The sequence below is a fragment of the Balearica regulorum genome, chromosome Z, assembly GCF_011004875.1.
Source record: "Balearica regulorum gibbericeps isolate bBalReg1 chromosome Z, bBalReg1.pri, whole genome shotgun sequence".
Classification (NCBI taxonomy): Eukaryota; Metazoa; Chordata; class Aves; order Gruiformes; family Gruidae; genus Balearica; species Balearica regulorum.
In genome coordinates, this window is record NC_046220.1 from 42,683,086 (window position 1) to 42,808,144 (window position 125,059).

The 125,059-nt window shown below is 40.8% G+C and overlaps 1 protein-coding gene across 3 annotated transcripts; it reads left to right on the plus strand.

The window, feature by feature from the left end:
* Positions 1-27,137: 27,137 nt before the first annotated feature.
* On the plus strand, positions 27,138-70,080 carry SLC28A3 (solute carrier family 28 member 3). Of its 3 annotated transcripts, XM_010309523.2 has the most exons (18): positions 27,138-27,294; positions 34,746-34,847; positions 38,614-38,696; positions 42,377-42,468; positions 44,101-44,290; positions 46,274-46,418; positions 48,074-48,187; positions 49,633-49,710; positions 55,837-55,917; positions 57,130-57,210; positions 58,255-58,380; positions 59,535-59,665; positions 60,467-60,635; positions 62,296-62,493; positions 65,179-65,260; positions 65,896-65,994; positions 67,758-67,881; positions 69,842-70,080. In XM_010309523.2, the coding sequence occupies exons 1-18, from the start codon at positions 27,238-27,240 to the stop codon at positions 69,954-69,956; spliced, it is 2,067 nt and encodes a 688-aa protein (XP_010307825.1). In that variant the 5' UTR covers positions 27,138-27,237; the 3' UTR covers positions 69,957-70,080. The 3 variants fall into 3 exon arrangements, with proteins under 3 accessions (XP_010307825.1, XP_075595807.1, XP_075595808.1); XM_075739692.1 differs by lacking the exons at positions 34,746-34,847; positions 38,614-38,696 and having other exon boundaries at positions 27,159-27,294; XM_075739693.1 differs by lacking the exons at positions 65,179-65,260; positions 65,896-65,994; positions 69,842-70,080 and having other exon boundaries at positions 27,159-27,294; positions 67,758-67,875.
* The last annotated feature ends 54,979 nt before the right edge of the window (positions 70,081-125,059 follow it).

A 125,059-nucleotide genomic window follows, 5' to 3' on the forward strand; every position in this document is an offset into this window, starting at 1 on the left:
TGTGCATACACCTCTGTGCAGACCAGAAGCAAAGAAACAACAGGAATAAAAAAAATAGAGAAGAATAAAAGTCAAGAAAGAGGGATTTGGTTTTGAGTGTATTCTATAAAGCACAAGAATGAAATTGGCTGGCCTCAGCTGTTTTAACATACCTATTTCCATATGTTTAAAAAATATATTGCAGAAACCTCATTATTTATTCAACTGACTCCTCTCTGCATTTACCCAAAAAGCAATTTCCTACTCAAATGGAAGATTTGTTGTACCACTGTTTTTGCTGGTTAGGAACAGTAACAAACCTTGTGCCTTAGCGTCCCTCTGGGGTGGGGATGGGGGGAAGAAAAGTGGATTTTATTTTTTAAGAGCTTTATCTACTCAGTGTGAGGAAACTACAGTTCTGTAGTTGTCACACTATTGCAGCAAAAGTTCCCATCCCCATTCTGCCTAGCTGAGGTATAGGGGCTACTGTTACAAATTTTAAAGAAAAACACAAAGGAGCCCTTAGTTGGGAGCAGTCATTTAATGTACGGTCAGTTATAAAGACAAGATTTACTCTAAGTAATTATTAGTTCTGCCTTCAGCTTTAAGAAAAAAGTTTTTATTTTCCAATTCCCACATCTGAAGAGCTAGATGAGGAGACATAGGGGGACACTATGCCCAAACAGTTCATCCTCTTCTCATTCACACTGTGGTAATGCAGCTTTATTGACTCACAGGCTCTCCTCACTTGCAACCTAACTCTCCTACTTGTTACAGCAGTGTGTAGACAGACCCCCAGCTAGTGCAAATCACAGTGATTTGATGGCTTTATTGGAGCTGCATCAATCTGCACTCTTTAGAAGTCAAACTATTCTATTTTCTAAATAGTAAAATAGCAAGCCAGTGAAACCCCTATCTGTTTTGCCATTGACCTCACTGGGGCCATGCTGTTCCCACACTCGAGAAATTGAGAGTTGGAGCTAAACCCTACCCAATCACAAATAATTATAGCATGTGAGATTACATTTTAAAATAACTTCCATGTATTAGATGTTATTCTGATTTTATGGCAAAATAATGACTCTATGAGGGAAATTAATGTCTGTTTTCAGTATTTTTCAGTGGTTTTTTTCACTGGTAGCTAATTTCCTCCTGGTGATGATGTGCTGAATATATGCAGATTACTTTATAAATTAAGACTGAGCCAAAATAATTCTTCACTTCCAACATTAACTGTCTATGTTTTCTTTAAAATGTTTTATTATTCTACCATTTTTCTTATCGATTCAAAGGTAGTAAAAATTAAACACAGTATTGTTTTTATTGGTGTATGAGGTTCAGTTTCTAATGTGGTTATTAAGGAAATGCTTTGTTAAAGAGCTTGCATTATTTATCTGAAAGAATAATGAAATCATAATTAATGTACACTTGTGGTACCAGATGAATTTCAAACTGAGAAATTCTGTTATTCCTCCCTGAGATACAGTGGCATTTCAGGATCAGTCAGCTAAGCGATCAGCATTATTGCATTTGTAAGTTACCCTCCAGTTAATGAAACTGGGCACAGATAACATTTCAGCAAAAATAGCACTGCGTCGCACGAAATATATCTGCAAAGTTTATTGCCTTTCACACCCCCCTAGATTTTCATTCCAGTCTGAGCTTAAGTGAGTTCACATGCTCACATGTTTCTCCCTATGAATAGGAAATCAAGCAAAGGAGGAAGGAGACCTGCCTGGACGAGCAAGGAGCCCCTGGAAAAAACTCAAAGGGAATAAGGAAGTTTACAGAATTTGGAAAAAGGAATTGGCCACTTGGAAGGAATATAGGAATGTAGTCAGAGGATGCAGGGATGCAATAAGGAAGGCTAAGGCCCACTTGGAATTAAATCTGGCAAGGGATGTCAATGACAGTAAGAAGGGCTTCATCAAGTACATCAGCAGCAAAAGGAAGACTAGGGAAAACGTGAGCCTGCTGCTGAATGAGGTGGGTGCCCTGGTGATGGAGGATACCGAGAAGGTGGAGATAGTGAGTGCCACCTTTGCTTCAGTCTTTACTGCTAAGGCTGGCCCTCAGGAATCCCAAACCCTGGAGGTAGGAGAGAAAGTCTGGAGAAAGGAAGACCTTCCCTCGGTTGAGGAGGATTGAGTTAGAGAACATTTAGGCAAACTTGACATCCACTAATCAATGGGCCCTGATTGGATGCACCCACGAGTGCTCAGGGAGCTGGCAGATGTTATTGCTAAGCCACAGCCCATCATCGTTGAAAGGTCATGGAGAACAGGAGAGGTGCCCGAGGACTGAAGGAAAGCCAGTGTCACTCTGGTCTTCAAAAAGGGCAAGAAGGAGGGCTCAGGAAACTACAAGCCAGTCAGCCTCACCTCTATATCTGGAAAGGTGATGGAACAGCTCATTCTGGAGGTCATCTCTAAGCACGTAGAGAAAAAGGAGGTTTCAGGAGTAGTCAACATGGAATCACCATGGGGAAATCATGCCTGACCAATCTGATACAGTTTTCTAGGATTGCATCACCAGTTGGGTGGATGAAAGGAGAGCAGTAGATGTTGTCTACGATTTCAGCAAGGCATTTGTCACTGTCTCCCATAACATCCTCATAGGCAAGCTTAGGAAGTGTGTGTTGGATGAGTCATCAGTGAGGTGAGTTGAGAACTGGCTGAATGGCAGAGCCCAGAGGGTTGTGATAAGCGGCACAGAGTCTAATTGGAGGCCTGTAGCTAGTGGTGTGCCCCAGGGGTCAGTACTGGGTCCAGTCTTGTTCAACATATTCATCAATGACCCGGACGAGGGGACAGAGTGTACCCTCAGCAAGTTTGCTGATGACACAAAACTGAGAGGAGTGGCTGACACATCAGAAGGCTGCGATGCAATTCAACGAGACCTGGACAGGCTGGAGAGGTGGGCGGAGAGGAACCTAATGAAGTTCTACAAGGGCAAGTGCAGGGTCCTGCACCTAGAGAGGAATAACCCCAAGCATCAGTACAGGTTAGGGGTTGACCTGCTGGGAAGCAGCTCTGCAGAGAAGGACCTGGGACTCCTGGTGGACAACAAACTCTCCATGAGCCAGCAATGTGCCCCTGTGGCCAAGAAGGGCCACACCTGCTGCAGGGTTCCCCCTGCACCCCCAGAGCCCTGCTTCTCCTTTCTGCTGCCGTCCTTCGCCACGCCAGCCTTTGCTATGGTTTTGGCATTGGGCTGAGGCTGGCCAGCAGGCAGACACCCCTCGTGCCTCTGGCTGCCTGTGGCTGCCCTGCCCCTGGCATGGCACAAGGAGGAAAGAGAAAGAGGGCCAGCCGGACGTGGAGAGGCGAAGGGGGGGAAAGGCCAAGGGGCCCGAGCAGCGCCAGCCTGCATGCAGCCAAGATGACGGAGCGAGCAAAAAAAAGAGGGATGTGTGGGGCCACGTCGCAAAATGGCTCTATCCACGTTCCGGAATTGAACCCAGGGCCTCAGGGTGCATTAAGAAGAGCATGGCCAGCAGGTCGAGGGAGGTTCTCCTCCCGCTCTGCTCTGCCCTGGTGAGGCCACATCTGGAATATTGTGTCCAGTTCTGAGCTCCTCAGTTCAAGAAAGACAGGGAACTACTGGACAGAGTCCAGCGGAGGGCTACGAGGATGATTAAGGGACTGGAGCATCTCTCCTATGAGGAAAAGCTGAGAGACCTGAGTCTGTTTAGTCTGGAGAAGAGAAGACTGAGAGTGGATCTTATAGATGCTTGTAAATATCTAAAGGGTGGATGTCAAAAGGATGGGGCAGACACTTTTTAGTGGTGCCCGGCCACAGGACAAGGGGCAATGAGCACAAACTGGAACACAGGAAGTTCCATCTGAACATGAAGGAAAACTTCCTCACTTTGAGAGCACAAGAGCACTGGAAGATGCTGCCCAGAGAGGCTGTGGAGTCTCCTTCTCTGTAGATACTCAGAACCGGCCTGGACATGATCCTGTGCAACCTGCTCTAGGTTAACCTGCTCTAGCAGGGGGATTGGACTAGACAATCTCCAGAGGTCCCTTCCAACCCCTACCTGTCTATGATTCTGTGATTCTGTGAGAAGGAAGTAATTTAGCCAGTGTTACCCTCAGAGAACATTAGGGACACTGATGAGCTTCATTTCTCATTTGATCAACATACATTTACTTCCTCACCTGACCTGAAGCTCAGTTCTCAGAATCTTGCTGCTGATGGTGATTGTAGCTAAATCTTTTCTGAATGGATATGATAAGGATGCCATAGATTAAAGTTGCTTTTTCAGGAGATATTCTGATGCTGGCAGAGGGTGAAGACGTCAGAATCACTTCTTACTTAATTACTTTTGAGATTAGATCTCCCCCTTCCCACTCCTTCCCTGTGATTTACAGTGCTATAGGATGGAAAGAGAGCTCAAGACTTGCTCTGCAAGTCCAAGAAACAGCATATGATTGCGAAGTCTAAGAAGTTTTTACAGCTCAGTTTCACAGGCTGGAAAAGCCCTTGCTGTGAGACATCAGAAGCTCCTTACATTCCACCCTTACTGTATAGATCATCACAACTTCTCATGGAGCAGCAACTAACTCATTGGAAATTACAGTTTGCATAATTAAAAAATGAATCGGTCGTACTAGTTTCCTTTATGGTGCTGGGCTGTGAACTGTAAACATTCAGCAGTGCGAACAACTGCAATTGCCCCAACCCTCCCTTCTCAAATACTGGACTCTTTAGCTAGTACAGTTTTTCCTTGGCTTATTGCAGTAGATTAAAATTAGGCAAGCGGCATTACTTCATTCCAAATGCTTTATGTACAAGTGTCTGTGCTCTCTTTGTCTCATGAAAGTGTAACAGGGATTTCCCCTTCTAAAAGTAAAACATTTAAGGCATTTTGGCCCTGATTCAGCAAAGCCCTCATTAAAAATACATTGATTCAATGGCTTAATAGTTAATATATTGGAAATACTTTGCAGAATTAAGCCTTGAGTGAGATCTACATGCCAAATCTAGAAACTTACTCTTTCTAAAAAACAGAAAGATATTTTTACACAGATTTTCAATACAAAACCAGTTTATAATGAAGGAAAATGACAACTGCTGGAATATCTTATGTATATACAGGCTATATATTTCTAGCCCTTCCTGTCTTCTTTCAATTAATTCAGTTCTCATGATTCATAACACAAGGTATAACCAAATTTTCAACTCTTTTGACATATATGAAATTATACAGTTTGACACATTCTACCCCAGGCAGTTCTAAGAAGACAGCTACACCTATCCATATTTCATATTAACCTCCTGAAGAGACAGTGTTTTGTCATACATGATTTCTAAAGCATTCTGTTAAACTCTTGCTTTACAGATTACAGGCTATTCATATCCTGTTAGCTTTCTTAGATCAAATTAAACTGATATTATGGAATGTAATGTGATATCTGCAAAGATATAAGTATAATTAATCTCCACCTTGTGAAAGCAGACTATTGGGATTTCTATGCAAACAGAGGCTTGATACTCCTCTCACGCAAGTTCTACATTGCTAAAATTCCTCTAGTTTCAACAGTTTCTCCTAGTATTCATTCACAGAAGTAACATGACAGTGAGGAATATTTTCCCTCTTCAATGCATAAGAAACTGGTCCCTGACATACTGTTTCCAGGATGGTGGCATTACAACAGCCAAAATTAGAAATGCATGAAATATTGTATCCCTTTTAAAGATTAAATGGTTGTTCATATCTCTTGCACTTTTGAACCCCTACAATTCGAACTGAAAGGGGGGAAAAAATCCACAGAAAATATGAGAATCTGCTAGTATTTAGCTTCTTTTGAAAATTTTGCCTCCTCTTAAAGCTAACATTATTGCCATCCACAGCTTTATTAGCAGAGTTCAGCATCAGAGACTTTCACTATCCCCCACTTCCCATTATAACAGTTCTCCCACTGTAGCCAGCACAAGTTGGTGCTGATTTCTTATGAAACAAGCAATTCTTCACACTTCATGTTCCACATAGTTAGCATTTGGGCCTCTGTGCTATGCAAGTAATATACAGTACTTGATCTGGATTAGTTTGCTTCTAATCTTTTCAGAGGTCCAAACTAGGCTATCAGGGGTTGGTTTGTTTGTTTGTCTGTTTGTTTGTGTGGGCTTTTAAGCACTTACTTAGTTAATTAAGTCCTACTAATATAATAACTACTAATGTGTTAGTAGGATTATATTTGCTTCTGCAAGACTTCAATAAATACCAACATTCCCATTAACTTCCATGGTATACTATCACCTCTATTGATTGAATGTAGGAATCAGATTTGTAAGCTTTTATTAAGACTGTTTTGGAGAAATTCTTCAGTCTCATGTAGGCACTCCATTTGTGAGCTCAGTTTAGAAGTAAAAGTGTATATGGGGAACAATAAGCAAAATGATACCTTGAAAAATAATCAGAACAGAAGTAGTTGTACATCGCATTAACACATTTCATGGATTTATACAAGGCAGACAAAAGCCATACAAGTTCCTGAAAGAATCCAGCATCATCAAACTTTTATCACAGCTGAGATATGATCCAGAGGTCAAATGGTCAATTATGTGACCGCAACAGCCCACTGGGCAATTTTCCAGTCAGAAACATCTACAGTCACCATTGCTGAAGCTCAGTGGTATCTGAAATTTATACCATGTTCACAGAATACAAAATGACTGCAAGAAATCTCACAGCTCAAGGAAACAAAAAGAGAGTATCTGACCAGGATTGTCTGTGGGTTTTTCTGCAGAGTCATGTGTCATATACATTATCAAAACTTGCAGCTGAATTATATAATTTGCTTGATATAAACTAGGTATAAACAGTTGTTTAAGGAATTAGTGAATGGGAGACTGCCCTCAGTGACAAAGGAGCTGAACAGAGCTGGCAGCTCTTTAAGGACATTTTTCTTATAGTGCAAAAGTTCTCATTTCCCATGTGTAAGAAATCAGGCAAGGAGGGCAGGCAACTGGTATGGCTCAGTAAGGACCTTCTGGTCAAACTAAAGTGTAAGGAGGAAGTGTACAGGCAGTGGAACCAAACCAGTGTATCCTGGGAAGAATAGAGTGGCACTTCCTGGATGCATAGGGATGGAATTAGAAAAGCTAAGGAACAGTTAGAGCTGAATTCAGAAGAGGATGTGAAGAATAACAGTAAGGGCTTCTACAGATATATTGGCCAGAGAAGAAAGATTAAAGAAAATGTACCCTTCCTTGACAAATAAGACAGGAGAGGTGGTGACAACTGACATGGAGAAGGCTGAGGCACAACAGTTTTTCCTCAGTTTTTTTGCGGACCCTTTCTCTTCCCACATCTCTCAAGCCCTTGAACCCCAAGGCAGGGGCTGAGAGAATGAAGTCCCTCCAATTGCAGGCGATCAGGTTTGAGACTACTTGAGGAACCTAAACATACATAAGTTTCTGGGACCCAACGAGATGCATCCCAGGCTCCTGAGGGAATTGGCTAATGTAGTTGCCAAGCCACTCTCCATCCTATTTGAAAAATCAGGGCAGTCAGGTGAAATCCCCAGTGAAAAAGGGAAAGATCACACTCATTTTTAAAAAGCCTTAAAAGGAGGACCCTGGGAACTGCCAACTTGTCGGCCTCACCTCTGTCTGGTAAGACCATGAAACCAATCCTCTTAGAAGACATGTTGAAACATATGGAATACAGGAGGGTGATTAGAGACAGTCAAGGGGAAGTCATGCCTGGCTAATCTCATGGCCTTCTATGGTGCAGTAACTGCATCAGTGGACAAGAGAAGAGCTACAGATGTCATCTACCTAGACTTCTGTGAGGCCTTTGATAAGGTGTCCCATAACATTCTAGTCACAAACTTGGAGAAACATAGGTTTAATGGGTGGACTGTTAGATGGACAAGGAACTGGCTGCATGGCTACATCCAAATTGTTACAGTCAGCAGTTCAATGTCCCTGTGGAAGCGAGTAACAAGTGATGTCCCTCAAGGGTCCATACTGGGGCCAACACTGTTAAATATCTTCATCAATGACATAGACAGTGGGATTGAGTACACCCTCAGCAAGTTTGCAGATGAGACCAAGCTGAGTGTTGCAGTTGATTCACTAGAGGGAAGGGATGCCATCAGGAGGGCCCTGGACAAGTTCAAGAAGTGAGCCCATGTGAACCTCATGAAGTTCAACAAGGCCAAGTGCAAGGTCCTGCACCTGGGTTGGGGGAATCCCCAGTATCAATACAGGCTGGGGGATGAAGGGACTGAGAACAGCCCTGCAGAGAAGGACTTGGGGGTCTTCGTTGATGGGAAGCTGGACATGAGCTGGCAGTGTGCACTTGCAGCCCAGAAAGCCAACTGTACCCTAGGCTGCATCAAAAGGAGGTTGACAGACAAGATTGTGCCTCTCAACTCTGCTCTTGTGAGACCCCACCTGGAGTACTGCATCAAGCTCTGGGGGCCCCAGTACAAGAGAGACATGGAGCTGTTGGGGCAAGTCCAGAGGAAGGCCATGAAAATGGTCAGAGGGCAGGAACAGCACGCTCCTTTCCTATGAAGAAAGACTGAAAGAATTGGGGTTGTTCGGCCTGGAGAGAATGCTCCAGGGAGACCTTATTGTGGCATTTCAATAACTAGGCTTATAAGAAAGATGGAAAAAGACTCTTTACCAAGGCCTGTAGTGACAGGACAAGGGGTAATAGTTTTAAACTGAGGATGATATGTTTAGATTGGATATAAGGAAGATATTTTTTTATGACGAGGGTGGTGAAACACTGAAACAGGTTGCCCAGAGAAGCTGTGGATGTCCCATCATTGGAAATCTTCAAGGTCAAGTTGGATAGGGCTTTCAGCAGCCTGACCTACTGAAAGATGTTGCAGTTGGACTAGATGATCTTTAAAGATCCCTTCCAACCTAAACCACGCTAGGATTCCATGATACTATGAACTTTGTTCCTTATAGCAGCATTGTATTTGTGTATCATTTACGTGGCACAAAGGACCTGAAAATGTCCCATTTAGGGCCATTACAAAATTATCAAAGGGGCAAATGGAATTATTAGCTCCCTAGTGGCACTGCCTGGCATTGTGACAATGGCCCAGGCAATGAGGCTGTCTTCTTATGCATCCTCCCAGATCTTAAATCAGGATTAGACATTCAGCTGAAGTGGGCAAACCAGCTTAGCTGGTTGCTTTCCTCCCTTTTCCCCACTCCAGACACTTCTCATTTTTGTCCCAACACTACCTCATGTGCTTTTCCAGCACAAGCAATTGTGTGGCAAACCAGATTAGAGAATGAACCTGGTAAAAAAATAACCTCGTTTTAACAGTTATTTTTTGGTTCACCATACAGCCAAGCACAACACAGAAAAGATAACAAGACAGACACATAAAGGGTCTGTTTAGAAAATCCACTGTGTTTTTCATGAATACTAATATCCTATGCTCTGCACAACTCACTTCCCAGCTCCCATTGCTGTGTAATGGGTAACATATATCTTTTGGTCATGTTTACACCAGTATAATCTCTTATTATTATCACACAATAAACATGTACACCAAGCATTTACAGTGGCAACATAGCTTCACGCCAACTCAGCTGTCAACTTATGGTCTGGTCATAAGGTGAAATCTTTGTCATCTTGATTTGGCCCTTCTATATCAGCTATCTGTATACAGTAAAATAACACCACAGGAAAAGGAAAACTTAATTTGAGGTGATTTGTGATTTATTTTTCTTAAGGTCGCATTTCTGGTTTTTTGGGAAAAGATTCTGATATAGTCAGGATTCTCTCCGAGACCAGTGAGCCACATGAATCCAGAAACTCAGCTTCTCAGTTTGGTCAGAAGAATATGGTGCTGTGGTCTCTGAGCTTGCAAGTGTTTTTACTTTGATGTTTTATGTTTTGCTCTCCTGAGCCTCCTCTAGAAGCCCATTTGCTTCATTTGCGACATTTTAACAGAACATTGAACAAAGCATTAGCTGCTCAAAGAGAACTACTACATAATATATTTATGGATTTAAAAACTGGTTTATGCTCAGATTGTATGGATTTATGTGCTTCAGGAAAGAACGACCTAATGGATGTAAATTATAGTAAGCATGTGAGATTGATACCTTTGTTTATTGATGACAATAATCTATTAATAATTGAAATACAGTTCCATCCCTATAATTTTACATACTCTACAACATTATTCATATTTATTCTGTGATAGTTTATCAGTATCATCTGCACTTTTCCCCTAATTATGTTTTTACAATGACGTAATTTTAGGGCTATACTGGATTTGCCACCTACTTTGAAATCCATGGGCAATCATAAATTCAGAAGTTTAGTGCATTGTTTTAGTTTTTCTTCAGAGAGCAGAGCAGAACCTCCAATTCAAGAAAAGCAAATAAATGTGAATTGAGGAATCAAAGGATTAAAAAATCACACCAGACAGTCCAGAGGGAAAAAAAAATAAAAAAAGGAAAATATACATTCTAGATGTAAATGTATCTTTGGGACAAGATAACTGCACTACTTTACTCATCTTGCTCAGATCAAACTGCATAAAACTAGTATCAAATGACATCAAACTCCTTGCTGGGTTACCTGTCTTACCGATATGCTTAAGCAGGATTTATACCCAGGCTCTGGAGTGAATGTATTCACATCTGAATTTCCATTCAGATGGAAAAATGAGGCAAGGAAAGGTGTATGAACCATCACATCCTATTTGACCTGAGACTTTGCAAGACATCAGCAGTTCTGTTTCTAAACTTGACTAGAACTATCTTAGACTGAATAAGTAAGTGTCTTAACTGCCCTAAAAGCCTACAATAAAAACTGGAGGAATTTTTAAGTTCCTTGATAAGCCCCGTCCAGTTGGATGCTGCGAGTACATTTCTTACATACAGACTCTGACCAAAATTTGTTAGCTGCTTTCTCTCATAATGCAGCCAAAAGAGGCCCCCTCATTTTATGTAAGAACCCAGCAAATGAAGCAGTCACATAGGTGATACAGAATGAGTTTCTAACCCTTCTCTGACAAGGTTCAAGCCATGAAAACACTAACCTACAGGTTATAGGTCATCATAAAACATAGAGAAGCAAGCTAGGAATATGGACTGGCATGCTTTTCTCCTACCAACTGAAGCAGTAAGCTACCTCTTTCTGGCCCAAGAAATTTTATACTCTTCAATCATAAAATGTGCACAGGAGACAAGAACTTCTTGTAGACAAAGCTGAGGAGCACATGTTCATGACCTGTACAACCCAAACCTTCTATGTTGAAGAGTCATTTAACAGTACTGAGAAAATTCTAACATATTAAGATGGCCTCTACCAACTCCTCAACCCCTCCATAAAGGAATATGATTTTACCACACTCCAGCTTTCAGGTATCTCCTAGTGACTTGTTCAGGATACAGACTTTATGGAGCACTACTCTGAAATATGCACTGTCCTTACAAACTACAAAAGGAAAAAAGAGCCTTCAGCTCTGGGTTTTACATTCCAGTCCTGTGCCACACCGTTGACTTCCAGGTGTTCATATTTACTTGAATTCTCAATCTTGAGTGGCATCAGGTCAGCTCTTCAACATACTCCCACAGAATAGCCAGAAGAGCACTAAAAAGCCTATCCTTCAAGAACAATCTGATGTGAGCATTACAGTAATTACTCTACTACCTCATTTCATACTGATTCAGTTTTTAGCTCACTTACAACTTGCCTTTAATGAGGTGCTAAGTCTTTCAATTAAAGACAAAAGCTGCAGAGAGACCTTAGCTTTTCATAGATGTGCTACTTAAACATTTCCCCTTCTCCACTCCCCAGCTGTTAGCGACTGCTTGCCTGATGGAGGTTGCCACCCTTGCAGAACAGTGTGTATGAGTGATGCTTAATCCACTGCTGGCAAAACAGCTGCATTAATTTAAACAGTTCATATAATGGTTTGAATTAACTTGGTTTATTTTGCCTGATCTGGATTAGGGAGTATTCCAGGACTGCTTTAACCAGCCACAACTGTGGGAGGTGGAAATTTCAAACCAGCCAAGAAAGACATCCAGAGGGAGCGGGCAATAATGTCTTCAACTGATCCTGGTACACTGAAAAGAGAACATCTGTCCATAAAATAAAATACAGTTTCAGAGGCAGTAATACTGGAGCTTTTCACTACTGAATTAGCAGATATTATGAATTTGATCTGAATCAGGTGTGAACACATAATTGCACTTTTATCAAATTAGCCATAGTAAGCAGTCTCTGATCTGACATAAAGTTAGACAAGTATGACAAATTACGTTTGATCCAAAATAAAATTGGCCTGGGAAACCCCAGACAAAATACATCAAACCCACTTAGGGCAAGGAAAGTGAATTTATATGGCTTTGGTGATTCGTATCATAGTAATGCAGCTTTTTTGACCCATATACAAGTACTCCAAATCAAATTTACCATCTTATTGAACTACGATTAACAGAAGCTTGTTCTGGGGTGGTTGGGGTTTTGGCTGGTTGGTTTTTACTGTTTATCATAAAAGGACTCATGCTTCTTATGTTTTTAAGGATTCAGAGATCCCCTTCTACCTGATTAAGGGGAACTTCATAGCACAAACAGGGAAGAGGCGGCCCATCTGTAGATGAAGCTATGGAGTCAGTAGCACAGATTGGGGTCCTAATTGTAGGAAAATCTGCAACAGCCTTGTTCATATGAAATGCTGTCTTACTTCATAAGTAAACCCATGATAATTAAACACATCAAGATCACTGGGACTACAACCGGAGTAAGAAGCATCTCGTAACAGGCAAAAGGACGTCAACCTGACACAACATTCATATCTCTGTGCAGCTGTTGATTTACTCTGTATGGAAATCTTTGCACATTGCTTTGATTTTTATATTCTTTGGAAATATTCCAACTATCCTGAAAAGCCACCCCAAAATCTAAGCCAAGAGCAAACACTTCCATTGTTGATGTCATTGTGAGCTTCATTATTGATCATATGTGTAAGTAAGCCAGTGGATAGAGCACACATTCAAGAACCTGTTTTTGAAATTACATCTTGAAGATAAAAAAATTCAAAAATTTTGTTATCAAAAGTAATAATGCTGCTTGGGACAGATGATTGCAGGAAAGATTGAGACTTCCCTTAAGTGTTGTTTGCCCTAACTATTATCCTTTGCCTTAATCATTATCATTAAACTAAACTATCTAACTGAAGGATAAGCAAAAATCAAAGTGACCAAGCCAATCGTTCTTGATGTGGAATGGAAACCTAATCCAGATTAGAATTTTGAATTGATCACTGTAAAGTTAAAAAAAAAAAAAAAAAAGCCTGGGATTAACATCTCTTGAACTATGCAGGATTTAAAACCCTGGTCCAGTTTCAGATGAGAATTTTATCTCAACATTCGGACCAGACTCTCAACCACACTGCAGCCTCTTTTAAACACCTAGGATTAAAGGAAGTCTATAAAACTCAATTAACCAGACTACTAAGGATGCCTTTAGACAAGGAAAGTCTCTGTATGGCGAAAAGAACTGCCTTGCAATTTGTGTATGTGTGCTGAGGAATGGTGAGGGATCGTTGCAAGAACACTTCTCTGGTGATCCGAAACAGTTTGTAATTGAAAGACGAGATAAAAATTTCTGCTTCCTGGCTGCTGGTTTATGGCCCTTTCACTCTGTGCAAATTGTAAAGCTAAAAAAACAAAACAAAATTCACAATTTTAAATTCCAAATTTATAGATTACTTTCTGCTTGTGAAAAGCAGAAAAACAAAGAACTACTTCAGGACTGATGTTTGCACTGCAAATATTCTAGCTTCCACTCTCTCAGCTGTTTTGTTTTATTCTGGTTTTTTAAATTTATTTCTACTATTACTTCATTATCTTGTAGAGGCACTAAAGAGAATCTGGGCTTAAGTAAATCAAGTTATCCAAACACAAAATAAAACACTAACCCGTCCCATAAGACATTTGAAAACTTGCAGCCATTTTTTATGACTGAGTTTTGCACCTTTATATTTAATTACTGGAAGCTACATATCGTGAGCATCTTTGCAAATCAAGTCATGATCATCTTTGCACTCAAGGAGGTAATGGGACACTCCCTTCAAGAATCCTTTTCAACTATAAAAAAGCAACAGATTTTTCTGCTTCAGCAAAGCAGAAAATAACATTACATACTCTGGAGCACCATCTGCTGGTATATGACCAATTCTTTAGCTACTAGAGTATTCAATTAATTTTTTGCTCAGTGACCAGCTTTGTATTTTCTGTGATTTGGAGTCCTGGGAGGTAAGTGGAGTTGGGGGAGGGGAAGTTGATGTTTTACTAGAAAGTGGGAAGTTGACTAAATCAAGAAAAAGTGCTGCATTTCACAAAAAGATTCACAGAATTTCCAGCCACCCTCAGCATATGCATTATACAGCTATCTTTTGTTCTAAAGCTCACCCTTATAATACACCTGTATCTCAGAATGCACAGAACAGCTTAGAAGCTGTAACAATCCAGCTTTAAACGCAGCCCAGGGCAACACAGGCTTGGCTATATAGACTCACCTGGGAGGACAGCAAGAAAAGATTAAATGACATACAAAAGAATAAATGTAGAATAGGGTCTGAATAAACTATGTAGGTTTGTCTCACAATGGCCATTGTCATTATAGCTCCAGTATGAAGCAATAATCCACTCTCCTGAAGTGAAGTGGTGCCTAGGGAGGCAACGGAGGGGCACTGTTACTATGTTGTCCTTCCAATGTCTCCAATATTTGACATGCCTACTGAACACAGTGGGCTAGGAGTTTCTATTTGAAATGGCTTTTCATAAAATATTTAAAAATGTAGCCTGTGAAAACTGAAATATATGATCATAGCCCAACAAAACAGTCAAGGCTGTGTTCTCTCTGGGTTCTTCCAGCCTGCTCAGGGGACCACCTAAGGCAGTGGAGCCACCACAAGCTGCAGTTCTGGGGTGGTACCATTATCTTTCTAGTAAGTTGGGGCTGGAGAGAGCCTCAACTATAGCTTTCAGGACAGCTAACCTTCTCCCTGGAGAGACACAGCCAAGTCAAGAAGCTCAGAACATGGATTCCCAAAGGAAATTATAAAAAAACACCCCCCACAACTATACCCTAAATAAATTACTTTAATCACTACTAAACAAAGGTCCTCAAATTCTCCATCCCACTGGATATGATGGAAAATCTATTTACCTTTTCCAAGCACAGAGAACATTTTCAGAAATTTCTGTGGAGGTGAATTTCAGTTTCCAAAGGGTTCTGGCGCTGAGCAAAATTGCTCTGTGCATTGCTATCTTCCTAAATCCTGCCATTTGTAGTCATTCCTTTGGGAAAGTAAAAGGGACCATAGCTCTCCTCTGTCTCTGTCCCCAAACACACACACACATCTTAATATCTCCTGGAGCCGTAGCGATTTCAGCAAATGTTTTCAATGGACCCTGCAACTTCTGAATTTTGATTAGTTCAACTCCCAACTCCCAGCAGTATTGCTTCACTTAGCATAAATTATTAATTTATTACAGAGCATTTCAAGGGGACAGAGGAATAATTCAGCTGGGTAAAGACATCAACTGCAACAAGGAGAGTGAACTGCCTGTGTAGTGACAGAGGAAAATTTCTGTTCGCAGCTTTTAAAATGAAAACAGGTGGAAAGGAGGCAATAATTATTGGAGGCTAACACTGTCATAACAATTCTACCTTCACTCTTAATCAGTATAACTCAGATCAATGTTATCAGCTGTACTGCGACAGATTTCAAATAACTGTTCACTTAACTTCTGTCCTGAGATTGAGCAGATAGAGTCAGTGAGAGCTCCTGAGGCAGAAAGTCAACAATAACCAGGAAAATGAAATATTTAAAGCAGAAATGTGTCTGACAACTGCAGCAGTAGGACTGAAAAGACCAAATCATATTTATTGTCCTTCCACTCCTCTTCCTCTGTGATTCTCTCTTTCCCTTCCAAAAATGCCCATAGCTGTGCCGAGGCTGCACTGGAAACTACAGAGCTAGAGTTACTGGTGCAAGAACCCAATGCAAATACTGCCATCAAGTGCCCAACAGAGCTGTGTGTTTGCAGTGCAGACTCTTCCATCTACAGCTACACACAGAGATGTCGATGTTAATACACAGCATACATCAGTCATGGATGCTTGTATACGAGTCTCTCTGGTACAGTGTCAGTTAACAAATCTGAATGCACAGGTAAACGTGACCATCCTCCTGGAGACAGCAGAGCTGCATTAGATTTTAAAAATGTAGCCAGAATGGGAAATCATTCTCCCTGCAGTCTGGCTTCTGTGTCTGTAAGGCCTATTCCATTTCCTGGCATGCCCCAAAATTAAATTTAAACCCTCTCTTGATTCAGCACTTAGGTGTGCTGGCAAGGGGTTCAGGAGAAAGCACACTTAAATGCACAGGATCATTGCCAGCACCCACACAGGCTGGTATTAACGTGGGCATCTGTCTGCCAGTCAATGCCCTGACCGCAGTGCAACATGGCCCTACAATGCATGAGATGACCCCCCAGCCCACTGGTGACTCCCAGGGCACAGCCTACCCAAAAGCAGGGACCAGCTCCTGGGCCTTATCACTTCTTACCTCCATGGTTACATGGGAGGTGAGACCCTGCTGCCTGCCTGGCCTTCTGGGTCACTGGCTTCAAACACCTTTCCTCTCCTTAACTTCTGAGCTTTCAAGTCAAAGTTTGACTCCTGGCAGGAAAACTGATCCAAATGTATGCTAAACAATGCATCCATCTGTATGCATGGACCACATATTTTTGTTCTGTTGTTTGGTCAGGGAAGGAGGACATATGTATGAATAATAACATACAAGTAATAGGAAGAATAATGCTTCTATTCACTTTTCAGACCTTAAAGACAGCTCAGAAGACCAATGCTTACTAACTGTCACTTTAGGATAAACAGAGGCTTCCTGTTCTCTTGTGTGTGGCTGATCTGAAGAACACCCCACATGTACTGAATTTCTGCTACCAACAAATGCTGTTCCTCTGCTTAGAATGAGGTAATTTATTGGAGCTTGTTCCCCCTCCGAAGAAAGAAAGGGGGCAGGAGTGCACCTGACCTTTCATAGTTCTCCACATCAATCACTACTAGGACTGTAATACGATTCCTACACACTGTGGTTTGGTGCTGCCTAACAATCTCATGTACAGCTGGTGCAGGGCAGCTCTGCAAGGTAATTTGCTTCCAGTGGAATTTTCAAATATACTTTAAAGTACTTAAGTGTAAAGCTTTGTAAAATGAATAATCCATCACAAATAATTAGAGCTGCCCCTAGAGGAGCTGGGCAGTCAGTTAGAAACAGATGTGTCATGCATTTAACTTACTAGTTATGCATGGCCTGAAGAGTCAGCTTTTCTGACAGAGGCTCTGACTTGGATGGTAGTTAGAAACTCCAGAGGGTGTCAATGGGCAATTCGTTCATGTGAGAAAGGGCCAGAAAGGATGGCAAGAATGGAAAAGGAATTAACAAGTATTTTTACAGTGGTTATAGGGACATGTATCTTTTCTTTTTTTTACTTTTTTCTTTTTCTTTTTTTTTTTTTTTCCACGAGGCATTCACTATTCAACTGGCATTTGCTAGTATTCTGGCACACAAGATCTTTTATCTCATTTTGTTCTGCACCTGATTCCATAATTGACTAGAACATCTTGGTCAGCTGCATGGTTATAATTCCTTCCTGCTTTTGAACTAATTCTTTACTTTTTAGTCCAATGGTAAATAATTCCATTTTCCTCCCTCTGCTTCTTTTAAGTAAGGTGTTACTTCTCATACATACTGAATATGCCCCTGTCCCAACCCACTGTGATGTGTTTCAGTACATGTTCAGGTTTGGAAATGAAGCCCGAAAGGATTTGAGTTTGACTTTCTTTACAGTACTCTCTTTCCTCTCCTAATTCTTCAAAAGGTCTTATTTATTCATCAGTAACCCTCACAGATACCATTGACCTATTCAGACCAAAGCATATGGAATATAAAGACATGCAGAGAAACTGCAACCTGTAATGAGATATGCCAAAATTAAAAGGAACTATTTGAGTATGGGGATACAAAGACTAAAGTAAACAAGAGAGTTGTCTATCTAGAAGGTTTGCGCAGTATCTATCAGTAAATTACAGAAATGTTTCCAGTGTAAGATAGATCAACACGGATTAGTTAATTCCTCTGCGATAACATTGTGTCATCAATCCTTGGATCTAGGTGGCATAAATCAGCTAGAGGGAGCTCGGTTGTTGAAAAAGCTGGGAGAAAAAATACACTTCTAATATGGTGAATAGATGTAGAAAGCGTATAGATGACGGTTTTGTCTGTCAAAACCATAAGGAAAAATTATCCAGGTTATGTTGTGTCAGTTTTATGATTAGGTTTCTTTGTATAGCAGTATATTTAAGAAATTCAAAAAGGTCACTAGGTCAGCAAATATCTAGCTGAAAGGATACTACTGAACCATTAGTACATACATACACCATACAGTACAGAAACATTATAATAAAAACACAAGGTAGGAGCTTTGGATTTTTTTGAAGTATAGTAAAACAAGATCTGCAAAAAAGAGACTGCAAATATAAACTTCCCACTAACAGATTAGTTGTGTGAGCATGGGATCTGTTGGCTGAAGGAGGAATCCTTTGGGTGATTATGGTACTGGTTGTCCAATCCACTTACATCCTGTTAAATCCTTTGCCTTGACAGACAGGACATAGTTTTGTGTCTCTTGGACCTTAAAGATGTATATCCTGAATTTCATAGTGGGGAGCAGGGGTTTTAACTCCTTATACTAAACTGTGCTTGGAACACATATTGTTTAATCTTAGGCATAATTCCAGGCTTGATATCTTGGCAAGACAAGTTTAACCTTCCCAGACAAAGATAACCTATTGCAGGAGATGGGTGAAACGGTCCTGCTGGTATGACACAGCACACAAACATCTCCAAGTAGCAACACAGGGTTCATTTCAGCTGGGAGAACTGGTCTGGGCAACACTGCTGTGATGCTGAGGCAATCTAGAACTGCCCCAAACTGTGCTCTAGGCCAGCCCTCCCTGAAATGCTATCAGGATGATAACAGTTTTGGCTTTAGCTGTGTTAACAGCAGTATGTTAAGAGTGGTGTTTAGCCACTGTTGACCTCTTCATCTCCTCAGCTGCGGCAAAGGCCTGAAGGTCTAAATACCCATTAAAAATTCAAAAGAGCATTTTAAATGGTGTCTCTCCCTCCCCAGGCGGCAGCAGTTTAGGAAAATGCCCTGGAGTTCAAACTGAGTGCACATGTTGCCCTTGGCGGGTGTAGTATTTCACAACCCAGGGAGTTATTTTCTCTTCTGAAGCATATTTTATTTCAATTTCTGCATCTGGTCAATAAATGTAAAATACATAGTTATGAAAAATACCAAAGGGTGCTTAATCAGTTTTAAGTATTTCAATGAATTGACTTCCTGATATTCAAAGGGGAGGGTTCTTTCTTTCTTTTACAAGGTTTTGATGTTCCTATTTCTTTTAAGTTGCATTTAGCACTCAAGAGATGGCCTTTAATAGAATCACACTGGGTGATCCCATTGCATCAAGCAGAGAGACAGTATATAATCTCTAGTACACCTAGAGAACCAGCATGGGGGAGAGATTTAGCCCAGTCACTTCAAGTTAAGAGGTTATATTCAACCTCATTTGTCTTCAAGACTTCATCTTCCATACTGGGCTTGTTTTTGAAGTTTTGCTCTTGTTGTAGACCTATGGAATGCCGTTTATTCAAAACCACAGTATGTGCTTGCCCTGCTTCAAAGTCATTCATTCCACCAAATTTGAGATACGTAATTAAAGTAGTGTTGTTTAATGAAGGTGTATGAGTAGTGTATTTTCCAACCCCTCAGAGGAATTATCAGTATCGGGGGGGGGGAAGAAAAATGAAGAAGAAAAATGAAGAAGAAGAGCAAGAAGAAGAAGAAGAAGAAGAAGAAAACAAAGCTTATGGGTAAGAAATTTGCCTAAAAAGAGCTTGTATTAGTATAGTCCTTTAGCCTGATTAAGTCCAAATTCTTCCTGTACTTCCTCTTGAAAGCACACACAGAGTTCACATCATTGGTTAGGCCTTATTATCTGTACTAGATGAAAAGTACTTCCAGTACTAATATACAAGATGAAAGGTACTTAGGGCTGCATGCACCCCAGTCCTCTTCCTCCTACTACATTTCTTGTGTTAGTAAGGAGGCTTTGAGGCTACAGCAATGGAAGCTGGAGGTCCTGGTAAAAGCAGTAAATTAGGGTACAGTCCTTGGCTCTGTTACTTTGAAAATATAAGCCTGCTGAACTGACAGTAAGCAAAAATAGGCGGACCAGTAGATCAATAAAAAAGAAAACATAGGACCTTTTGTGGTAGTTAAGACAGTCTTACAGAGATGTCAAGATTACATGTCTCTCCACTGCTGCTGGTTTCCAAATCCAGGTAATCTGGACTGCAGGTAAATTTAGAGTTCTGTGTAAAAATGTTTAACTTCACTGTGGCAGTGCCAGCCCAGCAACTGCAGTCAGCAGAGCTCTATAAGCAGTGTAAGCAATGCTAGTTGTGTTTTTTACAGCAGTGAAGCTTTGCTGCCTGCGTAATGAGTGTCTCCACAGGGAACCACACCAAGCACTGTATATTCACACTGTTTCTAAATTACCTTTGATCCCAATAATATCAGTGAGTGACTTACCATTAAATGTAAGGAGTTTAAGCACAGAACTTTTTGTGATGTCTTCTTCATTCCCCAGTAAGTGAGAATTCCCACTAGCTGGTTTAAGCTCCTGCTTATCAACATCCTCCTGCAGTTCCAAGCTCCAGAAACACTGTTAAGTGAGTCAAGGAAGCAACAATCTCACAGAAGAGTAAGTGTTGTGTTATGTGTATAGCTTTTTGTTGTAGACAGACATCTAAGTATTTTTAGGACTTTTGGTCAGGTTCTTCATACTTCTGATCCATGACTGCCCTCTTTTTGGTCCTTTTGAAATACTTTACCATAAGAAAAACATTTATTTGTGCTGCTAGAGCTTGAAAATCTGTACCATACTCAAGCTTATATTGCACTGGCAGTTCAGAACAGGACACCTCTATTTACTTATGTAAAAAGCACTTCAGGGAGTATGTAAGTATCATTGTTTAGGTTGTAACAGGAACAAACAAATATAATAAACACTGAAATATTCAAAACTTGTCAGATTCTGACCTCACTTTTAAACAAGTAGAAATAATTGCCATTGCTTTATAGCAAATTTTATTTCAGGAGAAAACTCCCTGAGCTGTACAGACATTCACAGATGGAATGCTAGTTACAAAAATAATTTATTGTGAACTTTTGCATAGATAGGTAATGGTCATGTGGGGAACTGAATCTCTCAAACAGGTCTGTCAGCCACTATGCAGAAGGTGCAGGACTCCTCATTCCAGGTGTTGCAATGGGATCTTCACTGGATCAGATGAGACTCCTCGAACTGTAGTTGAGGTGAATTCTTATAATTCTAGTAGGATCACTAGGGCTGTAAGTGTCCTGCTTAGTCTTATTAGCAGAATAGCTACTCTAGCAAGTGCATGATCCATTGCTATGTACATTTTTAAGTACATACAAAACATAGTCTACCTATCTTAGCTGTGCACAAAAAACTACCCTACCTTACCATTCCTACATATGCAGGAACAGTTTCTACTGACTATTCAAATTAGCTTATCTACGTATGGTCAGCTCCTTTCTCTGCAGTAGGAACTGCCCGGGGGGAGCCCCCAGAATTAGTCAATTTCTCCACCCAGGGTGTTAATTGACACATCTCAACAAGTTCATAGTGCCTATCCACTGGTCTCAGCCCCTCAGCGGAATCCAGCACATGGAGAGATTCAGTACCAATTAGGCAGTTACTCTGAGATAAAGCAAGCTTGGAATTCAGTCAAGTAATTTGTCACAAATTAGTACACTCTCTCATCTGTACAGAGACAAGCTAGGAAATTCCTGTGACTAAGCACTCCGGGTGTGCACCCGGGCACAGCCTTTGTATAAACAGCCCTTGTACATGCCAGTCACACCACAACTGTAACTACAAGAAGAACTTGAATTTCCTCCTTATATCACAGTTATAAATTAATTTCCATGGGTTTTGCCACACCTGCCTTCACAGAAAGTGTAACAACATGCATGTGTTGCTTACCTTTATTTCACTTTCTATCTCAGAGGTCTAATTTTCACAACAGCAGTGATGATTGACTATCTTCTTGACTCTCTGTAGCATTGTATCCCACTGAACAGAAAGGCAAAATTATTACAAAGTAAAAATCAACTACTGAGTCTGCACACATACCCAAAGCTAAACTGCATCCTGCATGAAGCCTATCTACACAATTGTCCCACCAAAATAAGTTGTTTTTAGACAGTCTATAGGCTCTATTCATGTGTCTAAGCAATGACCAGTAGTGGTGTTGGAAAGATTTCCACCATACAAAAGACATAATTTAGCAAGCAGAATTAAAAACCAAACAACTCAACAAACAAACAAACAGAAAACCAAAACAAAACCCACCACAACACCAAAGGAAACATGGTATGCTAACATTTCAGCTTATATTTGCATGTGATGACATTTACAGATTGATGCCAGTTATATTTCTATGTATAAAAGGTTAGAAGAAACAGTCCAAGTGACAGATAGCAAATAGATGCATTTTTTCCTCAGTTAGATTAAGAGAATTATATCCAAATACCATCTATTGATGAAAATATTTCTGATTAATAATACATTAAAAGATAGCTAAGCGTAATTCCATTTCTCCGTCTTTGAATACATGTTCACACAGAGGCGCCCACCTGCAGATGGCCAAACCCTTTCTGAAACATAGTCATTGAAACTAAATAAGGTTTCTATCCTAATTAAGTAATTTCCCTATAGTATTCTTTGAAATAATCTTTCCTATTACATTTAAGTGTATACCTTTCTTCTTTTATTTCGGTTTTGTTTGTTTATTCTCATTCTATATTCAAATTAAAGTGCTATGGAAGAATCTATGTAGTATTATTTTCTTTTACTTAGCCTGTGTCACATGACTAAGATATCAAATAAAATATTTTTTCTCTGCATCTCAGAAAGCCTGCTCCCTTTGGGGTGGTCTCTTTGAACTCTCCTGAAGTTGCTGCTAATGTCTGAGAATCAACAGCTCTAGCACTCCTGCTGTTTAGCCTTACACGGGTATGTGTCACAAGGTAAAGCATAATTAGCTCTCAAAGGCCCTTGACTTTGATCCAAGAAGTCTTTCCTCCCTAATTTGCTGGGTTTGTTAAAAATGAGCTTCTTTTACATTAATGTTTCCCTCCTGTCAAGGGGCAACTTTAGGACAACTGGGAAGGATGAAAAAGTTTCATATCTACTGCCACAGAAAACCAAGGAAGTTAATAATTTTCTCAGCAGTTAGTCTGCTCAAATATTCACACAAATTTCAAAAGTATCTCAGAGGGAGAGCTGGGAGCCAGAGTGGGAGCTGGAGATTTACTGGGCAAGAAGCTGTGACTAGTGTGGACCAACGACTGAACTCACAGCAGCACCAAGGAGAGAAAAAGGCAACACCTGGCCGCTCAGCCACCTCATAACTGTGGGAGTAGTACATTTTCATAAAGTCCATCTGGCAAAAAGTTAAAATTATTCTGAAAATGCTGATGGTTTCCCCCCACATTGATCAATGTAGCAAACAAATCCTGCAACACATATTATGAAATAATTCAAAGTATTCCAGGTAGGCTAGACATCATGTCTCAAATGTTAGATGCTCTGGACTGTACAGCCTGTGTTCTCCAGCACTCACTCCCCCCCATTAGCTTACTTGATTTTGCAAAAAGTTTAATAATTTCTTTTCTTTCTTAGCAAAAGACTTCAGGTGAAGGAACAGAAGAGTTTGATCAATATCAATGCTTTATGAAGTATGCAAGATACATGTTTGTAGAAAAATGGCTGCAAAAACCTATAAAGTTTCTTTAATAGCATTTGCTGTCATGTTGTACATATGTAAAACATTTTTTAAAATGGGTGTTCAGGAGTTTGTGTCCACATTTCATCAAACTTGACACCATTCTGATTTTTTCAAAACTTTTTTTATCTTGGTAAGAAGTTTTTACTTTCTGCTTTTTCCCTATGAACGCAGGAAATAGCTGGGAGCTTTTTTTTTTCCTTCCAAAATTCCCCTTCAGTAAAAATGAGTCCCAAAGTCAGATCTTCCAAGAAAAGTTTGTGTTGAGAGATGATTTTACACCCATATAATTGTGTTTCTTTCCCAGAAGACAGTAATTTCTTCCCTTCACGCTTTATTCTCAGGATATTGTCGCATTTTAGAGTTTATCTTTCACACTAGTAACCTAACAAAAATATTTCTAAAACCTGAATAGGCCAAAGTGGTTTCCTTTACCTGCATTGGAGCACAAGGAAAAAAATTTTGAGGAGGTGATGTTCAAGCTTTCTGATCCCTTAATAAATTTCTGGGAACTGAATGAAAACACCTCTGATGTTTTGAGGAAAGGATCCAAGGAAATAACTGTTATATACAAAACTTAAAAAAAAAAAAAGTTCCTTTCTCAAGTTTATTAATTTTATAGGTTTCAGTCATGTGCGTGATAAAATAACAGTGGTTCATTGCGCCAGCTGTCTGCAAAGTTGTAAAGATACACAAGACATTGAAATGAAATTTTCCTTAGTCCATATCAAAAGAGTAGTTTCTCATACTTACTGTGCTATTGAGCTCCTTTTCCAGATTGCCATTTTAATACAATAAAATGCTTTCCGTTTCTAGTTTCTCAGGCCTGCTAACCAAAACAGCAGCATAATTTCATTAAATTCATAAACTTCTACAATTAAAAAATGAAGTGAGAAGCACCCAGGAAAATTCTGTCTTCAAACGGGAATGAACATAATTCATGTATTATTCACACTAGGAAAAATATAAATCTCATTTATATGTGAAACTCAGTGAAAAAATTAGGCTTTTTGATTGGTTTTCCTCTACTTCAGAGAGACTCCAGAGTTTATGTAGAAATCGTGGGATGGAACATAAAGTTTCTTAGTGCTATTTTAGGAAGCAATTTTTATCTCTGTTATTTAGTCAGTAGAATTTTGGCAACGCATATTTGCTTGAGCCTAGCACTGTTAGTTTGTTGTAAAACACCACAAAAATGAGGAGTACAAGTCTTTACTGCCTTCTTACAGCTGGAGGAATCTTATAAGTTGAAAACAGGTGTCCAGGCTTATTATCAAATGAAACAGCAGGATGTGATATCCTTCAGACACACAACATTTCTTGAAAGTCCACGTCTTTAAGTATGTATTTAAACTAAGCAGAAATGGGAAGGGCTTTGCTTTAACATTAAGTAGACTTCTGGCTGATGCTGACGAAAAATATGAGTTCTCGCCTTTTGTTTAACTACATGGTCCTTCATCCACAGGGAAATGGCATATTTCATATTTTCTATAGTGGGTTCAGGATTTTCTTGGATAAGTGGGTGTTTTTGCTCTCAGTATCCTGTGAGATTTCTAGCATGAAATATAATTAACAGGAGGAAAATTTGCACTGAAATGATCTAGTCAGCGTTATTCTGACATTTTTCAATGGGAAAAACAGTTTAAAAAATGATCTAATGAGTTGCCAGAAGATGAGGAACAATAGCAGAAAATAGTTGTGTCTTGGCATACTTACCCGGGTAGAAATTTCTTCCAACCATGCAAGTGCATTTTAGGATTGCATGGTGTGGATTTGAAAATGATTCACTGCCTTGTTTCCTCTGCCCTCTTCCCTCAATAGTCAAAGGATGTTCAAAACTGGCAGGAGGAGAGAAGGAAGAAAGGAAGAGAGAAACAGCTGAGGTATGTAGCTATCAGCAGGCAATTCTATTAAATTTGTTAAAGATATTTGTAACTATTTTTGCTGGCAAGTATTGTGCAGAGAGAAGTAATTAACCACAGAAATTGCTCTACTCATGGGGCAAATATGAGTAGCAACAAATATGCTGATTTCAAAACCTGGGGCATCAAAAATATTTTGAACTCTGAAAACCAGAATATATCATTAAAAGTCATGCGCTCCTTACTGAAAGAAAAAAAAAACAACCACAAAAACCCCACCAACTAGTCTTCCTTTTTAACAATGGTTATAAGATTCAGAGACCATATATTGCAACTGTATGATTTATAATTAAAGCATAGTTGGAAAATTCCTCAGAAAGATTGATCATCTTATTTTTCATGTAACTGGTCTTTATTTCCAAGAATATATTCAGTCATGCTAGTCCATTCTGTCTTTATTCCTAAAACAGGACATAATTTTTTGCTTTTTCACAGGATGAGGCAAAACTCATGACATTATCAATCCCCACGTAGGAAGTTACAAATTTAGGTACCTAATGAGTACATAAATATCCATTGCTGTATTTCAGATAAACAGAACGCTCCCTCATTTTTGTTGTCCTTAAAGACAAAAATTATATTTATGAAATCCTTTCTAACATTAGTGTCTGTAATAGTGCTACCATTTTCAGTAAACTCACACAGAACAAGCTGTAAAGACAAACTCCATAGGCAATCATAAATAGGGGTAAGAGACCCAACTGATAGTTCTAGGAAAACAGCTTTGCCATACTGCAAATAGCAAGCCTGAAAAATATTAGAAAACTCTTCAGTTTAAACGTGGGTAATCTGAGGACAGATAACCAAATGACCCCATGCCATAAGATCTGGCATGCCACCTGAAAATGCGTAACTGGTAATTGTTGGAGGTTTGGGTGTTGTTTTCCTTTGTTTTCTCTAGCTAGATGAAGGCCCTAACTACTATGAAAATAGACCCATGATAACATCGCAGAACAGTGACATCAAAATAGCTGTAAAAAAGACAAAAACTATGTTGACTTCTCAAACATCTGGGTGGGGAAGATTTTTCCCCAAGCAAGTCAGGAAAGAAAGAGGCCATATAAGCACACACATTTGCCTTTGGGATCACCCGGAGCTATGTCGGCTTCTCGAGGCTCGCAGGAATCCTCCCTTCTTGTCTCAAGAACCATTGAATGCAGTTTCCCACGCTGGCCAAAAGGGGCTGTGCCAGGGGAGCGAGAAGGTGGAGCTACGAGTGAGCAAGAGCAACCTGAGAGTGCCTCCAGCTAGCTAGACTTCAAGTGACACTCGCTGACCCTGTGCTGGCTGCTGTTGCCCTGTGCTGCAAGCAGCTTCCAACGTTCACCCAAAACTCTCCTGCCTATGCTAGGCACATGGAACTGAAGGAGACCACCCATGATCGATCGGGAGTGCACAATTTGGCCTTCCAGGTAAGCATGGTTTCCTTTGCTTTGTGGGGAAGAGGAAGGACTTAAAACAATGAACAATGCTTACTTCTGTCCCTGAACAAAGAAAAAGCAATTTCTGCTCTTTGCTTGCAGATATTTTGCAACTCCCCCCCACATGCTTTGCACTGATACTCTGTCAAAGTACAAGGCTCTTGTATAAAAAGCTAAAGCACAATTGACACATTCAGGAGTAGGCTCCGCTCATTGCCCTCGTCTGCTGCCTGGTGTACTTGAAAAGTCTCCTGACTCAGTAATATAGGCTGATGTATCTCACAACTAGCTCATCCAGCTCTCCCATCTGCTGTATCAGTTGCTGCTTTCTCTCGATGATAGGTAGTTCAGTTCTGTTGCAGTGGTCATCATTATGCAGCAGACATGTATCTCATCAAAGCAATGTATACTAATAATATGAGAAAAATAATCATGTCATCACAGTGGGGCATATCTTCTTTCTTCCACACATAAAATATGTGCAATTGTCTTGTTCTAATCCCAAGAATAGCACAGAGAGGAGGTAAGGAACCAATCCAGAAAGTTCTATTATGTACATAAAATAATGTTAACAACCATTTAAAAAATTTGCAGATTTCAAAAGCAGAAACACCAAAAAACTGGTTAATTACTGTTTCTCAGTGCCCAGCATCCCTGCAGTTTCACAGGAATTAGCACAGGGACAACGAGAAATTGGCAAACCCATAGCCAGGCTGGTTCACTGTATTTGTTACTGAAGGTACAACAGGTCGGGGAGAGACAGTGACTCTAGACTGCTGTGGTAACAAAGCACCCCTTGCTCTCTGCATCCTCTGATCCTTACACTGCCCCTGAGCTCACTAGCAGGAAGGGTAGCATGTAGTGGATGTGAATATCAATTGACACTATTCACATAACACAAAAAGGTCTTTGTAGATGCTAAGCATGTGGAATATTGTGTAACATCAGTAACATCCAACCACTCCATATATTTATTCATTGAGCTATAGAGACAAACAAGCAATGGATTGATTTGATAATCTGCTGGTCAGAGAATATTTGTTGAATGTGAGTTAGTGTCAAGTACCTACTCCAGTCAATAGTTAACATTTCACGTGAAGTGGGACAGCTTCACAAGGAGACAGAGAGATAACTGTCTTAAAACATGACAGCCCAGTGGTTAGGGCATTCTCCTGGGCAATCAGACTGCCCTCAATGCATCTGTGCTTCAGAGCAGAAGATAAGCATTTTGAACTTGGGTCTCCCTCAGTTCAAGGGAATGAGATAAGAGAGGGCTTCATCCTGACTGCATTTTCACGCAAAATGTGTGTCTAAGATAGTGCAGTCAGCTTCCAGAGTCTGTGCCTGCAAATCCATGAAGAAGTCCCTCCCTAGCTGCAAAGCTTAGTGCCAAACACTCTTGGATGACCTAAGCTGAAAATCACCTCTTTCCCCAGCAGTCTCTGTGAGGCACAGGACAGTGACTCGGGTTAATACTCTGCCTTACACAACCAGCTCACCTGGGCAATGTGCAGGGAACCCAGTTCCTCATTTCCTCTCCATTGCAGAGATCTGCAGAAACCTGCAAATCCTCTTTGGTTTAAATAATTCAAAGGCCAAATCATGGACACTGTCCAACAATGAAACCTGGGGCCTGAGTCGGGTTTTCTGGTTACTTTCTTTTCCTGGAACACCAGGAGGTGTTCACATTTACATTCACACTTATCTCTGACTCAATATATAAGTCACACCCTAGAGAAAATAAGACACAGAAGGAAATAGGTAAACTTCTGCATATAGAAAAAATAATAATTTCACAGTAGAAGCCACTGAGAAGAAAACAATCTCATAATTTTTTCCTGTTTTCTTGTATTTGAACTTTTCTTGCACAAAGAGTGAATGCTTTTCTTCCTCCAAGATACAGTGTCTTCTAGTATTAAGCAATGAGTATCTTCCCTAAATTACAAAATATAAAAGTGTTCTGGAAAGGGATTAATTTCAGCCATTCTAAGTATCAGTGTGGGACTGCACTCTACAGGTACCTTCAGATGTACCTGAGCCATTTAATGACTAACACACAAAGGGATAGAAAAAATAAGACAGGGACAAAGTAAAGCTGGGTTAGGTAGTTTGTTTTATAAAGTAAATAAAGGTAAGAAAACAGCTCTCAATGTTGTACAAAGCAGCTCAAGGCTAACAAGTGATAGATGAAGGACTGTATCAGAGCTCTATTATGTTAAGAACGAGGCATTATGCCGTCTGTTGTGGAGGGACTCTTAACAGGATGACGAGTTTGTAATATAATCTGCCTTTCAACTAGTCACAAAAATGGTCAAAGGGGGATGACTGTTTGCCCTCTTCTCAATTTCACATTGGCTATTGATATTTAAACACACATATGATAGAATTTGTCACTGCACCACAGAAGCATAGAACTTTTTCAAATGTAGTAGCAGACGACTCTCACAAATCAGTTAACCAATGCTAACTTTCAGAGAGGGCATGCATCCATGTAGCACAAATTTCTATTAACACCATCAATTACATTTAAAAAGATGCATGCTCATGCAAAATATCAGCTACTTCTTTCATACACTATGCAGATTCCAGTTGAACTCTTCATAGGCATAGTGTCAAAATTACAGGTCCTGCACTACTTACTGCTATTCAGAAGACTGACCATGTTAAGTGTCTACATGCCAATGTAATGCACTCTCTATCTACGCTACTGTCATACAGATTGTATAGAAACACTACTGTGATTCTTGCATTCAATGTGGTTCAGTTAATTTCTCTCTGATGGCACTGCAGTTGCTCACAGAATTTCCTGCTCAGAAACCCTACAACACTAACAGTAATACTAACAGTAACCCTAATACTGAGACAGATTTACCTAGCTTGTATTTAGCCCTCATTTAAGAAGCAGAAGTTTTACTTAATCAGTTCTGGTGATTCACATCTCTGCTAATGATGACATTAAACAAGAAGTCACAGTTACTCCTCAAAGAATGATAAGAGCTGGCTCATAAAAAGGAATGGTAGGTGGGATGAAAAAACTCCCTGACTTTTAAAAGGAACTCAAACTTAAACAGAAAGTAAATATAACACAAAGAGAAGACAATGGCTAATGAGTATTTATTGTTTACTGGCCTCCTATTGTCAGTGTTAAGATGCACGAAACATCTACCTGTTTCTGTAGCAGAGCACATCACGCTCTTAAGCTGATTTGAGGAAGGATCCCCTTTAAAATTCTGCCTTTTACTCATGCTACAGAAGGACACTGGTACTGCTGTAATATGCAGCTTTTGTACACCATTTCAATCAAAAACGTTTATAGCATATCCTAAAAAATGCAATTTATTTCTGGTTTTATCACCATTCTCTACAGCTTCCTAAATATTCTTGTATGGTTGGAATTAAGACTATATGAACTATTAAGAATTTATATTTCATGGACATCATTGTTGTAATTTCCCTTGGAAATTATGAAGGCATTGCACTGCATAACTCCATCTGATCCAGGCAGGAAATGATGCAGTCTGTTTCTACATTTTCAAAACTTGCTTTCCAAAGCCATGCTTGTTTAAAAAAAAAAAAAAAATTAAAAATTACTGTGATATACTACCCCCTCTCTTACAGGAAATAGTGAAAGTTAGTCATACCTTTAAGCTCTTTTCTTCTCAGGCTAAGTAAATATTCCTTGTGAAAACCATTTTTTTTTTATTTTTGTCATTGCCATCCTCATTGTGTTCCTGCTTGCCATCAGCAGATGTTTTGAATGCAGGCAGGGGTCATGTGCACCTTGTTATCTTCTCAGGATATGCAGATCTTTTTTTCCTCTTTCAGTTTTTCTGGATTTTGCTTTCTGCCTCCCATACATTATACTTGGTCTGACAGCAAATGGATTTCCTGTTTCTTTTTTATGGCCACCTTGTGCCAGTCACTTTAACTTGTTGATCCTGCATTTCAAGATACTATCCAGCTATCCTAGTAAAGACTGACAACTTAAGCTTTTAAAGAAAACACTATGTACTCAGAGGTGGGTGAGCGTAATTTACAACCCATTTCAAAACACCTCATGAAGATTTAGCCAGCTGAATATAAATCTGGCAGTATCTGCTGTCTCTATAGCTCATTTGCTATAGTTTAACACATGGATAATGAATATTCATCCCTCCTGCCTTGTACACGGCATTTTATCATTTGACAGGAATTTATGAATGCTATGATTATTGATTTAAAAAAAAAAATCTTCCTCGATATTTAAAATGCATTTTAACTCCTTCAGAATCATGACACATTGGCCAACAAAAGGCAGTACATGGGGGAAAACTTAGATGAATCGTCTTCAATTACACTGAATATTAAAAGAATAGTAAAGTTTTGAACTGTAAATCAGATGGCTTCATTTCAGCTGACTGCAATCTGAAATCCAATGAAAACCAACGTGGTAACTTAAAACATTTGCTTTTGAAGCATCTGATTTCTACTGGGTTCCTTAAGTACTCTGATTCTAATCTCCAACGCTAATGTAATGACCCACCCTTAAACCATAAACAGTTTAAGCAGCTGCCTGGATACTCTGATAGCCGGTCTGTTTTCATCACTAAATGGCAGGGGCAGAAAGCCACCTACTCTAGAGTGGATGCTATTGTTAAAAACACAACAGATAGAAGTTACGGGCTCTTTGCAAAACCAATCCTCCCTCAAAAAGCAGGGAGGAGATAGGAGGGAAGGTCAAAGTTATGCAAAAAGACTTGGCAAAAAGCTGCTCATCTAGAGGGATGATGACAAACATTGAAAGAACGCTTAACTGAAAAGTACGAGATAGCTCCACACCCTGGCCGCTTAATCAAATATTTTACAAGCAGGAAACTCCGATTGGTTTTAAAAGTACAGCAAAGTGGGAAAGTGGAAGTGCAACTGAGTGACTTCGTATGGCTAATATTCAAGGTAGATGGATCAATTCTGTAATCCTTTAAGTATGACCTACAGGGAAGAGAATTTTCCAGTTCAAGTTTCTCTAATTTGAACTTCCTGGTTCCTTATGTCACTACAGATTGAGCAGGTTGACAAATGACTTGGTATATTGCTGTATGTGGCCTGTGCTTATAACAGGGCTGTCCTGGCTATAGTCCCTAAGGCTTGAACTCCCGTTTTCTGTTGCAATGCTTTCTTCTGCAGACATTTCCAGGGAAGTGGAAAAGGATAACGAGCAAATGAGGTAGAAGCTTTTCTGCCCTTGCTGGGTGCTTGGGTAGCAATCTGCAATAGCAGGTGATAAGCACAGACAGATTGACATTTTGGTCAGAAGTTCCTTCAGCAAACTCAGAAGGACTCTATGCAAGCAGGAAAAAGGAATAGGCAGTTTTGTCATTTGAATATTCCTATGCTTATGACAACATTAAAAAGAATTATTTTTCTTCAAGGTGTAGGTCTTAATAACATACATTTTCACAAAACAAAAAATGTATAAAGGGGAGGATGAAGAGATTGTACGTGAAGAATCAGCTGTGAAATAAATTAAAATTACTCAGCTTCATGGCACTCATTCAAAGACTGTTTTAGTCAACAGTAGTCGTCACTGCCTGAAGCAAACTTGCTATCAACAGTAATTAACCAGTTTCTACTGAATTTGGAATATGCCAGAAATGTGGTATGATCAGTCGAAATGAGTGCTTTTTATGCTTGCAGAAAATAACACAAATCTATCATTCTGCAGTACAGGCTATTTAGAGTTCCAGCAATCATGTGATGCTCTTACTAGTTTTCTGTTATATTACTCATATATTCATATATTTTAATTACTCTATAAATGATACTTTTATGTAATTATTGCAGTCGAGCAGTGGGTTGGACAAAGTGACTTCTAGAAGTTTCTTCCAATGCAAATTATTCTCTGCCTCTGTGGTTTGTAGATAGCAACTTGCACGCTTACTGATTTTCTTATGTTCACTGATAGAAGTCCTAAGTAATCTCTGGTTTTTCTTGCTCAGTCACAAGCATAGAAATCTTCAAAGAGACTATCCCTGGGGCATGTGTGTGAATTACAGAACTATACCACTTCGACTTCACTATGCTGTCCTTTGTAGTATTTTTAACGTATATCTCAATGCCACAGTTAAGCAACTGCTTTTTTTTCACTCTATGGAGTGTTCAGTAGAACATCGACTGCAGGGGCAGCCATGGCAAACTCCTAAACCAGCATGGTTAGAAGGCAAATGAGTAACAGAGGTGCTTTTTGAAAAAGAAGTACCTCCAGCTTAAGGGAATGCAAAGATACTCTTCTCTTAGAACAAAGTGAACTGATCTGGTTTGTCACAGCCACAGCAGGTGAATCAACAGCATCTTGAGATTCCCTCCTTTTCCCCCAGACACACAAGGTTCCAGAAACACTATTACCAAAGTGGACTTTTTTGTGAAGTTTAGAGGCAGAGTATCTTTAAGGAAAACATGTTACTGAAAAGTGTTCTGGTTGCTTCTAAGGTCATGTTTCCACTAAAAGGCAAAATTTAATTTCTGTCTAGTAGTACTGCTTATTCCTGCCTTTACTAATTTACTTTGATTAAGCTCATTTTGTGTTATTCATTTGGAAATTATTGTTTTCTTATAAGGCTAAATGTAGATACTAATTTACTTGTTTTATTATCATGTAATTAATGATATACTTCATGCAGCAAAACACAGTGAAATGACCATTCTGTAACTGCTGCCATAAAAAAACACCGAAATATAAAACATGTATATAAATTGCAGATCTAAGTTATCTGACATTTTGTTTAAGCAGCTTTCTTACAAAACCAGAATAAGAACCAGCCCTTTAAGGATCATTAAAAAGACATAACATACCCTTCAAAACATTAAGAAACAAGAAAACTCAGCTTCAGAATAAAAAATAAAAGATGTAGAAGTAGTGGAGCTGGTTATGGCTGTCTTCAGTTATCAGTAGACTCTGAGAAAAGCTATCCCAAGAGAATTAGTGTAGTAAAATGAACTGCTCTCTTTAAAGATACTCTGAGTGATTCAGTCCAAAAGCAATCCAAGTACGTATTTTTAAAAAATATGCATTTACTGCATCTGCATTACTAGATAGGTACTAACAACCTGGCAAAGGCTCAAATAGGCCATTCTTCCCTTGGCGGGGAGAGGGACTGGATCTTTGTGAACTTATTGAACCCATTGAACCTGAGGCAAAGGGCAGCACTAGGAGAACATGTGAGTTTAGGTTAAGAAAACAGCATATTCTCATTAATCAAGCACCATCCATGACCAGCACAGCTTTGTGTAATAGTGCAGGCATTTGAACACCCGAGCTCTGTACGCTGAGTTTTGGGCTCCCCGTACTAATAAAGTAAAACATGGAAGCACACACATCACAGTATAAATCAGTTCTTACTGCGCATGAGAAAGGCTTTCAGCTTTTAATTTGAACTGATAGAATTTCTGGTCTTGTCATGCCCTAGAATGACAGCGAAGGTGTGGATGTTATAAATCCAAAAGGTCTTGAAGACAATTCACAGAGAATCAAGAATTCACAAACTAAGAAAACTGTACATACTAATCAGGTATGGTTTTTTTTCTTTTTTTTTTTCCTTTCTAATAACCTTATATAAATTCATAAACTTCGAATTCAATGTCAGTAATTAGCTGTGATAATACATCCAAGACAGATCTTTTAACAAAACCTGAATTTGATTTAAAATACATGAACTGACAGGGAAGCGAGTTCTGTTCTCAGAAATACATTAAGGAAAACCACAGAGAATTGACAGGAGATGTGGGATTCAGAAAAATGTTTTCTAATGTCAAAATGGGTTCATACAAGATACAAAAGAGGCATCAGAAATGGTGATCAGCGGCAATACTATGGATGAGGAGTTGATACAGATAACTACTGGAGAGAGTCCAGTGGAGAGCTACGAGGATGATTAGGGGACTGGAGCATCTCTCCTATGAGGAAAGGCTGAGAGACCTGGATCTGTTTAGTCTGGAGAAGACTGAGAGGGGATCTTATCAATGCTTATAAAGATCTAAAGGGTGGATGTCAAGAGGATGGGGCCAGACTCTTTTTCAATGGTGCCCAGTGACAGGACAAGGGGCAATGTGCACAAACTGGAACACAGGAAGTCCCATCTGAACATGAGGGAAAACTTCTTCACTTTGAGGGTGCCAGAGCACTGGAAGAGGCTGCCCAGAGAGGTTGTAGAATCTCCTTCTCCAGCGATATTCAACACCTGCCTGGAAGCGATCATGTGCAACCTGCTCCTGTGATCCTGCTTTAGCAGGAGGGTTGGACTAGATGATCTCCAGAGGTCCTTTCCAATCCCTACCATTCAAAGAAAAAAAAAATCATATCTACTTACCAAGTTTGGTGATGATACTTGAAGCAGCATGTAAGAAATAGAGGTTTCCTGACACTGTGGATATTCTTTTCTATCTTCCAATGTTTTTGGGATGTGATCAGAGACAGCAAAAGCATGCTGCCAAATAAATGCCTCTCTTCTCAAAGCTGAAGTGATTCCAGATTTTCAGTAATGGAAAGGATCATTTGGACTGTTCTGACCGTGATCTGAGATCCAAGGAGAGGAAGGTGGTAGACAGTGCCTATAGCTTCCTCTTCAAAAAAGCCTACAAAAAGGAAAATGTCAAAACAAAAGGAATAAAAGGACTTTTCAGAACCAATTGAAACTGTTAAAAATGGAGAGAAGTAGTGGCAGTCAATGAAAGCTTGATTTTAATCAAAGAAACCAATTTCCCACTGAAAAGGTTCAGCTGAAAGCCTTCAGCCACTACTTTGTGGAAGTGTAAAAGAGATCTGTGTACCCACACCTACGTTTTCTCAGGCACACTGACTGAGGCAGAAGAGTTTATTTTGAGGCTCTGCAGGGTATGGACTTTGCTGTGACCCTGCTGGCAGAAGTCCATGGGCTCCACGCAGCCATTGGGTTAGCCTCAGCTGGGGCCAGCACTCCCCAAAAGCCAGATGTGATACCATGTTTGGCCTTGAAAAGAGAAGAAAAGGAGTTTGGATCCATTATCCCTTTTCCTTGTGTGTCTGCACAAAGTTAGACACAAAGTGATCTTTGATTTCAGATATTCTTAACAGCTTTTGATGTAGATAGAAAGCATTTGTGACAATGAAATAGTGGCATAATAATATTCTGAGCATATTTAAATACACTGTAGACAATGTGAAAAGATGTGGATTGATGCTTTTTATATTGGAATACTTAAAACTAAAAATAGGTTATATTCTCAAGGAAAACAGTGTATTTCACAAATCCAATGAGCCAGAGCCCAGGCTGTAGGTGATCCAGGTTAGGTCCTGGCCTGGGGAGGGTGCTGTGGCATGGGGGAAAGTGATGAGGGAGCACGGTCTGACCTGGGTGGCATGTGAAACAGGGGCACTGGGGATAGTGCTGGGGATGGAGGCAGGAGGTGTGGGACATGGGCTTTGAGCTGTGACCAGGAGACAGAACATGCTGCCACAGGGAGCACAGCTGCCTGCAAATGTGAAAGCATGTCACTTCAACCCAGAAGGCTGAACTCTCCTGATTTATAATGTAGGTTGTAAAATCTATGAGAAGCACTGGTATGCAATATACCCCAAATTTAAGCCCAGGAATAAATGGTATTTCAATACTATGAGCACTCAGTGTCCTTCAAGTGAGAAGCCCACCTCCCATAGCCACTGAGAAGAGTGCTCTCAGTTTCTAAAAGTAATAGCGACTTAGTAGGTGGCAGTATCTGTGTTTTTTCAGGATTGCTTTATTTCACAGTCAAGACCAAAGAGAGAAAGAAACTGAGTTCCACAAAAAAGCAGCTGTAAGTTAGAGTGCAGCTCCACAGAGCCATGTGACTCCCAGCACCACCACCCCTCCAAAACTGCATGAGAGACTCCCGTTTGTGTCACACTGAGCTTTCTCCTAGGGGAATGAATAGCTGCTTCTACGTACATATTCCTCTGCACTATTTTAATTACTGGCCATGTGTTAATTTTGCCTTTGAGCTACTTCAAGACTCTCACTAGGAACTAACTGAGGGGTTTGAAGGACTCTTAGCAGCACCTGCAGCAGGAAATCCAGACCGAAGGCAGGGGCCAGGGCAAGGGCCGTGGTGGGCCTTGCTTCCCACAACAGTTTGGGGAATGCGGTTAGCACAAATAATAGTGACACAAAAAGAAAAGGCAAACTCACCTGCAGCCTGCCACCGCTCCAAGTGGCTGGGCATAGCAGGCCAGCTCCTCTCGGGAGGGTAGGACACAACCACCAACTCAGGAAAATGCTGTCTGCCTTCACCCAAGGGCAGGCGGCCAGTCATGCTGCCCTGGCACAGCATTAGAATGAGGAGGCACAAGCGTCATGCAACGGCTGTGTGCAGTTATGCTGCTGCCTTTGAATTCAACAGTTACCTGCCTCAGGCTGCCAGCCCCTCCGTGGGCACCACCATGAGCACGGAGGTACGTACCCCTGGGACAGGTGCTTTCCCTCTGCCCCTCCGGACTGGGCTGGGGAAAGTAATGCCGGGGTGGGCTCCACATCCCCCACAGGTGTGCCGAGCAGCTTCAGGGTGCTGCACTGCTCCTGGTCACCTCAAGGACTGTCCTCAAACAAAATGGACGTCAGACTGCTGTTGTTTGAAAGCTTTAATGTAGCCAGGCTTAGGTAGATTCAGGTAGCGAAAAGGTGCGTTCCTGATGTAAATGTGCTTTCTGGCCAAATTTCAAGTTTCTGCTACAAAGCCTCTGGATGCTAGCTCTATTTAAAGGATTATTACCTGATAGCTTTTCTCAGCAGCTTTTCTTAAGAATAAATTTGTTAGCTTAGTTAAATTTTTAAAACAATAAGCCCCCTCCCTCACTTTAACCATTCTCCATACATGAAACGTGCACCATATTAAAGTTCTACAAAAAGAGAAGAAACAAAGACAGGGGGTCATCAGCAGGAGGTGCTGGGCAAGCTGCCTAATTAGCAGCTCTACCATCCCTACCTGCAGATCTCACTTTTCGGCAGGTATGCAGCTGTACTCTGTATGGGGCCCTCTTCAGCTATGGGTACCACTGGGTTCCCCTCCCCCTGCCCCCCGCTTTATTTCCCCTTTCAAAATGGTGTGGGTGGCTTGGGAAGGTTCACAGCCACAGTCTAACCACTGGGTTTGCCTGATACTGATCACAGCGCTGGTGGCAGAAGGAGAGCTGGAACCACACACTCAGTGCAGATGGGAAAGTCTTGAGACTGCTTCAGCCATCTGCCAGTCAAGATCTGGTTTTTTTGCACCTTACTTAACAAGCATGCACCCCTCTCACAGCCTCGGCACCGGTCTGTTTTCCAGGAGGATGAATACATCAATATTGAGAGTGATCTGCATGAAAACAAATGTGACTCAGTAGATGATGAGCAACCACGCTTGAAAGGGTAATGTCTTTTGGATGAGTAAGTTTTCCACTCACTTCATCCTGCCCTAAGCAATAAGCTGCCCGTGTTTCTGCTTCTGGAGTGACAGCTCTAAATTTCATTGCCATATCCCTATGCTACACAGACCTTTGTATTGCCCAGTAATTTGTATAATACAGAAACATATTGTATTTAAAATTATTATATCTTTCAACTGACAGACGTTATCATGGAACTATCCTTCTAAAGCCTTGCAAATTAAAGGAGAAGTATTTTTTTCTTTTTGCACATTTAACTATTTTTCCAATATTTCCCTAAGAGCCTTTTTTAAAATATAGGTCTTAAACAGTAATCTCTTTCAGGAAGTTAAAGATTCACTATTGCCCTTCAGTTTGCATAGCTATGTACCCCAGTGCAAAATAAGAATAGCTGTACAAAAAAGCCATTTTGATGGAGCAGAATTTTTACACTTCATTAGCACTGGTGCCAAGTGACTGCACAGTGAAAGCACACATCCACATTTTACTTGAGGATTTTTTTTTTTTTGGTGAAAACTACAAACTCTGTATCAGGCATTAAAAAAATTAAGATACAAGACTTAAAATTATATTTTAATATCTTAGTATTTTTCTGTCTCATTGAATCTTCATATAAACCTTCATAGAAATTACACTGTACTTTCCATCTGCTTTCTATGATCACATTCAATTATACAGCACACCATTTCAGCTTTGAACCTGTCTTTCTATTAGCAGATTCTAGCCACTCACTTCCTGGTTATCTCAAATAGGAATTTATCTCACTCAAATTGGACTACTTGGAAGATCTCATGCCTGTATAAATGATACGCTTATATACAGAAGATTTTAATTATGCTTTCAAATTGTATATATAGAACTTAAAGACTTGTTAATATGATCAGGTTTACTGATGCCATCCTATTACAATACTGCTTCAAAAATCTAGCAAAAGTAATTTGAAATCACTTAAATATTCTTTCATTTCTCCTCTCTGTTCTTTGGAGATGTGTCATTCTTTTAGCAGTACATAAAACACTTTCTTGTTTAAAACGCTTAGAGTCTTGTCTAGCAAAAACAAAAGCTGAAAATCAAACATCCAAGTTTGATAAGCCTCTCCAGTGGCAGGTATCCAGCATCTCCCCAGAAGTAAGCTAATTGCACAGGCAAGTGTTGGCATGCAAATGACTGTACAAGGTTAGTGGGGTCTGAAACGCTGCAGGCCCTCAAACCTGGGCCCACCTGACAAGAGGCATCTCTGCACAGACATGGGTTGAGTTGAGGCAGAGATGAAGCCTGTATGGGTTTTATTCATTCTTGTTTATTTGTACTCCCATGGATAGCCGGGGGGAAAATAAGGTTTAATTCACAGGGCTTTCTGTTCTTGAGGTCCCTTTGTTCTTCCATCAGCAGCAGGTACCATTGCATTGGGTAGTGAAAGCTTCTTATAGGCTGGAAGCTGAAGAACACTTTGCTCTATTCTCATTACATTCAGGCTACAGCTTGTTCTGTGCTCTTGGGTTTTGTACTTGGTTTTGTACTTTGTCTAGGTTTATTTTTATGTTCAACACCTGACAAGTGCAACGGTGTCTCTACCAAATTATTTTTTGTGTGTTAGGTCCTAAAGGCAGGCACAAACGTATTCTAATGTCTTCCTTGTATCTGCTCAACAGGGGCATTCACAAAGCCCGCCTCAATTTTGAACATGTCATCGATTTCTTTCAACAGATAGTACTGAATAGCCTGAGGTCTGAGACACAACCCCTTTGACAGATCAGTCTGTTGATAACAAGGATTCATTACATGTGCAAGATGTTAACATTCACTTATAGAGTACATGCAGACCAGAAAAAGGAATTCTGAGCTGCAAAATGCAAGCAAGAATAGTTTGGGCATATATAAATATTTCATATTAAAGTTCCCCTTTAAATGTACTTAAGTGCTATCTGCTTTTTCAACATCTTTGGTTAAGTAAAAGCCATCAGCAATGTGCTGCACTTCAAGCCTACAGGGTCAGCTTTTAGAAAATAATGTTTCCTCAGTAAATTAACGAGATTTCATAAGGAAGATGTTTCTTCTGCCACCTTTCAGAACAGAACTGCATATTTATGACATATATGCCTACACATTTAAGATATCCTGGTACCAAAGTGATAATCACCTAAATTAATAAAATAACAAGGGAGAGAGATATTAGAGCAACGAAGAGATTACAAGGAATTGTAATCTTAAAATAACAGTTTTATATCCCAAAGGACTCATAAGTAGCAGTAACAGATAGTAGATTTTTTTTTTTCCTTTTTCTTGGTTGATGGATGAACCATAAATTTGATAAAGTAACTCTCGCTTATTCATGCATCTGTCTCTCATTTCTCCTTTTCTTTCTTGTCCTGTTGTATCTAATCTCTCTGCTGAGACTGGGTGGATAACCCAATCTTCTTACAAGTAAAAAAAAAAAGGTATGATTTGTAAAGCAACAAGAATTCCCAGAACTAAAACATCAAAAGCAATCAAGATTTCTCAAAAATCCCGTTATTCTTTGTACTGGTGAAGGAGTATGTTCCTTCTCTGCCATTCTGAGTGCTGATATGAATTAAGTTAATATTCCTTGTTTCTCTCCAATTTCTTTTAAATTAATCATTTTTTTTTAGTGCAGAAAAGAAGAGTATTCATGCTGAATTTCAGTGTGCATCTGACTCCAGCTGCATCTAGTTTCCAAACAAGTACAGTTTGCATAATTAGCATCTCTAAATATAACATTGCCTTTATAGACTGTAGGGTGTGAGGCACCACTTCAGAGAGACAGAGCTAAGGCTGTGATTTCAGCTTGCACAATACGAGGGTGTTTATTTAGCTACAGCTTTTGTAACTGAAATATGTCCACATCAACAGCATACTTGACATTGGAAATCTGTGTTGAATTAACTCCCTTAACTGCTATTTCTCTAAATTTCAGCTGTCCTCATGAAATCACTCTGTGTTACCCTTAGTGAGATGAGAAAAGAATGGAAGTGAAGTATGGAATAATCAAAAGAACAGATACTAGAATAGGACATTCATGTATAACAAATCATTTCAGCTTCCATGAACTAATGAGTCTTACATGAAAAGTTAATGTAATTGACAACCAAATTTTCAAATATCCAGAAACATCTATGCACACTGTAATAAGGTTTTAGATGGATATTTTTTATTTTGCACACACAAATGCAGCCTTAGTCCTTCACAACTATAGCAACACTACTGCTCCACATAGCAATGCTGGGCTGGCTGTATTAACAGTCTTTCTGGGTCTAGTAATGGGCACTGAATCTTTAACTACCTACCCAGTTTGCACTAACCCTGTTAACAGACCTCCTCTCAGAAGAGCTGTATTTCAGAAGCTAGCACAACTGGCTTGCTAACTTCTGCCCATTGATGGACTGACCCTTTAGGTATCGGCCAGATTTTTCTTTTTTAACTTGTCCAGCATCAAACCAAAGTCCCACTCCCCCCAAAAAAGCTCTGCAGATGTTGGCATTCTTTTCTTCAGCACCTTGGAATACAAATTTAACGCTTACCAAGTGCAGCATACTCCAGTGGAGAAATTTTGATCAATCTAACCTCATCTTCCTATGCAAATTACCTCTTTTTTGACCTGCAGTTTAAGTTTCTTTTCTGATTGGTTTTTTTGCATTTTCCTAGGCATTTAGAAAAGAAATATGATAAAGCCTGCGAATTTTGTAAGAAACATAAAACCAGAATTCGTTATGTGATCTATGGAATTTTAATAACAGGTACAGTATATCACATCCAGGGTTGCTGAAGACTTATTTATTTACCTATATGAGATTATAGACTGCCTGTCTTCCATCTGACACAAAAACTCTTGACTGTCTTAAAGAATGCATTTGAAAGGAGGTAAAAGTGAATTTAGTACCAGAGAAAGCTCCAGATCTCAAAACCTCTACTCATTCCCAAACTCAACGAAAGCACAGATCTTGCTACACTTGCACCTCCAGCATGTTTTAACTGACTAGCAATTACATTGGGGATGAAAGGGTAGTTCAGTCTTTGCATCTACTCCCTTACCAGCCTCTTCCAAGAAGCTCATTAAGTTACAGTTTTGGGAACTTGCCCAAAACCATGAAATCACATTAAAAAGAGTCAGGCACCAACTTGGACTGAACTTAAGTCAGCAGGCTAGGAATGAAAGTTTTCTGTTCTGACCCATATCACTCAATATCCACAGCAAACGTTTGCTAGAGAAAATGTGTTTTATGTCAGCATGCAATGCAAAGTCATTCAGATAGTCTTCTTTGTCCCTTTCCTAATTAGCCAGTAGGTTGGTTTGTTTCCTTTCACTTCACCAAGTTTATTTTTGAGATCCTCCTACCTGAACACTGAAAACATCTGGACCTAAAATACGTCTATGTGATAGGCATCAGCAAACCATATAGTGATTATAAAAGGGCCACTTGCATGCTAGCATCAGCTTGTCTTGCTTTGTCATAATACAGGCATATTCTGGCTCAAGAAAGTGAGTGACTTCCAAGGATATGTCAGGGTTTCATATGTTAATTCCATAAAAAACCCCAACTTGCCTTACAAAAATCAGTAGTTCTTCTTTCTTATTTGCCATAGACAAAATCAGAGAGTAGATTTAGATTAGATATTAGGAGGAAATTCTTTAGTTTGAGGATGCTGAGGCACTGGAACAGGTTGCCCAGAGAAGTTGTGGATGCCCTCTCTCTGGAAGTGTTCAAGGCCAGGTTGGATGGGGCTTTGGGCAACCTGGTCTAGTGGAGGGTGTCCCTGCTCATGGCAGGGGGGTTGAAACTAGATGGTCTTTGAGGTCCCTTCCAACCCAAACCATTCTATGACTCTACGAATATTTCATTGTCCAGCACATACTAGCAATGAACCTGTCACATGACAAATCATTTCACAGCTACCTTATGAAATAAACTACTTCTAAGTTTCCCAATTACTTAAGAGAGCCATCAAATCAGGCAATTAACAAATGCTTCTTAGGGTTTCTTCTAGTTTTATTGGATCTTTCACAGCATCCTCCTGTGAAAGAAGGAATAAGACCCATTGCTCTTAAGTAATAGTTTTTACACAGGAAAAAGCAGTTCTGTAGACTTGTTTAATTTTCCCAAGTGATTAACATGTTTGATGTGAACTTGGCTTGGTCAAAGCATACAACCTGCTTTGACAGGCTGAAAGCCACCTTTCTTATCAATGAGTGTATCATAAGTAATGACACCATCTATGAAAGCAAAATTTTTCAGTATTTAGGCCAAGCGTCAGAAAAGCACTTAAAAGATAAACACAGGCCTGACTTTAACCACATCAAATTTAAGATTTCATTCTGTTTTTTAAAAAGACCAACCTAACTGACGTGTATATTCTTGTTTCTGTTACAGCATACTTGGCAGTAGTTATTGCAGCTTGCAGCTTGAATTTTCAGAGAGCCTTGCCACTCTTTATCATCACTGTCCTAGCCATCTTCTTCACCTGCTGGGATTTTTTAATAGCTAAGTATGAAGACAAAATTGCTGCATTCTTTTCCCCTGGAGAAAGATATCTCGAGAAACAATGCTTTTGGCTAAAATGGTAAATATTGATTACTTCCTATTTATGGAGAAGAACAAACCATTAGTCAATTTACCCCTATAGTTTTATTTCAACTTACACCCCCATAAGAACAGGGAGATGAATCAGTCATACAAATTGTAATAAGATCAAAGAATACACACACAGAATAATTCAATGTTTTCCAGTTTATAGATATCAGGCACACCTTTAAGATTGTAATACAGTAGTTAGATATCAAAAATATTGACAGTGTAAAAAAAATTCCTCAAATTGAGATAGGACAAGTTTGTTGTTGCAAGAGAATGTATTCAGAGAAGTTCCGGTGTCTTGTAGCCTTCTGCATTCATTCTGCAAGCCAGAAAGTACCTCACTGTCACTTGTTAAGAGTGGTGAGATTCGTAGACACCTTTACTCTAACATATGCAAACTGCTAAAGACCAAAGTGTGTTATCTAGACACCGCTTTGTCACATATCCCCATAGCAATTTTTGCTTGGGCTTCAGCAATCAAAACATGCCAGCCACATTTGGTGTCATAATAAGATCATACAGCCTTATTTGGAATGGTAGACATTCATCTGGTAGATAAATGGTAGATACTTAGATCTGGTAGATACTTATTCCAAGTATTCCTGAGAAATTATCAGGAATATTTAAGATACTACTGGAAAATGGGGAACCAAAGGAGGCTTGTAGACCGAAGAGAAGACCAAATGAAAAAGGAAAAGGAAATTGGCCAGCTGCCTTCTATCTCAGCTAGGTCACCTTCTATCTGAGAGAGTTCTAAGGAGGAGTCATTCTGGGTTCAGAAAAATGTCCCAACTTACTCTTAAGATTTTGAAATGGTTTTGCCACAGGTGCAGGAGTTTCTAAGAAAGATGCTATAACGATTGTGGTCCTTCTGCTCAGGAGCCATATTAGAGAGCAGTCACACGCAGGCACCTCCATTAGACAATCTGGCAACCTCTTTGGGGGAAGGAGCAAAAGAACAGGAGAGCTCTGATGAGCAGATGTAACAGGCCAGGGGCAGTAAGTGCTGTATTACCTGGGCTGCAATCCTTGACTTGTACGTATCACAGATTAAGTGCTTCACTGTTGGTCACGGATTCCTCCAAGAGACAGAAAGTCTCTCAGGTGTAGGAAGTGTTATTCAGAATTGCAATGGCCAAGCCATTTTGTGGACCTGGCCTGCAATATTTCTGATTCAGGTCTAAAAACTGAATTTAGGTATCTAGGTGGAAGATATCTAGTGGAAGCTGAACAACTGTTAGACACAAGTAACATTAAAGAACTGGGACTATGTTTAGTTTTCCCCTCTGTAAATGGGATGATGTATTTCCTTGCCTCTCAGGCTGTTGTTGTGATAATTACCTTCAATATGCAAGCTGAACACAGTTCTGTGATAGTGGGGACCACAGAAATATTGAATAAAGATGTACACATGGCTCTTGTCATTGTTTCTGAGATGATAGTTAAATTGTTGTGATTAAAAGTTATTTTTCTAAAAAGACTTCAGCCAATTACAAAGAAGTATTCATTTGATAACATGACTCTCAACAGTGTGTGTTTCATAGGCCAACCAGTTAAACAGCATAATGCAATTCATAAAAACCACAGCCTGTCTTGCCCAGAGCTAAGAAAACATTCAATAAAGAAGACAGGAAAGAAAAAGGAGGATGGAGTGAGAAAGGAGGGTATTTTCTCATGCTTCATTTCATAGAAATAGTACCCAGACAAGAGCCACTCATGCTTTATTGGGTTTCCCCCACACTTTGACTTTGGGGACATGGTTGGAGGACATTTCTTCTGGATGGCACCAAGGGATGTTGTTGTCAGAGTAGCATCAGCCAAGGCAGGTTCCTGCTTGTGCAGAGCTACACGTTTCAGCTTAATACATTGCTCAGAGAGTTCATTCACAGATATGTAAATGTTGTGGGGGGAGAAAGGGGAAGGAATACCTGGTCTTATTCAGGATGTCATGTCTGACTTTTTTTTTTCCTAGGGTGCTGTGTGCAGCTCTTATTATAACTATCATCTGCTGGCTTATCTTTGACACAGCAAAACAGGGATCCCGCCAGCTGATCTCTTTTGGTGGGCTTGTGATGTATGTTCTCTTGATGTTTATCTTTTCCAAATATCCAACTAGAGTGAGTATTCAGTCCATGTTGGATCTTTTGGGGGTTTTTTTGTTCAATGTCTCAAATACTGTTCCCCTACCCTAAGCACCAATTTCAGTAAGAGTAACAGAAAACCCACAAACATAAAAAAATTAGGCTTGCCAAAACCCAGTGATGTAATTTAATTTCTGAGGAAAGTGATTTTGCTCTGACATCTTGGGGAGCATGTGTGGGGCTACACCAGCATCTGGCTGTCACTATTTTGGGAGGCTGATGCCCATCCTTTGTTCCAGCCTTGATGCAGATTGGAACACATTTGCTCCTGCAGAATCAGTGCAAGCTGAGGCAGGACTGCTCTATGCTTTCCACCCACAGGAGGAGGACAGCCCTCAGGACATCACAGGCACTTATTTGAGGACACTGTCATCACATCAACACAAATCACATGCAGCTGGAGACAAGCTTCCCTCATGTAGCTCTTAATCCCTGACAAGTTTGATTCCCAGTGCGAATGCAGCAGCTAAGACCAAGCTGAGGTCCACTTTTCACTAACCCACTCCCATAGGCTTGTCAATGCCATTTATTTTAATTTTCCAGCTGAGATACCCACTGCTGTGGTATTACAAAGGGGTTATTTAGTCAGCCACCACAACTCCCACCTCAGCTTTTACCACTGTGTGCATGCCTAGCATCAGTGCATGCTTTCATCAGTCATATATTAGAATCACGGAATTGTATCGTTTCGGTTGGAGAAGTCCTTTAAGATCGTCAAGTCCATAATCCATTGTCCAGTCACCAAGTTTCACCAATGCTTTTTCAACTCTCCTGCATCAGTGCTGAGACATTCTTAACAGAAACAGTCCCCTCAGCAGGGAATAATGGACCTGCCACTTGCCATCCTTTGAAACACTGCTGTCTCCAACTGAGGTGAAAACTCATGTACTCCAAATGCTTTGTGTTCTCCCATGGGTCCTCATTACACCTAATTGGCTTGTGTTATTAAAAATCATCTGAATAAATTAGAGAGTGCCATTTCCGCTCTTTGCCTTGTAAATAATAAGATTCAATTTTCACAAAACAAAGATGGTTTCTGAGGCAGAAGAGCAGAAATCTGCAGTGTAGTGACAAGGGACTGGTCACACACAGCCAGTTTCCTACAACTGCCTTTATGTCATATGAATCGCAATATCTTAATTGTGAGTAGTTCTCAAGTATCAAAACTCTTTAACAGAACAGAAACAGAGTTGAAATTACCAAAGCACACAAAAAAAAACTGTAGTAAAAAAATTGCCTTATTCACAGTCCAGATACGTGAAGAATCCACGGCTCAGGTTTTTGGCTGCTGACCTCATGTATGCCTATTTCATCTATGAACTGTAGCACAGGAAGAACTGTCTCTCCTTTTCCTACTACTTGATTACCTGCAGTCTGTGGTGGTGAAATGGGCATGTCTGTACTTACCTAGCCAGGCTTTCAGCAGCTAGCTGGAGATAGCCATGCCACAGAGCTCTCAAATTAGGAGAGGTGATTCATGCTCCAAGTCCCATACAACCTGTTTTGGTTGGTGCTCCTGTCCTCTAGTATAGTCAGACAATCTCCTTACATTATTTTAACAAACATCTAAAGTAAATTATTATTTATTTATATTATTTATTTATAGTGGTTTTATTTTTCTGCCCATTTAGGTTGCTTGGAGACCAGTATTTTCAGGAATAGCAATGCAGTTTATTCTCGGGCTTTTTATTCTGAGGACCAAAGTGGGGTTTGATGTGTTTAACTGGTTAGGCATTCAGATCCAGGTAAGCTACTGGGAAAAAAAATATTTTTAATCTAATTTTCTGTCTGGAGACTCTTACATAACAGCCAGGCAGTTCAGGGGTCCTTTTGCTCCCAGATGTTCTCTCTTGAGAAAAACTGGGTTCTCGGAAAGGAAACTGACTACTTGAATTCAACCTTCTCATTTCTTTTTTGTCCAGTTAATACAAGACCATGTGGGACAGGCTGATGAGTAATGGGCTGGAGAGACGCAGTTCCTTAATGGCTTTACCATCCTTGGGCTGAAATTATAACTTGAACCCTCCAAACACAAAATTGCTATTGTGCCAGGACACTCACAGAAACTCTTAGACTTAGCCCAACTCCATAGCATCCTTGCAATAAACCTGACATGCTGAAAAGCCTTGGGATTTAGCAAGGCAGAACCACCATTGTCTTCAGAGTAGCCACAGTCCTGGCCCCAGGGGGCATTTCATAGTTCTCACAACATTTAAGAAAATGAATTCAACTACACATGGCAAAATCCACAGCTGCGAGCAGCAAAGGATCTCTAGAGAGGGGACAGGAGCCATCCATAAGTGCCACTGCAAGCAGTCTACAGGCACAAATTTTTTTTAAAAAGCCCATTACTATAAAGTAATAAGAGAAATCCAAAAAGTAGAGCAGAGAGTACCCACTGAAGGACATGCAGACTTTTCACCCCAGGGATACTATTCACACAGCTGTTCTTCACAGTACGGATAATTAAGCACATTTAAAACAAGACAGTGCAGAATGTACTGTCTCTGTGCGGGGGTGAAGGCACAGGTCTGACGCCTGTCTGGCTGCTAATCTGCAAGCAGTGGGAGTCATCTGGGTTTTGTCACCAGGTTCTCAGTCTCCCCTTTCGTCTCCAACTGAAGTGGGTCTGGTGCCCCCTTTCGTTAGCCCCATATGGCTTATGGTCACTCCTATCAGAATTCATTATTCTAACTATTACATCTCCATTTTAAACTGTATCATTAATCACACATGTTGGCATCAAGAGTATAAAAATGCACCACTGTATCAGAATTAAAAAGCAGAAGATTTTTTTAGACCAGCTTTTGGCTACTCTTCAAAACTCATTGCTTCAGCCATTAAATCTCCATTTTAAACTGTATCATTTATTACACTTACTTGCATGAGAGGGCATGTAGAAATGCACCACAGTATCAGGATTAAAAAATAAATTCTTTTACTATAGCTTATGGTTTTTATTTTGTTGGGTACAGGAAAATGTGCCCTATGCTGCTTATCTACATATTCTGAAGCAGTCTGCACTCTTAGAGCAGAGACCCTCAGTTCAGCCGGACACAATCAGGCATACAGAGCAGAGCACAAGCACCTTGGACCTTACCAGATCTCTGCAAGACAACTAGCAGTATTTGCTTATTTTTCAGCAGGGACCCAGAGTTTATGGCTAACTTTCCTTGCTTTCTGTCCCTAGACTTTTCTGGAGTACTCTGACACAGGTGCCAAGTTTGTGTTCGGTGAGAAGTATACGGATCATTTTTTTGCTTTTAAGGTAAGACAAGTTTTATATGTACTGTATGTGGCAGATAGACAACAGAAAAAAGAACAGTGTGGGTGGGAAATAAATTCATTGTATGTTTTGCGATACCAGTGCAGTCACCTAAATAATCAGCTAAGAGATAAACTATTCCTTACTGTGTGACACTTTGAATAGAAAATTTAGGAACCCCACATAAAGCCCTTTATTTATTTCCACACACTGAGTTAGGTTACACTTATTTAGTCTAATTATAACAACATATATGACCAGTAGTCAGAACTTTGGGATATGTTTCTACAAGGAATAGGTTAAAAGGCTCTTACGTGGCCACTGAAAGATGTATTACCTCCAGTCTACCTTCCCAACCTTTTCACAAGTAAAGGTGCTATACCATGCTATGCTTTTATATCCTAAAGTGCTGTGCAGATCACTGCCTTGCCGAAGTGGAAAGCCTAGATATATACTTATACCAGGTGGAAGAGGTAGAAGCTGATCATGCATAAGCAGGAAGAACATTACATTATTATTACATTAATAAAATCCCAGGGAGATTTCCTAGCTCTCCCTTAGAAGACCTTGTTGGGAAACTGCTGCAATACAGCTTATGTGCTCTGTGCTCTCTAACCTGTACCAGTATCCTGTCTGGTTTTGCTCCCACACGTAGCCCATGCCATAATATCTGCTTAGGCTGGAATCAAGAATATATAAAGAAAAAAAAGAAACAACCCACAACTGTGAGAAATGTATCAGGACTTTCTCGGAAACCATTCTTCTGTCTGGTATTTCAGTTGCCTGACTGTGGGCTTACACACCTTTTATCTTCTTTCTTCCTGGAGGTGATATTCCAAACTGGGTGTTCTTCACACTTAGCTCTTTTACTACTTAAGAAAGAAGATGCTACCTGTAAAATATGCTGCTACTAAGAATAGTCAGAACATCTTAGAGGGGAAAAATTAAGCATTTCAGCAAGAAATACAAATTATATTGTAATTGCAGTATTTTTGTACCTTTTGTTTCACTTCCCAGTCTCCTCTCACCTTTACTCTATTGAGCACTCAAATGATAATTTGCATTCATAATTAGATATTTTGGAGATGAAATGGTTTAATTCCCACTCCCAATGCTGTTCTATGTTTTTCCACAATGCCTTATGAATATGATTTTTTTTCAAGGTGATATTTTAATGCCTCAGTGGTGATGCAGACTGCTGACTAAAGCCGTAACTAGGGACCAGACAGTTAAAAGTTTGCTTCCGAGCTTCTATGCACAGATGTATCAGTCTTATTCCATGTGATAAGCCAGGAAAATACATATGGAATTTCTAGAATAATATAACAAGGACAAGTAGGTTATTTTCACACTGAAAAACAAGAAAGCAAAACCCATGAGTTGATTTTCATAACTGCTTATGTCTTGGTATAGGAATATATATGGTAAGCAAAGTGGCAGACAAGTGGACAGCAATATCAAAACATGTTCCATCTGCTCCTCCTGTAGAAAGAGATTTCTGTCCTCCCAACATCAGTGACAGCCTATTCTCTCATGAAACGCTTGTCATTTATTTAGAGATTAAGAGGGTCAAAAGTGCTTTTTAGTGTCTTTCAGATATTTTATGAGATTTGCACGTAGCACTGAGCTGTCCAAAGCTTGGCCCAAGGTATTTCAAAGTGCCCTCTAAAAGAGAAACGTCTCAATCTTGGCTTAGCTCTTGGGAGAGAGTATAGGGTGATAGGGTATGTCTTTGCAGAAAACTGTCAGAGCCTGGTTGTATCCATACCGCATCCTTAGCAGTATCCAGGGACACCTCAGTTTTCTGCTAACTTAGGTGGACACAGTTACCAGAGCAGACACAGCCCTTGTGTGCACCCACTGGGCGTTCTGACCAGTCCCACTACAGCCTTTGAGCACACAGTCTTGGAAGCACTAATTAGTCATAAATACATGCATTTGCATGCATATACTGGGTTATTTTAAACGTGTGTTTGTGTATGCAGATGCAGAGTTTTGGAGTTCTGGAAAAAACACTTGCCCAGATAAACAAGCACACTCAAGTACTTAAGTAGTTGGAAACAATCTCTTAATACTAAATCATCTATCCTGTTGACTACGAAAGGCAAAGTTTGCTTTGAGAAAGCAGGAAATTAGACTTCTGTAATACCAGCAGCTTCCTTTCTATGCCAGAAGGATTATGGCTTCCAGAGAAAGGCTTTGCTTTGAAGGTCAGGCTTTAGGAGTGTCTAAAACCAGGATGTTCCCTAAACACCAATAGCAACTTCTTTAAAAGAACATAAGGAGAAAGCTGAACATCAGGCTACAAATTGGAGAGGAGTTGTGAGCAGCCAACAATTTCAACTCCTTGCCGTGCATGTAGCACAGTCAATAACCATGATCCAGAAAGTGGCTCTTCAGTAAGGTCAAACCATATTGCAGAATTGATAATAAATATGAAATAATCCAGTTTATTAAAAAACACCAATTATTTATTTTCCTAGAGGTTGTATTATGGGAAGCATTAACTACAACATTTGTAGGCCACATAAATGTAATTTAAAGACCTCTCTGATACCAATTCTCCATTGAAATGTTGTGGAATTTTTCATAGTGCTTGTTAAATTTATTCATCAGGCAAAACTTGACTATTTAAAGGTATGTAGTAGGTATCAGGAGCTATACATATTGGAGACTAAACTTCCACACAAGTTTGTCCACAGAGAGAAGTATAATTCTAATAGTTTAACCATGCAGGTGTAATTACGCTGCAGGACCCATCCACTTCTCCCATATGGAAACACGCTAGCCTTTTTTGAGGAGTAGGCTTCAGCTACAGCTGAGGTCCATAGACTTCCCCATCATATGTCCTTTTGCTGTTCTTTCTCCACTTCTCTTGGAATTGACAACTGTCTCCACCTACAGGCTGTAATGGTGTGGGTATATCCAATTAGACTGGTGAATTTTTTAATGGCAGAAGCAAGCTGGAGACCATCTCTTTGTCACCCCCTTTTCAAAGTACCCACATCTTTGAGGCAGTCTCTTGTGCTCATAGAATAAGGGCACTACAGCAGAAAGGGAACTGGGAGTCCATGAGTTAGAAGAATTAAAGAGCTGTTCTTTCTCTAAAAGCAATTTCATGCAATCAGTGCATGTTTTTTGACAAGAGGGACTCTTGACCTTTTATTTCCAAATACATTTCACATTTAATCAACAAAGAAAACACTGCCAACTAATGCTGATGTTCCACCAACCTCCCTCCGCTATGCGGCTATTCCTACACACAGGGTGTGCAACGACCCCATGGTTAGAGGGAACTGTTCTCAGACTCCTTGGATCATTCCTGTGCGTCTTTTTTTCCTAACAGTCCTGTCTCTGCATACTTGTGCCTGTCCCCCCTTATCCCCTAGCCCTTCAGACCCCTCCTCAAATACAAAGGTTTGCATGATCTATTCCCCTCCTCACCTTCCCAGCTCCAGTACCCACAGCACCAAGGCTGGTGTCCTTCCACCCTCCCCAGACCTGCTCCTAGCTTGGCTCCCTTCACCCTCTGGGTGCTTCACCAAGTGTCTGACCCTGGAGCACCACCAGAGCTTTCCCCTCCCTCTCCCAAGCCCCTGCACAGTTCTCCACAATCAAGGTATTGCCCGGAGCATGCCCTGCTACCCCAGCCCCAAGGCCCACAGAGGGAGCCTTCCAATGTTACTGAACCCATGCCACCTATTCCCCCAGTTTTGGCACCATAAAGAGGGGGAAGGAGAAGACGGGGAGCAGAAGACGTTCCTGTCTTGCCAGTTTTCCCACTCTTGTCCCACCCTCAACATGCAACTGCACGTGGGCCCAGCATGAAGGCAAAGCTCCTCTCAGGGCTGGTGAAGAGGAGGTGGCCGCTCCATATAGACATGGGACAGAAAGAATTTTTCTGAGGTTGTTTTCTCCTCTTTCCCAAGTTTCAAAATGACTGACTTTTAACATTTCAGTGTATTAACACTGTAGGGAGACTTTCTGTAAAAGAGTTGTTTTTATTTCAATTGAACTAGTCATTTCATGTTAAGCACTTTTCATTGCATTTATCTCTGCAGACAGGGCAACTGAAAACCCGCTGCCATGCAATGTGTGGCAAGTAAGCTACTAGAATTTACATTCTAGTTACTTTAAGGTAATAATTTGCCAGTGTTTTCCATGTGATTTCGTTATGCCTTAGATAAAAGCTAGCATGGACATAACAAAACGTGACAATTACTTACCTATTAAATGGTTGCTCCACTTTTCTGAAGAAGACATAACATAATAGGTACCACATTAAGTCACTGGGGATTTAGGCAGGAGGGTTTAGTTATAAAATAGGTCCCAACTTCTTCATACAGTCAAGGCACAAATGATCACAACTGGAAAACAAACTCCCTGTTTTGTAAAGATGAATGCTTCACCCAGAAATGCCTGCAACTGCTAAAATTGCAAAGAATCTTTTAAAGTTACATGTTTTTTTCCTAAGAAAAGTGCACAAAAATCAGGCTGAAGGGTGCCAGCAGTCACCCAGCATAGGCAGAACATTGTCTTCTTGCTCCTTCAGCTAAAACCAAAACACAGAAATTCCTGAGAGCTCTTCTCATCCATTTGGAGTGAAAGGTGGGAGGACTTACGTTTTTTACCATCCAGTACAGACAGTACTCTTCCCGCTGCCTCTCCAGACCCATTTCCCCACTGACATTGCGGCAGTCCTTACCTGTGCCAGTTGGCTGGGAGCCAGATGCCTCTCTGGCTAGCACACACTCAGGAACAAGGAGAGGAAATGGCAAAGAGAAAAGGAGAAAAACATTTTACTTTTACTGAACTAAACTTTCTGCTATTGCTGCATGGCAAACCACTCCAAGAGGATTGCTAAAAGGACCAGAGAATCAAACTAGAGAAAGCAGTCTCCTATTAATTTGCTGAAGAGCTGTGAATTGCACTCTCTCCTTTCAGTGAAAGGTTCTGATCATCTAAATGAATTTCAAAACATTTTTATCAAAATTGCTGATAGTACTAGTTCTCCTCTAGAAAGGCACAGCTTCTATTTACTGAAAAGGTTTGAACTAATGAAGTGTTTTGTTCTTTTTCATTCTGTTCCTTGCTTTTATTTTTAAGGCACTATGCCCTCAGTTGAACACACATAAAAGCTTCCTAGTGTTAGTGGTACTGCTTTAACTGTAACTAATCTACCTAATTTTGGACCTTTCAGGGGGATTTTTCTTTCTGTTGTATACTAGCATAGAAATGCTGAGATCCTGTGTATTTAACATACTTGAGAATCAAGTGATATTAGTTTTATTCAGGATAAAACCCAACACATTTAATAACCCATCAGACAAGGGGTTAGACATTCATGCAATTCTTTTAATTATATGTTTAAGGAAAACATTTTTTCCTTCAGAATCCACTGAAAGAGACTCATATTTACTTCTTGTATTTAATAAGTATACACCTGTTAATTTTAGGCAGATTCTGTCCCTGTGTACAGTTACAGAGTTCTTGAATACTCCACAACGACATTATAATCAATGCAATAAATAGAGCAGAATAAAAGAGGATTTTTCTATAATGTGTTAGTAAAAGCCAGCTACACAGTATGGGCTTTCTAAGTAAGCTGTCCTTTATTCTGTGAAATCAAGTCAGCTACAATCCCAATCAAAATCTCTTCAACTTCTGCTTGTATAGCAGTCTAAACTGTGTTAAACACAGACACTGACAAGTTGAGCTTTGAATTCTAGACCACAGTCCCATTGGATATATTTCTGTTCTTGGTTTTCAAAGTCTACAGATGTACATATCCAAGTCTTTGTAGATGCCATTGCCCAGTAAATGTTTGAGCTGACTTAAACACAGCTATAAACTAATGCATATCATGTTAAACCACATAGTTTCAAAACTATTGCAGTCCTGTTAAAAAACTATACAGATACATGAAAAATAGTTAATTACAGCACAAACGTGAACAACGAATCTAGAAGAAAAATTTTACAGCATACGTGTAAACTTAATAATGGTTTTCAATATCTTTAAGTGTATCTCCAAAACCATTAACCTCTTTTTCAAAAATGAAATGGCCTACAGAATCAAGGAAAGGAAAACCACTCTAGAAGTGTTAATGATTTTGTGTCTCCAAATCAGGTCCTGCCAGTGGTGGTTTTCTTCAGCACAGTAATGTCTATGCTTTACCACGTTGGATTCATGCAGTGGCTCATTGGAAAGGTATGAATTTGTGCCAGTACGTACTCATTTGCCAGGTATACAGATTCACAGATTCATAGACTGGTAGGGGTTGGAAGGGACCTCTGGAGATCATCTAGTTCAACCCCCCTTCTAAAACAGGATCACCTAGAGCATGTTGCACAGGATCGCCTCCAGGCGGGTTTTGAGTATCTCGAGAAGGAGACTCCACAACCTCTGGGCAACCTGTTTCAGTGCTGTGGCACCCTCAGAGTACGGGTCACTTGAGCACATGTAGCCAAACTGTAGCATTGGCCCCGACCAAAATTGGCATTCCATAGCACATTTTCCTCTCCCCAACCTGGTTTTATTGCTAACATCATAGTAATTGTGAGATTTGCCTGACTACCTTTAGCATTCTTCAGATGCCATACTTGCTTAAATCTTCCTTTCTGCCTGCCCCTCTCCCAGCCCCAAAGTGCAAGATAGGGGTTACATCACAGATAGTGGATTTCTTCTTTCTACTAAGTGTAGTAAGTATTGCAGTACTTTCTACTAAGTATGCTAAGTATTGCAGTAGCAATTGCATATACCTTCCTATCGCAGATCCCCAGAATGAGATCAGAGCCTGGTTCCTCACCTCATACTCTAAGTGTTCATTTTTGTCAGGTCCTAGGTTCAGTGCCAGTGAGCTAAGAGCAAGTCCACAGAAAGTCCACTTCCTGCCCTGTCTGCCCAATGAACTTATCATATGAGGGCAAAGATCTTCCTGCACAGTGGTAGTTAAACCTTATTTGAAGATACCCTTAAAAAGTCCTTTGTCGTTCTCATTCACAGATTGTTATGTTAAGTGCCACAAACCTCACCTAGCTGAAATAGTGTGCTAAAATTTCAATGAAGCATTTTTAGCCTTAATCTAAATTTTTTCCCCTTCATATGATCCAAGTCCCTTTGGACAAGTACATAAGTAATAAAGACCTATCAAAATATCTGCTTTGATTATTTTAGTTTAACAATTTAGTTCCCAAGGAGGACCCTGGTGTACTCTCAGTTCTGTTAATAATTCCACCTCTGGTTTATTTCAACATGCTACTATTAAATGAAAGTTCCATATCTTGCAGTTGGAATCATTAACTCAGGAAATATTGTACGGTGCCTCAGAACTCTTACATTGGCATGATTAATTCAAGAAGTGCATGGAATAGGCAGACCAATGTGTTGGGTTTGTTTTTTTTTCTTTTTTAACAATTTTAGGTTGGTTGGATAATGCAGATTTTCATGGGGACAACTCCTGTTGAGTCTCTGGTAGCTGCAGGTAACATATTTGTGGGACAGGTGAGTTGGCACACAGAACAACATGCTAGCACAGGATTACTCAATATTTGGAAATATTGCTGCTCAGCAAGCATCTGTGTATAAAAAAATCATAATTTCACGTGAAGCTGGGACTGCAGTGCAGCTGAACTGGTGGTTGATATCCAGAATTCCAGTATGTTCATATGTCAGCAGTGGTGGACAATGGGGTTGGTTTTGGGAACCATATGTTGTCCCAACAGGAAGTCAAATGTAAATGCAGGTGATAGATCTCCCTTAAAATGACTACCAGACTACTCCAAGGCTATGAAGAAATAACAATTTCTTTTTTTTTTTTTTTTTTTTTTTTCAATTCAAAAGGCAAATGGGATGAAAAGAGGCCACATGAGGCAGGCAAGGGCGGGAGAGACAGACAATACAGAAGACTAAGATCCAGGGCTGTCTGTGCAAGACCTTAGCCAAAAAAGCACGGGACAGAGTCTAGCAGTCCACTTTAATGGGAAATCCATGAAACTCGCACTACAGCAGTATCTGTCCTAGGCTTCAGAGCAATCTGGAAAGATCATCAAGTAGCATCCAAGCCCAAAAGCAACATTATCATATCAGTTATTTAGCAGTGGTGCATCACCATATCACACTGCATAAAGATTTAAACTCGTACCTCTGCATGATGCTGCCTCCAGGATGTGCTCGTGCACATGCCAGAGGGGCTGAGGGCTTTAAGCTGCCCATCATGTCTGGTATGCATGTTTCACTTTACACACAGGCTTACCTGCAGCTCAGACCTGCAGCTCTCCCTAACTCACTCAGAATTGGATTAGGATTTCTCTGGGGGAGATGGTAAACCAGCAAGAATTGTCTTCAGTATAGATGGATGTTGGTACAATTCTCCTTCTTGGGGTACAAAACCCCAACCTATTAACATTCAGAGCACTCACTAGCACTGAGATTAACTACACCTAAGAAAGTGTGATGCAGCCACTCATTTTTCTGCCCTGTTAATAAAAGAAACCTCTGAGGGTTTATAAGGAAGCTCTTGATTTGGCAGTTGTTTTTCACTTCCAGACAGAGTCTCCTCTCCTGGTACGGCCCTACTTATCACACATCACCAAATCTGAACTCCACGCAGTCATGACAGCTGGATTCTCAACTATTGCTGGAAGTGTTTTAGGAGCATATATTTCTTTTGGGGTAAGATGGGAAAAGAGAACTGGAACATGTACTGTTTACCTAAAATCATCTAAGTATAGAAGCCCAGCTAAAATGCTTTGGAAGTATACTTGAGTCATTCCTTTTTTTTTTTTTTCCCTGAAGGAATTAACCACAAAAATTCCCTGTCTTCCAACAGTAAAAAGGATACCAAGATCTGATCTTGAAGATATTGTTAAGTAGTGCAAATGTCTACCTAAGTAACACAGAGAGATTTCCTGCTATAACTGCAAGAAAATGACTGATTTGTATAATTTCCTACATTCCAGATGAACTGACATGTGGAGTATACTAACTGATCAACCCTCCCACTTCTGTGGCAGTGATACAGATAAAGTCTTTCAGGAACTGTTGCTAGCCATATAAGCCTCAAGAGTTGACTTGCAACAGAGGTTCTAGTTACGCTGTACAAACACGGGTAGTAAACACCTTGTCTGCTATGGGGCTGGCAGCACAAAGCCAAAAAACAAGGCTGAAGATGTGATTTATGATTAGTGTCACTGGGGGATCGTTAATAAATATCTTAGTTCCATATCTGAATAAAATACAGTGGAGAGGCAGAGGCAAGAAGGGATGACTGGCCAAAAAGACTGAGAGAGTAAGAGAAGAAAAGGAAAGATGGAACTTCCTGCAGAAGTTAGCAAAGAAGTTGTTTTGTGTAAAAACTTGTGGAAAAAGGTGCGAAAGGGGATGAGAATTTATGTTAGGCCACATAATTTTTTTTTTTTTTAAACACAAAGTCAGGGGACAAAATCAATTTTCTGCCACTGCAAGGCATACAAGGGGTATTAAGGAAAGCTGGCTTTCACTCACCTGCTCTGCTATTGCTACACCCATCTGCACTTGATGGACCTGGCTTTTTTTCTTTTCTTTTGCCTTCTGGCTTGCCACTAGAGAGGGATGAAGCAGTTCGCCTCTTGGAAAGATTACTACATACTTTTCACTGCTTAGACTTTTCCTATCTCCAGCTGGCTTTTTCTTGTATTGTTCGTTCTCTTTTCCTTATAAGCAATGTGAACATTTTAATGACCCCCTGTAGAAAAATCATCCAAGCATCTAATAATCTTAATTTTTTTCCTCCATGTTTGTGCATGATATAGTTATCACAGCATATTTTCTGTCTCCTGGAATTCTAGGTTTCTGCCTCCCACCTACTGACTGCATCTGTCATGTCAGCACCAGCATCATTAGCCACCTCCAAACTATTCTGGCCTGAAACTGAAAAGCCTAAAGTAACTCTGAGTAGTGGCCTACAGATTGCAAAAGGGTAAGCTGATCTATGCTCTAGTTAATAGTAATAGTCATGCAAAAATGAGATTTGGAAAAATAACTCCTCACACATAAGTTTTAGGGTTAGTACCTGGTAGATATGAAAGCAATAAATTACACACCAATATACCCCAAATGAGTAGTTTGTGAATTCAGGTGCAGCGTGCCCCATTACAACATATGGTGGTATCACTACCCATTGGGACAGGCACAGAGATGCCAAGGATCTGGGCAAGACAATAAACTCTCTGAAGAAAGAGGGAAATGCCTGCCTGAGGTGAGCCGACAAGAGGTTTTCGCATTTGCTCTGCTGCTGTCTTTGCTTTGTAAGGAATCCGTGAATGCAAACATACAAAAGCAGAGGTGGAACAATTATTTCAACAATGATAGCAGCGAACTTGTTGCCCATCTGCAGGGAGACTCACTTGCCTTGAGAATACCAGGCAAAACAAAAAGGCTTGTAAGGAGCTGCTCCTGAACAGCCTGGTCAACTCTGCAACATCTGCCTGCAAAAAGAGCACCGCCTGCTCTCCCACCCCAGTCGTGCCACCGGCAGTCCCAGTACTGAGACCTGATCCTGAGCTTGCCCCACCCCAAATGTGCCAGAATTCATCCTCAGGGCACCAAAAGTACACCCTCCCAGTGGCTCCCGTGAGGATGGCTCATCATTATTTTCCCTATGAGTGAACAGACAGCTTAATTAGTAGATTTCTAATCAAGTCCATGTAACTTTTAGTTCTATGATTTGTTCTTGAATTATAACATGTTCACATTTCTGATTTTCCTTTAATTTATAAAGTGAATCAAACAACCTGTTGGAAGCAGCCAGTCAAGGTGCCTCTACCTCCATCCTGCTGGTGGCAAATATAACCGTGAATCTGATCTCCTTCCTTGCCCTGCTGTCTTTCCTTGACTCAGCCCTCTCTTGGGTGGGCAATCTGTTTGATTACCCACAGCTGAACTTTGAGGTATGGTCTTCAGGTCCCTCATGTAGCTTATATACATGCATAATTTGTCGTTCTCGAATTAAGTGCCTGTGTGGTTTTGTTGTGGGGTTTTTGGTAGGTTTTTTGGGTTTGGATTTTTTTTTTTAAATATGATTTAAACCTGTATATTTTTATGTGTATGTTCTTGAAAAATGAAGAGCCAAAGGAAAATTGTTCCCATATTAATATTTCTGTATACATTAGTCCATGTATAGCTTCCCTCTCTGGTGCTCTTGCTAACCATCTGACTATGTTTACAAGGCATTGTGTGCTAATACCTGCCTCCTCTTCCTTGGCAGTGCAGCAGATCTGTCACCAAGCCATTAACATCTCCTTCAGCACAAACATTAAAGTGGCTTTAGCTTCAGAGAGCCACATCAAGTCCTAAATGCTAACTAGCTTCACTTAGATAAGGACACTGGGGCAAGGCCAGACTTGTCTGAACCCATGCTTTCTCAATACCACTTAGTTCTCAACACAATTAAGTTGTAAAACTGCACCTGAGTAAAGAGGTTTTAAACAGAACTTTTTTTTTTAACCTAGGTCAAGACATCATTTTTGACCCAATGCAACAATCTTGATTCAATAGTTTTGGGCTTTTTGTTTTGCAAGCTCCTAATAAAAGTGCCCTGTGAAACACAGATATAACATTGCGATAAAGGTACTACAGAAGTGAATAGACACTCATAGCTGATGTGGCTTCAGCAATATTAAGATGTTACCTTGCACAGTTTCCACAGATTAGCCCACTGCACAGGCATCCACAGCAGAGAAAACGCACAAGCATGCATACCTCAGCCACACTCATGCCAGGGCTGGTATTTCAATAACTGCTAGATGGAGTAAGATTTGGATAGATAGATAGATAGATAGATAGATAGATAGATAGATAGATAATCCACAAGGAGCTGAGACCCACAGGGATTTTGCATTCACCCATCCATCCCTTTTGAGAGACACTAACCTCTAGCCTTTTGCAGGCAGAGAAACCAACCAGGAGTAGTAACTGCTTAAACACCTCAGTTACATTCACTAAAGACAATCTCACCAAACCCTTTCATAGCTGAAGCTATTTCTCTCTTATATAAAAATAAGCTATTCTGTGATATGCGATTTTTTTTTTTTTTAATTTGCATAAAACTTTTAATGCTAGGAAAAAAAGGTGCAGCTTTAATTATGTCAGATGCATAGCTTTTATGCAGAGACAAGTCTTTGTTTATACCAGTTGGAGTCAAATAACCTGGTAATTAGGCATGTTCATTAACACACTGGATTTAATCAGGGTAAGAAACAGACTTCTCAGTTCTCTTACTAGTTCTTTTAACTGAACCCTCTTTCTTTGCTTCAAACACTATGCCCAGTCTGAAGCCATTGTTGGCAAAAAAGTGCACAGAAACTTTTGTTTTAGGGACATACCTAAATATTTTGTTCTAACTAGATTTTGGGTTAGTCTTTTAAAAATTACTAAGCTTACCTGACTATCAAAAACCTTCATTCTCCAGGCCTGTTGGCGGTAAGAATTCAAGACCAATTTTCCTCTAAAACAAAACCATCCTTATTTTAAGTTTAGAGAACTTATCACAGGCCATTGTACTTTGACCAACCATGTATTTTGACCTGCCTTGTCTTATATATTTTGCAGAACATTTGTGCTTATGTCTTCATGCCATTCTCTTTCATGATGGGGGTAGACTGGGAAGACAGTTTTATTGTCGGTGGACTACTAGGTTACAAAACTTTCTTCAATGAATTTGTGGCTTATGAGCACCTCTCAAAACTGATTCACAACCGAGAGAAGGGTGGGAGCATGTACATTAATGGTGTGAAACAATATATGTCTGTAAGTAATATTTTCATTCTACAGATTTATTGGATCTTATACTTTTCTGCTGAAACTCAACTTATTTTTTAATGTGGGCACAAAGGGATAATGGTGGCATATTACTCAAAAGTGCATTTTTCAGTGACACAGTTCAATCATGAAAATGCAGCATTGCTTTAGAGGCTGCCACGACTGTCATCACACTAGCTATCTCAAACATAGCAAAAGAAATGCATAGTTTGGGTGAACATGCAGTGTCCCATGCGACACTGTGCATAAGACCAAGGCTGTCCTCAAGGTGAGTTTCTTCTTAACATTCTTACCTAGCACTTTGCTATGAGATAGTCTTCAAGGAAAATCCTGGGCAAGAACAGGAGGACCCTCCTGCCCACAGAGGTTTAGCCAAGCATTAAGCTTCAAAAGAGACATTCAGCAAGCTGTAGCTGATGGCAATTAAGATATTACTGGCACACCTCTGCAAGAGGTTATTGTTCCCTGTGCAGAGAACAGTAACACAAGACGTATTGCATTGCATACACCTCCATTGCCGCACTAAGGCCAACCAGTTTTGTCTCAATTGCCAATTAAAGTCAGTTTGCATGAGAATTTCCAGCCAAAGCCCAGGCCCACCTCTCATTCACACGTTCACCCAAATTCATGCAACAGGATACATAATTCCTACTACAATTCACTGAGGAAGAAACCTATAGGATAGCAATAAAAGAGCATGCTAGATGTATGCACAGGAGCAAAGAGCAGTGATCAAGGCTGACCTTTGCAGCCATGACTGTTCCCCCATCTGGCATCCACATGCACAGCTTCTGCTGAATTTGTTCTCGTTCTAAGCACACGCAATGAAAATCATGATATCTGGCTTTATGTCTGCACTGCTCTTCCTCATATCAAGACAGATTGTCACTGTAGAGGACCCTTAATTAGGAAGCATCCTTTTGTACAGCTTTTAATCATCACTTAATCTGGTGTGATGCTGTGGATACCTGCCTTACATACAAACCCAAAAACATGTTCCTGACCACTTGCATTCCTTATTACCAGAACATATTTCACAAGTGGAGGTAGAAAGCCAGGTGGTCTGATCAAATACTCACACGCTTGCCTGAGCATCCATTACCAGTGTTCCTGGAATTCCTGGAAATAGGATCCTGGGCTAGATTGACCTTTCATCTGCCCTGCTATGATCATTCTACGTTCTACAAGGGAATATGGCTCTGAACTCCTGACTGATTTTTTTTTTTTTTTTTAAAATCTGGAAGTCAGCCTTAAATTTTACATCCGAACAACTGTATTTCACCTTTTTTTTTTTTTTTTTTTTTTTTTTTAGGAAGATGTTGTATAGAACTTCCATGTTCACTTCCATGGTAAAAAACTCTGAGATCTAAAAATAATTTTCATTCATAACTCTGGTAAAAATTGCCCAGTAACCATTTTATTTATGGCACAGTAGTTCAGGCGAGAGTGCACTTGACTTCTGCTTTTAATTCCTCTTCAGCTTCAGAACTCTCTCATACATCCAACCACAGATATGCAGTCAGAGTGAGCAAACAAGAGATCTTAACTCCTTCACCTGAGTGAGTAATAAGGCTTCCTGTTTTCAGAGCTGGGAAAGTGCAAATGAAAGTAGGAAAATCACAGTACACAGCCTTTTCTAGGAAAAGCAGACAAGTGGGTACTTGAAAAGCATTTTCCTGCATATGTGCAGAGTTATTGAAAATATCTACAAATTGGTTTTCATAAAACAGGAATAGAAGCAGAGAAACTTCTAATAAACAGGAAACCTGCTATAGCACTCACTCAGATGTCTTCAGCTTGGGCCTAAAATACAGTAAATAGGGGTTCATAGCTGCCATGGGGACAAAAATCCATTTGCTGAGATATGTTGCCTCCTTTCCCAAAATGTTTGAACTGTGTTTGTCTCAAGATTTGCAAGGTTTGTAGCCTGATGTCACCCAAAGTCATTTTGTGTCCTGTGAGGGGTCCCTTCATGGGGCCAAAAGCCAACCCAACCCTGTCTGTGCTCTGAGGTCCAGACTGAGTTGGTGTTGCCCAAGGGTGGGAAGGTGGCTGAAGTCAGGAAGGAAATAAGCTGCTAATGGGGATTCCAAAATCATAATGTCCCTCTGCCTGTTATCATATCAAAGCACCCACTCTCTGGGAGGCCCATTTCCCTTTTTTACCTCTGTGGACAGGGTGGAACATGCACAGAGTAACTTTGCACACAGATCCTTCTGCTTGTTCGGGGACAATGAATAAGAGATACATACCAAAACTTGAGATTTCAACAGTGTTATAGAGGCAGTCCAGCTATGAACAACAAAGCAGAGTTAAAGCTTTCTGACTCATACCTTCAAAAAACCAGCAGCTAAATTGCCACTAGTAAGATAAAACTTATTTTTTGTCTTTAATTACTAGTACTCAATTCAACAAGGTACAGCAACATATATGAATAATAAACCATCATACGGTTTATGAATCCTCACACAGGCAGTGAATATGAAAGCCAGCATGTTTCAGCAAGAGAATGAGCTTACCTTGCTGAAAGCTGCACACCAGGGCAGTAACCAAGCAAACCAGAATGATTTAAGTACTCAGAGCCCTGAGCCACAATGCCATGTTTTCAGACCTCTATCTAAATCAGGACAAGCTGTCTCAAATCATTCAACAGGGTATGTGTTTGTTTTCCAGGTTCGCTCAGAAGTCATTGCCACCTATGCTCTTTGTGGGTTTGCCAACTTCGGTTCCCTGGGACTGGTAATAGGAGGCCTGAGTAAGAACACCTCTCATGGACAATTTATTTGACAAGCAAATCCCAAAGCAAACATCCAGATGAACAGGCTGTGGGCGAAGCTTAGCAGCATTAGGGGCTGAGCAGCTGCTCTGCCAAGACCCAGCACCCAGCTGTGCATGGAAGGGCTCCCAGAGGGGCGCAGGCTTTGGCGTGGAGATACTATGAGATACTGGCAAGGGGAGAGGACCAAGCCCTGCTGATAGGCCTCCCTGTCCAGCCCTCACACTGCAAGCCTGAGCTACTACAGCCCTTGGGCTTCAGGAGGAGCAAGCCATCTCTGTAGCCTACTGGTTTGAAAGACAAAGTTGGCTATTTCCTGTAAAAATGTCACTTGAAAGGGAAAAAAAGGCTTTTCAGATCTTGAGGGAAAAAGAAAAATTAAAAACCCATCTGGGTTCCTCATTGGGTGGCCAGGATTGCTGGTGGCTGCCTTTACCCTGGAGACTGAGTGGTCTCTGCGGTGCCAGCAGTGGGGCAGCACATTTTCCCTCCTTGTTTCTCCTGGTTCAAACCGCAGGGTGGGAATTTCCTCTTGTGGTGGGAGAGCTGGCAGGTTCATCTTCTTTATATCTATATCTATTTATGTTTGACACACAGTTTAATTTTCTTCCTAGCCAGCATTGCTCCCTCAAAAAAAAAGGAAATAGCTGGTGGTGCTTTCAGAGCAATGATTGCGGGAACTGTCGCCTGTTTCATGACAGCCTGTGTTGCAGGTACCGTACCCAAGTTTGGTGTCTCCTACAATCAGTGACCACAGGGTGGCAGTGCGTCCGTTCGAGAGGCACAGCTGGGCAACTCTAGTCACTCAAGCGCTAGTATTTTCCGGTTTTTCAGGATTGAAAGTCAATATGCAACGAAAGATTCCTGAAAACTGGAATATGAAAAGATTTATTTCTTCTGGTTTGGTTTTTTTTTTTTTTTGTGTTGTTAGGCTGTGCATAACACATAACTCATGAACAAATCAAATTATAGATAAATTAGTTACAACCTCTCCTCCACGTTGCTGGCTACAGAAATACAGAAGTTGCTATGGAGCAGAAAAGGAAAAGTGGAATGAAAGGAGGGTGTAACAGAGAAGGAGCAAGGGAGAAGCTGAACAACTTTTTGCCTTAATGTTAAATTGGTATTTTGGGCTGATAGTATTCCCACAGAGTATTTAAATTAATGAAATGGTCCTAAGGTGGGATGCAACAGCAGATCCTTATTTTTAAAGTCTCAACTTCGAGCTAAGTAAAGAGTCACAATGGAACAGCCATTTTAGGGAGGAAATTAAAAAGAGCATAATATTAATGATTCAAATATTAATTAATTGACCAGATATGATTTAGCAGGTAATTTTTTTCCCTGGTATTTAACAATCCCTTTCCCAGCTTTCTTTCCTGAGCATGAGATATGCAGAATTGCATGATGAAGGTTAAAGCACTCGTATTCCTCCAGTGAAGAAAGATCTTGATGTTTTTTGTAGCTGAAAACAGCATGTCTGTTTCTATCACAGCTTCCCTATCCCTTTGTGTTCACTGCAGCAACAGAAATATACACATTTTAAGGATAAGCTGACACTATTTTTTGAAGGTTATAGAACTAGTACACTTGAAATGTCATCAGTCTCACAGCCTTCCATAGTATTTTAATACATGACAATACTCTGTATGGCTAAAGAATTAGGAAGTCTTACTAAAAGGTGTCATTTCACAATCCTGACCTTAAGAATAAAATTGTGAACAGCCACTGGGAAATCTTTACAAAACAATAAAATCTTCTTTGGAAAGAAAATTATATTCCACCCACTCCTGCCATGGCAAATGCTTTCCTTATGCCCAGAAGAAGGTAAAAAAGCCAAGCAATTTCTTGCCCTGATTTCTTGCTTTCAAGCCAAGCAAATTTACTGCCCCAGGTAAGATAAGAACATGTTAAAAATGTGTCCAGGTTTCACAATATTATGTACAAGAAGGAGCTGTCACTTTCATATTTTTGTTTCTCCATTACTGCAATGAATACTGACATTGCTATTTACAGGAGATTTTGGAGAACATCTAGCAAAGCAAAGATAAATAACCATAACTTTCTGCATTTAAAATGATAGGAAATGTCCTGAGTTTGCACTGCTGTAAATGCAGTATAGCTCTATTTTAGTTAAGAAAAGCACACTGGCCCAGCAGCGAGAACACCATCAGCATACCTTTTTAGTAGCATTAAAAGCGGCAGAAAAACAAAATGTTCTAAGTGTAACAGGTTACCATAGTTTAATTTCTACATATAAAAAATGTTTGTGGCTACTCCTTAATCTAGTTCTGTAAAATTATTTGGATTTTTTTTAAAAATCCCACAGTTCAAGGGTTTTGATCTTGCACCTTTGCAGAACCATCTCAGAGGTTTCAGCCAGAACATTTCATCTGATCATGCTCCGGTGACTGACATCTCCGAGTGTTATCTTCCTCTTCGTTAGTCATTGAGAAAATTGTTACTTACTTCACAGGAATGCTGACTGTCCCTGGTCTGGAAGATCCTTGCCACATCTTATTAGGAAACGCCTTCAACTCCACAGATTTCCCTGCCAACAGCACGGAGCTAGTTGAATGCTGCCAGCAACTGTTTACCAGGTATTGAGGAACTTTTTGCCCTTCTGTCAGCATAATTTAGGGAGCTCACATGTTCTTTAAAAGCTGAATTTTATTTTTTGTATTTGGCTTTTTGTTCTTAGGTACTTGCTTTCCATGAACTTTCATCTTTTAAAGAAATTAATAATTTAATGCTGCTGATGTGTTTTCCTTTTCTTGAGCATTTCTGGTACATTCCAAACACAAACAGAACCAACAGAGAACTCAAAGTATGTTTGTCCAAACCTGAGCTTCCCAAAAGGCTGAAGATAGATTATTATGTAGAGACTCAGTGGTCTAGCTCAGGCTCATGTCAAATATTAACGGAAAATAAATCCAAATATTGGAATTAACATAATGTTAACATAGTATCTGAGGACAACTCCAGCTGAAAAAAGCCAGGACCTTTTCTTTCTGCTGTCTGAATCTGGCTGAAGATAATAGTAATCATGCCTATTTACAGAGAAAACTTTACCCATGTTTGAAGTAGAAAAATATTCTGAGTTAAATTGTATTTGATAATTCTCTATCCCAGATAGAGAAGAAAGAAATAATAATATGAAACAAGGAATATATTCAGACATAATTAACACTATCTCACAAACAACCAGAAGTCTATATATTTAGATTATGGCAAGAGCCTTTTAAATTTCTCCTAATGTGCTGGGGTTTTTTCCATTTTCACAACTAACTGCTTTGGAAATAAATACTCCAATTCATCTTTTTTCCATGCTATTGAAAATAGAAGAACTTCATTGTTCTTTTCACATTTCTTTTAGCAAAGACAATGCTCTCAGATTGAGCTTTTACCTACAACAAAAAAGTACAATGTATATGTTACAGTGATGTTGCTGTAATCTAACCTGCAAGAGTTCTCCCGACAAAATCTTCAAATGGGGAAATTTTTCATAATTGTTTTGATTTCACTATATCTGCCCTCACCCCCTTGCTTAACCAAAATAGGGGGTTTGTGTGTCTAGTAGAGAAGTATCTTAGTATCTTGTTAGATCTTCTTAGTATCAAGACTTGTGGAAATTTGAAATTTCTTATGATGTTTAACTCATGTTAGGAATCAAAATTCCAGTTCTAACTTCAGGTAATTTTTTTTTTCTGTATTACTCTTTTGACACATAAATTTCTTCCTTGCATGCCTTGGCATAAAATGTAGCTTTGAATATGGGCATATACAATATGTAAGGTGGCCTTATTTTTATGGTAACATTTTTAGATTTCAAACATTCACAAAAAAGTAATTTTAAAAAATTATCATGTTGGTAACAAGATCACCAGCTTCTGCCTGAACATCAGCTCTTGTATACCACTGCAAGGAATTTCTGTTCCTGCAACCTGAGGTTCCAAATGAGTTTATCATAACATTGAACCAGTGTCAAATACTTTTTCACACAGTAAAAATCACCTGTGATATTGGGTACATTTCTTCATTCATATTTCTTCATCACTCCAACTTTTCCTCATCGCACTAATTTTAATTACCAGGATGCTACAAAGATATGAACTTGCTCTATTTTCACCAGAATCAATGTTGAGCAAATTCTTCTAAGATGCAAAAACCTTGAATAGTGAAGTTAAACCTTCAATCATGTCAGTTATTCAATCATGTCATGAGGCAACAGGACTTTATACAGAAAACCAGGAATCACCCCGATAAAAAGGCAGAACATCTGGTTATGGCACATTGTTCATGTATGGAAAGTCTTTGCTCTGTTTCTTTTCTAATTAAAATTTTAACACATTTAAAGTTGCTTTGGAGAAAGAGTCTGTGTGTGTGTGCGTGTATGTGTGCCTGCGCACATGTGTATGTGCGTGTACACATATACATACATATATGTGTGTGTGTGTGTGTGTGTGTGTGTATTTAGGGAGAGAGAGAGAGAGAGGAAGAGAGAGATTCCCATAAGAGAAAAAGGGTATATCTGATTTCTGCTTTTATCTCCTTCCTCAGTGTAAATCATTCGCAGGAGATCTTCCCTGGAGGAAACAACAGCCTGAGTTACTGGAAAGGATGCTGCCAAATACTGGATCAACCTGCTTTTCATTGCACTTGGATTAAGCCTTAACAGATAGATCATAAATAAGAGCTATGTTCCTTGGTAGAAAGGTAATAAAAAAATTTCCTTTTCCACAACAAGTGTGAACCCCCTCACACCCTTTATTTTTTATTCTTCATCTCTCACCAGTCCAATGCCTCTGACTTCCTTGGAATTACTCATATATAAAAAATATATAAATACATACAATATATACATATACAATGGTATAAATACATCTCTTGCTGCAGATCTCTTCTCCCATTACAGATCAGAATAGAAGAACATTTCCGAGCTTGATTCTCCTGATTTCATTTCTACCCTGAAACTGATGAATCTGTAGAATTAAACTGCTGTAGGCAAGAAGAAAATAAGGTTCAGAGGATTTGACTGCCACTTACAGGAAGTTGTGAACTAGAAATAATATTTAGAATTGACATCCATTCCTAATAGTATTTCTGCTCCTCTTGATATCAGATAAGTGTTTTACTGCATGAAGATAAATGCAGTAAAGATAAATCTCTGCACATTTCTTCTAGTAACTATGGCTGCATGTGAACTGAGCTGCTAACATGTGGGGCATCTCACCAGCTTGGTCACTGAAGCATCCAACTCAGGGACTAGCCACTGTGTGCCCCAGTCTCCCTCCTTCTGCCCATAGAGGTATCCAGGCCACATCTTGATCCAGGAGGTTGGTCCCTGTTTAGAGGTAACTCATGTGAATGGAAGTGACCAAATTCCAAGGAAAGTTTCCTGTATCAATTCTTCTCAATCTTTGTGTTTAACAATTGTGAAAATTGATCCTGGAGTCACCAACCAGGAACTCAGAACAGTATTCCTACCAGAAACAAGAGAACCATGCTGCAAATCAAATGTGGGTAAAATCGTGTCACAATCTGACTACTCCCTGTGAAAGCAACATTAATGGGTCTTGAAGACCTATCAAAGATCCTCCTGAAGAGGAAAATCTGTTATGTTTTTAAGCTTCAGACCTTTCATGGACTCCAAAAGTGAAATGTTCTTTGCAGATTGTTTTGCAAAAGATTGCTATATATATTCCTATCCTATGACACTGTTAATGCCAAAGACTTGGAAAAAAAAAAAAAAAGCTGAGAACTGAAGTACAGGAACATCAGAAAGTCCTAACATGCCCTCCAAATAAAATGGAAATGTGCAGATGAAAATGAATCAGTGTATTCTGATAAAACAATAACTAACTTTTCAATCTTCCATTAATTACTGCAGAATCTGTTCTGGGAAATCCAGATTCATAAACTTAGCTGCCAGTACAGCTATTTTTAGGCGGCATTTATTTGGACTTACTGTAAAAGATGCTAGTTTCCTGTAAAACTCAGTTTATTAACTTAATCTTCTGAAAAATTATAAATGCCAGTATTACTACTACTTGTAATATTTATCACAGGTTTCATATCGTTAGGTGTTCTTCTTTGGCCTCATCCACCTAGATTTAGTAGACTACATGTCAACCTCAGTTTTCAGTGCTTTTAAAGAATGTTGCTAGTCCTGATTATGGCCCGTATACGCTCAAATATTTTATGCAACCTGTCCTAAAGAAACTGCATAGGTTTGGTCCACAATTTTTAGCCAGCGTCCTGGTTATAGCAGGGTTTATCTTTCAAATACGTTTAGAGTCTGAAATAGAGAAATGTATTATTTCAAGGGAAATTAATCAGAAACATTAACTCTCACTGTTCAGCAGAACACCCCCTGTTTATAAGTCATCATTGGCACTCTCTCTCCTTGCTGCTCCCTCGCATGTTCTATTTAATATTAGCCTTTTGAAATGGCTGCTCTTCCCATTCCCACAATTGTAGGCTCATTAAAAGGGCTGCTCTGGCTAGTTAAAACAACCATGCATAAACTTCTGAAAAAGCCTCTCGTATAGCTTGAGGAAGCAATATTCCTCCCACGGGAGAGATGTGGTGTGTTTCTTTGCTTTTTTGGGACTCCTCTATATCACGATTACCTGGAAGGCAATTTTAGCAGAGGATATGTGATATTGCTCTGCCTACACCTGGTCAAAGAGATTGCCCACCTGGTTTGCTGATGGCTTAATCAAAAGATGATATACATGGGACATTGCATCCTAAAGGTAGCAAAAATGCCGTGAAAGCAGGAAGGGATTGCTAACAAGTACCGTCATGACTATTTTCCCTCTGTCTTTGTGATGGTGGTAGGAGTTCAGTGTAGAGGTCTTTATGTCTCTCTCAACACAAAAACGGAACCATGCATTTCACCCACTCATGGTTAACCTGGCAGCTTGGACCCTGAACTATTAGCACACAGGAACACATTTCCAACAACACAACTGCCAGCAACAATGAACCTGCAACACAGACCTGAGAAGAAACATTGATGTAATCGAAGGCTTGCTAGCACTCCATACTTGTGTAGATTCAAAGATCTACATGAACATTTTGGAAACAATGGATTAAATAATAGATTAAGCCTGTGTGGAGGCATCCCTGTTTCAAAGGTTTTGCAAAAAAGGGAGAACTTAACCTGCTTTGTGCTTTCTGGCATGGCAGTGCACAATAGGGTGTAACTAATGAAGATGACAAGTAAATGAAGCACAGGTGGTGTGACTCAATCTTTCACCCTCAGAAGCTACTGGATGCCGGTACGCATCTAATAGTGTTGTGGAGCTTTCACAGGGTGTTAGTTAGTCACTGAAAATCATCAGTAATAATTCCAGGAAAAGTTTTACACAGTTCAGTGTACAACAGTTCCAGGAAACATACACAGTTCCAGGAAACATACTGTGTAGCCTTTATCATGCTCAGAGCATATACAATCAGAAAATTATCCTTAACATAAGACAAGCCCTCTCTGGCCCCAATCTAGAAAAGTACTGAAATATGTAAATGAGGCAAGGTTGGTAGGTAACAGGAATATTTCTATTTTAATTGGCTGAGAGGCAGTTGGAAAAAACAAGCACACCTCTAGAAACAAACTCTTTTTCCAATTCTACATGCTACAGCAGCACTTGCTACCTATATACCTTTGTGAGCATGTGAATAATTGACTATGTCAAAGAGGCAAGTCATATACAGCAAGTTATGGAGCCAAGTTAAGTGTTCTCCAAACCAAGTATCGCCTCTTTCTCACAAAAGACATGAGTAGAGAGCGGCAAGATGCTAAAGATGCAGAATATGAATACCAGTTCTTTTCTTCTGAAGACTGAAACAGTTTTTGCTATGCAATGGTCAGACTGCTTCCCACTATGCAGTGTCTTAAGTCCATGGTTCCCAAATTTTGTGAGTCTATGTATCACTAACAGACCTCCAAATTTCAATTAGATACAGGTAGCTTTAAAGTTGCTTCAGGATGTTGCTTAGAAATGGTGTACAGCTGGAACATCAGCCCCACCAGCAGTGGTAGAAGACAAATCTGTGTCTAGGGCATTGGTGCAGGGCAGAGGAAGCACTCTGCCCATGTCAGGCACGTGGCACGGGGAGCACAGAGCCCTGCTTGGCAGCTGGCAGCACAGGCAGATGTGCCCTGGGGACAGCTGGTGTCAGGCCCTGAGTTTGGAGTTTGTGGGCTCAGTTCACCCGTGTGGGACCATCCTGACTCTGCAAGCAGGATCTCAGAACGTGTAGGCCTGCTGCTATCCTAAGCTGTTATCTCCTATCAAACATAAAAACAAGTGGCAGGTTACAAAACTTTCATGTTTGGGAGACTGAATAAAATTGTCTCATTTACATCAGTCTAAACTTGGAGGATCTTCACAGAAGCTGGAGTTACCATACACTTATACCAGTGTAAATCAGATGAGAATTTGTGTCCTTGGCTTTTATTCTGATTTCAAGCTGGTTTTAAGGTCTATGACTCCATAGGACCCAATGGAAGTCCTTCAATTAATACAATATTGTATAACTATCAGTGCAACTGTACATATGCTTCTCTTTTTTTTTTGTGGAGCTCTGAATCTGGAACCTGAGAATATTCAGAAAAAGAGACTGGTGAAAACCAGTTTACCCCTTTAGCTCAGAACTACTTCTTGATGGTTTTACAGAGGAAAACAAAAAAATCAAAGCATTTTCTTGTTGCTATGGCGTTCTGCAGCATAGGGATTCACTATAGCAACCAGTGCACTACCTCAAAATACATTGATCAAAATGCATGGGTTGCTGTGGTTGCCATAGTTAAAACAGATTTTTTTTTTTGCTATATTGATTGGTGCCTTTGATGTCAGGTGGCTAGAAATGTCAGAGAAATGAGAGCAGCCTACATGAGATTGCTGCATGTTCCCTGCTGGCAAGTTAGATGGCAGTTAAGGACCGCATTTGTCTAGATGAAATGAGAAAATCTTGAGGTTTTATGTGAAAAATTTTGCATGTTACCAGGATTAAATATATATAAGAAATATATAAGAAATGTAAGAAATACTATACTTGGGTCTTGTTGTTTACTTGTTTTTCACATGCTAAGGAAGTGTTCCTACCTCAGCAGCAATTGCATTGCAACATTTGGAGTCCCCATGTTATGGAGAATGGCCCTGTGCCTAGGATAATAAACCTGGATTTGTGTCCACTTGTGAGTTTTGCCCCAGGCCCCATGTATACATGGAAAAGTTTCTCAGCTCTGTGATGTCTCTGTTCCCAATTGGTAAGATGAAGCAGCGGCCTGGAGGTGGTGTTATCAGTTGCAGTTAGACATCAGAAATGGGAGACCAACTTTTGCAGCTGTGGGATCATATACCCGGGAGCTCCCTCCAGCCTGATTCTGTACTGAAAAGTCACAAGGAACTATGCATTACATACCTCGTTTCTGTCAGAGGCTCTTACACATGTATCGAAACAGATACAACTCCACCAATCTGGCACTCTTCCTAAACTGACAGCTCTGGTTCAAATAAAGGAAGCTGACTGTGAATAGGTTCATACCAATGTTACTTGTCCCCTCTAAAGAGACACTATTGCACTGCTGTAGCATCTGAGCTCAAATAACAGCAGGGACATAAAAATATTGGTGCCTTTACCAAACGACTGCTGTTAACATTGCACCATTCCAGTTATGCAAACAGGCGCAGCTGAAGTCAGCTGAGTTACTCTCTGTATTATACATTTACCTTGCATAAGTGTTTGCAGTATCTGGCTTGACCTGGAACTATGTAGGAAAACTTGCAGAACACCCTCGAAACTATCAGTTCTCTCCTTGCGCTGCCTTCACTGCAGTAATACAACCATGGCAGAGCCCAGACTGAGATTTCAGGTCAGGCTTCATTTACCAGCTAAATGTTGCATTCCCAAGCCTCTTACTTCCCTCTTTTCATCCTGGCTTCTTCTGACCACTCCATGGCTCTACACTGTTCACATGTTGCTTTCTGTATGTGCTGGTTTTACTCTTGATCACCTTTGGTTTTGATTTCACGCATCACCACAGGGGTGCTGGAATTTTTCTTTCCTTGGATCGCTAGGTGGCAGAACACAATCAGTAAAAGCACTTCCAAAGACAATGCGTAGAGATACAAGTATCTAGCCCCCAAGTATGGCCTACTTGGGGGTTTTGTTGCTCAAAATTTCAGGTTAAATACTTCTAATAACTACTCCCCATTTTTAGGTAATGTAAAAATATGATGTGCTTTGGCCAAGGTGGTTTGTTTTTAAGGGGCCACTATGGGCGCTTTGTATCGCTCTACTTTTCAGAGTGCCACACAGCCATCTCTGAAAATCATATTTTCTTAAAATGCTGCCTGATGATCCCCTCAGATTTCTTATAACCGTTGTAGATTGTGGTGAAGGATGTTAATGCCTGTCTGTAGTAACCTTAGTGAAAGTAGTAGAATAAATGGTGGGATAAATAAAGGCTTAAATACTGCAAAAACTTGCAACAGATAGTGGTATGGGGAGGGTAGTTGTGCACCCTGCTACAATATCCCCATTCTACTTGGCTGCAGGTAATATGGGGCTAAAGGTTTCTAAAACTCATGCACGGCCCAGAATAGCAACACCAATAACAGTACAAACGTCCATGTCCACCACCGCCCAGCTCTCAGCATGTCCACTGCCTTGGGGCTTGCTGAACACAATAAGGCTTTTCACACGCTGTTGTAGTTTTCCTTAATTGTCTTGTAGAGGTAAGGGAGAGCAGGAGAAATCAGCTCACTGTGGTAAAGAGGGTTAAGAAAAAAACATATTAAGGATGACATACACCATGAGTAGCAGCCCTAGAAAACAGTACCCTTGGAAAGGAGAGGAAGATGATATATTGTGGAGAAAGCAATGACAAGACATCCTTATGAGATGTGACTTAAGTAAATGGCTTATTTCTGGAGTATCAATTGTTGAGGTGTCTGGCAAACTTTATTTACAGGGAAGAACAAAGAGCCTCACTTGCCTTTCAGAGATATTACAACCACTACTCAAGAGCTGAAATACTTATTGCTAAATATGGCAAAGCAATCCACTTCGCAGAACGGTAACCCGCTCACAGTGAGTTGCAAGAGCTTACAGAATTTCAAAGGCTCTTTAAAAGAGACTGAATGGGTATAATCTTCTCAAAACTTAAATAAGAAGGGTTTCTCCATTAATTTCACTCCAGCTGAGAAATGTTTCATCAAACAATGTGAGACAGCAGAGCACTTGCTACCTGCTTTGGGCTCTTCTTCATCTCTCAGGTCTCTGTGTTAATAGGAATGTTCGGGAAAGGCATACACAAAGACAAGGGGATGTGAGCACCTATCCTTCAGAAACCTGAACTGGAATCATTCACAGAACACTCCTGAAAAACACAAAGACTCAAAACCAGAGGCAGTGTGCTGCTGAGACTGGATCAGATCAATCTGACTTGCTTAAGTCAGCTTTTCTTCATATTTCCTAATGTCATTCTATAAACACTGTTGTGTGTGCTTATTGCTGGAGTTAATTAAAACCCTTGTAAGCAGTGGGGGTGGGGGTGGGTAGTGGTGCTTTTACCAATGATGCCCAGATTTGAAAAGGCTCTCTCTTCTGGAACATTGCTCATAAAAGCATTTTCACTTGGACATGAAAGGGAGCATGTTCTCCAAAGACACTTTCAGCTACTTCTCAACAGTACATTTCTGTCCTGCAAACTTTAACTTGATTGTTTCCAGTGAAGAATTTGCCAAATAATAGCCAAAAGGAAAAGATTAAAGTGTTGGTCTAATTCACCACAGTGTTTTCTCTATATTCTTTTTCTTTTCAGGGAAATTCAAGACTTTAAATAGCGATAATTTTCCATTATCTTCCATTATCAAGCTTGCTGCCCAAAGCTCCTTCAAAATATTAGTGCCAACTGGAAGGACTTTTTTCTTCATGTCTAAGTGTATTGCAATAATTAGAAAAATATAATTCTTTATCTAATCATTGCTGTTCTGATCTACAGAGACATCCACTGCAGCTCCTGGAGGGTTCAGTAAAATGCTAAAATTATACAGAACTTGTTACTGCATTAGAAGTCACCCTCACTCCCTTCTTAGTCTCTAAAGAGTCCCTAAAATAGCAATGGGAAGGTGCTTTTAGCTGCATCTAGATTTATTTTTTCTCTGAGACAAGGTCTTTGGTCTGTGCAAACATCTCCCAAAATCCTACAATACAGATATCAGGCAAAACCGGCTTCTGCACTATATGTATATATTCACTTACATGTGTTTAGTTATGTGGCAGAAATATCTTTTAATGTATTTCACTCCCACTAAAACTAAACGAGGCAGTAGCAAACAGTGAGCTGGATGCCTTTTGTGCTTTCTTTCTCACAGTTGTTACAGTTACTTCTGTGCAAATCCAGTCAGGTAATTACTCATTAGCCATCAAAGAGAGAAGTAACCTGATTCCTGAGAACTATTTGAGTTTGCAGCACCAGTAGTCAAGAAAAAAATCTGATCTGATAAACTTGAATCTACCAAAGAAAGTTCCAGTTGAACCAGACCTACTAGCGCTGGCCAAAGCAGAGGAGAATGGTAATTCTTCCCCTGATTTATTTTGAGAAGGGACATTGAGGAAAACAGGTTTCAAAAGACAAAAAATCTCATTTGCAGATTAGCTTTGCCAATATAGACATTTCAGAGAGACAAGGCTTAATCCTGAGGTCTTGGTATAAATGAACCAGGAACTATTCTGATGGCATTGTGAAATATTACTGTTCTTTCTTTAAAGATCATCCCATTTAAGATTCTTGCAAGATCCTCTTATAGGCCCCAGAACAAACTGCAGCTAGATGTCTTTTTCCTGATTGTGACAAAAGAAGACTGTAGGTGATAGCTGTCTTGCTTGATGGCGCTGTTTCTAGCAAAACATATTCTAAAACAGAGTAGGTGTAATTCTGAGTGTATTACTTTCACAGGAGCCATGAAAAAGGCACTAATCTCCATTTTTACTCTGCATTGTACAAACAAACAAACTAAGCATCAGAGAGCTTTTGATCCAATGTTTATAGAATAAGCAGAAAAAGCATGTGGGGAGATCAAGGCAGCAACAGAAACAGGTGCATAAAATAGTAATCATAGTAGCACCATCATAGATAAATTAAAGGCAGTACAAACTAAGTAGCCATTAATGATATAACATAGAGCACATTACAAATTTAACCAGACCTCTTTTCCTAAGTAAGAATATGAATGTATTACACTTTTATTCTATTTGTATAGTGTAGTCCTCAACTGCTTATAAAACAATACACTGCAATCAGCTAATCTCTTCCTTTCACTGCTGTGGCCCACATTCAATGGTCCATGGCTAGGTCTGTGTTGGTCGGCTCCATCACTGGCCATGGATAAGAGCCAAAGTTCTCATTTGCTATCACAGATGGGCCCATGGGGCTTTGTTTCCACCACGGACAAACAACTGCCTCTCAGTGGGTTGGTACTTGAGTTTTATATACATGTGTCTTCTGAAGAGACCCATGTATTGCTTTAGCATCTGTGAGATTATTTGGGGGAAATTTTTTGTTTTAACCAGTGTTGGCAAGAGCCTCTTCATCGCAAGTCTAGATAGACCAGGACTGAAAATGTATGTGTCTGGCACTGCTGCTGGTAGCACCTGTGGAGCTGAAAAGGGGCAATAAGGACAGATTTTTCACAGAAGTGTTTGTAAAGAGAAGGGGGCAGGACACAATAGCTTTGTTTGGGTTTTTTGTTTGCTTAGTTTATAAATAGTCAGCTTGATAATGTTCAAAAGTGAAAGAATATGTCGGGTTTGCAATATCTTATTCAGCTCTCTGCTCTACATTGGGTCTAAGGACTGGCCCATGAGGTGTAGGTGTCTCTGCTAGGTGTGTGATAGTTCTGTGTTAGATCTCCACCATAAACCAATGTAGGTGACACCATTAGAGCTCACCTGACATCTGTGGCAGAAGTTATAGAGCTGCCATTGCTGGAGCACTCCTGCACACAAGCACACAGGACTGAGTCTGTTCTGATGAGGTGGTATATTGGGTTTATGTGGCAAGGTTTTAGTAGTGGCGGGCTGCAGGTTGGCCTCTGTGAGAAGAGACAAAGGCTGCCCCCGTGTCAGATGCAACTGGTTCCAGCCAGCTCCAAAATGGACCCACCACAGGGCACAGCTGAGCCCATCAGCAACGCTGATGGCACCTCTGTGGTAACATTTAAGAAAGAGTAGAAAACACAGTGCATCAATTCTGAGAGAGAGAGGAGCGAGGAAACCATGAGAGAAACAGCCCTGCAGACCCCAAGACCGGTGGAGAAGGAGGGGAGGAGGTGCTCCAGGCACCAGAGCAGAGATTGCCCTGTAGCCTGTGGAAAAGACCATGGTGGAGCTGGTTGCCCCCCTGCAGCCCATGGAGGACCACATCAGAGCAGCTATACACCCTGCAGCCATGCTACAAAAGGTAGACAGTGCTATGAAGGAAGCTGCAGCCCATGGAGATCCCATGTAGGAGCAGGTTTCTGGCAGCATCTACAGCCCGTGAGGGACCCACACTGGAGTAGTCTGTCCCTGAAAGGCTGTATCCCATGAAAAGGACCTACGCTGGAGCAGTTCTTGAAGGATTGGAAAGCAGTCTTAGAGCTGCAGCTGCCATCTCTTCTGGAGGCAAACTCAACACAACATCAAAGCCAGACTGCTAAAGGAGCAGTACGGGCTAAACCGGAAAATTTTTACACCTCTTTGTTGCAGAAAATCCATACTTGCATCTGCCATTCCTTTGTAGCAAGTGAAAAACTGCTTTACTGCTTAAATATAACTTGGGCATGGTTCCCTAGCTTGTTAAAGTACAAAAGGTAGGTCTTGTCATATAACTGTGCCTTACAATGACTGTACATGAAGTCCCCATATTATGCATATGGAAATATTTCCACAGGCTGTCAATGTGCAGCCTATGGAAAAGGTTCAGGCTATGAAATTGGTCTGGATGCCACAGCAGGCAGGACAGGAAAAAGAAAGCAATAAACAAGAAAACTTCTAAGTGTTGTCTATTAAAAAAGAGTCACGAACACCTTAAATGACACTAATGGAAATATTACTGGCCTGTCACTGTATGTTAACCCCCTGCCTAATCAGAAATACAAAACAAACCTATTCAACTATTATTTAACAAAAAATTAGCTACATGAACCAGTCTGAGCTTTCTAATTAGTGTAATTATAATCAATGCTATTTTTCTCATTCTTCTCATACAAACCATAAGATCATGTGAGGATAAAATTCATTATTTTCCATTTCAGCTACTTCAGTTATAATGTGTTCTTGAGTAGCTAAAATCTGGCCAGGAAAGTCTGAGAAGGGAAAAGGACATCTGCAGAGGCAGGTGGTGTTTCTACTCCTGTACCTATTTCTACAGGGCTCAGCAGTGTTGGCAGCAGGGCTGCTCTGTGGTTCCACCCTCACGGGGACTAGACGTGACCAAGCGTGGAGCTGCCACACTGCTGTGAATGTGTCAGATGAGCTGTGTCTTGGGGACAGTTTTTCAAGCATATCACACTTACAGACAGCTTTCATGTGCTCAGCATCAAGCTCTTTGCATCCTGGCACATGTGGCCAAAATGGCCAGAGAGGTCAGAATCCAGAGTCTTGTATCTCTTAAGATTTTGCTTCTTTTCTGATGCTGAAGTGAGATATGAGCCCCTCCAAAACTGATTACCTACCAACTATGTCCCCTGGGTAAGCTCTCCATAGTGCTTATGCTTGTGAGCTGTGGTGGGCTCTGCAGTCAGCCAAGGTCTTTTTCAAATGTGCTTTCCTCTCCAGCATTCTTCTCTTAAAAGTGCCTTAAAAGTTGCTTCAGTTTACCAGTGCATTGGAGTCGTATGATTGTTCCACAAAAGTATGTCTGGAAAAAAATTAATTTTAAAGAACAACAAACAAACCAGCAAGGATGGCATGGGACATGTAGGATCAAATGAGGAACATTCCCTGTGGTGAAAGTCCATGAGACTGTTTTCTGCCTCTCATCCATCAGTAATGGAGGATCTCCAAAAGACTACTGCCTACTCCTCTGGATTTCAGGTCCAGGCAAGCAAAGCAGAAATTCAAGGATTTCTGAAGGGAATGTAGAGCTTCCCTACGTTACAGAGTTTATTATTACAGGATACGCTCTAGAGACAACTACTACAAGTGAAAAAGTGAAATCTCCAGACTGAAGGATCCTAACCACTATCACTTCATACGTATGCTTTTCAGCTATTTCTAGTCATTCACTACACAGATCTGAAAAATACCCTCCATGCTGTTTGCACTGTGACATCATAGTGATCCCTACAGCATTGGTGACATACTGATATATGTTGCGGCATGTGTTGTGAAAACATATAAGCAACAGTCCTCCCCTAAGGAGTAAGAGGACCAAGAGGTGTGGAAGAACGTCTATTTCCAGGCATGATGGATGCCTTCTCCTATTGGAATGTTTGCATTTCTGGCAGATGTTTCTCCAAGTCTGTTTCATCTTTTTGAGATTTTCCAACCTCTTGTCTGCCCTTCCCCTCTGCTCTGATGCTTTGGTGAAGGAGCTTGCCAAGGAGGTTACCACGGCTCCCCAGAGAGTGGGTCTGTGGGCTCGCTCCTCTCCCCAGCACCCAGGGGATGGGGAGTCCCCCTCTTCCCCACCCCGTTCTCCCTCTGTCCTGGTTCTGGCAAGGATAGAATTAATGTCACAAGGAGCCAGGACAGGTGAGCCAAGCTGGCCGGGGGCTGTTCCATACCATGTGACATCATGCTCACCATAAAAAGGGGCTAGTCCGGCAGGGGTGGTCTCGGTGTGGCTCCAGGACGGGCTGAGTGTCAGGTCATCAGATCGGTAAATTGTTTTCTGTTATCACCCATTGTGGATATCTGTTATCAGCACTGTTGTTGATTGTTTCTCTCTCCCTTGCTGTCCCAGTAAACTGCCCTTATCCCAACCCTCGAGGCTTTGCCGTTGTTTTTCCCTTTTCTCCTCCCCATCCCTCTGGGGAAGGGGTGAGCGAGCGGCGTGTGGCACTCAGCTGCCGGCTGGGCCTAAACCATGTCACCCTCTGATACGATTCTGTCTCTTTTCTCTCCACTGTGCTTCCCCTGTGTCTCCTCATCCATCTTTTTGGAGGCCAGAGTGTGTTGCTGCCTCTCAGGTGGCTGCTTTCCTTTTGGGGGACAGGAAGCGGGGGAGAGGGGTGCAGCAAGAAAGAAGAAGATGTAAGCAAAGGAGCTGCAGCATGTGCAGCATTGGGCAGGATGGAGTGAGGGCTTTGTCCACACACGAAGTGCCAAAATTCAAAGCTGTCTTTGCAAAACAAGGCCCTAAGTGCCGCCCACAAACTGAGGATTGTCATACCCCAAAGAGGATTTTCAGTGCCGTGTTCTCTGGACATATGCAGAAGCATCTATGATTTCTCACCAGCCCAAATGTAACAGATGAAACACTTAAGAAAGCCTGGAAAGTGGAGCTGAAAGACAAAATGCAAGACAGTGGGAAATGAAAACTTTTGAGTGCTGCTTGTACAATCTCCATGTGACTAGTATCTTCTGAAACAGACTTTTCAGGACACACTTTGTTTTTCTGTATGGGCTGAGACCATGATCATAAGTTTTTTGGTGTTCTGTGTTTGGACTTCCTAACATTAAGAAATAAATACACATATGTCACACATCTGGCATCTAATAGGTTTATTGTTGTTAATTGACAAATGCAATTTTTTTAAACCTATAGTTTTTCATGAGGCAAAAGGAAGCAAATTTTGCATTTTAAAATTAGTTTTTGGACAATGTTTTAACAATAGCCATGTCCAGAAAATGTATAATAATTCACATCTATGTTGAAAATTTGACTGATCCATCTCTCACTCTAAATCTCTCACAGATGTATATATTTAATTTTGTTGCCTGATGTTTTCCCCAGCTCTAGTGTTGTCTGATTTTCAGAAAATATTTTTTAACATGAAAACCAGAGAGAGACATGACTGGGAATGTTTTTCAGAGGTAGAATTCATTTTTCCTCTGTCAACTTTTTTACTTCACAGGTTTTCAGGTTTTTTATTTTTTTTGTCTGCCACAACATCTCATCACACAGCTCGAGTTTACTGTGATGAGGAACACACAGTTTACTGTGATGAGAAAAGCTTGAGACTGGTTTACATCCTTGGGCCAACTGCTCTGAGAGCAATTTCACTCTGTGCTTCCTGTTATTTGACTGTCGGTTTTCCAAGCTCAGGTTTTCAAAGCATCAGAAAATTGACAAACACAACATTTGAGAACATGATAGAATATTAAGTGCACTCACTTTTCATCAAGTAGGTTTCCTGCAGTAATCATTCGTGAACCCAAAGAAGCCTATTACTGAAAACACCCATCACTAGAAAGCCCTCAGCTTCAATGTGACAACTAAATACTCATTCTAACTTTTGTCTAGATTTTCAGAGAGGCATGCTTGCTCTATTGTTACCTTGTCATCTCTGGCTGATTGAAAACTCATCTCTGTCCTCTTCACTCTCTGAGAATGATGGGAAATTCATCTACTTTAGAAATTCCTGCCACCTTCTCAAACTTCTTCTTTTTTTACTTATTACCTCCTCGCCACTCTTCCCTGTTTTCAAGCTGTTGTTGTTCCACTCATGTGCTACTGACTCTGCTGAGTGCAATTTCTATGGTTCCCTGCTTTTGAAATTCTTTTTCTGAGCCCATCAGCTACACTGCCTTCTATTTTCTGTCCTTTCTCACAAACCTATTTGATAGTTCAACTTTTCAGATAACTAAGCACGTTAGGGCCATTCAACCACACTTATCCCTTGGTTCTGGGCTTTCCTCAGCTCACTGCTGAATTTCCTCCTCTTGCTGTTTTTTTAGTCTTAAATCCAGAACACCTTTGAATAGGGAGTACCTGTAAATATATGATTAAATGTTCTAATATCTGCCTATAAAAGGGGGAGCGGACCATGCTGAGCATTATGCAGTTTTCCAGTCTACTGCCCTGCCACAGCAGTCGGCCTGTTTCAAAGGCAAGCGGAGTCAGAGGAAGTCTCACCGGTTTCAGAGGGCTTTCAGGTTAGATAGTACCTGAGATGCAATGTGTCATTATAAGACAATGAAGTAATAGATCTGTATGTGTAAAACACTGATGAAGTTACCTGTCATTTTATAACTCTGCAAGCACATGAGTGGAAAAAGCGTAATGTACGTGGGTTCTCGAGATGGCACTGTCAGGGAAAACTGGAAGGAACGGGTTTACGTGTAGCAGATATAATGGAGGCTTAGGTGTTAGACACAGTCTTTCCAAAGTTACTCTGAAGTGGGATTTAAAATACCAGTAGTAAATATGCTTTTACGCAGGACTAAGCAACTAACATATTCTGTTAATTGAGCTACATCTAAATCAATGAATAAAACCTCTGTTTTTCCTCTTTTTCCCTGGAGAAACTCAGAGAATGACATGGAGATCTGAAGAAAGCAGCTTTCAAGGCCTAAGTAAGAAGCCCTCTCTCTTAGGTTTTTTAAATGTAACTTTTCAGGGGCTGATTATATTGTATTGAAAGAGAAACATCATTACTGGGAGCTGTAGCAATGTAAAAGTATATCAAGGAGGTCATGACATGGTAACTACAAGAGTGGCTCTCAAGTGGCTCACCACACTGTGAAATCCTGAGAGGCTGAATGCACGTCGATACCCTTGTTGGCAGTGTGGTTCATGGATTGGTGGCTTTTGTCACGCTTTAAGAAGAAATACTTGTCCCTCTTCCCTCTAATGTGAGCTGTAGATATAATTCCCACAGACCAATTCAATCTTGTTACTGTAGTTCGCTTTTGCCATTTCTGCTTTTATTTCTAATTCTGTTTGCCAAGGAACCTGAATGATGTGCTCTTATTTAGGCAAGGATCAGAGAACTATCATATATAATATCCGTGGTGCTATTGATTGTAGAAAAAACACGTCAACTGAATGTTCCTTCCAGAATTATTGGTAAAAAGAAAGTTAATAATATTGAGACAATAGTTTCAGGCATCAGACCTCTTAAATGCAGTAGCACATCTAGTATCTGTTTTGCATTATCCGCTGGTACAGGTTGACTTTGCTACACTGCTCACATTCAGTAGGTATTTGCAAGGTTTTCTTCATAATCATGAGTATTATACAAGTCTTCTGTAAACTCTCTGGGTTAAGTTGCCACCTATCAGACAGTCTCAAATATTTAGAAGGGTAAGAAACAGCAAGAGGTAATATTAAAAGAAAAACAGTATGAAAAGTGTGTGAAACATAGACAGCTTAATTTTGCTCTTCTGATACACTGATAATGGGGTGCAAGGGAAAGAATAAAGAAAATGGCAACAAATGGGATGACTGCCATTCAGCTTTATATCTTTACCAAGAGAGAAGAATATGGGAGGGTGCGAGGAGAAGGGAAACCCATGTGAGCTGGAGCATAAGGAAAGGACTAAAGTTTGAACCAGAGGATAGGGAAAGAAATACAAACAGAAGAGAGAGGTGGGGAATCAAGAAGGAGAAAATAGTGAGAGGGAGAAACAGAAGGGGATAAAAGAAATTAAGGGAAAGAAAATAAGCAGGGAGTGGGAATGGAGAAAGAAAGATGTGAGTAGAAGAAACAAGGTGGTTGGAGTGACAGAAGGGTTGAAAAATGAGTAAGAGCATTAAATTGATAGGACTGGGATGATGAAGTGGAAATAAAAATCAGAGAAGAAACTATAAGGATATTAAATAATTGAAAGCCCAAGGAATACAAACGCACAAATGGATTTTTTTTTCCTATGCATTAATCCTCTTGCTGTGGTTATATTTTCCTGTGAGGAAAAAAAAATGACAAAAGGATAGCAGATGGTCCAGATTAAGAAAACCTTGGGCCAATTTTGGCCTACACAAAGTGGAAGGAAAAATCTTCAATGTTTTGCCATGGACAATCCATAGATCTGGTTTTCAGTCCTTGTAAGAAAGCCAGAAGGAGCTGCTTGTCTCAGGATATCAGGAGCATCTTTCTAAACAGTTAGTTGGGAAATACGGTAATTGATTCAGTCTGGATGCCCTGCCCTTCAGTCGGGGGTGAATTTAGTTCAGGTCAGTTAAAGCATTTTTTGGGCACACTTCAACAATCTATTAAAACTGCCAACTGTAACTATCTTGTATTTTGCACACTAGTGAAAGAGACCGTCTTTTGCATTTTGAACAGGCTATTTTGCTGATTTTGAAACCTTTTGAAGCATTTTTCAAGCTCAGGAATTTGTTGAAAGGAATACTTTCCAAGCAACAATTTATGTTTTGAGAAATTAGCATTTTATGGGAGAAAAAAAAGAGTGCTTTGACCAATCCTTGGCTCTCTATGCTTAAGGAACAGTATTTCCTTTAAAAAATGTAATGTGATTTGCTGATACAAATGTAGAAGCCTGTTATACTGTTTAAAAACTAAGGCATTGCAACCAAATCGTTTTTGTACTTTATGAGTAATGATCCTTGTTACTTACTCTGATTAATACAAGAAAGCCATAAATAAGTTTGTTAATAATCAAATGATCTTCATGAACAAAGTTTATCTAATTGTGCTTTTCAGTAATCAGAAATATAGATTTAAGCCCTTTCGAAATGCCTTTGCAGATAGATGAAAAATTACAGGATATGTGCAGTCTCAACCAGAATCATGCCAAATGGCTTGGCTTGTCACCACATTCAAAGGCCATGCTGAATGTTGCACGGAAAATGGACCTCTGAGTTTCTCTAAAGACCTCATAGAATTTATGTGGGAAACCATCCAAGCCAGCTGTTTTTCCATTTTTAGTGAATTAATGGTCTCCTCAACTAATGCTTTTTCTAAGACATCCTTTTGTGTATGTAGGCATGTGAGGCATTTGGAGGCCGTTAGGGAGTCCATTAATGTTTTTTAATGTGCGTCAGGGTAGTAATTTTCCAAGCATGTATCATCACAGACCTGCCTACAGGCTTTATCTTTTTGTTTGCTTAAAATTATTTCCCTTGATCTTGAATTTAAATAGAACTTATTTTATTAATGTTGTTTCATTTATAAGTGTTCAGTCCAGATATTTTTCCTGACTTTTTCTCCATTTTCCAGTGCTGTTCCTTTAAATGCTAACCTGTAGCGTGCTGCACTGTGGGTTGGAGATCATTTTTATCTGTAAAAGCTGTAAAAGGGAAGATTCGTTCCTCTACCACAATAATGCATCCTGAGGTTTGATTTTTCGCAAATCACAATTTGAGATGGATCAATAAGAGTTGACATTTCTATAACAACTTGCATTTCAGGAACTAAAAGCACTTTAAAAAACACATATCGGAAGCTAAGAATGCCCTGTAAACTCTTAGTCATTCTGTGGTGTGTTATTTCTCCCACTTGGTGGGCTACATAAACACAGTACTTGGGAACAGAAAGTACCACTGACACCTCCTCATCATGGTACTAGGACTGAAGCAGGAGATCCTGACGTGGTTGTCCTTGGTCTGCCCGCAACACCTAAGAAGGGGACACAAGAGGTTCATTTGTGGGACTTATGGGGAGAAGGGGCTGACAGCATCAGATGCAGGAGCTGAGGGGTTTGGAGCAGGATTATTATACAACATTAGCAGAGTAAGGGAAAGCAGCTGTAGAAAAAAAAGCCTGCCATTTGTTAAAGCCATATTATTTCAGAAAAATCCTTTAATCCTTTAATTAAACCTCCCTCATTATGTCTGTAGTACACCAACGCAATATCTATGTCGTTTTCTGATGCCCAGCTCCTTTTGCTTATTTTCTTTACCTGGAACTTTAGGTTAATTGATACTTCTAATCAGCTACTTGAGAACCAAAGATTACTTTGAACATGTATCATTGTAAAAGATATCATTAGGAGCTTTTGAATGAGAGCTGATCCATATCTCTGATAAAAAAATGGCAATTTTTTTTTTTAAAAAAGGTGGGGGGAGAAAAAAAACACTTTTTTTTTTTTCCCCCGACCCCCAAAACAAAAGTGGGTTTTTTTTGAGGTGCTGAGAGGCTTCAGAGATCCAGCTTAAATTATTTTTTCATGGTCAGGTTTCTTTACCCTGGATAATTTCACAGATCTGATATACAAAGCAGCTGAAGAGCAATGTCAGCCCTATACATGGCAAATGAAAAGAAAGAAATGGCCTTGAGACTAGGAGTGATTACATCTTGAAATATGTCTACTGGTGACAGGTTAATTTATTTGTGCTGCTTTTAAACACTCACATTTGCTGAGCTGAACTCGGTGATTAGGTTCAGGAAACGTACACTTTTGCACCCAAACATTTTTGCTTCACCCTAATATAAGCTGTCCGTTAACTTCTGTAGCTGAGGTTTATTGGGCTATAATTTCTGCAGCCCTTGTGCTGAACTCATTTTTTCCTGGTGAGCTTACTTGCTTTTGGTACTCATGTGTTCCTGCTACAAGGCAGCCGGATGGCCTTCACACAGATCAAAGAGAAAATCTCCAATTATTTCCTGAGGGTCCAGTGTTTATACACTCACTCATTTTCTGCTCTGTCACATGCTACTCTAAACAGCCTCCAGTACCAATACTGACACTGTTCACACTGCGTTATGAGAACTGTAAGATTAACAGCTTGTCCTTCGTGTATGTGTTCGTTTGTCAAACGGGGAGCATTCTGGGTGAAGTATAAACATTTTGGAGCAACCATGGTGCATGGGGCAGTTCCATTTAATAAACTGGCAAATTGATGTGGGATAGCAAACTGAGGTGGGAATGAGAAATATAGGGATTATTAAACAAACAGCTTCCCTCTCACCCCACCCCCCAAACAAAGAGGAAGTTACTCCTTTAAAATACTCCACTGCGCAGGAAAATTCCAGCTTTTGATCACTCTTTGTCCAGTGAAATCCATTTAATAACAAGCCGGGCCAGCCTGTCTTTGCGTGTTGTGGCTGTCTATTCCAAATGGCCAACTGCCAGCAGTTTTGCTGAGAATGGGAGCTATATGATATTCCAGCACAGAGAAAGAGAGCGAAAGCATCAGCAGGACACAAGGGATCAGAGAACCGAATGGTATTCAGAGCACAGACTGTATTTTCTGTGTGGTTTGATAGACAGCACAAGTGTTACAAAAAACATGATTTGGTTGGTAACCAGTTTTTGTCCAACAGGCTCTTTTTAAGCTCTAAAAATGTAAAAGATGTGCTTATTATTTACAGTTTGTTAAATAAGGCTTGAACAGCTCCAATATGAGTCAAACTGTCCTTCAAGACAGGAGTGAAAGAGAAGGACCTTGCAGGTCTTTCTGATCAGGGACTACGACATGCAGCAATACTTCGTGCTGTGTATTAGCCCCATGTTTGCATTTTCCCTGGTACCAGACTTCAACACAATATGCCCACAATGATTCACATTTATTGACCTAGATGTACTTCACAAGTTCACTTCTCTTTGCCCAAACAGTAGCAAAACTTCCTGCCAGACAGTATACCTGTGCATGCCTTTTCCTTAGAGTTAAATTGAGCATTTACTACACCTTTGTCATAAATCATCTTTCTGTTCACCGGCTAAAACCTCACCCAGCCTCACTGCGGCTCTCAAGCTGTGCCAGCTTGCTATCTAGGCTAGATGCTAATCCCTGAGCCAGGTTTTGGGCTCAGTTTTAGAAGTCGTCCACTTTGCAATAAGGTTGCAGCAGGTGTCAGCTGTCGGTAGGTCTCTGGTGTCTCCCATTTTGTACCAAAAGAAGAAAAGTGCTCTTTTATGAGTCAGCATGGAGGAAACACAGAACCTCTGAGTTTTTTAAGGCATCAAGACATGTCTGCCTCTACCTCTGGGCAAGAAACACCAGCTACCATAACGCCAGCAAGAGCTTGCTGCTCACACCCGAGTTAGGCTGACCTGCATGGTCAAACAGAAGTAGAAGAAAATCTGTCTTGACTCTGCAGTGAGGAAACTCCACATTAAAGTCTTCCCAAGTCTGCTTTCAGGTTGGGACCCTCTGCACAGCTCTGTGTGACAATAGTGAGCTCTCAGTCCTTTCCATTGCCAGAGAAAACCCTTACAGAAGGAGTCAGTTACCTTGACTCCCTTGCAGTCATTACTTGAAAATTATTGTAATCAATATCATTAAAGTCTTTGAAAACAACATACCACTCTCATACACTCATGTCACATGTATTTATGAGCAAAACATGGCAATTTCTGTATAATTAATAGAAGAAGGCAGGATTTAAATAGAATCACTCCAGGTGAGTAATGTCAGACAGTTTAAAGTTTATATTTCTCATAAGTCATGCTGTTAGTAGTGCACTCAGCTCAGCAATAACAGAGAAATTTCAGCCCTTTAATATCATATATTAATGGGTTTGACTGAATTATTATCATGTGGGTTAACTCCAGTAGGCAGCTAAGTACCACACAGCCGCTCGCTCACTTCCCCCCCCCCCGCCCCCCCAGTGGGATGAGGGAGGAGCAAAGAAAGAGTGAAAGGAAAAACCTCATAGGTCCAGATAAAAAATGTTCAATAAGTGAAGGAGAAGTAGAAAAAGAAAGAAAGAAAACAGAACAAACCAAAACAGGTGATGCAAAAGCAATCACTCACTACCTCGTGTGGGTAGACTGATGCCCAGACAGTTCCTGAGCAAAACATAGCTAACCTCCCTAAAACCCCTCCTCTCTGTCTCGTTGCTAAGCATGAAGTTATATGATGTGGAATATTGCTTTTGTTAGTTCAGGTCATCTGCCTGGTTGAGTCCCCTCCCAACCACTTGCCCATCCCCAGCCTCCTCACTGGAGTGGCAGAAGGAGAAACCGAGGTGGCCTGGATGCTGTCCAAACAATCTTCAGCAATGGTTAAAACATCACTGTGTTATCAGCATTGTTTTGGCCACAAATCTAAAACACAGCACTGTACGAGCTGCTATCAGGACAATTGACTCATCTCAGCCAGGCTCAGTACTATTGGTTTTGTCTATAATCTCCAGCATGTATTTCACTGACTGGGTGCCGTGGTTTAACCCAGCTGGCAGCTAACCCATCACACAGCCGTTCGCTTGCTCACTCCCCACCTCCCAGTGGGATGGGGGAGAAAATCAAAAAGAAAAAAAAGGTAAAACTCATGGGTCAAGATAAAGACAGTTTAATAGGACAAAAAAGGAAGAAAATAATAATAACACTAATAACAGTAATAATGATAAAAATATACAAAACAAGTGATGCACAGCACAATTGCTCACCATTCCAAGCCGCTGCTCAGTGAGTTCCTGAGCCACACCACCTCCTGGCCAAACCCCCAGTTATGTACAGAGCATGATGTCATGTGGTATGGAATATCCCTTTGGCCAGTTTGTGTCAGCTGCCCTGGTGGTGCCCCCTCCCAGCTTCTTGTGCATCCCCCCAGCCTTCCTATTGGCAGGGCAGTGTGAGAAGCTGAAAAGTCCCTGACTGCTTGGCAACAGCTAAAAACATCAGTGTGTTATCAACATTGTTCTCATCCTAAATCCAAAACACAGCACTGCACCAGCTGCTGGGAAGAAAATTAACTCCAGCCCTGCCCAAACCAGGACACTGGGTTTCCATAGCTGGAGCCAATGTTCATATTTGAAAGGCAAATGGCATCACCATTTCCACGACTAAGGGGTACGCATAGCTGTATAAACCTGCTTTGGTGCCTCCAGAAGCCATGGGACAAGTCCTGCTTCAACAGCCACAAGACCAAGCCCTTGCACAGTAAAATCCATACAGTGCTTGTTTAGGGCTATTAACAGTGATACAGAGGGTGAGGGGTAGGAGTGCACTGAATGAACCATCAGCTGGTCCTGCTCAGCTCAAAAAAATTAAACTGAAATGTGCTTTCTGCTGACAATGGTTCCTCCAGATTCAGAAAGCACCATGTCCTTCCTTGGAGGAGATAGGGTCTGACTTATAGCAGGCTTTGCTAAACAGTTTCTAAAGCTCCAGGCTGTAAATACATCTACTTTCTGTTTAAACTAGGCTCTGTTTTGAGATGACCCAAAGTTGTGAATGTCAGCACACTTTATCAATGTCATCTCCCCAGCTGTTTTCCAAGAAAGACAAAACCCAGAGAAGAACACAGTTGCTGACCAGACGCCCTGCGCAGCTGTGGGTGGAAGCACATGGGGAAACATGGTAATGCTGTCCGACGGGGACCAGTGGGTAAGTACAGTGGGCAAGGAAGGGTGATGGTGACATGAACTCTTGAGCTGTTCTGGAACGGCACTCAAGGATGGTAATTTTTCTGTTGAGGTACTCACTGGTCAGCCTGGTGATCCACACGGGATATTCATTTAGCTTATGCCCTGATGTGTGTGGCAATTTCAGTTCACTTACTTACTCTTTTGAGAGTGGATACAGCGATGCTAGGAGTGAGTATGTTTAGTTTTGTTTTGGTTTATTATATTTTTATAGAAAATTGTATTAATTTTAGTGATGGTTGTGGATAATTTGGCGAGTTTTTGGAATGAAATCTGAAATTACAGATAATGAGATGGCACTATAATAAATGCCGTCACCAAAGCAATGCAATACAGCAGAATTCAAGCTCTAGAAATGGGTGCTGGGGTAACAAATAATAACAGTAACAATAATTACAGTTCAAGAACTTTTGACTACATACAACTTAAGCAATAGTTTGATCTATGTGTCTGTGTGAGTTAACGGGAAATAAATCTGTAAGAGAGTGGCATAATTTTCTATTTAAATTATTGTATTTGTGTACACATACTGTGTTGAAAGAGGCAGAGGTCAACGAAGGAATAAAAATAGGACCCAGCTTAAATACCACTTTCAGATTTACTCAAATAACTTCTGGGCTTCAGTTATTTTATCTGACTGTCAGGTAGGTGCTTGTAGGCACTTCTGGGTTTCGTTTCTCTTCTTAAGTAAGGAACAAACAGGTTAAAGGCAGAAGCAGGAGGATAATTTCAATGTTTGTGTTGATTTAAAAAGCTAACACTGGATGATGGGGGAAAAAGAGGAGTCTGATTTCTTGTGTACATCTAAACAAACAGAAAACACTCAAGATCAGGGCATATGTATATAAAGTGCCTGTATACTTTATACCCATGACACCTATGAACATCATTGGTTGTTAGTATGACACAAGGCATGTTTTCTAAAAGCAAGTATTAGGGTAATAAGGGTGTTCAATTTTGTAAAACAAATTGCTATTATTAACCAAGCCAAATGTACAAGTGGTTTCAGGTGTTGGAAATTACAATGGGATTTGGGGCTTCAAAAGGGCAGATGGATTTAGCCACATAACTTCCATTAATTTCAAAGATAGCCAAAAGGCTAGATTCCTCATTAACTTTGTAAAACTTTTTGTCTTTTTATGTTAAAACCTAATACTAACTAGTATTTGATCTCGGCTTTGCTTTTCTTGCGGATTTTTCAAATCAGCAAGGAAAGACATTAGTGCCTAACCTTCTATTCAATTACTTTGCTTCTCCCCAGTTGCCTTTTCCTATTTATGCTAATAAGCACAATACTAATAATAGCTTTTTAAGCATTATTATATCCCTAAAACCACAGCGAGGCCTGCTTGAGTTTACTTAGCAAGACCTTTTTTATTTGGGAACACATGTACATGCTGTTTAATTGTGAAACACAGCTACTGAAAGAAAGATCCAACAACCAAACAAGTAAGGGGCTGAAATGGTCTAGAAACTCTGCTTAGTCCAAATTAGCAATGTGGGCAACAATAGTGTGTTGTGTTTTCATCTTCAATTGCATATATTAACAGCTACACATGCAAAACAAATTCTACTTTGAGGAGAATGAATTATGTAAATGAGATTTATAGCATTAATTTGGACTTGTAAATTTAATCCACTCAAACATAAAAAGGTTTTCGTGCACTGAATATTCCTGACGTGGTTTAATATGCTTAAAATAAATATTGAGCAGCTGACAGAAAAACATGCCCTCCACATCACAAAAGCTGTTTTAAAACAATAATTTAAGTGCCTAATTAATATTTACTACCCAGGGATTAAACTCCTAAGTAAATTTTCTTTCTAAAATATTAATTGTGCAATCTACACAGGTGGCAGGTATTGATGGGAATAGATCACAAATGGGCAAGGGAAAGGCACATTATAAATGCTGCTATATTCAACAATATTTGCTGTGAAATAAGAGCCATTGATACAAAAGAGAGTTCAAGTTTCAGGTCTTTGGCATATGAAGAGCATTTTCCACCAGCTCCCAAGCTTCCTGAAAGTAAAGGTAGTCTAATTTCCCCCAAAAAAACCTTTTGTTTTAAAGGATTTATGTTAGTAATACACCATCAAATGCTTGTTCACTGAAAGCGAAACTCAGTGAGGCTCAGCCCAAAACACAGCCCTAAACACAGCCCAAAACACAGCCCCATAGCTGTAGGGCTGCCCTCTACTTGTGTCTGTCTTTGACCACTAGCTACCTCAGCTTTTGAGCCGATCCATACCTCAGAACTTGTTGAACTCTACCAGATGAAAATAGCTTGTCTTTCCTTTTAGTTCTAAAATCCAAAAAATAAATTTGACTGGGTGAAATAAGGTAAATATCCTAAATTAAAATGGTACCAATTTGTTTCCTTTGCTTTTTTAGAGCAGAGAGAAGAAAGAAAAACATCTCTGTATGTGTGAGTTCTCTATGATTTCTCTCTCTGCAGTGCATCTTCAAGTATCCATCTCAGAGACTATGTGTTCTTTCACAATCAGTTGTCTTGCCTGTCTTGTTTGTCTTCAGCCAAATCCTCCTTATCCTCAGTAATGAATTAGTTTGCATTTAGACTACAAACAAAAATTTTGTGTTATTTTTCTGAGCACTAGCTTTATTAAAAGATAGTGTTTTGCAACTGCATCTTAATGCAAAGCTAGTAACTGAATAATATTTAAGCCTTGCTGTGTGTTCAGCAAACTTGCAGGAAGTCTGAGGAAATCAAACCTCCCACTAGACACATGAGATCCCTCCATGATGAGGGGTTTTTTTTAAGTTTGAAGGTCTTGGGTCTGCTAATAAAGGAAATTAATTTATATGAATCAGGGTTCCACTGAAAAAAGAAAAATATAAAGATCCAGGGTGTTGTAGAGGTAGAAGGTCTGTTAGGTGTTTGACCACTGGACATTAGTGTATACCAATGGCAGGGCTTGAAGAGGCTGAAGCGATGCTTTGGAAACCCCTTCTGACCTGAAGGAGCAGTGCCCAGGGACAGGTGTGTAGCAGCATTGGTTTGTCTGTATTTACTTACATGTTTGATGTTTCCAGCCAGGCTGTGAGAAAGGAGTGAGGCCCACGCTGCCAAAAGACAAGAGGGTTCCCGCACTCTCAGGGTATTGATTAGCAGACTGCCAGTCAATCATCATTAAGTGCAGAAATCTGATGAAGACAATCACTGATTTTTATACAAATATGTAAGTCGTTACCTATATACAATATATTGACCCAAATGTGAATTAATTTACATTTTATATCACACATTCAAAGAAAGGCAGGCACATGTGATAAGTTCGTATGAAGGTGCAATCATTCACATGGTCTTAATTTCTCTTCTTTATAAAGAAAGGCAAAAATTACCTGCAGATGTTTGCAGTAGTTTGGAGGCATGTTTGTGTCATTTCGATGTGCTGATGCCAGGACGCACAAAGTTGCTGTTTCTCTGTTATGAAGTTTAGATATGTTTCATTTTTTTGTAGGCGTTTGACATAGTTTAGCCACATCAGCTAGGACAGCATTGAAGTTAAATAAGTAAACTGTAAAGAAAAACTGCCTTATTGCTGTTTAGGTTCTGATACATACAAATCCAATACTGGAACTTCTGTAGTTTGTGAAAAAGAAGGTGTGTTGGTTTTGCATGGCAAGGTTTTGGTAGTGGGGGGGCTACAGGGGTAGCTTTTGTGAGAAGCTGCTAGAAGCTTCCCCTGTGTCTGACAGAGCCAATGCCAGCTGGCTCCAAGATGGACCCGCCGCTGGCCAAGGCCAAGCCAATCAGCGCCTCTGTGATAACATATTTAAGAAAGAGAAAAAAAACAGAGAGCGCTTTTGCAGCTAGAGAGAGGAGTGAGAAGATGTAAGAACATCTGCAGACACCAAGGTCAGTGAAGAAGGAGGGGCAGGAAGTGCTCCAGGCGCCAGAGCAAGATTCCCCTGCAGCCCGTGGTGAAGACCATGGTGAAGCAGGCTGTCCCCCTGCAGCCCATGGAGGAAGGATGAGGGGGTGTAGAGATTCCACCTGCAGCCCATGGAGGACCCCACGCCGGAGCAGGTGGAGACACCTGAAGGAGGCTGTGGCCCCATGGGAAGCCCACGCTGGAGCAAGCTCCTGGCAGGACCTGTGGATCCATGGAGAGAGGAGCCCACGCCAGAGCAGGTTTGCTGACAGGACTTGTGACCCTGTGGGGGACCCACGCTGGAGCAGTCTGTTCCTGAAGGTCTGCACCCCGTGGAGGAGACTCACGTTGGAGAAGGTCGTGAAGGACTGTGTCCCGTGAGAGGGACCCCACACTGGAGCAGGGGAACGGTGAGAGGAGTCCTCCCCCTGAGGATGAAGAAGCGGCAGAAACACCGTGTGATGAACTGACCATAACCCCCATTCCCCGTCCCCCTGTGCCGCCGCTGAGGGGGGCGGAGGTTGAAGCCGGGAGTGAAGTTCAGCCCGGGAAGATGGGAGGGGTGGGGGTAGGTGTTTTAAGATTTGGTTTTATTTCTCATTCCTCTACTCTGTTTTGCTTAGTAATAAATAAGATTAGTTCCCTCTCTAAGTTCGGTCTGTTTTGCTTGTGATGATAATTAGAGAATGGTCTCTCCCTGTCCTTATCTCGACCCGTAAGTTTTTTTTTTCATTGTACCTTTTCTCCCCTGTCTAATGAAAGAGGGGAGTGATAGAGCGGCTCTGGTGGGCACCTGGCCCTCAGCCAGGGTCAACCCAGCAGAGAAGGACAAGAAAAAGACTAGTTTTAACTCAAGGCTATTTCTCCTCGTTCACTGAAATTATTTAAGGCTTAATAAATTACTCTTCTGCTAAAATTAAAGCAGAACTTTATGATTTCTCAAATCATGTTAAGAGTTTGGACGAGAGCTGTAACAGCTTTTAGAAGAGTCTTTAAGTGCTCCAGTAGCTAATTAATTCAGAAATAATTTTGAAATAGGGATCTGCACCATGCTCCTGATTTTTTTTTCTGAATCACTGTTGGCCATCTTTTAAGTGGGATTCATGCAACCTTGTTGTATAGTTCACTCTATATTCCTGTATTTAGGAAAGTTTTGAGGCTTCTAGCAAAGAGCATTTTCAAAGAATTCAAAGACTTAAGTTTAATATCTCTAAACATCTTTTTTCAACTTCTGTTATGATAGTTGTGTACTTCCTCTGTACAATCTGTAGCAGGACTGTAGCATAGGAAAAACAAGGGAAATCAATTCTAGCAAAGTAGTTTTGTTTTGAGTATGCGACACATCTTATTGCACTGTTGGAAAAAGAAATGGTAATAATACAGCGGCAACCAAGTGTATTGAAGCATAACACAGCAAATGTTCCCAGCTGGCTCTTGCAAGAGTTTATAGAATACACATTTCCCCATGTCTTTCCCTGCTGTGACCTCTAAGCCAATTTTTTACAAACAAGGGTATATGGTGTAGCTCAGCAACATTTGACAGCTCAGCCCCTTTCCTCTCCAAAGATCCTATGCGGGCTTTTGGCTGGTAGTCAAGAAGACTGATATCTCCTTGTGGCTCTTTCAATTAAACATGGGGATAGCAGAGAGTGACCTTAAAGATGCCTGGGACCTATCCTCTTAAGATAATTAATAGATATGAAGAGATGCCATCCATGTGGTTCTGCTATGAAATTGATCCAGAGTGACTTCACCACCACAGAAGGTGTCACATGAAGACAAAGCTGGAGCATTAGCTGTTCTCAATGACTGACATCTGAACCTACTGGACAAGTTGTTGTGGTGGGAGACACAGGAGGACAGAGATCATCCGAGTCTGTGGCAAGCAGAGATCATCAGGAGTTCCTGGTGGCAGGAAAACAGAACACAATGATGGATACTAAAGAGCAAGAGCTCATCTCCTAGCTGCAACCTGTCATGGGAGAAAGGGCAGCCAAGGTAGGACTGGAGATGAAGACCAGCTCAGGCACAGGGACTAATGGGACTGGGAGATCTGTCAAGGCTGAGGGTCTGCACTACGTCCCAGGGAGAGGGGCATGCTCACAGAAGGAGTGTATGAAGGGAGAAAGAAGGGGTTCTCATTACATTTCCTTTAGCATTATAAAACTTACAATTTTACTTGTGCAAGAAACAAACAGATTCCTCTCAGAATGTGACTCATAAGAATTAAAAGGTGTAATCAAGAAAATCTTTAATGCGGCAGTTCTGCCACAGACCTCATATTTCTTGCCAAAAACCTGGCAAGAAATCTAGTATTATCCCAGTGAGCTATCCTAATCCACCCTTCTGTGGCATGAGTGATCTAGTAAATTTGCTGTGCCCAGCAGTGTTTGACATAATGCCACTTCAATGTATGCTCCTGTGAAGTTGCTGAAAAATGAGGCCATGCAGTACCTTGCCAGACCAACTCTGTCTAACTTATGTTCTTCCTCTCTTCCCGACTCTCTACAAGGATCCTTGAGCCTCTTTGGCTATAGAGCAGCCAGCCCTCTCCATCCATACCTCCACTCGCAGGACGTGCCTACAATGTCCCTACAAATCACCCTATGCTTGGGGACTGTTCGGCCTGGCCGTACAGTGCAGCAGTAATACAGCTTGTCCTCTAAAAAAAAGAAGAAAAACCCAACCACCCAAAACCAAACAAAACCTTCAGAAACCCAAAGCTGCAGCTCTGTATTGCAGCACTGTATCACAGCAGACAATTTTGACACTGATTATTCCCAATTATTTTTTAATAAAACAGATTGCTTTGGAAGGTGAATAATACAACTACTTCTTGCCTTAAGTAAGGCCTTTAAATGCAGGATTTGTAATATAATTACAGCATTCTCATTTTATTACCACTACTGTGTCTGTCAGAATTAAAAATTCTGCTTTGTCTTTTACCTAATATGTAAATCGTTCCTGGAATGTAACAAGAATTCCATTTTAATCTTACAAATTCAAGCACAAGATATCCAAACAGTTTGGTTTTCATTTCTTTTAGTTAACAAAAATATGTTACCTCTAAGAGAGATGGAAATTTGAAAGTCAACACAGAAGTCTTCCAGCATGAGCCATAATTAGAAATTAATTATAGAGTTTTATCTGAAATAAAAAAGCCTCATGTTTATTGCTGACCATGTTTAGCAGCTTCATCTTTGTTAATTGCAACAGCAACAGAACCCTTTTCTCTGCTTCAGGATGTGTCTTTGTTTTTCAGAGTGTCTAACAGTGTTGTGGAATAGCTTTGGAATAAAAAAATTAAGAATGGTTCTGTCATATCAATAATCATTCACACATTAGGGAAGGCTTGATAACAGCAAAAAGACAGGATCCACAATGTAGCTAAGTAATTTTATTATTATTCCCAGAACTTTGAAGTTATAATACTGAAATACAGGAACCCTTAGCTCTGGCAATTATCTGAATCGTTTTCCAGATAAATTGTACAGATAGTAAACTACTAAAGTGTGCGTTAAAGATCATCCTTAAAAAACAAGTAGAATTGAAGGCAAATCTAAATTCTTCTCCATGCCCAAATTTAAACAGCTATTTTTAGGATTGTTTAAAGCTCTGAGTTCCTAGGGAGAAGATTGCCTGGGGAAACAAAAAATGCACCACTTTTCTGTACCATTGTCAGAAGAGCTTTCACAGAATAAACTATTTTCCTTATAGCAAATGTAGTGCTCTCGAAACATGCCAGCCAGCCAGATTTCAGGGCCACAAAGGAGGCAGAAAAGGAACGTGTAACATGCACATCACGAAGCTGGTCCATCTTTGCAGGGGAGAGTTTATGTTTGTGCTGCTAGCTCTTTTGGCTCTTGCATTGATCCTGTCCAGGAGCCTGTTGCACAGGAGCTGGTGACCCACAGCACACCTAACCCGGGCCACCACTGCACAGCCAGTGTGTCCTCCGGCTGTGCCGTGCCGTGCCGTGCTGTGCCGCACGCCTCCCTTGGCTGTGGGACAGATGCAGCCCATGCATGGTGCCAGAGGAGCCTGCAGGCAGCAGGCAGCCCAATTACACCTCCTGTGTGGCCTTGCATTTTTCTAACAGTAAGGTCAGGAGTTCTCATGGGAACATCCTTTAGAAACAGAGTAGTTTTCTTGTAAGGAAATCATACATGACATTGAATGACCAAAATGGAGACCTTCTCCCCACAGACAGGATCTGCTCTGCACAGCGTGTGATGGGAAAATCCATTGGGGTTCTGCCTGATGCTGCATGAATGTGGGCTGCCCAACATCTGAAGGGGATGTAAGGTGTTACTCACTATCTATGTTCCTCTTCTTACTCTGTCTTATTAAAGCAGTTATCTTATTAAGTCACTTGTTGGGCCTGTCTTTCTTAGATTCAGAAAGATCCCTGCACCAGCTCACTCTCACCTCACCTCCCACCCTGGTGCAGAACAGCTCTTAGCTTAGCCAGCAACAGCTCTGGAGATGGTGGCTTTTTGCTTTTAAAAGGGGCATTTGTTATTAGAAATTGAAATAAAACTGCCTCAGTCTTCCCCATTAGACAGCCATCCACAGGTGCAGCGCCAGCCAGACTGGAAGAAATTCAGTGCATCGACGTGGAGGTGAACAGTTCTGCATCCCATCACCAAGTGCCTAATCTCTCCACTTCTTCCACCCATAAACATTTGTGAGTGTAACAAATTACCTTGCTAGCAAAGTTCCCAGATGTGTCATATCCTCACTCTATTAGATGCTAGAAAAAGGGGGATAAAATGGCCCAGACAGGAATTTTTGATTTTTCTGCAGGCAGTTTTTGACTCAGTAAATCTGTACCCTTTCAGATGTATGCAGTAACAGATGTTCATGTTTAGTGCCATGTTTAAATGCTGAGGATTGTTAATATTGAAGAGAGCACAGCCTCAGAAAAAAGGGGCCTGAAAGGAATTTTGTCTTTTGCATTTTCATGGTCTCTCTTACTTTCCTAGCTTTCCTTTAGGTAATTTTTGATTTGGGAGATGTCAGAGGAAGGGAGAAGCCACCTCAGCAGTCATTTCTAGTTCAGGCAGTCCAAATGATTAAGTATCGACTTCTCTTTTCTGAACTGAGCTTTATTTGTCTGAAATTTCCCAGTGACAACATTAACAATGCTCTTTTTTAGAAGCTTTGCATTTACATATGCAAGAAATAATGATGAAATTCCTCCCAAAACAGTGCTGAAAAATGCTGTCCTGGGATAGCACCTGATGAGGTGCTATTTTGAGGCTACAAGCCAGAAAGCAGAGTTCTGAGCTATCATTGTTTTCAGATTCCTCTCCAGCTGGCACCGTTTGGGCATGACAGGATGGAAGAAGGAAGTCCAAGACCAAGCTAAATATGGGTATGTTGGATTCCATCTTCAAAGAAGAGGACGTTTCCTGTAAGGTAAGTACTGCTATCTTTATAGATATCAGGTCCTGGGGCCTACAGCAAACTAGTATACTAAAAGTATGCCAGTGTTGCAGATGCAGCTTCAAAGATTGATGATCAAGTTGGGAAATCTGATTTAGTTTGAAACTGGGGCACAGTTCAATAGCTGCCTTAGGGAATGTGGTTTGCTAATTTTATAGGAACCAAAACCTGCCTATAGAAAAGCACAGCACCGCACAGCATAGCATAGCATAATTTCAGTTGGAAGGGACCTACAACAGTCACCTAGTTCAACTGCCTGACCACTTCAGGGCTGACCAAAATTTAAACTGTTGTTAAGGCCATTGTCGAAATGCCTCTTAAACACTGACAGGCCTCTAGCATCCCCCACCTCTCTGGGAAGCCTGTTCCAGTCTTTGACCACAGTAAAGAAATGTTTCCTAATGTCCACGCTAAACCTCCACTACTTTGAACCATTCACACACATCCTATCACTGAATCCCAGGGAGAAGAGCTCAGCATCTCCCTCCCCACTTCCCCTCCTCAGGAAGCTGCAGAGAGCCATGAGGTCACCCCTCAGCCTCTTTCTCTCCAAACAGAGACAGACCCAGAGTCCTCAGCCGCTCCTCACAGGATATGCCTTCCAGCCCTTCCACCAGCTGTGTTGCCATTGTCTGGACACATTCAGGGACCTTCACATCCTTCTTAACTGGTGGGGCCCAGAACTGCACACAGTACTCGAGGTGAGGCCACACCAATGCTGAACACGGCAGGACAATCCCCTCTTTTGACCGGCTGGTCACGCTGTGTTTGGTGCACCCCAGGATGTGGTTTGTCCTCTTGGCTGCCAGGGCACACTGCTGACTCTCGCTGAGCTGCTGCCACCAGCACCCCCAGGTCCCTCTCTGCAGGGCTGCTCTCCAGCCACCGCTCTCCCCATTTGTACCTGTGTCCAGTGTTACTCCATGGTGCAGGATCCGGCCTTCGGAGTTGTTAAATTTCATCCTATTAAGCATTGTCCAGTGCTCCAATCTGTCTAGATCCCTCTGCAAGGCCTCTTGTCCCTCAAGAGAATCATCAGCACCTCCCAGTTTGGTGTCATTAGCAAGCTTCCTAATGGTTGCATTCAACTCCTGCATCCAGATTGTTGGTAAATAATATTGAACAGAACTGTCCTTAGAATTAAGCCCTGAGGAACACTGCTGGTGACTGGTCACCAGCCAGATGTAGCTCCATTCACTACAACCCTTTGAGCTCTGCCCCTCAGCCAGTTCTTCATCCAGTGCACTGCAAGCTCACTCATCCCACAGTTGGACAACTTGTCCAGAAGGATGCTGTGAGGGATAGTATCAAAAGCCTTACTAAAATTCAGGAAAACTACATCCACCACCTTTGCTTCATCCACCTTATCATAGAAGGATATCAAATTGGTTAGACAGGACTTTCCCTTTGTGAACCTGTGTTGACTGTGCCTGATGATTGCATGACTCTTTAAATGCCTTTCAGTAGTACCCAGTATAATCTTCTCCATCATTTTTCCAGGAGCTGAGGTTCCTTGGGTCTTCCCTCATGCCCTTTTTGCAATTTGCAGTAACATTGGCTAGCTCCCAGTCAGTAGAGACCTTCCCAGACTCCCCAGACCTTGGTAGATGATAGAAAGAGGTCCTGCCATAACACTTGCTAGCTCTTCAGTACTTTGGGATGCATCCCATCAGGTGCCATGGACCTGTGAACATGCAGCTGATACAGCTGGTCCCTTACAATTTCAGTGCCCACAAATGGAAAGTCACTCTTCCCACACTTGTGGTCCTCTGACTCAGGGGACCAGGCAGCTCAAGGTCTATCAGTCTTATTAAAACTGAGGCACTAAGTGCATAGAATGAGTCTCCTTTTTCTTCATCCCGATTAGTCAGAAGACCAACTTCAACAAGTATCAGTCGAATGTTTTCTTTAGACCTCCTCTTGCTATTAACATACTTTAAAAAGCCCTTCTTTTTATCTGACACAACACTGGTGAGTTTCAACTCTAGTTGAGCTTTGGCCTGTCATGTCTTCTCCCTGCATGTGTGAACCACAGCTCCATAATCTTCCTGTGAAGCCTGACCTCAATTCCAGAGATCATAATTTCTTTTTCCTTCAGAGCTCCATGAGGAGTTCCCTGTTCAGCCAAGCTGGTCTTCTGCCCTGCTTACTTGACTAACACTACAGTGGAATTGTCTGGTCCTGTGCTTCTAAAACATTATTCGTAAAGACTGACCAGTACTCGTGGATTCCTAAGCCTTCGAAAGCAGATTCCCAGGGTACTCTGCTAAATAGGTCCATGAATAGCTCAAAGTTTGCTCTCTTGAAGTCCAGGGTGGCAACTCTGCTGGTCTTTTTTTTCTCAGTACACTGAAGATTTTAGACTCAACCATTTCATGATCACTGTGGCCAAGACAGCTGCCGACCATCACATGTCCCACTAGTCCTTCTCTATTCACAAGTAGCAAGTCTAGGAGGGCATATTTCCTAGTTGACTCACTGAGTACTAATGACAAGAAGTTATCATCTCCTACAAACTTCAAGAATTTCCAAGACCTGCTTGTCACAGCAGTATGATATTCCCAGCTGATATCTGGGAAGTTGAAACCTCCCATAAGGACAAGAGCTACTGATCCAGAAATTTATCCTAATTGCCTATAGAGTAATTCATCAGTGCTTACATCCTGGCTGGGCAATCAGTAGTAGACACCCACTACAACATCTCCTTTGTTTTCCATTCCCCTAATCCACACCCAGAGGCTCTCAACTCCATCATCACTAACTGTAAGGTCTGTATGATCAAACCTCTGCCTTACGCACAGTGTGACACCTTCACCTTGCCTGCCCTGCCTATCCCTCCCAAACAGCCTGTAGCCCTCCATCCCAGCACTCCGACTCATTCCACCAAGTCTCACTAATACCGATTGTCCTGGTTCTGGCAAGGATAGAGTTAATTTCACAAGGAGCCAGGACAGGTGAGCCAAGCTGGCCGGGGGCTATTCCATACCATGTGACATCATGCTCACCATAAAAGGGGGCTAGTCCGGCAGGGGCAGTCTCGGAGTGGCTCCAGGATAGACTGAGCGTCAGGTCATCAGATCGGTAAATTGTTCTCTGTTATCACCCATTGTGGATATCTGTTATCAGCACTGTTGTTGATTGTTTCTCTCTCCCTTGCTGTCCCAGTAAACTGCCCTTATCCCAACCCTCGAGGCTTTGCCGTTGTTTTTCCCATTCTCCTCCCCATCCTGCCGGGGGAGAGGTGAGGTGAGCAAGCGGTGCGTGGCGCTTAGCTGCCGGCTGGGCCTAAACCATGTCACTGATGATAACATAGCTCTGGGAGCTGACCAACGCTTCCACTTCATCCCGTTTGTTTCTCATACTGCGTGTGTTGGTGTGCAAGCATTTCAGATTCACTCCTGAGCCCTCCATGCTCCCAGGAGCAGTGTAAATGTTACCACAAGCATTTAATCAGGTGATGCCATGCCAACCCTTGGCCTACCTGCTGTAGTCCTGGGATTCTAGTTTAAAGCTCTCTCGATCAGTCTCTCGATTTACACCCAAAGACGCATTTTCCCCATTGGTGCAGGTGGATCCCATCAGGCCCCAGCATACCTTGTGCCTCGAAGACTCATTCTTCCATGGTTATAAACCCCAAAGTTCTGGCAGAGGCACCAGTCCTGGAGCCAGGTACCGATGGCTTGGGCACGCTTGCATCGTCCAAAATCTCTCCCCATTACTAGGAGTATTGAGGAAACCACTACTTGTGCTCCCAAATTTTTTAGCATTCTTTCCAGGGCTCTGAAATCGCATTTGATTGACCTCAGACTTTTTGTTGTGACATCATTTGTACTAATGTCAAAGAGCAGGAATGGAGAGTAGTCTTAAGATTGTACTAGGCTTTTCAGTCTTGTGGTGACATCCCTAATTTGGGCCCCGGGGAGGCAGCAGACTCCCCTGAAATGAAGGTCTGGTCTGCAAATGGGTGCTTCCTTTCACACAGGATGGAATCACCAATGACCATAACTCGCCATTGTTCCTTCTCAGTGCTGGTCTTAATGCAGGTTTTGTTGCAAGGGGTCTATAACTTTAAGAATCACAGAATGACAGCGTAGTTGAGGCTGGCAGTCACCTCTTGAGACTGTCCAGTCCAGCCCCCGTGCTCAAAGGGTCACCTACAGCAGGCTGCCCAGGACTTCTGTCCAGTTGGGCTTTCAATGTTGCCAGGGATGCAAATGCTACAACCTTTCTCAGCAACCTGTTCCAGTGTTGACTACCCTTATGGTAAAAAAAGAGGCATTTTCTTTTGTTTAAATGGAACTTTCTGTATTTAAATTTGTGCACATTGTCCTGTTGTTGGGCACCACTGAGAAGAGTATGGCTTCATCTTCTTTGCTCCCCCCTCACCCGCTGAGCTAGTTATTTTGGTTTAGAGGGCTATCAGGTTGGTCAGGCATGATTTCCCCCTCAAAAATCCATATGGACTACTCCTACATCACCTTCTTGTCCTTGCTGAAGACAGGAGTGACATCTCTCTTCCAGTCCTCAAGAACCTCTCCCACTAGCCACAACCTTTCAAAGAAAATCAAGAGTGTCCTCACTATGACATCTGCAAATTCCCACAGCATTCATGGGTGTAACCCATCAGGTCTCATGGACTTGCACATGTCTGGTTTGTTTAAATACTCCCTAACCTGATCATCCTTCACCAAGGGTAAGTCTTCCTTGCTCCAGACTTTCTCACAGGTCTCAGGAGTGTGGGAATCCTGAAGATGGGTCCTACCAGTAAAGACAGAAGCAAAGGAGCAGCAGGGCCACATTTTCCCTAGTCTTCCTTTGCTGGTAATACACTCATAGAAATCCTTCTTGTTGTCCTTTACATCCCACTCCAGATTCAATTTCAAGTGGGCTTTGGCTTTCCTAATCCCATCCCTGCACATTCAGGCAGTGTCTCTCTAGTCATCCTGAGTTACCTGATGCTTCTTTCACCTCTTGAATGCTTTCTCTATGTGTTGGAGTTTTATTAAGAGCTCTTTGTTCATCTGTTTTTCTAAAAGCATAAGGAGATCAACTTTGCAGTGAAGGAAAAGACTAGGGTATTTTGTGCACAAAATTCATTACACAGGATGAGAGGAAAGATGGATGTCACCCTAAGACAGTGGAAGGAAAGTAACTCATCTGCAGGCTGAGTTATTAAAGAATCAAGTAAGATTTTCAGAAGTACTAAAGATACTGAGGACCTCTTTCATCTGTTTCTGCCTTTATACATTGGAAATCTATAAATGTTACTCTCCATTTTCCAACTCTTTGTATTGTCTAGCCCCTAGATTTGTGCAGGCAAGGAATCCTATTTGGTACACAGGGAAAAGTATATATAAGCAGCCATTTGCAGAAGTGGGGCCCAAGACTATTAGATGCTTACAAAGAGGATCTATCTCTCTCTTCATTTGAAAAGTGCCTAGTAAAGTAACTCCATTACTCTCTACTACTCAAATTCAAATATTACATTATAATAATGTTATGGTAATTTTGGTGATCTAGTTTGTCTGTGGTTTGGGGTTTGGGTTTTGGGGGGGTTTTTTTGGTTTTTTGTTTTGGGGGTTTTTTTAATGCTACAGTCTTTTTTTTACACTTTGCTTTTACACTTTTTAAAATTTAAAGGTTGGGAGATGAAACTTTCCAAGTTTGTGTAATATTTTGATCTTTGTAAAGTCACCATTTACCAGTAAAATACATCCATAAACAAATAAATAAATAACATAGTTCCTTTGTGATGCAGTATCAAATAAATTTTTTACCTCAGTCTTCACCAGCAAGTGCTCTAGCCACACCGCCCAGGTCACAGAAGGCAAAGGCAGGGACTGGGAGAATGAAGAACCACCTCCTGTAGGAGAAGATCAGTTTCAAGACCATGTAAGAAACCTAACGTTGGACAAGTCCATGGGACCTGATGAGATGCATTTGCAGGTCCAGGAGGAACTGGCAGATGAAGTGGCCAGGCCACTCTCCATCATATTTGAGAAGTCCTGGCAGTCCAGGAAGTGGGAAGTTCTCACTGACTGGAAAAGGGGAAACATAACCCTCTTTTTTAAAAAAGGAAAAAAAAGGAAGACCTGGGGAACTACAGTCCAGTCAGTCTCACCTCTGTGCCTGGCAAGGTCATGGAGCAGATCCCCCTGGAAAAAATGCTCAGGCACATGGAAAATAAGGAGGCGATTGGTGACAGCCAACATGGCTTCACTAAGGGCAAATTTGGTGGCCTGACAAATTTAGTGGCATTCTACAACAGGGTTCCAGTGTTGGTGGATGAGGGAAGAGCAACTGATGTTTGCACCTATCTGGACTTGTGCAAAGCATTTGACACTGTCCCACATGACATCCTTGTTTCTGAATTGGAGAGACATGGATTTGATGGATGGAACACTTGGTGGATAAGAAATTGGCTGGACGATCACACTCAAAGAATTGTGGTCAATGACTCAATGTCCAACTGGAGATCAGTGATGAGTGGCGTTCCTCAGGGGTTGGTATTTGGATGGGCGCTGTTTAACATCTTTGTCAGTGACATGGACAGTGGGATCAAGTGCACCCTCAGCAAGTTTGTCGACGACACCAAGCTGTGTGGTGTGGTCAACACGCTGGAGGGAAAGGATGCCATCCAGAGGGACTTTCACAGGCTTGAGAGGTGGGGCCATGTGAACAGCATGAAGTTCAACAAGGCCAAGTGCAAGGTCCTGCACATGGGTCAGCACAATCCCAACCACAACTACAAGCTGGGCAGAGAATGGATTGAGAGCAGCCCTGAGGAGAAGGACTTCGGGGTGTTGGTGAACGAGAAGCTCAACGTGAGCCAGCAATGTGTGCTTGTAGCCCAGAAAGCCAACTATATCCTGGGCTGCATCAAAACCAGCATGATCAGCAGGTCAAGGGAGGTGATTCTGCTCTGCTCTCACGAGAGCCCTCCTGGAGTATTGTGTCCAGCTCTGGGGACCCCAACATAAGAAGGACATTGAGCTGTTGGAGTGGGTCTAGAGGAGGGCCACAAAGATGATCAGAGGGCTGGAGCACCTCTCCTATGAGGACAGGCTGAGAGAGTTGGGGTTGTTCAGCCTGGAGAAGAGAAGGCTCCAGGGAGATCTTATAGCAGCCTTCCAGTACCTGAAGGGGCCTACAGGAAAGCTGGACAGAGACTATTTATAAGGGCATGTAGTGACAGGACTAGGGGTAATGGGTTTAAGCTGAAGGAGGGTAGCTTTAGATTAGCTGTTAGGTAGAAATTCTTTACTGTGAGGGTGGTGAGGCACTGGAACAGGTTGCCCAGGGAAGCTGTGGATGCCCCATCCCTGGAAGTGTTCAAGGCCAGGTTGGATGGAGCTTTGGGCAACCTGGTCTAGTGGAGGGTGTCCCTGCCCATGGCAGGGGGGTTGGAGCTAGATGAGCTTTGGGGACCCTTCCAACCCAAATCATTCTATGATTCTATGATTCTATGATAAGAAATGGAATGGTAGGTCAAGTCTTTTGTCACTTTTAAGATAATTGATTTTAAATACTAGCTAGGACACTGTGACATTGAAAAATGAGAATCAAGGGAAAATAATATGCAGAGATTTAAGTTTAAACCAATATTTACTGATGTAACTCCATTTTTGGATATGGCTTCAGGTATCAATTTACATTTTAGAATGCAGGCCTTAAATACAAGCTATCATGATGAATTTATATTATTGCTTTTGGAAGGTTATTCTCTAACTATCTGAGAAACAGCAACCTCTTCAAGAGGACTCCACATTTTACATAAAAAAGTTCATTATTTAGCAGTTAAATAATATCAGATCTTGCTAACCTCTGTGCTGCCATGAGTTCAGAAATACTATGGCAAAAATCTGGTATTGCGTAAGGTTATTACTCATTCTCACCACCTGCTTTCAAGTTCCTTTGCCAAATCTCTTTATGGTCCGTTTTCATTCCCAAAATGAGCAAGAGTTAGGAAGCATCACTTCTTTAAGGGATTTTCATTACAAAGGTAGGGAAAAGAGTTTTTTCTGCCCTATGTCTTGATTTTCCCTGTTTAATAGCGCTTAGTACTTGCAGCTCCCTTCCAGTTCACTAGTACAATACATATGCGTACTTTGGGCTTCTTAAACCCAGGCCATCTTTACTTAGTTTGTTAAAAAAAAAAAAAAAAAAGTATTTAAGTGCTCTCCAGACACCCAGGTTTGAAGTCTTTGACTACACTAAGTAGGTTATTTTAATAGCAGGATTGAAAACCCACCAGTTTAGAAACTTGCAGTGCTTATTGTTAAAATAATCTAAAACTGTTTAATGTCATAATGGTAATACTTAGCCCAAATGATTTATTTGCAGAATTTCATCTTATTGCCATACAAGAACATAGCTGTGTTTCCTTACACAGGTAATTATAGCTCTAAAAAATGTTGGAAAAGAAAAAAAAAAGTGTGTTTAGTCATTTGTGACTAACCCCTGTGTATATGACAGAAGGATAGATCCATTCTCAGTGCTCACATATCACCTTTAATGAACCGCTACCTACAGGGTTCTTGCTCCTACAATGAGCACAGAAAGATGATGATAGAGCTACAATCTATTACTCTGCTCAGCAAAAAAAAACTTTAGTGTTACAAGTTCCTTTTTTCATTGAAGTCAACACTATTTTGTCAGGAACTGCAGTGACAGCTGTATTTTTCCCCTAGCAAATAAAAATGCTGCAAAGCAAAGAAGAAGTCTAATCACGGAAGAGAACTAAAGAGGCTACACACAATGATGAAATCTCCCATTACTTCGTCAGCTATACAATATAACCACATAGGTCTTTCTCTGCCCTATCCAGTAAGGTACATTAATAAATAGCCTCCCTTAATACAGCTAACATGTACTCCAAGGCTAACTGGATCTAGTTAATGAAAGAGAATGTAGTATAACATATGCATGAGGAGGTGCTCTTTGCATCTTAACAGTGATTTGAAATTGTCTGGTTCACCTGGACATGTGCATTTTATTAAATGTCATTGGCAAAATAAAATTGATTAAGTGTAATGCTATAGTAAACAGGAGGCTGTTGTGGATAGGTCTGTAGTATAACAACAGATGGCACAGGTCAAATCTATTAGCAGTCACTTGTCAGGGAGACTGAAAAAGAGAAAGAAGAGAGACAAACAGATGCCAGGTTTAACATAGCATATAGTAGTTCCACAGCTTAAAACTAAAATACATTTCATTTTCCTGTCTTTCTCACTTAAATTTCCCTTAGCCTTCTACCAGAAATTTTAAAAATCTACTGTTTCTGATTAGGAATTTTTAAAAATCTGCACAACACTTACTGTAGGATATTGCTGGACAGCTGTTTGTCCACTGCTTAAAAACAGGAACTTTACTATCACTCCAGTGGAAAATCAAGGGCCAGAAGTAATGCAAAGTCATTAAACAGTGATGGAGAGCTAGTTTGCCATGGCAAAGATAGGTAGCTTAACTGCCTGGCAAGTGCTTTCACACTAAACTCCCTCCCCTCTTTGTTTATTGTACCGCTGCACAGTAGTTCTTTCAGAATTAGGATGCCATTTTTCACAGCCATTATTCTTGTTTCCTCTGTGAAGTTTCTAAAGGGATTAAAAAAATGTTTTTAGTGTTTTAACTTTGTTTTTAGCCTCAAAAACCTAGTGGGCAATACAGTGGTCTGTGTGTTCAGAAGATATTTATCATATTATTGTTCCCATTGAGCTCATTAAAATGGCAATGCTTTTTTTTTTTTTTTTTCTTCCCCAGGGGACAAGGCTTAATAATATGGTGATCATCTCTCTGTTCCCACCCCCCTCCCCTTCTTTCAAAGTTTCAGAGTTCATGGGGAACATGGGGAAAAGGGTAGCTTGGTCACCATTAAATCAATCTCACCTCATAGCCTTTCATAAGTGTGAAATTAATTCTGAGTGATACTGATTATAGCAACTGTATCCTGGCCTTGGTCAAATCTAATTACCATTTCATGTGGTGTTACACTCCATTATTGTTTCCAGGTAATGTGGACCCCTTTTGGCTCAGCAGCCTTTACGGGCAGCTCCTTGTAAATGAATAGTAAGAGCTGGAAAAACCTACAAAGAGTCTCAAATGACCTCTTTTGCGTTGTAAAAAGATACATGGATTGATAAATACACTAGGATTTGTTATTATCCATTATTCAGTTTTACAATTAGTGAACACCTGGCATGGGGAAGGTAAGATGGCTGTTTGCTTCCCAACAGTAGTAATGCCGATTACCAACAAGCACCAGGGAGCACACTAATTACACCCTTTTAGAGGAGATAAAAATGTGAAACAAAAATAATTTTACCTAATTTTAAGAGATATAGATTTAAATGTTAACTTTAAAGGTTATGGATGACATGCCTTTTCTTAAAGTATCATCTATATGAGGCTTCCTTATGGAGTTGAAATAACACTAACAAGGATTGTAAAAGGTCAGGCTATTTCAATTCTACAAAATAATGAGGAGATAGGTCACAAAGGTGTAACACTGCAGTTGGGTATAGCCAGACAAAGAACATTTTGTTTTGTCTAGATGATATCCAGTACAGCTGAATCAAGTTGATTTTCGAATAGAATTTTAAAAAATCTCTTCTGTAAATTGCAGATATGAAAGCTTGATAATATTTCTTTGACCTCTGCTGGCTGTTGATTTGTTCTGTGCCTCTGGTCTCCAAATTTAACATTTTCCATTTCAATGTGTAAGCTACAAACTTCAAAGATGTATGGATACATCAGGCTTGCCAATCAACGGTATCTTATGAAAAAAGAAATGTTGAACAAAATTAAGGGGAATAGAATATTAGTTTAAAACAGACTTTTGAACCTCAGAAATTCACAGCTAAGACTGCAAGTAAAAAACATGTCACAGGTGAAAATATTAGTTTTAACTTTGACTAGTCTTCATGGAATAAAGGAAGATTTAAGCACAAAGGCGCTTATTATTTTTCTTTAACGTGTGCAGGGATGTGTTTTTCTCACATGAATGAATTTCTTGATAGTTCATACTAAAAGCAACGTGACCCTTCGATATCAAGTAGTATATTCATCAAGAGCGCTGATCTTTGATCACTATATATGTCAAAGTAACCCAGAATCCTTTTCAGAGGGAATGAGCAGAGAAGCAAGAAAAGAGAAAGGCCTGTTAAAGACTTATGAGGAAGGAAAAAGAAAAACGTGTTAAGGAATATATTATAAACAGAAAAAAAGTCTCACTCATTCACAATGCCAGTCCACATGAAGCCCAAACTGTCCAACGCATTAGTAAACAAGGAATACTCAACAACAAAACGCTAAGGCACAGAATGTTTTGCGTGATAAACATCTCTCAGAACGACAGTGTGAGAAGATAGGCTGGAGTCTTTCAGTGCAACCTGCAGACTTTTTCACACCTGAGGAAATTTCAGCTGACTCCAGTGGGCTGCTGAGATTTGTTGTTCTGAATTTTGCAGTTGAAGGCCACTGGTCATTAAAAGCGGGACAGGGAACAGTGGCATTGATGCTACTCCTGCGCATAAAATGTACTGACTAAAGCCTAACAACATATCACTGCATTTATACCACCATCTCATAGGAGAAAGCATGTTTTTGTTTTCCTTTCCTGATCCTGCCTTCCACTCTACCTTGTCTATGGGATCTATAGGATGCAGAGCCTGGCAGCCAGACACAACAATGCCATAGGGAAAGGCAGGAATCAATGTCAGTGCCTCTGGGTGGCCAGACTGCAGGAGCCCGCAGCTCAACATAATCAGGTCTTACTTTTTTTACCAGGTAAAATGTTTTTCAGACCAGGCTTTGAAACCTGGTGAAAACTGGAGTCTCTGAAAAGACTCGATGCTGTCTTTTAAAGAACAAGTAGCAACAGCTGCTGTCTTCAGACAGTTGTATTAGAAATGTACATATGATTTTGTCTACTGTATTAATGCTAGGATAAAGTAACTAATACAAATGTGTGAAGTTTTATTAGCCATGAAAGTCACACTCCCCACATTGACACCTCAAATACATATGCATTGTCATCTTTATGGCTTCGGTATCAATGAAAGTTCACAAGACAAGAAGTTTTTAATAAACTCTTTTTATTAACGTCTGTTCTCAGATCAGCTGGAGCTAATACATGATTAGCAATGCTTCGGTATTTAATGGTATCAAAAGTCTTATAGACTGATATTCCCTGACTGAAATTAGTTCTTTGGTGAGTACTGTCTGAGCTTTCCTCGCACATGCGTGTGTCAGTGGAAGTGCATTGCTATATCTGAAAGCAGCATCAGAACTGGGGAAAATGCTGCCACTTTTACAAAGAAAGCATATCTCTAGAGGCAAAAAAAATTACAAGATACACAAATGAACAGAATAAGAGGCTGTTCCTGTGGCCCAAGGAGCAAAACAAGACTTGTAAAGATTAGTTCTGTGAAATGTCTCTTCAGGATACAGACATTAAAAATAAATGTAGTCTCTGGACACTTGAAAATTTAGTATAATTATCAATTTGCTATAGACTGAGATGCAAGTTTGCAGGCACTGTTCTCCTAATGCTAAGCATGCTTGCTGAGTGCTTAGCCTCAAATTCATCTGAGGAAAGGCACATGAAGACAGTTGCTTTGCATTGGTCAATTAATAAGCATAATGCTTTAGATATGGCTAAGCATCACAAATGCTGCCCTTGGATAAATGGGTGTGATTGTCCTGAAAGTCCTCATGAGCAACAATCCTGTGCAAGTCATTAGACATCCATTTACTGTGAGTTCTGATGATCCTACAAGTGCCAGGAGGCAAACAGAAACACTATTTAAAATTTGTTAACCTTATCTTGACTATTACTTCATTCATATGTGTATGCATTCCTTGCTTGCTAAACATCACATCAATGTTTTACAAAGAGCTTTCAATCTTCTAGTGTCATCTAATTGGATAGAAGTTCTGTGTTAAGGTAGCAAGTACATTCCATAACTTAAAGAAATTGTAGGGCTAATAAGGCTTTAGATGTTCTCTGGTTAGTTATATCTGGCATTAATTCAAGAGCAGTTGTCTCCTTCCCTATTAGTGCTGAATACAGGGAAGCTCAAGGGACAGGAACTGAGAGAACAATATAGTAGCTTTTCTTCTCTTTGACTTAGTGAAAAGCCATCAATGTTGGAGGCTAAACATCAGCACTTAAATCAGTGTAGGTGCATGTAGAGTCAGCTGGGAGTTTACTGGGTTATACAGATTGCTTAAGCAGAGAAGAGAAGGACTAAACCAGACTAGAATACAACAAAATAGAGTATTTCAGCTGGAAGGGACGTACACCAATCGTCTAGTCCAACTGCCTAACAAGGGCTGAATCTGCCAACAGGAAGGGAACAGCAGGCTACCCAGCACTGGATTTTAGTAACAGATGGGGAGAAGGGTCTGAGCCAGACTTCTACCAGTAGGTAACCAGAAATCATATACGACTCAACTTCTGCAAAATAAAATTCTCAAACTTTACTGAATGTTTTCATATGGAAGATTCAGGCCAAGCAAACAGGAGTTTCATTCTTACTGGTTCTGTTGATTACAGTCTGGGCAATGGTGAGTTTAAGGGGTCCTAGGAAAAGACGGCTCTTAACAATAATGTTTACAGGTTGCCTGGCTGTTCTTCTAAGGTGAGGGAGGGAGGGAGAACCAACAAAGTAATTGGTGTTGCATGGTCCCAAAGTTCTCCATCAGCAACTACAGCAATTTGGCCACCAACTGAGGTGATTTCACAATGTTGTGAGAATATTGCAAAGACAAAGTATTAATCAGGAAAGTAGATTTTGAAGGTGCTGCTCATGAAACTGCACAAGAATAAAATACACCCAGCAGAAAAAACCCACAGTGGGATTACCTACAAAATCAAAGAGGAGACCAGCCTCTTCTGCCACACTGCTCATCACCTATAGACGACCCTTCCACTTTATTGCATGCTTATTTCATAAGTGGCTTTTCAAAGCAGGAGCTCCCATTTACAGAATTCCTACCCCTGAGAGGTCTTTACTTGTCCACCTACAATTACCATTGCTAGCGTCGTTTTGCTAAGCTTTTTCATTCTCATTTTCTTTTGGTCCTTATATTAAATTGTGAGATTTTTCTTTTCTTCTGTGTCTCAGTGCTTTTCACCTTTTCATCTGGGATTGAGAACTTCTTTATGATTTGTTGCCAACTCTGTGTGGCTTTTTTTTCCACCTGAGGTGTGTTCTCTGGGTGTATCCTGTTCTAAGAGAAATCTTACACTCCCAACATTTTACACAAATGTACTTTCTATTCCATTCTTTTTTTGCAATTCTCCTTCTAATGAGGCTTGAAAGATTGTCACTCTGTTTACTACCAAGCCTGCTGTGTAGTAAGCATTGCCTACTTCCAATGAAGTAAGTTAAGAATACTACACTCGTTTAAGAAGGTACTTAAAACTCTAAATTATATGTGCTCCATAAGACTGTATTAATCTGTACTCTAGCAGAGAGACTAGATTCATGAAACTAGTATAACTACATGGTGGCACATCTGTCTGAGTCCAGGGCGTTTATAGCAAAGTATGAGTTTAGTTTTACAGATGTTACAGTGCCACAAATAAGGGATGTTTGATTTTCAGTGGTTTCTTTTTAATCTGATACTAACATGGACAGAGGAATAAAACTTTATAACTGTGTTAGAGAAAAGGCTCAAAGTGTAGAGGAGAAAACTGAAAAGAATCATCAAGTTAGTGACAAAACTGGGAAGAGAAAAGAGGTCTTTCTGTTCCCATTCTCAACCCTTATGCACTTACTCAGGCTATAAGACTGTGAAATAAAAAAATGTTTGTTGTCTATAATAGCATCCATGTCTTGCCTACATTAGTTGGCAAAACCAGGCATAAATGGAGCTTATCCACCTCTACTTTGAGCAACATAAATTTTGTTTGGAAAACAATTAATATGTAGAATATATAAAATAAAGTAAAATTTTTTAAAAATCAGTTTGGAAAGTTCCTGAGATTTACAAACCATTGTCATGAGTCCCACTGGTACCTCTTTGTACTTAAGAAATACTTTAGCCATGGTAAGAAATTTTAGTCACTGATATAGGAAAAGATCAGACTATACAGACCAACTCATCTGGAAGATAACACAGACTCTTCATTCTAGTAAGAAACGTGGGTGGGGGTGTGTTGGGATGGAGTAGTTTGGTGTGATTTTCCTGAAAATGCATTTTACTGAAAAACTGTATAGGAAGCATAATTCCTTGTTCTACTTACTTCCCTTGCTGATAATATAGTACAAAACAATTAAGAAATGCCTCATTAAAATGTTTGCTATAATTTAAACCTAGCTCAATTTGGAAAAGATTTGACGTTTTGTCTTGCATATAATGTTGTGATTCATCTGTTTGCAATTCCTTCTTGTTTGTTTCAGTGTTGCCATAGCAATTCTTGCCTTTCAAGTACCAAGTAAATTGTTGAAAAGTACATCTTTTCTTGATTATATAAACAGCATGCTTCTGTAGATGAAAATACTTTACTATTATGTGCACTAACATTTCTTCTATTGTAGCTACAGTCCCACTTTTCAATAGAAGTATATCCATTAAAAGCTTATTTTAAAATTCTTTTTTTATCATGAATTCAAAAACTGTCACCTCATAATGACATTCAAAAGATTTGCTCCTCAAAATGTGCATGGTAACCAAATTATAAATGTTAATATATTTCCTTTCCCATAACTGTTTTGTAGTATCCTTTTTTTAGCTAAGCACTTAAGAACAAAACTCTGTGACACATATGCCAGAATTCAAGTCTAGTATCTCTCTGTAAATGGAATTGCTTTCTGGCACCTGAGCAACCCCCAAAATAAAAAGAAATGTATTTGAAGACACAAAGCTTACAGTTTGGTGTTTTTCTGCATGAAAAAGCAATGTCTTGCCAGAACAGCAAATAAATGTAAAGAGAAAAGGAGAATGGATATTGCACAAAGTAATGTCATTGGTTCTTTATGAATAGGGGTTGGCAAGTTTTTGGTTTTTCAAGATCATGGGATAGTAGTGCTCTAGCCACACCACCCAGGTCACAGAAGGCAAAGGCAGGGACTGGGAGAATGAAGAACCACCTCCTGTAGGAGAAGATCAGTTTCAAGACCATGTAAGAAACCTAACGTTGGACAAGTCCATGGGACCTGATGAGATGCATTTGCAGGTCCAGGAGGAACTGGCAGATGAAGTGGCCAGGCCACTCTCCATCATATTTGAGAAGTCCTGGCAGTCCAGGAAGTGGGAAGTTCTCACTGACTGGAAAAGGGGAAACATAACCCTCTTTTTTAAAAAAGGAAAAAAAAGGAAGACCTGGGGAACTACAGTCCAGTCAGTCTCACCTCTGTGCCTGGCAAGGTCATGGAGCAGATCCCCCTGGAAAAAATGCTCAGGCACATGGAAAATAAGGAGGCGATTGGTGACAGCCAACATGGCTTCACTAAGGGCAAATTTGGTGGCCTGACAAATTTAGTGGCATTCTACAACAGGGTTCCAGTGTTGGTGGATGAGGGAAGAGCAACTGATGTTTGCACCTACCTGGACTTGTGCAAAGCATTTGACACTGTCCCACATGACATCCTTGTTTCTGAATTGGAGAGACATGGATTTGATGGATGGAACACTTGGTGGATAAGAAATTGGCTGGACGATCACACTCAAAGAATTGTGGTCAATGACTCAATGTCCAACTGGAGATCAGTGATGAGTGGCGTTCCTCAGGGGTTGGTATTTGGATGGGCGCTGTTTAACATCTTTGTCAGTGACATGGACAGTGGGATCAAGTGCACCCTCAGCAAGTTTGTCGACGACACCAAGCTGTGTGGTGTGGTCAACACGCTGGAGGGAAAGGATGCCATCCAGAGGGACTTTCACAGGCTTGAGAGGTGGGGCCATGTGAACAGCATGAAGTTCAACAAGGCCAAGTGCAAGGTCCTGCACATGGGTCAGCACAATCCCAACCACAACTACAAGCTGGGCAGAGAATGGATTGAGAGCAGCCCTGAGGAGAAGGACTTCGGGGTGTTGGTGAACGAGAAGCTCAACGTGAGCCAGCAATGTGTGCTTGTAGCCCAGAAAGCCAACCGTGTCCTGGGCTGCATCAAAAGCAGCGTGACCAGCAAGTCGAGGGAGGTGATTCCACCCCTCTACTCTGCTGTCATGAGAGCCCTCCTGGAGTATTGTGTCCAGCTCTGGGGGCCCCAGTACAAGAAAGACATGGAGCTGTTGGAGCGAGTCCAGAGAAGTGCCATGAAGAGAGCTGGGGCAGGTTGGATGGAGCTTTGAGCAACCTGCTGTAGTGGACGGTGTCCCTGCCTATGGCAGGGGGGTTGGAACTGGATGATCTTTAAACTCCTTTCCAACCCAAACCATTCTGTGATGAGTCTATGCTAATATAAGTTAGAAGGGACCAAGGTTTCTAGTCCAACCTCCCGCCCAAAGTGGGTCGGCTTTGACATCATACAAGACTGCTCAGGGCTTTATCCAGGAAAGCCTTCAAGGCTAAAGATAGCACAATCTCTTCAGGACCTTGGTCCACATCTGGGACACCTAATGTGGAAAATACTTCTCCTGATAACCAGTCCAAACCTCTCTTGTTTCAATTTATGCTTGTTGAGTTTGGCCTTCAATTTCCTGCCACGGACAGCTGTGAGGAGCCTGGCTCCATTTTTCATAGAATCATCTTTTCTAACTGCAGCATCTAGATATGGCCTAACAAATGCTGAGTAGTGAGGGATAATCACCCCCCTCAAACTCCTGGCTGTGCTCCTGTTCACACAGCCCAGAAGGCTGCTGGCCCTTTCTGCTGCCCAGGCACATATCTCATGCCTGCTCAGTTCTCTGCCCATGACATGCTCTCAGGCCATCTACACAGTGCTTCTCTCCAGCTGGTCCATTCCTAGCCTGTGCAATTGCTAGGGTCTGTGTCATTTCCAGGGTCTTAGCCTTCCCAGGACTCAGCACTTGTCCCTGCTGAATTTCATAAAGTTCCTGTTGACAGGTTACTGCAGCCTACCTAGGTCCCTCTGGATGGCAGCTCTTTCCTCAAGTGTGTCAACTGTTTTGCCTCAATTTGGTGTCATACACCAAATGGACAAAAGTGATGATAGACAAAAGTGTCCGTCATCCCCTCCCCATGTCACTGATAAAGATATTAAACAGGACAAGTCTCAGGACAGACCTCTGCTGTATCCCACTTATTACCAGCCTGTGGGCAGAGTAAGATTCATTAACTACTACCAATCATTCAACCATTTTTTATCCATTGGACTGTCCACTATAATGTCCTAACTTCAATACAGGAATATTGTGAGGGACAGTGTTAAGAGCCTTGTTAAAGGTAAGTGACTTTCACTGTTTTTCCCCTGTCCACAAATCCAATCATTTTATTATCAAATGCAGTCAGGTTGATCAGGCATGATATAACCTTGGAAAATCCATGCTGACTTTCACAGCTTCTTTCTTCATTTTCATCTGCTCAGAAATGGGGTGTGAGAAGAATCTGTGACTTTTCCAGGGACAAAACTGAGGGTAATCACCCTGTAGTTCCCTGGATTTAATTTTGGCCTTTTTTGAACATGGACACGTATTTTGCAGCATTTACATTTCTTCATTTGTCAGAAACCTTTCCCAATCTCCATGACCTTTAGAAGGTGACAGAGAACAACCTTTCAAGGAATTTGGATATCTCACCACCTTTAGGTGCAGTCCATTGGGTCCAGGGACTTGTGTGGGTTGATATCTCACAAGCAATTCCTTACTCAACCCTCATCTCCAGCTGGTAGTCCCTCTCCTCCTTGAGCCCTGTCACTAAGCACAGAGGTCTGGCAGACCTTGCTGGTGAGACAAGGAAAGCCACAAATAGTTCAGCCTTACCTGTGTACACTGCCAGTAAATTACCCCCACCTCATCTGTCAGCAGCAGTCTCACATTTTCCTTGTTCAGTCTTTTACTGTCAATGTTGTGGTAGAAACTTTTCCTGGTGCCCTTGACATCCTTTTCAAGTCTCAATGCTAGCTGCGCTTTGGCTTTTCTGATAACAACATCCCTCCTGCACAGGCAACTGTTAAATTCTTCCTTTGTAGCCTTGCCTTCCTCCTCTCTCCTGTACGCTGCCTTTCTGAAATGAGCTGTGCCATGAGCTCTCTGCTTATCCAAGCTGATCTCCCAATACATTTACTTGATACCCTGAGTTTAGTGGTGGTCTGCTCTTACATTTCTGACTAAGCCAAAATCTGTTCTCTGAAGTCCAGGATCTATGCTCTGCTGCTCTTCTTCCTCACTCCTCTCGCAATCTTGAAAACAACTATATCCACCAGCTGCCATGCAAGGCCCTCAGCCGCCACACAAGGCCCCCAGCTGCCAACGGAACATGACATCGTATGGTATGGAATATTGCTTTGGTCAGTTTGGGTCAGCTGTCCTGCCTGTGTGCCCCTTGCCCTTCTTGGATGCCCCCCGCCTTCTCATTGGCAGGGCAGTGTGAGAAGCTGAAAAGTCCTTGACTGCTTGGCAACAGCTAAAACATCAGTGTGTTATGAACATTGTTCTCATCCTAAATCCAAAACACAGCACTGCACCAGCTGTCAGAAAGAAAATTGACTCTATCCCTGCTGAAACCAGGACACTGGGCTATCATGCTCTTGACCCTCATCTCCAGAGCCATGCCATCAATTTTGACATGCCTTGGCCATATCACCGGAGCCCACAGGGCTGAGCAGGTGGAACAAATAGTCCAAGGGCTGGGTAAGCCACAGATTCTCAAATCCAAGCTTCCCACAAGCAGCAAATCTCCCTAGAGAGCAAGTCACATTAACAGATGTGAGCCTCTGGAGTCACCCGCTATTACTTGCTGATTCCTCCTGGTGCTCCTACAGGATTCGGGCTCCAGTGCTTCTCCAGACAGGACTTTCTGTCCCCACCTACTATCAGGGCCCTATGCCTACTATGCAGCTGCAGGCAGAGCAGCAGCTGTCCTCCTGTTGGCAGAAGTCACAAGCTTCCAGCATTCCCCTTCATGGGAGTCTCTACATGCCCTGTGGTCAGCTGTAGTCTCTGCCTGTGTCTCCATATGGGCAGTTGGCTGTTCAGGCTCTGCTCTCTGCAGAGTCTCTGTGAAGATCTTGTCAGGACAATATGTCCAACAACCCCAGCCCTGGGACTGCCTGCAGCCCCGGGCACAGGGACCTGCCTCCTCCCTCTGGACCTGCGTCCGAGTCCAGGCCTCTGACATGTTTTACTCTCTATAGCTCACGTAAACTGTTGGAATATCAAAGCAGGGGACAGTTAGTTCCAAACCCCAAAATATTTCACAAAAGAATCAGCTGTTTCTTTGTGAGTGAAATGTGTTGAAGGCCATTGTTGTGATTAATCAATGAATTTCAACTGGGCCCATATTAGTAAAGAAAAGCATAGTGAGGCCTTGAAGGACTAATAAATTTAATCAGAATCTTAATTCTTTGTCAGAGACTGCCAGGAACTTCTGCTGCTTGACCATCAGCTGAATTGTTTATCTTCTCCTGGGTATAAGAGCAGCTCAAAGGAAATTTTTGTCAGAAAAGTCTGTTGACTGAATTATTTGGAGAATCAATTTCCTAAGGTTAGATTCACCAATGTACTCCTTCTCCTCTGCATGAGAGAGAGAGACTGGAAAATACAATGCTTTCTGATTCCTACTTTTTCAAGGACTCCTAGTAAGATGTAGATCTGACAAGCTTTCCTACACTTCTGCCTGTGAGACCAGTGCAGAAGACTGGAAGAGCATGGCTACTGTTCAACTGCCAGCCCCTATAAGCTTGAGTCTCCAACTAAGCCATAATTAGTTTTGGGGTTTGGGAAGCAGATAAAGAGTCTGAGACACAGAACCACATCTGCAGTCACTGCTGAGTGGAAGCTATGTGGGACGTAGCTCGGTTTCAGGCATAGTATATTGAAGTGCATGGAAAAAAAGCTGTTGATTTTCTTTACGAGGTGATATTAACCTAGGGTTGCGGCTGAGGTCTCTAAGAAACAAACCATGTCACCTTTCCCGGAGGTTGACAGTCACATATCAACAAACAGGTACATAATTGAATTTCCTAACTCTTCTGTTTTTCTGGAGCAAATGGAAAAATGTACACATCTGTATTTATATAAAGATGTACACGTCTATATACCTCAAAATTTTTATGTACAGAAATCCACACTTTCATGCTGATAAGTCTGGTGGCAGCTAAGCTAAGTCTACAGCCCTATTTAACATGAGTTTCAAAAGATGTAGTAATAATCTTCAAAGCTTCCATAATACTGGTGCTAAGTCCTGTTATCTTCTACCTACCTACTTACTTTTCTTGAGCTAGTTTATAATAAGCAGGTCCAATATAATGTAGACCTGCAGTCCTCCATTCTGGTGCAACTAATGCTAATATTACCTTGATCTTTACATTCCAAATTCTATTTCAGTCCCAGCCAATCCCTTATCTGCACTCATAAACACCAACCTTTCCCAAATATTTCTGAAAAATCCCTTCCCACACTCATAAGCAATGTAGTATTGTATCTGGAGCTGCAGATATACTCATTAAAGGACAACAAACAGTATTTCTCATCTGATGTTTGAGACCCAGTTTGGAGGCTGTGTCATACAAGTGAGCGCCATGAGAATTTTTTTGTAACATTACTGACTTTTCAGCCCACCTTCCATCTCCTGGCATTCTGGAGAACCAGACAGACACATTCTCTGACCACAGCCAATCTTTGGGAATCCTGTAGAGCACTAATGGCAACTTATCAGTATTAGATATGAGGTCTCCAGAGATTAGAATCTGCCTTTTTCCCAAGCTAGCTTTCACTGGCTCTGAAGATAAGTTTGGAAGCATATAGAAATCCCTGCTGTTGTTCTTGGACATCATCACCTAAAAAGACTAACTTACCATAAAGTCCCATTCTAATCAGAAATTTGCCCTATAAAAATTCCAGAACAAACTTGCTTTTTGATTTGGTCCAAGAGATTTCCATTTTATATCTTTTAGCCTTACAAATTCAGTCTGGAAGTTATGAATTTGTATTTTTTTTCCCTTACTTGCATGTTGTTGGCCAAGCAAACCCTGCAACTGAAATGTGAATTTTGGTTGCCTGAATCCATCTACAAGTCAGAACGGAATCTGTTCACTAGCTCAATGCTCAGTTCTCTGGTGCGAGGAGCAATGATCTACACAAGCAATTTTCACATGCGCTGTACAGAATGATTACACAATTTACTTCTTAAACAATTATAGAATATATCTACCTATCTTAGTGGACTTTCAACTTTCAAATAGTATTATTGCATAACAATAGGAACATTATGACATTCTGAATATGATTTATTGGCAGTGTCACTGCTTTCAGCAAAATTAAAAACAGATACAGAAGCTCCAGTTGAATAACCTTAGATCATAACTTCTTTGAGAATTTGTGCAGGTACATCACAGGTAGGATACAATTGATCACTAAACATTTATATCAGTAAATCTGGTTGCAATGTTTTCAAAACATATTTTTGTGAAAATATCCTCATTCTCCAAGCTAAAACATACGAAACATGTAACTTAGCTCTACAGAGTTTTTGTTGGGGAGGTTTTATGGCATCCTAGGTCAGATAGTTATTTCAGATGAGAGAGTATGAAATTGAATATCGAATATTTTATCCAGAAATTGATATTTCAATGCAATTTTACTTTGTGAAAATGCTTTAAAAGTTTTGGGTTTACTCCAATGCAGAACAGAAACAAACTTAAAAAGCTTGACTGTTACAATGAAATCGAATTCTCATCTTTCACCAGCTCGAATAATTTTATTCTTTTCCAGGGGATTACAAAACTGGACTCAAAATATTCATTCAAACAACAGTACTTTCTGAGCATCTTTCATTAGAGGATCTCAAGGGTAATTAATTAATACTCCAGCCATTAACACTGTGCTTACATACTGCAGAAAGTATAGTACAGAGATTAAATAATTTCCTGCTGTCAAACTAGTTGCCTGCTGTGGAAATCGTACCTCCTGACTCCCTATTACCTGAACACAATGATTCTGTGAAGTTGTAGAAACTAATGACTATCATTAAACCAATCCGAAATATTGCTGTCCACAAAAGCAGAAATCACACTGTAGGTCTCAGAGGTTTTGGAGGAGACAAAAGCTAAAAAGAAACTATTTAGTAACTGACTTGCTCTGTCAAGGA

Bases quoted from the DNA above. Each gene is read 5' to 3' on its own strand.
- SLC28A3 (XM_010309523.2), top strand. From the start codon at position 27,238: ATGGAACTGAAGGAGACCACCCATGATCGATCGGGAGTGCACAATTTG. The intron at 38,697-42,376 runs GTAATGTCTTTT...GCATTTTCCTAG, and splicing joins GAGCAACCACGCTTGAAAGG to GCATTTAGAAAAGAAATATG. The intron at 57,211-58,254 runs GTGAGTTGGCAC...TTTCACTTCCAG, and splicing joins GTAACATATTTGTGGGACAG to ACAGAGTCTCCTCTCCTGGT.